Source organism: Falco rusticolus, chromosome 8 (genome assembly GCF_015220075.1).
Source record: "Falco rusticolus isolate bFalRus1 chromosome 8, bFalRus1.pri, whole genome shotgun sequence".
In the NCBI taxonomy this organism is placed as follows: Eukaryota; Metazoa; Chordata; class Aves; order Falconiformes; family Falconidae; genus Falco; species Falco rusticolus.
The window spans coordinates 9894913-10016808 of record NC_051194.1 but is presented as its reverse complement, the minus strand read 5'-3'; the positions used below and the strand labels follow the sequence as shown (position 1 = coordinate 10016808).

The 121896-nt window shown below is 54.8% G+C and overlaps 9 protein-coding genes across 19 annotated transcripts; 3 read left to right on the top strand and 6 right to left on the bottom strand.

The window, feature by feature from the left end:
- Window positions 1–311: 311 nt before the first annotated feature.
- Window positions 312–1468, bottom strand: HIGD2A (HIG1 hypoxia inducible domain family member 2A). The gene is made up of 2 exons (XM_037398377.1): window positions 1295–1468; window positions 312–1015 (listed from the first exon to the last, which is right to left on the bottom strand). Exons 1-2 carry the CDS (start codon window positions 1407–1409, stop codon window positions 849–851), a joined length of 282 nt encoding a protein of 93 aa, XP_037254274.1. The 5' UTR covers window positions 1410–1468; the 3' UTR covers window positions 312–848.
- Window positions 1469–1631: 163 nt separating this feature from the next.
- Window positions 1632–4347, top strand: NOP16 (NOP16 nucleolar protein). Its single transcript, XM_037398376.1, has 5 exons — window positions 1632–1783; window positions 1961–2075; window positions 2754–2823; window positions 3545–3651; window positions 3912–4347. The coding sequence occupies exons 1-5, from the start codon at window positions 1677–1679 to the stop codon at window positions 4053–4055; spliced, it is 543 nt and encodes a 180-aa protein (XP_037254273.1). The 5' UTR covers window positions 1632–1676; the 3' UTR covers window positions 4056–4347.
- A 277-nt stretch (window positions 4348–4624) lies between these two features.
- Window positions 4625–8183, bottom strand: ARL10 (ADP ribosylation factor like GTPase 10). Its single transcript, XM_037398750.1, has 4 exons — window positions 7335–8183; window positions 6567–6729; window positions 6195–6370; window positions 4625–5742 (listed from the first exon to the last, which is right to left on the bottom strand). The coding sequence occupies exons 1-4, from the start codon at window positions 7518–7520 to the stop codon at window positions 5566–5568; spliced, it is 702 nt and encodes a 233-aa protein (XP_037254647.1). The 5' UTR covers window positions 7521–8183; the 3' UTR covers window positions 4625–5565.
- A 189-nt stretch (window positions 8184–8372) lies between these two features.
- On the top strand, window positions 8373–16153 carry KIAA1191 (KIAA1191 ortholog). Its single transcript, XM_037397097.1, has 7 exons — window positions 8373–8526; window positions 8608–8798; window positions 10121–10247; window positions 11922–12046; window positions 13310–13416; window positions 13740–13876; window positions 14338–16153. The coding sequence occupies exons 1-7, from the start codon at window positions 8499–8501 to the stop codon at window positions 14544–14546; spliced, it is 924 nt and encodes a 307-aa protein (XP_037252994.1). The 5' UTR covers window positions 8373–8498; the 3' UTR covers window positions 14547–16153.
- A 1614-nt stretch (window positions 16154–17767) lies between these two features.
- On the bottom strand, window positions 17768–26122 carry SIMC1 (SUMO interacting motifs containing 1). 8 transcript variants are annotated; one of them, XM_037397089.1, is made up of 11 exons: window positions 25952–26122; window positions 24988–25119; window positions 23603–24346; window positions 23143–23363; window positions 22446–22515; window positions 21866–22011; window positions 21246–21443; window positions 20622–20750; window positions 19497–19653; window positions 19332–19416; window positions 17768–18418 (listed from the first exon to the last, which is right to left on the bottom strand). In XM_037397089.1, exons 1-11 carry the CDS (start codon window positions 26018–26020, stop codon window positions 18183–18185), a joined length of 2187 nt encoding a protein of 728 aa, XP_037252986.1. In that variant the 5' UTR covers window positions 26021–26122; the 3' UTR covers window positions 17768–18182. The 8 variants fall into 8 exon arrangements, with proteins under 8 accessions (XP_037252986.1, XP_037252985.1, XP_037252987.1 ...); XM_037397088.1 differs by having other exon boundaries at window positions 24988–25122; window positions 25952–26121; XM_037397090.1 differs by having other exon boundaries at window positions 17768–18403; window positions 24988–25122; window positions 25952–26121.
- Window positions 26123–26127: 5 nt separating this feature from the next.
- THOC3 (THO complex 3) lies at window positions 26128–29309 on the top strand. Its single transcript, XM_037397096.1, has 6 exons — window positions 26128–26358; window positions 26770–26926; window positions 27779–27983; window positions 28334–28495; window positions 28587–28687; window positions 29017–29309. Exons 1-6 carry the CDS (start codon window positions 26176–26178, stop codon window positions 29178–29180), a joined length of 972 nt encoding a protein of 323 aa, XP_037252993.1. The 5' UTR covers window positions 26128–26175; the 3' UTR covers window positions 29181–29309.
- A 1641-nt stretch (window positions 29310–30950) lies between these two features.
- On the bottom strand, window positions 30951–47281 carry CPLX2 (complexin 2). 4 transcript variants are annotated; one of them, XM_037398823.1, is made up of 5 exons: window positions 47150–47281; window positions 42337–42435; window positions 33267–33374; window positions 32597–32772; window positions 30951–32424 (listed from the first exon to the last, which is right to left on the bottom strand). In XM_037398823.1, exons 3-5 carry the CDS (start codon window positions 33295–33297, stop codon window positions 32227–32229), a joined length of 405 nt encoding a protein of 134 aa, XP_037254720.1. In that variant the 5' UTR covers window positions 33298–33374; window positions 42337–42435; window positions 47150–47281; the 3' UTR covers window positions 30951–32226. The 4 variants fall into 4 exon arrangements, with proteins under 4 accessions (XP_037254720.1, XP_037254721.1, XP_037254723.1 ...); XM_037398824.1 differs by lacking the exon at window positions 47150–47281 and adding an exon at window positions 46951–47046; XM_037398826.1 differs by lacking the exon at window positions 42337–42435 and having other exon boundaries at window positions 47150–47270.
- A 20124-nt stretch (window positions 47282–67405) lies between these two features.
- Window positions 67406–72414, bottom strand: HRH2 (histamine receptor H2). The gene is made up of 2 exons (XM_037397981.1): window positions 70910–72414; window positions 67406–67561 (listed from the first exon to the last, which is right to left on the bottom strand). The coding sequence occupies exons 1-2, from the start codon at window positions 72004–72006 to the stop codon at window positions 67543–67545; spliced, it is 1116 nt and encodes a 371-aa protein (XP_037253878.1). The 5' UTR covers window positions 72007–72414; the 3' UTR covers window positions 67406–67542.
- Window positions 72415–110754: 38340 nt separating this feature from the next.
- SPINK1 (serine peptidase inhibitor Kazal type 1) lies at window positions 110755–116200 on the bottom strand. The gene is made up of 4 exons (XM_037398322.1): window positions 115785–116200; window positions 114283–114323; window positions 113573–113685; window positions 110755–110914 (listed from the first exon to the last, which is right to left on the bottom strand). Exons 1-4 carry the CDS (start codon window positions 115837–115839, stop codon window positions 110833–110835), a joined length of 291 nt encoding a protein of 96 aa, XP_037254219.1. The 5' UTR covers window positions 115840–116200; the 3' UTR covers window positions 110755–110832.
- Between the last annotated feature and the right edge of the window lie 5696 nt (window positions 116201–121896).

Below are 121896 nucleotides of genomic sequence, written 5' to 3'. Positions count from 1 at the left end.
TTTGTGGTGACACAGGCAGTGCAGCTGCCTCTGGGAACAGGGCACTTCTCAGCAGCCAGGTCCAGCTCCCATGAAGCTGTGAGCTGCGCAGGAACCGACTCCCCAGCCGGAGCAGCAGTGTGTCCCAGAGAACGCGGCCAGGCCTTGTTCTGGAAATGTGAATTCCTAACTTGTTTTCACAGGGAGTTATATCTCTTGTGTACTGCTTGCATCATCACAGCTCCAAAGCAGCTGTGCCTGCTCCCTTTCCTTCCTACACTGTTTACTGTTCTGGCTTCTCAATGCTCTGCAAGCCAGTATCAGTCAGAATCTTGCTGCAATTCATTTTATTACTCACTGCTTATACCAAACAGATTATATATTCTCCCCAGACAACTCACCTCCTGCTTATGAACTCTGTCCTGCCAAGATCAAGCCATAAACAGACCTGTTCCTGCCTGCTTGGGCTGCTCATTTCTCAAATGCTGGTTCACTGTCCGACTAATGCCACACTTCAGTGCAGACTCTGACACACAGGACACAGTTTTAACAGACTGTGACAGCACCAAGCAGGGACAGGAGGCCTGATGGGAGTGGAGAGCCTCAGTGAGCCCCACCCTCCAGTGTCGTGGGAGCATAAGGTCTCATGGAATCAAAAAATGCCACAGCCCAAATTTCTGGTTAATCACTGAGGTGTATTAGCTGCGCTTCCAGTGCTCTGGAACACAGAGCCTCTCTGGCACTGGCTCCACCAAGACTGCACAACTGTCTCTCAGAAAACTGCATCTGCAGCGAGAATCCATCCTGCCAGCTGGGGTACAGGTTGGTAGGTACACACCCGTGGGCCGCAGCTTCTGTCTTGTCCAACTTCACTTTCTAGATTTCATGGCTGTGACCACCATGCCTCCCAGGAGGGCCGCAAAGGTGAAGCCCTGGGCCAGTATACGTGCCCGCATCATCAGCTGAGAACGACGGGTGTTGCCTCTCTGGAAGCTGATCAGTCCGTAGGTCAGGACACCGAGCGTACAGAGGCAGCCTGTGGAGAAGGCCACGGGCACAGCTCAGCGGAGCAGGGCAGCGGCTGCGAGGAACAGCTCCCGCCTCCTTCCCACCTACCCCCCGACCTGAGCGCTGCTGGCTTGTCAGATAGCACCCGCAGCCAGGAGACGTGCCTCCCCAGAGGGCAGCCCCTTGGCTCTGGGCTCAGGAGGGGCCGCCCCACTGCTCACGGCCCTCCCGGTCACCGGGCTTCATCCCTCTGGCCCTTCCCCCCGCCTCAGCGCCCGCACCGGCACTCCCCGCCCGACCCCCTCACCCAGAGGCACCAGGGGGTTCTCGCGGGTCTTGCGCAGGAACTTGTCCCCGAAGCCCTCCTCCGTGAACACCGGCAGCGGGCTGGGCTCCAGCGGCGGGGGAGGCCCGGCCGCCATGCTGCGGCCCGCAGGGAAGGTGACCACCCGCCGCACTCCCCGGCAGCCGTAGCCCGGAAGCGGCTCTCCCGACGGCCAATGGGGACAGCGCTACGGGAAGGCCGCGCGCCCCGCCCCCGCCGCGGGGCATGCTGGGGGATGTAGTCCTCGACGAGTACCCGGCCGGGAGGCTCTGCGGGGGCGGGACTACAGTTCCCGTGGTGCCCCGCGGCCCCGCCCCGCGCGGCTCGGCCCGGCGCTCGGTAGCGGCAGCAGCGTGGGGCCGCCATGCCGAAGGCGAAGGGGAAGAACCGGCGGCACAAATACTCCTACAACGTCAATCGCAAGCGGCTCTACCGCAGCGCCCGCCGCCGCGCCGCCCCGCGCATCGCCTGGTGAGAGCTGCGGGGCGGCCACGCGCGGGCCCGGGCTGTGGGCAGGGCGGTAGTGAGCCCGCCGCCGTGAGGCGGGGGGCCGGGTGCTGCATGGCTCGGTGGGCTCTTGGGGGACGATTGTGTGTGCGTGGGGTGGCGGTGGGCGCAGCCCCTGACGGCCGTGCCTGTCCCCCGCAGCTCGCATATCCGCCATGCCTGGGATCCGTCCAAGTCGGTGGCGCAGAACCTGGCCGAGATGGGCCTGGCCGAGGATCCCAACAAGGCCGTCCCCATCCCCAAGAAGAAGCTGCTGGTAAGTGTGGCCGTGCCCCGCTGGGGAAGGGCGAGGGGTTCGGCTGGGGCTGCTCCTTCGTGGGGGACGAAAGGTCAGGCCTCCCCCAGGACACGCAGCCGGGCTGGGGAACAGCAGTGTGGAGAGCAGCCTTGCCTGGGAGCGCGGGGCAGGTGGCCCTGGATCAGCCTCTGTAGGTGGATGGGTTTCTTATCCTTATTGGTATGCTTTTCTTGCCGGGATCCTGGCGTGGGAACAAACTACAATGATACGGAGAAATAATGGTCTTTAACGTCAGTCAGTCTCCAGGGACTTGCCAGAGAGGTGGGGTTGGAAATCCGGTGGCTGAGATACTTCTGATAACAAAGCCTCCTCGTGCAGCAGCACCAGCTGGGTCTGCCTGCATTGGTGGGCAGTGCTTCCAGGCAAAAGGTGGCCCTGGGAAACATCACACTTATGAGAAGAACCACGAGTGACCTTGTTTGCCCCTTGTCTTTGTTCACGCAGTATTGTTTGGGCAACAGGCTTTCCCACGAGCTACCTTAGTGGTGCAAATAAGGCTCTGCTTAAGCCGGCTGAGATTTCCTGGTTCTTGCAGCCATTGTATAAGCATTTTGGAGTATTGGGAGCAATGGATTGTGACACAGCTCTCTTTCAAATGGGTTTTTCTTGAGTTACCTTGTCCCTCATTTAACACAGGGGATGGAAGTGGAAAGCGATGGACGGGAACAAGGAAAGAAAATAGTGCGGAAGCCCTACGTGGTGAACGGTCAGTGCTGCTTCTGTCCTCTCCAGGGAGCGCTTCACCACCTCCAGCCCTGGCAGGTTTCCTGCTGAACTGCACCACTGCCATTGGATTGGGGGTTCTTCCAAGGCCCTGTCCGCTATTTTGTCTCTCATCTCTGTGCTGTGCCAGGGGCAGGGAAGGGGGTTACTTATTCTCCAAGCTTGTGGAAGAGTACCCCCCTTGGCAGTCAGCTGGGGGTTCCAGCCAGGCCAGAGCTGAGCCAGGAGCCAGGACAGCAGCTCTGCTGTTCTTGTGTGTCCTCATCAATTTCCTTTTCATTCCTGTGCTGCCTTTTTTGCAGCATTTCCACCTGCAGCCCCAAGAGGGCTCTTGTCACTCTGAAATGGGCTGGCGTGTGGCACCAGGGTGAGAAGAAACTGCGGCTGCAGTACCCTGCGCCTTTTAGTGGTAGGCTGAGCAGCTCTGAACAGTCACCTTCTGCAGCTTGGGCAGAAAGGCTCCACTCCTTGTGGTGTGAGCTGGAAAGGAGTTGCAGCGCAGGCCTGGAGGCCTGCAGCCTATGCGGAGGGCTGTTGTCGTGTTCATTTTCCTACACAATCGTGCTGGGAAGCAGCCCTGTGTGTGCAAGCAGTTGAGCTGTGCTGCAGCAGCCACCAGGCTTGATCTTAGGAAGAGGCTGGGGACCTGTGAGGTGCTGCTTGCTTCCCTCCCCTGCTTCACGGTATCTCTGTCCTCTGCCTAGAGATGGAATATGAGGCCAGTCTACCTGAGAAGAAGTCAAACACGCTCTCACGAGACCTCATTGACTATGTGCGGTACATGATACAGAACCACGGTGAGAACTACAAGGTAAGTACTGGCTGTCCTGGAGTGAGGAGCACCCAGAGCGATTCACTCCAGGATCTTCTGCAGGATGGGAATTGCTCATCCTCTCTCCTGGATTCTGTTTTGCATTCAGCTGATTATTAAGGGGAAGCAGCACTTTGAACCTGGGCCAGATCCCCATCGGAGTCAAGCACTGGCCTGGGCGTGCCTTTGGAGCTTGGCTGGGCTGGTTTAATGTTTACTCTTGGGGCTGCTTCTCTGATTTACCCTCTCCTTTGTCACAGGAAATGGCTCGAGATGAGAAGAACTACTACCAGGATACTCCCAAGCAGATCAAGAGAAAGATCAACGTGTACAAGAATTTCTATCCTGAGGAGTACAAGGATTTCATTGCATCACTCAAGCAGGAAAAGATGGACGTGCAGTGACTGCCCTTTCCTATCAGGTTTACCTGCAAGCACAGGCTTGACGTGACCATTTTCTAAATCGAGCAGGGACTGACAGACAGGTGACAGTTACTTACAGGCTCAGTGCCTTTCAAGTTGAGCTATGCAAAGCCTCTGGGGATGGAGGAAGGACCTTTATTAGAGGTAGTTATAACCAGGCATGAAAGACTTGGCTGTGGTTTGTGACATTGGAACTGAATGTGTTGTGCTGCTCCCTTTCTATGTGGTCAGCCCTTCTTTTGCCTTGTTAAAATAAATTACTCCTTCAAGCTGGTGTGAATGTCTGGCTCATGGGCTTTCGCTTGGTGCAGTCCAACTTTGCAGAGCTTCCGGTGCCAACCCGCAGGACATGGGTATTTGGCATGTCACCCTCTGCAGCAACAGGGGTGGGGGCCCACGGGGAGTGGACAGCAGATTTGCGGATTCCCCTGTAGGCAGCAGAGGCCGGAGCAAGGCCACATGCTGCTTCCTTCCCCTGCAAGTGACCTTCCTTCCTGCAGCCTGGGAGACCAGGCTGGGGATCCCTATCCTGGCAAGGAGCTGGAGGGCAGTGCGGAGTGATCAGCCTCTTTTATTGACAGAAGGAAAGAGCTACTGTACAAAAGGTTTCACAGCAGAGACGGGCCAGCAAGTACCCCCCTTTCCCTGATGTATTCCCGAGCTTCCATGATCGGTTTTCCAGAAACCAGTGCCCTTAGCCTCACCTAGCAGCCTGCAGGCAGGGCTTCCTGTAGTCCCTGAGCCTGGCTCCTTTCCCTTCTCCCTGGGGCAGCTGAGAGGGAGGAGGGCCAGGCAGGGGGACAAATGCCTGCTGAGAGCAGCTCCTACCAAATGGTCTGTCTTTACCCCTGTTCAGGGTGTAGGGCTGGCCAAAACCTGCCTTCATCTCTCCTAAACAGGGTTTTAAATACAGAGTTGGGGGAATTAAGAACCATGCTCACCCCCGCAGGGTGAGGGACAGCCTCAGCTGGTGATTGCAGCCAGTGTGCGCCGTTCTGGTGGGGCAGCAGCGCAGGGCTGTGCCAGCAGTAACTCCTCATGTTTGTCAGGAAGGAGAGCCTACCTCCTGGGATGACGCATCTATGCCAGTGGGTGAGAGGGCTGCCTCACTTGTTCAGCCCCATTCATTTAATATCCTGCACGGCTGCCATGAAGATGTGGGGCTCTGCCCTGTGCTGCACGTTCCCACTCACCAGAAGGTAAGAGCTGTGCTCGTGCTTCCATCCCAAGGGAGATTTCATTCCCAGACTGGAGGAGGTGGTTGCCCTCTCCCTGCAGCAGAGAGCAGAGCCAACTGCTTGTGTTCCCCAAGGGCAGCCGTGCTGCAGCTCAACCCCAAACCTTGTGGGGTGGAGCAAACACCCCAGGGCCAGCAGCCTGCTGCCAGCGAGTCCGAGCTCCAGGGCTCCCACCCAGCTGCCTCCATCCTCGCACTGCAGACATGGAAGAGGAGCAGTGCCAGGGGTGGGAGCCCATCTCCTCCCACGCAGGCTCAGGGCTGGGAGAGCAGGGTGATCAGCAGGCTTCTCACGCGGAGGACGCTGGTGGCAGTGCTCAGGCTGGCCCAGGTCGCGCTGGTGGGCAGGAGGAAGAACTCCCGCTGGCCGCTGAGTGTGTGCAGGGCCAGCTCCTCCTGCAGCTCTGCCGCGCTCAGGGCATTGCTCTTATCCTGAGAGGGAGAGAGGCAGCCGCTCAGGAGGGGAGCAGTGCCAGGAGCAGTGCTGCTAGCTGGCAGGAGCCCCGTCCCGCTTGTGCGGTCCTCGCAGGGATCGTGTGCAGGCAGGGCTGCCTTGCTCTTGCACTGGAGTCACTTTGGCACAAGCTAATGGAAAGCAGCACCAGGCATGAGTTGGTCACCTGCCTGGGGAATGTATTTCCCCTTGGGGATTTTGCATGCTGCTGCCTGGGTGCTTTCTTGAAACTTGTTAGCTGGGGCACTGGTAGCAGCAGCCACACCTCCTGATGAAGACTGGAGGAGACAGGCCCCAAGAAATCAGATTTTGCAAGAGCTGGTGGATTTAGGGTATTAGGATTTTGCCTCGGGGGCCCTGTGGAGGAACAGTTTCACTGGAAACAGCCCCGGGGCCAGCTGCAGGGATGGACGAATGGATGGACACCCACCTGCTTGTTGGCCAGCACAACCAGGGGCAGCTGGGGCTCTGCAGCTAGCAGTGCATGCAGCTCCTGGCGTGCCACCAGCAGGCGTGACCTGTCCACCGAATCCACCACAAACACCAGCACGTGGGCCTGGCTCAGGTAGTGGGGCCAGTACGCCCTCAGGTTCTGGCTGCCACCCACTGTGGAAGACAGGCAGGGTTAGGCACCGGTATGGGGTAAAGCGGAGCTGCTACCTTCCCGTAGCACCCCAGGGAACCAGGCTTCCCATCACCCGGGATGCTCCCGCCACCCAGGATGGTGCTGGCAGGCAGAGCGACCCTCTGGGCTGTGAAGGCTCAGCCCCGGGGGGACACGGTGGGGCCAGGCCAGCCTTACCCTCCAGCAGGTCCATCTCCAGCCCCTCGACACAAAGCTGGGCAGAGTTGAAGCCGTGGGTGGGTGCGATGCGCTCCCTGGCTGTCTGGCTGCAGATGTAGTGCAGGACGCTGCTCTTGCCAGCCCCATCCAGCCCCAGCACCAGCACCTGCCGCCAGTCCAGCTGCGGGGGCACAGGAGGGTGTGGGGTGGGTGGGAGCCGGTGCCAGGACCCGCAGCCTCATACTCAGGCAGCTGGGTGAGGGACCACCCTGAAGCAAGGGGTCCTGACAGCACACACACCCCCAGCCCCTGAGCCCTGTCTCCATCCCAGTGGGTTCCTTGGGTGGTCCAGACTGAGGGACCCCTTCCTCAGCAGGATGGGCTGCAGGAGGGTCCCCAAGGGCCATCATCCTGCCTAATATTCTGGAGAATCCAGTCTGACCTGCTCTGGGGGTTCCTGGTATGAGATCCCAGGGGGATCCTGACCCTGCATCCCCTTCCCCAGCCCCACATGATCAGAGGGATCCTGCTGGTGATCGGGAGCCTTCCAGGTCATCCCAGGGGCGATCCCGACCCCCCGCCCATTCCTCAGCTCGACGGTCTCGGGGGAGTGAGGAACCAGGAGGGATCCCGACCCCCTGCCCCATCCCCACCGTGCTGGGCTCGTGGAGGTCCCGGTGAGGGACTCCGGGTATCGGGGCTCCCGGGGAGATCCCGACCCTGTGCCCTTTCACCCCGCGATGGGCCGGGGGTCCCGGCCAGGATCCACGGTCCACCCTCCCTTACCGCGTCGCCGGGGGGAGATCGGTCCCGCAGCTCCTGCAGCTCCCGCTCCCACCAGCCGCTCCAGTCGGTGCCGGTGCCGGTGCCACGGAAGTAGATCTTCCAGGCGATGAAGAGGAGGGAGCCGAGGGCGGCCGCGACGGCTCCCAGGGCCAGCACCAGGTCCCGGAGGGCGCCGGGCGGAGCCATCCGGCGGCGGCACTGACAGCGGCACCGGCAGCGCGCGGCCGCGGCGCAGCTGTGCCCCGCCCCCCGCCAGCTGTGCCCGCGGGCCGAGCGCCAGCGCCAGCTGTGCCCGCCTCTGACGTCAGCGCCGCGCTTAAAGGGGCCGCTCCGACAGCGGGGGGGTGAGGGGGGGAGAGATGGACGGATGGATGGGGAGAGGGAGAAATGGTGGGGAGAAGGGACGCTGGGGAGAGGGAGGAAGAGAGGGAGGGGGCAGCGGGGGCGCTGACACGTGGGCCACCCCTAGGGCCCGCCCCTCCCAGCAGCCTGGCACCCAGCACAGCGGGCGCCCATGGGACTCGGCTGTCCTTAATCCTCCCCGGTGGCTCAAGGCGTCCCTGCCCCGGGCCAGGGCCCCTTCCCTGGAGCCCCCGCGGCCTTGTCTGCGGGGCAGTTGCAGCAGGCTGGGAAGGGCCCCCCAGCCCCGCTGCTGGCGCCATGGGTGGGCCAAGCACCCCTCCACCCCTCCGGCGGGTCGGTGCGCCGTTGGGCAGCGGGTGTGAGCGGGCAGGAGCGGGCGGCGGGTGCTCCTGAGCGGGCAGGGCCGGGCTCGCTGCCCCGGGCAGAACGCCCCACGCCACCGAGGACCCACGCCACCGAGGACCGGCAGGGCCCATCCCCGGCCCGGTTCCGCCACCCCAGGCCCCGCCTCCTGGCACTGGCCCTGCCCCCTGCCCCAGGCCCCGCCCCTCCTCCCGGCACCGCCCTGCCGGGTACCAACTACACATCCCAGCGTGTCCCGCGCGCCGCGGCCAGCTCTCGCGAGATCCGCGCGCCTATAAGTTCGCCCCCGCGGCACCGCCCCCCGTCGCATCTCCCCTCAGGCGGCGGCGGTGGGAGCCAGCAGGCTCCGCCATGGCACCGCCCGGCCCGCCGCCCCCCGGCCCGCCGCCCCCCGGCCAGCCTCGCTAGCCTTAGCCGAGCCGCTGCGCCGCCGCCGCTATGACTTCGCGGCAGCCGGACGCTCCCGGTAAGGCCCCTCCCGCCCCCGCGCTCCCCGCCGGCCCGGGTAGGCCGCGGCGGCGCTGAGCGCTGCCCTCTCTGTTCGCAGCGCTGGAGCAGGGCGGCGGGGCCCGCCCGGGCAAGATGTCGCTGCCCATCGGCGTGCCGCGGCGGGCCTTCAGCTACGACGACGCTCTGGAGGACACGGCGCCCATGACGCCGCCGCCTGCTGACCTGTGCGCCAACGTCCTCTGGAAGCAGCCGGTCATCCCCGAGCGCAAGTACCAGGAGCTCTCGAAGGTGCGGGCCGGCCGGTTGGCCCGGGGCCTGGGCCTGGCGGGTGTCCCGGTGCCGCTGCAGCCCGGCCCTGGCAGCCCTCCGGTCCGGCTGCTGCTCCCTGCTCCCCGCAGCAGGGACCTGCTGGGCCCCGGAGGAGCTGGGGACAGGGCACGGTTCTGCTGCCAGGCCCTGTCGTGGGAATGCTGCAGTGTGGTTGAGGGAGGCATGTTGTGGGAGCCTCCTCGCTTATGGCAGGTGTGGATGGATGGGAAAAGCTGCAAGCTGTAACCTGGTGTAGTAAAACCAGAGCAAAAGGGTTGACTTAAGCTCGGTGTAAACTCTTTATGATGAGGGTGGTGAGGCTCTGGAGCAGACTGTCCAGAGAAGCCATGGATGCCCCATCCCTGGAAGTGTTCAGAGTCACTTGCGATGAAGCTTTGAGCAACCTGGTCTAGTGAAGGGTGTCCCTGCCTGCACCAGGGTGGCTGGACTAGATGACCTTTGAAGGTCCCTTCTGACTCTAACTGTTCTATGGAATGACCATGGGTATGCTTTGATTGCAAGACCGGCTCTTTCAAACTGAGGCTATTTTCTGAGCTTGAATTGAAGTTAAATGTTGTTGAATGGAAGTAGACAACTCTTGTGTCCATTTGAGTTTAACCTCTACTTTTACCTCACTTTGTTATAAAATCTTTCTTAGGGAAGAAAACCTTAAGTTGTGGTTTGGCACAAAAAGCAAACTGGCCAGTCAGGGAGCAGTAACTTGTGTTTTAGGAGGAGGAAGCCTGTATTTCACAGGATTACTTGTTTTCTAGTGTTTGTCTAGTCCTTTGTTGCTAGGGTCTTGTGATCAGTGGTAGAGATGTGACCACTAGACACACTGAGCAAGAAACTGATAAATGGAATAGGGTGGAAACCAGATCTGAACACCAGTGTCTAATCTGTGTGACTGCCATTCTGTAAATAGTTTGTGTTTCTGAGCTGTCTGTGGAAGAGTTCTTGCTCAGTTGACCTTGAAGTCCAATTTGCAGTTATGAGAACGGAAGTAGATATGTTAGGGTTTCTTTCCTGTTGACCTTTTTGTACTTCGACTGAAAAATTGCTGGCCCTGAGCCTGGTGGGTTTTCAAATGTGGGGTGAAGTTGCTTGTTCGTTGCTAAGAATTATGACGTTCAAGCTCTAAACATTCCTGGGCTGTAGTGAGAACAGTGCATGTGCTTGTTCCATGGGATGAAGGATAGCTGCTGGAGCACCTTGGCCTTGTCTCATTTGAGTAGTTAAGAGATGTGTCCTGTGATGAGATACTTTCTCATCTTAAACTGTACCCTGCTTCTTCTCCACAGGTTGAGGAGGGAGATGCCGACATGAATGCACCTGTCATAACTCCGTCATCATCCACTGAAAGTGTGAACAAGGTGCCTGTGGTGAAGGCCAAGGCCACTCATATCATCATGAACTCTCTCATTACAAGTAAGAGCTCTCATCTCTAATGTGGTGGCTAATGAGGTGTGGGCACATGAGTGCGCTGGCTTGCTAATGCCTCAGGGTAATTACCGGAGTTCCTGGATGGTTTGTGGATTCAGACCTACTTTGCTCTTGAGCTGTGTGAGGGTTCTTTGGAGGATGCTTCTAGAAGGAAGCAAGGAACTAGGGAATAGATCACATCTGACTGCCTCTGTGTTTCCAGGTGCTGGAGGTGGGTGATGAGGAAGGAGTGCAGGGTACATTATCTCCTGACAGGAGACTGCTGCAGTCCATGCCACCTTGTTGCTGGAGTGCAGAGGTGGCAGCTGCTGCTACTTCATGTTTGCTTATTAACTTGCTATTTCTGAATGACAGGTAAAGCTCTAAAATTAACCAAAGCAGTCTGGAGAGCTGACATACTGTGCTAATGGAGCACTTGCTAGCATTTATGTTAATAGCAGCAGCAGCTGCTGTCTTGCTAACAGTAACACTTAATTAAAAAAAAACCAAACCTCAAGTCATGATGCTTTAAAATCAAATTAGGTCAGTTATGTTTGTGGAGAAGACGTGCCCATTTGCAACAGGAAGAATTATTCATGTGTTAATCTGTTCCTGCTGCCTCTTCTTTTAGCAGCTGGGATCTGAGCTTTGTCTTTTCCTCCAAGCTGTGCATCCAGAGAGGTCTAGATCTTCAGACGAGCATTTTGGAATAGCTATACGTTTGAACTTGTTTCAGTCTTGGCTCAGAAATAACCAGTGCATCAGAAAAGAACATCCAGAATGTGGACTTTCTGGAAAGCATCTCCTGTTGTAGTCTAATGATAAAATGCTAATCTAGTTAAAACCATGATGGCCTAAAAATGTTTTTGTGCAGTAAATAAGGAGCACCATTCTATACCTCCCAGGAAGAACATTCAGTCAAAAGTTGGAAATAAACAAAGGTCCTCTAGATTTCTCATACATACAGTGCTATCCTTGCAAGTGATACTGACATGGGAAGTGTTACCTGTTTTAAAAAATACATTGGGCTTTTCTAGTAATCTTTCTGTGCTCTAATTAATTTTGACTTTTTTCTTATTCCATGAGGGAGTGAGCATCTTATGCTGGGAAGGGGCAGGGGTTGTGCATGGGAAGTACTTACATCTTTCAGAACTGAAGTTGATATCAGTGTATGGGATGTTGGCTCTGTATTTGGCTGAACAAGCTTTTTACCTAAACTAGAATCACTGGGAGTCTTTACTGCTCGTTCTGTAAGGCTGTGATTGTCAAATCAGCTAGTGTGGGCAGTCTTTCAGAAGACTTAATTTTTTTGTTGTTGTTGGCCAAAAAAACTCCCTTGAATCTAGGTGGCCACTTAAAATGTCCAGCCTATTGGGGTCTCCTAGATTTAGGAAACTGTGATTAGGAGTGATGTAGCTTCTTGGCTGAGCTGGGCTTAATGGCAAGTGTTGCATTTGTAATACGTCTAGTGATTTGGGGCAAATAGCTGTTCATCTGGCTTCACCCTATGACTCAGCATAGTTTTCAGATCTCATTAGCTTCATCTTGCTGCCTCTGTCAACTCATCACAACATGTATGTATGAATGATGAAAAAGTCTTGCATTTGGTTGCTTAACTTTGTTTGCTAGAACTGCTTGTGGTGGCATTTGTGTGTGAATATGTGCTCTTGTCCATTCCAGAGCAGACTCAGGAGAGCATTCAGCGCTTCGAGCAGCAGGCAGGGCTGAGAGATGCTGGCTACACTCCCCACAAAGGCCTCACTACTGAGGAGACCAAGTATCACAGAGTGGCTGAGGCAGTCCACGTAAGGCTTGTTTTGCATTGGCTTTTTTCATGTAGGTTGTGTACTAGTTTAACTGGCGACATAACTTTTGGAGCATGTTGCTAGGACTCTCCTTAAACTGCTTTCTTTGAAGGCTTTTAGCTCATTGTGTAAAAATTACCCACATACATTTTAAAGTTAGCATTAGCCTTTATAGTTTTGAAACTGAAAATCTATCATCCCACAGTCATGTCAATCACAGTTGTCTTTCCAAGTGAGCTTACACAGGCTCTGGTTTCTTGCTGTACCTTTGAATGGTGCCCTGCAGTTGACTGTTGTAACTGTTTGTCCGGAGAGAACTTGTAAACTGTGCATTTCTGATGGGGAAGTTAGCAGATGAGATTGGGCTTGCTTCGTACTGGAAATAAAGACAAAGGTCTTGAACCAGCATATTTCTGATGAGCTCAGTTGCCCACAGTAACCTTGTATTTGGAGTTTAATAGTGAACTTGCCAAGTGTACTCCCACAAGGTCAAAGTTTCAGTAACAGTCTTGGTGAATTGCGTTAGTGTGGCTTGGGCAGCCACAGGAAGCTTTCTGAGAAGGTGCCTGTGTAGCTGGTGTTTGAACTGTAACTGCCCTCAAGTGACTTCTTCAAAGTTCAGTTTGTGCTGTCTGACTTTTAATAACCTGGTTCACATACACCCGATTCCTGTTCATTTTATGGCCAGGGGTAGTCTTCACTTGCAGTTCATCTCAGAGTGGTGCTGCCATACTTTTGTATGTGGATTACTTCTCAAGGTCTAGTACTCCTAGACCTTGTACCTTCTGTGTGAGGTCTGGTCTCACCCTTACTAGAGAACTTGAGGTTCCAAAAAGCTTTGTTGCTCTGAAAAGTGCTGGAGACAAATGCTTGCTGTGGCATTTTGACTTACTAGGTAGCTGAACAGATGCATAAGCTAGCTCTGCTATGTCTGCAGCATCCCTGTGAATCTGGTATGGAAACAGTGCATTACTGTTGGGTAGTGAATTTGAATTGCAGTGTGAGCAATAGGTGTTATTTTACTTCTAGCCTGGAGAATGTGTCTGGAGTATAGTGGACTTCTAAAATGCTTATCTGATGTGGAAAGAAAGGGGTGTATGCAAGTATTGTAATACAGGGTATAGCTTTAGGTGAAGTGACACTTAAATCCTTATCACCTGTGATATAAACAATTGCCTAATTTTGACAATAAAACTGGCTGTTTGTTCCTTATGTCTTGTATTTAAGCTCTGTTGCTTCTGTTTCTCTTGCCTCTCCTAACAGAAGCTAAAAATGCAGACTGGAGAGATGACAAAAGATGACAGACAAACTTCTTCTGCTCAGTCTACTCCAAGCAGCACTCCCCACGCTTCTCCCAAGCATAAAAACAGGTACTCTGTTCCTGGCAGACACTGCCTCCGTTAGTTTCCTACAGGCTGCTGAGGTGGGAGCTGCTACAAATAACTTTTGTATCCAGTGAGGGATTGTCTAAGGGATGAAATTCAGAGCCTGCTGTGGATTGGTGTTGGACAGATCCAAATGCTGAAAGATTGTGCAACTTGGGCATACATATCTTCCTTTTGGGTTGTAACAAACCTATTCAAATTGTTTAAATTGCCCCCTGATAACAACATGTAAAGTTCCTGGCATGGTGGGGCCACTTGAAGTATTTTATTCTCATGCTCTGTATATCTCTATTATTTTTTTTCTGTAGGGGCTGGTTTAGTCAGGGATCCTCTACTTCTATCACTGGCCCAGACTTTGGCATAGAAGCTGGTGGGGACAAATTGCCATCTGAAAGATGGAGCTTTTTTGGACCCAAAGCCATCCAGAAATCTGCCAATGATCCAGGTATGTCGCCTAAAATCTCCTGCCCTGCAAGATCTAGGGGAGACCTGTCATACAACAGACTTGCTAGATATTTCTGGAGCCTTATCCTGCTTGTCTTGTTACTTTCTAGGACCACCTTGTGAATGTGTGCTATTCATCTTTCTGTGCCTGAATATAAAGCAGTTAGGTAAAACCTATGCCAAGGATCTGAAAGTAGAAATAACTTGCACTGAGCTGCAGTAAAAGAGCAGGGTGTGAAGGTGACACTTTTTACTCTTCCTCTGATGTCTGGTGGAACCAGAACTGGAAGTGCCAGCCACTGATGTGGAATATACTTTTGATGACATGAAGCTGCTGGGTCTTGTGTGGGATTTCTGCAGTGTCAGGCATCTGTGACACTGCTTACTCCTGGCAGCAGTGGGAAAAAAAGCACTTGGCTAATTTTTCTAGCTCTTACTTCCTGTGATATTTTTTTTTATCAGGAGGATTTACCATCCAATCTTATAAGGGTGCCCAGAAGCCATCCCCAATGGAGCTGATGCGTGCTCAGGCTACTAGGATGCCAGAGGATCCAGTTACCTTCAAGCCACCCAAAATGGACATTCCAGTCACAGAAGGGAGGAAACAATCTCCACGTTCCCATAATATCAAACCTCGGGATCTAAATGTGCTCACTCCCACCGGGTTCTAGGAAGAATGCTTCTGGTGTCTTTAGCAGGCTACAGGGTGTCTTAGGCTCTGCTTCTCTGTCCCATTGTGCTGCAGTAAAATATGGAAGTCTCCCTTCCAGCTCTTCATCTCAGAAAAGGAAACTGTTGTGACTGTCCTCCTAAAGCCAGTCTTGGAAAATCTCCTGCACTAGTACTAAACCAATGTAAACCGTCCTGTCTGCTCTATCCCTACCAGTTAGGTCTGCTAGGCTGCACTAGATGTGCTTCCTTGTATACTACACCACCATAAAACCTTGAACCACGTTTTGTGGGACAGGACTGCATGTCATGTGCAAGCAGGCTGGCTTGTCTACCTGTAGTCTGGTTCTCTTGTCCTGCTCAGTGCTGAAGTACCCTCAGGAAGACAGTGATTATGTCTGGCATATACAGAACACCAGCAGAAAATGATGAAAACAAGCAAGGACTGAAAACTGGACTCTTAACTGCCAGAAGGAAGCTGTTCTGCAAATGGGGTGGGTCAGTTTTAAATGTGGCACTCTCTTACTGTCCAGTGTGACCTTATAGTTTGACACCTAGTACTTTGTTCTTGGAATTTTTTTTACAGGAAAAGTGAGCAGTGACCATTCTAAGATACTTCTAATGAAAGGCAGGGAGCAGAATCTAATGGGGTTTGGCAGTAATGAGGAAGAACGTCTTTTCCAGCTCCTTATGTTCCTCCAAAAAGATTGAAATGACCGGAGCTGGTGTAGCTTGAACCAAGTAATCATCCTCTTTTTTTTTTCTGTAAAACAACACTGCCCTGCCTTCTCCTGGACAACAGGCTTACAGATGTTCTGGCACCCTGGGTGTTGCCTGATTTGTGGGGTTTTTTTCCTATCATCCTGTATGAAGTTTTAGATGTCAGGGGCACTTCTCAGTAGGGTTTTTTGTTTCGTCAGCATTAAAGGCATTTTGCAGGTCTGGGGGAGGACTGAGGACAGATCAAGGCTAAACATTCCTTCCTGCTATGATACAGATGTATGTAACTTTTGGCCTAGTTCAGAACTGGTTATTGGGAACAGCTAACACCTGCTTTCATGAAAAGTGGAAGGAACCCCTGGCTACCTTCTAATCCCTTAAGCATTATAGACAGTGTTGCTCTGCAGTCTTCACCTGTCCTGTAGCAAACCGGTCTCTCTCTTGATCTCATGATTGTGTTGCAGAGCTCCCTCAGCCAGCAGCAGGCTTTGTGTGGTGCAAAGTGGCAGCAGCAGCCTGGCATCTGGTACTGGAAGCTCCTCTGTTGCCAGGACATTACGCAGGAGTTACTTAACAGCTGGTAACTGTTGAGCTCTGGAGTTTCTGCTGCCTTAAACATTCCTCCTGGCGAGAGAGGCAGGGTTGGCTCACTTGGCTAGCTGCTGTCCCCTCTGAAGAAACATGTTTTGTGGCTCTGCTTCCTCTCAAGCTTCAACAGCACTGCCAATGATGTGTTTAAAGTCTCCCACCCAACCAATTCTCAGTCACTACTCATTTGCACCTTGGCAATCAGTCTCTCATTTGACATTAATTTATTTGTCTGTATTCATGTCTGTGTGATTATTTTTTTGTTTGTTTGTTACTGGAAAATAAAATCCTTGTGAATGGAGGTCCTTGGTGTGTGTTAGCGCTGGCAAAGCACCTGTGGCAGAAATGTGGTGCTGTCCACTGAGTCAAGGTTCTGCCTAGTAAGGCTCTGGCAGCACTTGCAGTAGGATGAAATGTTTGCTTTGTAAAACTCCCTTTTGACGGGGAAATAGGTTTAAATCCAGACTTAGCCCTGTCCTGGGGCTTGTGCAGGTGAAACTAAACATGGAAGTCTTTTATGTTTTCTTGAGCTGTTCAAATGGTGATTCTTCATGTTGCAGAGATTGTGTGCTGTGTTTGCATCTGTACTATGTAGGAGCCAGGCTGGTATTTGCCTAGAGGTGCCCAGCTCTGTGGTGTGACCATCTCAGCTTTGCTGCCCTCTGAAAAGTTCTGGTTTGAGTGCTGTTACAGTATTTGTAGCTGTGAAAGTACTGCTGATAGAGCATGTGTTTCTCCTGTGCTGGGAATGTCTGAGCTGAATGCTGGTGTTTCCTGTGCTCCTAAAGTGTTAGCAGAATTAAAAGTGATTAAATAGATCCTGAATCACCCAGGTATTTCTGGTAGAGGCTGCTCCAGGGCTCTGTTACATAGGCTAATATCACAGTTTAGTTTGGGAAGGCTGGGGTTTTAACTGTGTCCTCTCAGAATATCATACTACTTTCTGTATTTTTACTTCAACACTGTTCTTGGGGATATGACCAACATATTGAAAAATATCATCCATAATTACAGCCCTCTTGTTGGAATGCTGATTCTTGTCTAATTATGGAAGTCTAATCCAGTTAGGTTCTTTTAACTGGAAAATACGCCTGAATGAACATACCATGCAGGAAGAGCAGCTTTCTAGAGCAGGGAGCACTTAAGGTTTTGCACTGTTGGGAATACTTCTGGCTACTACTCCCAAAACATTATTTCACTGTCCCCTGGATTAGAGGGGCAATGCCATGTGAATGGTTAGTTTGTTCTGCACCTGGCAGTTGAAAAGTGGCTTCCTAAAGAACAAGGAGCAGATGTGAGCCCCAAGTCAGACCCTTTCAAGCAGTTCTGGGCTAACTAAAGCCAGTCTTTTGGGTGAGGCCCTGCTGTGTAGCAGGCACCACATCTTCAGTGTGTGCAGTGCTAATACCAGGACTACTGCATTCCTGGCTCTGCCTGTGCCGCCTGGTACTCCTAGGCTCTGCTTTCCTCATTAGGACACTGCCAAGGGTCCCCTGTCAGGGGGGGCAGCTACAGGAGCATCTCCTGCTCCCAACCTCTGTTGCTGCTTGCTGAACTGTCTGAGGAGAGCTTCTGTAGGAATGCCCAATTGCTCTCTGACCTCAGCTGCGATTTGAGTGGATGGCAGTGGATTTGAATTCAATTTTCATCTCCATAATGTGCATGCTTGCCTGGACTGCAGACACTTCAGTGCTGGAAGAGAGAGGCACAGCCTTTTCAGCTGATGCTGCTATTCAGTCCTCCCTCTTGACATGCTAATCACCTTGGGCAAATTCATGTAGTTTGATTTGATTTGAAGCAGAAATGTTCCTTTCCTGAGGACTGACCAGCATGGCTTAGGGATCTCTGCACTGTGAATGCCCTCACTGCATCCCACATCTGGGTTGTTAGTGTTTTGGTGTTTGGGGTTTTTTTTTGTGTTAAGGATTATAATATCATCCTTAATATTGAACAGGTATTTTGGCATTTTGTTTGCTGTGCAAACTGCTGTCAAGAGTTTGTGGCTGCATCAGTCTAATGTCCCAAGGTACAAGCTGATGGAGCTCTGCACTTCCTTTGGGCAGGGCTGGCACCAAGATGGAAGAGTCCCAATAAATACAAAAATAATTTATTTTTTAAAAAATGTACAAAGTACCTAATAAAACTAGGATGAGGCAAGTTTGAGAGGAAGTGCTGAGACCATGTAAACCAGACATTTTTCCAAAGAAATGTATAAACAAACCCACGTGATGCGTGACACCTGAGACTGCAGCAGGAGATGGGAGTTTTGATCCGGTTTTATAGAGGAAACATAAAATTCTTTGTGTCTCCTGCTGCAGTGGTGGTCTCAATCAGGTAGCAGTGACAATGAGGAACAACTCCCGAAGCATGCACAATTTCTCTGTGATCTGCAGGGGAAAAGGCTGCCCCAGGACCTGCTGCATTCGGCTGATGGAGTCCTCTATTTTCAGTTGGATGTCCAGATGGCTGATGTCATCACCATCCTGGAGCTTGGGCTTGGCTTTCTGAATGATCAAATCCATCCGTTCGTTGAGTGAGCTCCGCAAGTGCTCTGCAAGAGGAAATGCTGGTGGGGAGAGGCAATGTGTAATGGGCTGCCTGACCCGTACTGGGCAGACTGCAGCGTCCTGCAGGCAGCGCAGTGCTGTGGTGGAGGAACAGCTGGGAACTGTGCTCATCTTCTCATGGTTATCCTTGATGCTTCTGCACAAGACTAGCCTGGTGTAAGGAACTGTCCCCTCCCAGAGCTCAGTCTGCATCTGGAAAGAGCCCAAGAAGTGGGGACGGGGCAGGGCTTGTAGTATCCTTTTCTCCTGTGCTAGTGCCAGACTGAATAGCTGTCCAGCTGCAAAGGAGAGTCTCCAAAGAGCTTAACAACTGTAATCATCTAGGGCTTCAGGGAGAAAAAAACTCTATGCACATGTGATGGTGGGTTCCTAAGAGCCTTAACCCTAAGCTAAAGCAGCTGAAGTTGGAAAAAGACTTTAGGAATTTGAGGAGTTTTGTCCTGGGGTCAGAAATGCTGCTCCTTTCATGGCTACTGTGGGTGGTGCTCTCTGCCCAGTTTACTAAGTACGGAATATGTCCTGGCTTTACCATCTCTTTGCCTTCTGCTTTTCCTCCTAAACCACCCTATTCTTCCACTCACACTAAGTGTGTGCAACTTAGACAACAGTGGGTACAGAGCACCCCCTTGTGTACTTCCCAGTGCTGGAGTTGATCCTTTAGGAAGCAGACTATTTCTTAGAGGCTAAACTTGACAAAGCAATTTGGGTGCTCTGCTTGGGGCAACACGACTTCTTTACTCTGACTTCTGGGAATAATTACTAGCATGGATGGAGGCACATTATCTTTCTAAGACTCAGTGTCTTAGCTGTGAGCTCAAGAGTGATGAGAAGAGAGGAGAAAGAGTACTTTGGCTGTTCCACTGCAGCCTCTTGATGAGATTGTGTCTATTAAGGCCAGAACAGGCTACGTACCCAGTACCACATTTTGGTAGCTCTGGAGCAGCAAACTCAAGTACTGCAGCATCTCATCCCATCTTTGCCACGTTGCTGTATCATCCTATGACAGGATACAATATTTGGTTATTAGAAGAGGTTTTCTCAGGAGAAAACAAAACGAAGGGAGGTTGGACTTCATACCTCGTATTTCAGCAGCACAGAGAAGTGGTTCAGAAAATACAGGATCTTGGCCAGAGACAAGGGCAAGGTCGTGGGTACATCACAACTATGCTGGAACACAAGTTCTAGTAGTCTGCAGCGCAGGAGCTGGCTCTCCATGGTGTTAAAGAAAGCTTCCCTGGAAGACAAAAGGGAGACAGCACAGCTTGACCAGGAACAACTGCTCCAGTATGCTCCCGGTGTCCCATTGGTGCTGATCTGCTACAGATGTGGGGTGACTGCCAGGGCTGCCCAGCAGTGCACTGGAAGGAAAACCACCAGATGTGATAGGGAGACCTTTGTTCTGCAGCTTGGCCATGGGCATGTTTTTGTCCTTAGGCCTGACCCACGGCAATTTGGGGTCAGTATGGTCTGTCAAGCAAGCTTAGCTGCTTCACTTCACCCTGCCCAGCCGCCTGTGTAGAAGTTACCCATTCCTGCTGACTCGCAGGGAGCACAGCCAAGCAAGTGTGAAGTGGGGTCAGCAGCCAGATGGATCTAGGATATATCCTAGGAGCGATAGCTTGGTTAGATTCAGTTTGGCTTGATCAGACCTGGTGTGCTCAGAGACCCTGCTAAAAGGGTCTAAAAGAGCTGCCTGCTGGGGCTTGCCAACACAGGTTTGAAATGTCTGCAGGTCTGGTGCTCTCATGTCTACACTAGAGCCAGTCAGGCCCTTGTGCTTTGGCTTCAGATACTGCATTTCTTAGAGAAGCACACAAAACGCTGTCAAGGCAGAGCTGTAAGAACTGCATTGTATTTCTGATGAGCTACCCCATTGCTCCTGGGAATCAGTGATGTATTTACCAGTACCTGACTGTGCTGATGCAGAGTGCTGCATTTCAGACCCTCTTTACAGTTTTAAGGTCCTGCAACTTTTAAAAAGAGGGAGAATCATGTTCTTGGCAACACACCAGCTGAGTAGATGTATTCAACTGGTGATGTTTTATCTCCATGGGAGATACAGCCATACTCTTACTGGATGGGCCATAAATGAGCTTGTCTTTCTCTACCCTGTGGGACTTTATGCATCCAGACTTGGATGTAAATTGGGAGTAAGACTATTGCTCACACAGGCGGATGCTGCCTTGCACGTGTTTGTCTCACCTTTGGCTCCGCAGGGGAATATGCAGTATAAACGGGAATATCACATCTGCGATCTTACAGGAGCTGCAGTTGGGAGATTTGTCCACTTCCACTGCAATGGACAACATCCGCTGGAGCAGGAGCATCACCCTAGGTTAAAGACACAGTCAGCACTACGAGATACTACCCCTCGGCTTGCAAAGTAAAGCAGTGGGGATGGCACCTAGTTCAGCCTCATGCCTTGCAGTGAGGGACACAGGGGAATGTAGCAGGCTACATTTAGTGCCTCTTGATGGCTTTTGAATCTGAAGCTCTTTGAAGCAGAGCTAATCCCCAGGTGGGCCCTCGGGAGGTCTCGGCAGCTGTACTGAGTGGTGGTGGAGCAGCTTGGGACAGCCTGAGCTGTGGGCAAAAAGCTCCAGCCTTACGCTATGTGCAAGCGCAGGATGCTTACTGAGCTGATTTCCCACCAGGTAAGGAAGTCTCTTGCTCACCAAGTCTATGGACACCCCAAAGGAGAACCAGCAAAACTGGTCACAGGTACAGCCTGGCTCCCCTGACTTGAGAGACTCTGGCTTGGGCGCTGGCTTCCTGACTTGGGCCCCAGGATAATGCCAGCAGGTAGACAGGACTTCTGGGGCTTACTTCTGAGCGAAGAAAGTTGGTGGAGCCACCTCTGCCTGGTCAGTGCTGGCCAGCCATGGTGCAGATGAACTGTGTTCAGTCTTTGCTTCTGCTGAAGAGGATGTAGTTTCTTGCGGCTGCTCTTGTGCCTGGAAGAACCCAGCTCCTGTAACTGCTGCGACCAACCATTTGACCACCTCCCTGGGACAGAAACAGGAACTTCAGTGGGAATAAGCCCGGTCTTGCTGCATTATGACTAGGTAGACTTGGAGCTTGAAGAAAGACCCCAAGGATGAAGAATATATCCCACCTGCTTGGACAGGTTAGGGAGTAGTTCTACTGAGCAGCAGATTTACATGCTTGTCAACAGGACTGCCACCTCAGTCCTGTCCTGAGCAATGCAAATCCAATCTCATTCCTGGGAAAAGCCCACTAGGTTGTGGCTGGAAATGCCTTGCGCATCATCTCTGGTGGTTTGCTTCTGTAAACCTGCCGTGGTTCTTTATACTTGGGCCTTACAATTCCCTCTGGCTCCCAAGCTTGTTTCCTGGAAAGTCTGACCTGGAATCTTAACAACTGTTCCCTGAGCCCCTGCCTCTCAGCATCTGGTTCAGAATAAGGGAGGAGGAGGCATCCCTTACTTGATATTGTTGAAGCACGTGTCACACGAAAGCACTTTCTTGGCAATCGACTTCTGCAGCAGGCGCAACCTCAGGTTCTCCTGGAAGTCATCCTCCAGGGTCTGCACCACATACTGCAGGAAAAGGAGCCAGCCAGGGGGCTTCTCCTGAGGGCAGATGGAAATGGTATGAGCCTGGTGGAACCACAGGGTGAGTTGCTCCAGGGAATTCGGCTGTCTTGGGAATGGGCTGATGTACCTCATGACTAACTCCAGGAGGGTCTGCCTGGCTCAAGCAACGTCCTAAGGGCATTGCTGGACCTGTTCTACCATTGCACTACGGCTGTGACCCACAGAGGCTTTATCCTTTGCTGTGCCTTCTTCAGATGGGACAACCTGCCTACAGCTGTGCAGCAGGTAAGGGAGCACTGCAGGATACTCAACTGGTATTTACTGCCCTCAGTGACTGCAATAAAACTGCATGTTGGACTGGCCCATACTGCAGCAAAGCAGAGCCACGTGAGGCTCTGGGGCAACGCTTATCCTCAGGCGCCACGTACTGGATGATCCCTGCCTGATGTGACACATGCGGTGCCAAATACCTGGTCTTCCATAATGTATTGCAGCAGCGTCCAGTCCCATCCCACTGTGGCGGTGTTGGCTGGATGGAGCCTGCAAGGACAGCACTGTCCATTTGTGCTGAACTGCCCAATCATCTGCCTGGAGGCACAGCAGCCCCCGGCCCTTCCCCAGCCCTTCCCACCCCCATTTGTTCAGGGACCTTCCCTGCCTTCTCCTCTCCAGCTTCACCCTCTCCCTTTCTCCTCCCATGACCACGTTCATTTTTTGTAAGCACCTGACTGGGGCTGTACTCCATGGAAAAGCCCAGGACTCTTGGGCCTGTGGCATCACCAAACATTGTGCCCCTCTATGGGAACCCTGAGGACAGTGGGGAAACTGCTCCAATCGCCTCCAGACAGCAGCCCCTGCTGCAGCCCAGGGAAGACATTTCTGCCATGTCACAGCAGTGAAGAAGGCGCTCTACGCTTCAGGAGGAAGGCAAACACGATCCTCTGTCACAGAGGGCTCCCCGGTGTCACAGGCTGTCCCTGACCCAGTCTCTGACAGCCAGGGGTGTGCCTGTGCTGATAACAGGAGGCAGGAGGATCATCCTGGGTTATAGGGGAAATAGCTCCCTGTTCTGTGGGTGATGACCACAGAGAATATAACCTTTATGCTGAGCAGGCCCCCAGGAGCACCTAGCCAGTCCCAGGGCACCACGGCAAAGGGAACACGTACATTTGGATCTTCATCAGCAGCATGTAGGTGTCCTTCAGGATCTCCTCTTCTTGAGGATCCAACAGGATCTGTCTGATCAGATGGGAGACGATTTCTTTGGGGGGACAGTGTTGGCGGGAGACGAAGTCACTCAGGAAATGCAAGGTGCCCTCCAGGAAGTTCTCCTCCATGGTGGTGTGCACCATGCTCAGCTTCCCGCTGGGGATGAGCTCAGGTTTCCACTGCGTACAAGGCAAGGCAATGGATAAAAGCCAGTTCCCCCCAACACAAAGGAACCCAGCTGTGATGTAGGCCCCACCGTGAAGGGAACTGCAATAACCAGAGATCCCAAATGCCTGGCAAAGCTCCCCTCAAAAGGGGAAGCAGAGCAGGAGCTGCCCCTGCTCCATCCTCTACCACAGGGGCTGCTCTGAGCAGGCTCCGGCTGGGCTTGGCAGCAGCTGCTCTAAACCCTGTTTACCTGCTGTGTTTCCCTGTCGGATGCTATGCCTTGGAGGAAGAGGTGCTGGACTCCACTCCTCCTGAAACACTGCAGTTTGTTCAGCCAGGCCTTGCTGTCAGCCTTGGTCCTGTCTGGCATCACTTGCTCGATTGCTTTGTGTGGTGATAAGTCACCTGCTCCCAGAAAAGGCCCCTGCGCCTTCCCTGGGGTTGTGGGGATGGCTGGGGCAGGGCTCAGTCTCGAGGGGAGCTCCCTTTGCTGGCACAGGTGGGGAGTCTCTTCCTCTGGGCCACCGGCTTTCCAGCTGCTGCTGCTGTCCAAGCTGGAGGGGGACAGAGACAGCAGGTCTGAGTCCAGCTGCATGCTAGCCAGGGAGCCCAAGTCACTGTTAAAAGTGGTAGTGCTGCAGTCCTTCTCCAGGCTGCAAGAGGAGCCGTGGTGGCTGGAGGTGATAGAGAGACAGCTCCATCTCTCTGTGCTTTCTGCTGTGTCCGTGATGGCACTGGGCTCTGCAGGAGAACTGTGCCAGGGTGCTGCTGGGCTCGGCCCCGCTGTTGCCTCTGTTTCTTGCGTGGTGGTGGAGCACAGCTGTGGGTGGGACATGTGTGCTGCCAGGGCAGCAGGCACCTGCTTGTGGTCCTGGTCAGCCCCGCCAGTGGTGTGTGGAGGGCTGCAAGTGTCCTCTGTCAGGTCAATGATGGTAAGAGTGCTCCAGGGCACCTGTTCTGTGCTTACATCCTCACAGGTCAGATCAATGATCTCCTGTAGGGACAGAGGGGACAGCACTGTCAGCGATGGCAGCCTCAGTCCTCCACTGCCAGGGACCTCTGCCATACCGGCACCGTTGCCCCAGCTCAGGAAGAGAAACCAGAGGCAAAGACCCCACCGCCTGGCCGAAGGGGACAGGGCAGCCTGCGGGGCAGTGGCACCGAGCTCTGGTGTCAACCTCCCCCAGTAACATGGCAGAGCCCCAGCCTGACCCAGGCTCTTCTTCCCTGCTCCTGGCAGAAAGAAACCCCCCTGCTCCCCCCAGGGCTCCTTATGGCAAACGCGTGCATCCTCCCCTCCAAACACCTCTCACATTATCCCAGAGTGAGCCTGGCTGCCTGCTCACCTCCCTCCCGGGATGGGGAAATGCCAGCCCTGCTGGGGTGCCCGGGGAGGGCACGGGGAATGCAGCGAGTGCTCCTGTCCCCCATCCCCAGGGGCTCCTGCTCAGCGCTGGCAGGAGCAGTGCAGGATCCAAACCTCAGCACCACCCCTGCAGCGTGACCTCACCCGCTACAGAGACAGAAGTGGTGGGCAACAGAGCTACCATCACATCTGTGGCACCAAGCCAGAGCTACAGCAGCCTTGAGACTCCGGGGATGGATTCCCACCCAGGACCTGCTGGGCCACAGCACCTGGAGCTCCAGGGACCGGCCGTCGGAGGGGCAGCAGGAGCAGGTGGGGGAGGCGGCTGTGCCCGCGCCGCTGGCAGGCGAGGCACGGCGCTTCCCCGGACCTGGACGTGCCTGGGAGGGGTCGGAGCCTGTCTGCTGTTGGAAAAAAAACCACCCTCAGCATCTCAAAGCGGGAACATGTTTTGCGGGCAGTTTAAACCCAGTTTTTTCCCCTGACTCAGACCTGCTGCCTTTCCCAAGGAGGGGCCGCAGGTGGCCTCGGGAAGAGGTGAAACCCAGCAGGCCCGGCGTGCTGCGGTGGAGCCGCGGAGGGACAGGGTGGCCGCGGCCCCCACCAGCCCTGCCGCACCGGACACCGCGGAGCTGTCGGCGTCTGACCCCACACCGGGCCCGGGGCCTGCGGCAGCCGGTGGCGCGGTCAGCGCGCTGCCCCGTGCCCAGGGCCCTGCCTGGCCGCACCTCCCGCCCTGAGCCGCCGCCCCGGCCCGCTGTCCCCGCCTGCGGGGTGGCCCAGGTGACAGGATGGCGGCCGCCCCGCCACGGCCCGGGGCTAGAGCCGGCGGGGTGCCCGGGGGCTGAGCCCTGGAACGCGCCTGGAGGCGCGGCTGAGGGAACCGGGCCTCCCCATGGCTGCGGGCCGGGGCCTTCCCGGGGGGACGCGACCGAGGGGGCTGGGACCCCCGGGGTGACACGGCTGGGGACCGGGCCCCAGCTGGCGGGAGGTGGCCGAGGCCTGGGAGGCGGGGGAGGGGCGGTCCTCGGGGGATGCGAGGCCCGTGACCGAGGGGACCGGGCTCCCCGGGGACGCGCGGCGGGGCGCGCCTCTCCACGGCCCCTGACGCTTCCTGACCTCCCGCGGCTCCCGTCCCGCCCGCGGCGGAAGCGCCGCCATGTTTGTGAGGGGCAGCGGCGCCGCTGCGGCGGGAGGCCCGGCCCCGCCCCGCCCCACGGGCCGCCGACTCACCACGGGGAGCGGCGGCGGGCGGCTGCTCTCCGAGTCCGAGTCGCTAATGACGATGACGCTGTCGGCCATTTTGGCAGCGGGCGGCGGCTCCACCCCCCGCGGGCCGGCGGCGGCAGCGCTGGGGCCTCGGGCCAGGCCCGGCCGAGGCGGGCGGCGGAAGCTGCGTCAGCCGCGGCGGCGGGGCGGGGCGGCGGCGGGCCCGGTGACGGCGCGGCGCCGCCGCCATGGCGCTGTCGCCCTACGTGCAGGCCATGCAGGAGCTGTTCCGCGCCAACACGCGGAGCCGCGAGTTCCCGGCGCACGGCGCCAAGGTGCACTCGGTGGCCTGGAGCTGCTGCGGCCGCCGCCTCGCCTCCGGCTCCTTCGACAAGACCGCCAGCGTCTTCCTGCTGGAGAAGGACCGGCTGGTGAGCTCCTCCGGCACCGGGCGGGCGGGCCGCCGCCGGTGGGTACCGGACCCAGGGCCACCTGGTAGCGGGGCAGCCCGGCAGCCCTCGGGCCGGCACCGGTGGTTGGGGCCGGTACCGGGGACCCCGCCTGGGACGGGTGTCTCACACCGGGACTGGGCCCCGGTGGTGGGTTCCAGGCTTGGAAGCGGGTATGGGGTCCGTGCCGGGAGGGGGCCGGGGCCAGAGTCGGGGGCTGGAGCTGGTGCCCGGTTGGGGCGGCGGCAGGGTCCCTCTGGCCGTGGCGGGGGAGCGCGGCTGAAATAGCGCTGGGGCTATTGGGCTGTATGGGTGCAGCATACTGGGATCCGGGGCAGGAGCAGGAGCTGAGCCAGCCTCATCCTCCCATCAATGGCTGTCCTCTCCCTCCAGGTGAAGGAGAACAACTACCGAGGTCACGGGGACAGCGTGGATCAGCTCTGCTGGCATCCCAGCAACCCTGACCTCTTCGTCACAGCATCCGGGGACAAAACTATCCGCATCTGGGATGTCCGCACCACCAAGTGCATTGCCACTGTCAATACCAAAGGTGAGTCCCTGCTGTTGGGTCCCGGCAGAACTTCGGCTGCGCTGGACCTGTCTGCAGTGGTACCGTGCTTTGGATGTGTCTTGTGGGTATTGGCAATCGGGGCATCTTTGCTGACTGCTTTTATCTTTGCGTTGCATTCATCCATAAGGAGCAGCAGTGAACGTGAGGGCTGATTTACTCTGGGGTCAGGACTGGAGAAACTACTGAAATACAATGCTGGCTGTTAAAATGTCCTGTGTACTTGTCTCTCAAGTCTGTGGGCTGTGAGGCTGGAGACTGAGGAAAGGCACATCTGCAGAGAGGCATGGTAGAAGTAAAAGTCTGAACAGATTCAGGAAACAGTTACTTGAATTTGTGTACTGGTTAACTCTGATACCATCTCTGTTCTTGCAAATCTCCGATTTTGAGTTGCCAGGGCTGGAAATGGCATTGTAAGATAGCATAACTGCAATCTGCCTTGTTGCATCATAGGTATTTTTTGTGGGCTTCCACTTTTTCTGGATCTTGAGGATCACTGGATTCGGAGGATATTTGAGTGGACCTTGTTTGGTGGTTGCTCTGGTCCCATCTTGGCTGAAATGGGAAGGGCAGCGATGTAGTCTTGTTGGCTTGAAGCTGCAGTTCTGTTAAGTTTGATTGTCAAGAACTATACATACTTGCTGGACAGCTACTGTATAGGGTTTGTGTGTTGGAGTGCAGACCTGGCAGTTTGTTTCCCGTTTGGGAGTGATTTGGAGTTAGTGGAGCAGGTTATGGCCTTAGATCAGGAATAAAAGCTGCCTGTCTGCTTAACTCATGGCTGTTGTGGATTGTTGTGTGGAAATGGGGCCTGCTGCTTTTCTGTCCCTCCAGGGGAGAACATCAACATCTGTTGGAGCCCTGATGGACAGACCATTGCAGTGGGGAACAAGGATGATGTGGTAACTTTCATTGATGCCAAGACGCATCGCTCCAAAGCTGAGGAACAGTTCAAGTTTGAGGTGAATGAGATCTCCTGGAACAATGATAATAACATGTTCTTCCTCACTAACGGGAATGGCTGCATCAACATTCTCAGGTAGGTGCCTGTGGTGGCTGGTGGGCAGGGTAGCTGGGCTGGCTGCCGCAGACATCAGTCTGCAAGTCCTTCTGCTGCTTTTGGGGAGCGCAAGTTCCCCACCCCAGTGATTCCCAACCCTTTGGTTGGAACACACTTGCCTGGAGCTGTGGTTGCCTCAGTTCTGGGCTGGGCTTCCCAAGAGTGACCCTGATGCTCTGCCTCGTTCACTCGGCACTCCAGGTTTCCAAGAGTGTGGCCTTGGACCAGTTGGTTTGCTTACAGTCCCGGTGTGCCTCATGCCAGCCCTGCTTGTAGACGAGCCCTATGCTTCTCTCACTGCTTCCTGCCCTCTCCCTTGATCTCTGCAGCTACCCAGAGCTGAAACCTATTCAGTCCATCAACGCCCATCCTTCAAACTGCATCTGCATCAAGTTTGATCCCATGGGGAAGTACTTTGCTACGGGCAGTGCTGACGCGTTAGTCAGCCTCTGGGATGTGGATGAACTGGTGTGTGTGAGGTGCTTCTCGAGGTAGGTGGTGCTGTCCAGAAGCTGTTTGCCTCCCCTCTCTAGTGAGGGTGAGGCAGGTGGCTCACCCGTGTGGTTCACTCTGTTGCTGCAGGCTTGACTGGCCTGTGCGGACACTGAGCTTTAGCCATGATGGCAAGATGCTGGCATCGGCATCAGAAGATCACTTCATTGACATTGCAGAGGTGGAGACAGGTAACAGTTTCCTTTTGGGAAACAGCAAGGGGGGAATGGGATGGAGAAGTGCTGGTGGAGCTGGGGTGGCGCTGGGGGAATCGGTCTGCTGCTGAAGAGCCTGGCTGCGTAGAGCAGAGCGCCGTGAGGGGGAGCCTCTGCCTCGTTGGTGTGTGGTAGACGTGCACGTCATGTCTGTGCCTTGTCGCCAGGTGATTAAAAGGCGCTGAAGCAGTGTTTGTTCCTCCTCTGCCTTGCGCGGGAGAGAAGAAGCAGGTGCTTGGCTCTGGGGCAGCGTGCAGCGGAGGGCCAGAGGCTCTCCAGGCTGACGTGGCCCCTTTTCCATGCAGGAGAGAAGCTCTGGGAGGTGCAGTGTGAGTCCCCCACCTTCACAGTGGCCTGGCACCCGAAGAGGCCGCTGCTGGCCTTCGCCTGTGACGACAAAGATGGCAAATACGACAGCAGCCGGGAGGCAGGCACCGTCAAGCTCTTTGGGCTCCCCAATGACTCCTAATGAAACCGTGCCGGGGGAGGCAATGCCTGCCTGCTCTCACGGGGATGGGAGAGTGCTTAGTTAGTGTAGGTTGGGGTGAGGAGATTGCCCCCCTCCTTGCCTGGTTGGCAGTGCTGCCACCTTTGGCTCAGCTCTGTGTGTACTGCTCTCGGGAACATTTGTAAAAAAGCAGCTTGTGTGCTGGGGAGGACAGGGGGGATGCTAGCAGGGCCCCCTTCGCCACCCAAGGGCTGCCGCCTCCTGTCTGGGGTGTGGGGGGCTTGTTCCACAGGCAAGTGGCCAAAGAAAGTCAGTCACTGAAGGTGACTGCTGAGGACCCTCCTTGTGAGAGAAGCTCTGCTCTGGCCAGGCTCCCCAGCAGTGATAAGCCGTGACTGTCCCCTTGCCCCCAGCGGCCTGCTGGTATGGGCGGCCCTGGGAGCAAAGCCTGCCCCTTCCCCTACCAGTGTCCCTTCCTTGCACTGGGCCAGTAAGGGGAGGGTAAGGGAATGCAAGTTAGGGGATGTTTCCCCAGCTGGGGCATTTATTTTTTTTTTTGTACATGTGGTGGTTTTTTCTAATTTTGATAAATCCTCTTCCATAACGAAGGTGCCTGTGGCTGCTTTGGGGGCAGAAGTAGGGGAGAAAGCGGGTGCTGAGCTGCTGTCCTGGGAGCTCCTCTCCCTTCCCCTTGGCCGTGGCAAGGCCCTGACTAAGGGGTCTGTGTTGCGGGGCTGCCCCCGCTGTCCCCGCTGTCCCTGTCTCCTGTCCTGCGCTGTCACCCCGCCAGGGGGCGCTGCGCCCCCACACTGGGGACAGGCGACAGCAAGGACACTGCACAGAGGATGGGGACAGCCGCAGGGACCTGTCCCAGTCCTGTAACCCTGCTCCTTCTGGCAGCATCCTGGATGGATGGAGCAGGGCCGAGGCCCCAGAAGAAGATGCTGCCTGTTCCATGCCACGGTCACCAGCCCTGGGCAGAGCCCTTCCCTGTACCCCTGCCAGGGGTGACAAGGAGTGCCTGCCCCATCCCTGCTCCCTAGGAGAGCTGTGGGGCTGTCTTCCCACCTGTGCCCTGTGCCGGCACGCTGGGTCGCAGGGGAGACGGTTGCTGCAGAGGAGGTGCAGGCACAGCCTGCCTGTGATGGAGACCTTGCCTGCAAGATCTCTATCATTTCCTACCCTAATATTTTCTTCTGACACGAGCTTTTCCAGGTGGCTGCTCTGCTGATGCCGCCTGGGTAACGCCTGAGCTGTTTGCTGGTAAATGATGACAAATCAGTCAAAGCTGAGGCTGCCTCCGGACAGAGGCTGTGCCACATCTGAGCACTGCCAGGGGCCCTGCCTTGCTGGGGGGCATGAGGTGCCCGATTGCCCAGGCCCTGCCCGTAGCCTTGTGCCCGTGACCCACAAGAAACAGCCCTTGTACCCCAGGGTCAAGTCATCCTGTGAGGAGAGTCCCAGAGTCAGGGGGAAGGGCCAGAAGCTCCTGTGCCATGTCTGTGGGACGGGGTCCCACCAGTACCCATCCCTTTTACCTTGTCCCCAGCCCTGGAGAGGGCACCTGCAGGGTGGGCATGGGGGTGTGGGGAGGCAGCTGGACTGAGCAGGGCTCTGGGAGCCGTGTGTGGCTTCTCTCCACCTGTGGCTGGACTTGGGTGCTGCCCAGGCTGGGCCCTGTGGCCTCTCCTTAAGTGATGAACTGCCAGGTCTCAGCTCTGGAGGGGAGATGGAGGGGCAAGGGAGCTGGTGTGGGGGCCCAGGGAAGCAATGGCTGAGCAGAGGCCGGAGCAATGTACAAATCCCTTTATTTTATTAGTTTGTCAAAGACTAGTTCGAGCAGGATGGTCACAGCATGTCTGTGGGGCCCCGAGCTGCCCGCCGCCTCCCAGGGAAGCCCCTGGTGAACAGCTGGGGGCTGTGGCAGAGGAAGCACGGGGAAGAGGGAGCACGGTGCGGCAAGGGACGGACGGGGATGAGGGCATGCCCCCACGTCCCCCCGTTGGGGTGCAAGCAGCAGCTCCTGGGACATGCCCGGGCTGCTTGCCCAGGGATACCTTCCCAGGCCCCGGGGACCCGTGTGTGTCCAGCGTCGGGTGGGGGGCAGCCGGGCACTCCCAGCCCAGGACTGGCCCGGCAGCCCTCAGCCCCGTGCTGGCTTTATTGCAGGGGGCAGAGTGGGGGCCCCGGCAGTGCGGCGGGGGCTCTCGGCTCAGCGCTGCGGGTGGCCCCAGGGACAGCAGGGACTCAGGGAGCGGGTGGGGAGTGTGAGCAGCGGACACGAGGACGCATGGAGCGACGGGGCGCACCCTGGCACAGAGACACTAATGCGAGAACGGGGGCCAGTGGGGCTGAGACACAGACGAGCGAGCGGTGGGGATGGCGGGGACGGGGTGGGGGGACGAGGCAGGGGGGTCCCTGCCCCGCACGTGCCTTTGTACACGGTCGGCGGAGCGCGGTGCCCGCTCCTCCCGGTGCTGAAGTATTGCAGTCTAACTGATATGGCTTTAACTATGGGGCCAGAGATGCGGGGAGGGGGGTCCCCTCCAACCCCCCGATGCTGGGGCACACCGAGCAGCCCCGGGGGACCCCCGTTCCCGGGACCGGGGATGGGGGAGCTGCGGGCAGGGCGCCTGGCTTTGTGCTTTGGGCTTGGCCCAGGGCGGGACAGGGCAGGGGGATGGCAGTGCTGGGGACGAGGGCAGGCAAGCGAAAGCCTGCCGGGGTCCCCTGGGAGGGCAGGAGGGGCAGGGCAGGGGGCACAGGGAGCCACCCCGGGGGAGCCGGTAGGGCCTGGGGTGCCCCCAGCCTGCCACGAGGTTACATCAGTGCATTTGGTCCCTGTTCACCCTGTCCAGCCAGGGCCGCTCCCCTTTGGCACGGCGTGGTGGGGGGGCCCTGCCTAGACGGGACGGGGCGGGTTTTTGGTGTGGTCAGGGCAAAGGGGGAAAGGAATGGGGAGGGGGTGCAGGGACACCCCCCCCCCGGGGCCAAGGGAACTGATGGAGGGGTTGGAGGGGAGAGGGCGCCCGTGCCCCAACACCCCATGGCAGGGTCGGCGGTGTTGTTACTTCTTGAACATATCCTGCAGCGGGCCAGGCAGGTACTTGAGGACGGTGTCCAGGATGCTCTCCTCCTCCTCCTCGTCCTCGTCCCCGCAGCCCGCCGGGATCGCCTTCTTGGGGCGCGTCAGGCTGCCCTCACACGGCTGCTCCAGTGCAGCTTTCTCCTCTGCTTCCTTCTCCTCCTTCTTCTTCAGCCCGTACTGCAAGGACACAGTTCCTCAGCAGGGCAGGTGGTGGGCACTGCCCATGCTCTGCCCTGTGCCCATCACCACCGCCTCAGGCCACCTTCCTCCCTGGCCATGCTGGCTCCCTGTCCCAGCCCTACCCCGGCTGCTGTGGGTAGGGGTGGGTGCAGGGGAGATGTGTGCCCACCTTGTCACGGATCTGCTGCCGGACTTTCTCCCGCTCAGCTTCCATGCGGGCGTGCTTGGCTTTCCGCTCCTCCTCCTGTTGGCGCAGGGCCTCCTGCCTCTCCTCCTCCTTCTTCTGCGCATCGGGGTCTTTCTCCTCCTCACCCCCCAGCATCTTTCCCATGTCCTTGGTGGCCCCTGCACAGCACAAGACCATTGGCTGGTCCCCAAGGGGTGCTGCAGCCCAGCGCCTGCTCCCCAAACCCCTGCAGAGGTAGGGAGGGCATGGAGCCCCCCAGCAAGGATGACCCAGGACATCCTCAGGGCCACCCGTGCCAGAGTTGGCTGCACACAGGCTCTGGAGGCTGCGGAGATGGGGAGTGCTGCAGGTTGGCTGTGCTGCCCTAGTTTGGCGTCAGTCGGGGGAGACACCAGCAGCTCTTTCGTTGCTGGCACCCAGGGGACCCGCCAGGGAATCCCACTTAGCAGCGGGAGAGCTGGGATTCCCCAGCCAGGCGCTGCTGGTGCTGGGAACAGGAGCCCCGGAGGGCTCCGGCAGCAGCTCCCTGCTGCTGGTGGCTCTCCCCGCAGCTCTGTACCCCTGCCATGTCCCTCCCAGCATGCTCCCTGGGGTGTGGAAGCCAGAATCACTCCCGGAGGGGGGACCCTGAGGGGGGACGGCATCCACTCACCGCCCAGCGCTTGCTTCATGACAAAGTCCATGGTGCCGGTGTGTGCGTGCGGCTAGGCCAGTGCCCAGCGCTCATCCACTGCTGTCCGGGCTTGCCGACCAGGGCCACCTGCGTGGGCAGAGGGACACGGTCAGGGGTGCAGTGCTCAGGGTCCCCACCACCCAGGCATGAGGGATGGACTCCGCATCTCCAGCCCCAAATGCTTTCCAGGATGGGCAGAGGGAGCTTTTGGGGTCTGCAGGCAGAGGGTGGACAGATCTGCCTGGTGGCAGTGCCTGCTCCCCCCGGCCCCCTCCTCACATCCCTGCTGGCCTTGGGGACTTGTGGAGGGTCTGAGGCAGGGACTCTCCACCTCAGCACTGCCTCAGTGGGGCAGCAGGAGCCAGGGAGCCCTGGGGTGCTGCCTGGGGGCTGGCAGGATGGGGACCCACCATGCCACCACCTGCTGTGGGCCAGGACAACAGACCCTGCCTGGGGATGCCAGCGCAACACAACCGGACACGGGGTGCTGCATGTGTGCGCATGTGTCTATGGCAATGCATGTGCTCTGCAGAGGGATGGAGCAGAGGCTGTTGGCAGGTTGTGACAGTGTTTGGGGGCTGTCAGGGTTGCAAGCAGCAGCCTGTGACTCTGGGTGTGATCCCTGCGGGTGCTGGAGATGGTGTGTGACGCTGTGCAGGGACACTGCATGTGCAGGACGGTCTGTGCATGTGTGTGCTGTGTTTGCGTGCGGGGTGTGTGCGAGCTGCATGTGCAAGCTGTGTTTGGTCAAGAGGTGTGTTTGCGGGTGGCTGCAGGCTGTGTCTGCAGGGGGGAAGTAGGGGGGGTACACACCCATCTGTATATAAGTTTGTGGGGCTGCAAGCTGCATGTGCCCACACAGCGTGCGGGCTTGCAGCCTGTTTGCAAGCTTTGAGCGTGCGTGCGTGAGTTTCAGGGTTTGCAAGCTCTGCGGATGTGTGTGCAAGGGCTTGCATGGGCGAGTGTGTGCATACAGGTCTGCAGGCTGCGTTTGTGCGCCCTGTGTGTGTTTGTGCTGCATGTACGTGTTTGCACACTGTGTGAAGGGGTTGCAGGCTCTGTGTGTGTGGGGGGGCTGTATGTGCAGGTCCGTGGGTTTGCAGGCTGGATGGGGGGGGGGGGGGGGGGGGGCTGTGTGCACACAAATTTGCAGACTGTGCCGCGTGTGTGTATGTGTGGGGGTGTTGCAGGCTGTTGGCATGCTCTGTGTGTGTATGCATGTGGCGGATTGCAGGCGGGGTGTGTGTGGGGGGGTGTGTGTGTGCCTGTGCCCCCTGCATGCCCTGTGTGTGCGTGTGGGGTTGCAGGCTGCGCTCACAGCCTGGGTGTGCAGTTTGCAGCGGGTAGGTGTATGTGTGCGTGTGCGTGCGTGTGCACTCACCCAGTGGGTGCCGCAGCCTCGAGGATGCCCCCACCCCAGCTCCCCGAGACCCCGCAGTGGGCTGTGGGAGGCACCACGAACGAGGACACGGGGAAGTTTGTTGTTCCCAGCCCTGTGGCACCCCGTGGCACCTGGCGGGGGGGGGGGGGGAGGGCTCCAGACAGTACCGTGCTGAGCCCCGGGGATGCAGGGGGAGCTTGGGGTACACCGGAGATGCGGGAACACCGGGGGAGGCTGGGACATTGGGACCGCAGGGAGGGTGCAGGGGACACCAGGGCCGTTGGGACACGGGGGGCACCGGAATACCGGAGCCGCGGGGGGGGACGACGGACACCGTGGGAGGGGTGCAGGTTCACGAGCAGACGGGGGGGCACTGGCAGGCGCCGGGACCCCGGAGCCGCACGGGCTGCAGCGACGCAGGGGACACGGGGGGGCGCCGGGAAGGCGGGGGACAGCGGGGACACGGGACGTAGGGGACACCCGGCATGCGGGGGACACCGGCACCGCAGGGGGGTGCGGAACCCGGGGGACGCACCGCAGGTTTGGGGGGGTGCGCCGGCAAGGAAGACGCGGGGGGACCCGGAACGAGGGACACGCAACGGCGGCGCAGGGGACACCGGGGACGCGGCGGAGGGGGGGGGGCGCAGGGACACAGGGAGGGCGGGAGCCGCGGAGGGGGGGGGGGGGGGGTCGCGCAGGGGACGCGGTGCCGCGGGGACCCGCCGCCCCCCCGGTGGATGCGGCGCGGGGCCCCGCCCGCAGCCCGGGGCCGCCCGGTGCCGCAGCGGCGGCGCTGTCCCTTCAGCACCGGCGCGGCGCGGCACTCACCGGCTCCGCCGCCGCTCTCCGCTGCCGCCGCTCCGCCCTCCCGCCCCGCCCCGCCGCGGCCCGGCCCCTGCCCGCCCCCGGCGGCACGCGTGGGCCCGCCCGGGGCGACTCCCCCCGCCCCGGCACAGCGCGGCCCGGCCCCCCGCGGCGGGGGTACGCGGGACAGACCCTCGCCTTCCGCGAAACGCCGCACGACCCCCGGGGAAACATCCCGCCGCCCGGCGGGGCCTCCGGGAGCCCCGCACCGCTCCCGCACCGCTCCGCAGAATGCAGACGGGCCCCCCCCCGACGACCCCCTCCCCCGACGCCCCCCCCCCCCGACGACCCCCCCCCAGCGGGGAGTGCGTTCTGCTCGAGGTCAATGATTCACCTCCGCGGCAATTAATGGGGGAAACGAGGCATTAATCAGCCGGAGCTGCCCCCCCGCCCCAGTCTGCCCCCCATGCTCCCTCCCCCAGCACCCCCAGCCGCAGAACCCCGTCCCCCTCCACAGTGCAGGGTGGCTGCGGGAGTTTAATTAAAGTCCCTGATAAATCATCACACACACACCCCAACAGCCACCACTTGGAGGCCCCAGTTTTGGATATTTGGTGCTGCTCCCCCGGGGGTGTCCCAAAGTGGGGCGGGGGGCTGTATGGTGGCATCCAGGCTGTGATGCCCACAGAGCTCAGGACCCCCTTCAGCAGGGGATCCTCGGGCAGGGAATGGGGGGCACTACCCTGCCCGCCCCCCTGCACCTGCCTAAAGGGAGACAGGCTCCTGCAGCCCCTCCTGTGTCCCCCCCGGCTGTGTGACAGGGCTCCCCCAGGTCTCCCATCCTCATCCCAGTGCTAGGAGAGGTGCTGGGGACAGGCATGTGCCCCACTGCCAACCCTGCCACTCCGCAGAGGTGCAGCCGGCGCCTCCTAATTAATCCAGCCCTGGGTTATTAGAAATAAGACGAGCCCTTTGCAAATCAGATTAGCAGCGCTCTGAGCCAGGCTGGTGTTTAATGGTGAGGCTCTGGAGGAGCAGCCCTGTGGGGAATCTCACAGCTACAGCCCAGAAAAGTGCTGGAGAGGGTCTGGGTGCGGGGTCGTTTGAGGGACCACCCGCCTCCACGTGTGGGAGGTTGCGGGGAGCTGGGACAGGCTGCAGCTGCCCCCACAAACCCGACAGTGCGGGCTGTGGAGATGCTGTCGGTGCTGCTGGGCACTGCCGGTGCTGCTGCTGGGAGGATGGGGCAATGCAGGATGGGGGGCAGCAGGGGGGAGCTATCCTGCAGCTGGGGGGGGGGGGGGGGGGGGGGGGCACAAAACCAGCACACAAGTGCCAGCCCAGCACCTGCACAAGGATGCAGCACCGACAGACCCACGTGTGTGCACCCGCTGTCGGCTCCTGCCCTGCGCACAGCTGCTGCCACAAACAGGTCCCAGCATGGGGACACCACCACATCAAGGACATGGCCCTCTTGTTCACCTCCTTGCACTTGCTCCCCAAAGTACTCCCTGGAGCACCCCATCTCTGCCCACCCTGAGCCCTCAGCCTCCTTCCACCATGGCGTTGACCACCAACTCCTTTTTCCACCTCCATGGAAAAAAATGCCTCCTGCCCTCGTGCCCAGTCCGGCTCTGCCCCTCTGCTGCTGGTGGGACAGGTGTGTGGGCAGCAGGACAGGCCTGCGCTTGGCCCGTCCATCTGTCCATCCGTCCATCCGTCCTGCAGCAGCCCTGCTCCGGGCACTGACGTCAGCACTCCCGGCAGCCGGGCGGTGGGCGGGCAGCACCGCTCCTATTGTATTAAAAATAATACAGCAGAGCACAAATTCATTACAGATAAGTGTGACAGCCAGGAGGAATTAACAAGCCCGTCTCTCAGCGCCTGACAAACGCCTCCTTTTGTTCCTGGGATGGGTCCTTGAGTCTTTCAATCTTTGGAGATGCCTCGGCTCATTAAGCACATCCTCCCCCAGTAGCTCCCAGTGTGCCCAGGGATTGCTCCCAGTAAGAGCTGTGGCCAAGCTAACAGGCCGTCCCTTGTGCCAGCGCCCAGTGCTAAGCTGGGCATGCCCTCCTTGGGGCTCAATGGCCTGGAGTGCTGTCCCCAAGCGTGGGGTGGCTGGGGGGAGGTGGGCGAAGCAGCCCCCGTCCCTGCTGCCACGGGAAGCATGAGGCTGACGTGAGCTGTGGCCAGCCGCCCTGGCACTCCAGCTGCTGGTGCCGGCAGCGTGACCACAGCTGATGGGCTGGCGAGTGCCCAACTCTGCCCTGTCAGCTGGGATCCCATGGGAAGGGCAGACGGGGGCTCATCACCAGCCCTGGGCATTGCTTCCATCCTCCTGCCCTGCGCACCCCTGTGGACACCCCTGCTCCTGGGATGGGGATGGGCCCAGGGGATCCCTGCAGTCCTTAGAGCCCAGCTGGCTCTGGCAGGTGTTTGGAAGATGCTCCCAGTGCTGGGAGACTGCTTGTGCCCAGCATGGACACTCCTCAGGCACAGCTGTCCCCTGGCGTCATCCTGGGCAGTGTCACCTGCTGGGTGGCTGCCTGGAGCTGCTGGGGGAGACAGGATGGGAGGGATGGGGGGGCAGCACTATGGCCAGATGGAGGAGGAAGCTCTCAGTGCTGCCAAGTCCTGCAAGTCGCCTCCGTGCCGGCTTGCGGGGGCAGCGCGGCATGGACGGAGCCAGTGCGGGTGCCAGGGCCCCGGCAGTGCCTGTCCTGCTCCCCACTGGCACCCGGGGAAAGGGCACGGGACTGATTGTCACTGCCACATCAAAGCCTTGAGTGGCACCTGCCTGCCCCACTGCCAGCATCATCCCCAGGCCCCATAGCCGCACAGGGACCCTGCAAGGTCACAGCCTCTGCAGGCTCTTGCAAGGCTCCTGGGCAAGGGAAGCAGCTGCCCGAATACCTGCACCCATCCCTGCAGCACCGCCAGCCCAGCCTGCTGCCACCCATTAGCACAGGGCAGCTGTTTCACTTATCCACCCCCCATCTCCGCAGAAAATAATTATTGGTCCTTCTCATCGCACCAAGGGATTAAAAGTGGTTAACTCCATTTCCAAAGGCTTTGTTATGTTGGTTTTCCCTCAGCTGCCGCACAAGGCGATTTCCACAGTGCCACTTAGGCAGCTTTTATCAGGTTGTCTTCTGGAGGTAATTGGGTTTTTCAGGAGCCTGTTTAAAATTCGTAACCCAGCCTCTTAAACAAAACAAAAACAGCATCGGGGAGAAGGGGAAAAGGCAGCACAAAACATGCAGCAGCTGCAGCCTCTGAAGAGCAGCGTGGTCCCTTGGGGCTGGCACCTGGCAGGGACAGGGACAGGGACAGGGACAGGCTGGAGCCGGACCCTCCAGCACAGTGGCTGAGCACAGGCTGCAGAGACAGCCCCTGCCACCCCTGCTGTCCCTCCCGCCGGTGACAACATGCCAGGCAAGGGGGACCCAGGGTCACTCCGTTATGCCGTGCTCAGTGCAAGCGTGTGGTGCTCAGAGCTGCCTGTGTCCAGCCCCTGGTGATGCTGGGGCCACTGCTCTGCCCCCACAGCAGGTCACAGCCCCCAAGCACACGTGGGTGCCCCCCCAGCACCCACTCCCTCATTATCCCCTCCATGCCAGGCATGGGGTGTGAACGCAGGTCTCACCCTGTGGCTGGCATGGGAGTGCCCCATGAGCCAGGGCTGGCAGGGAGGGAGGTGGGCTTGTGCCGTGGCTTGAGCCCAGCTCTGCCGCGATGCTCTGCTCTGTGGGAGCAGCACGGGGGCGGGGAGCTGGGGGTGGCAGGGCTCCTTGAGCACACCAGAGATGGACAGAGAAACCAGGCCAAATATGCCCGTGAAGCCTCCCTCACAGGGTGGCTTCTGCTGGCCCCATACCCTCAGGGTGTCCCTGGCTCCGGGCTTTGCTGGCCGGGCAGGGGAGGCTCCTACCCGCTGCCCTCTGTGTGCCCTGCTCTGCACGGGCACAGCAAAGCACCCCTGCAGACAGAGGGGCTCCGGGCTGATGCTGCGGCTTTTTCTGCTCTCCTGCATCACTATCATGGGTCCGCCTGCATCAATAACACAACACAGCCCCGCTGGCATCAGTATTGCAGACCCATCTGTATCACTACCACGGCCCCATCAGCATTGCTCCCACAGACTCATCCGCCTGCTCCTGCCTGTGGGGTGGGGGGGCACCCTGGGCACCCCCAGCCTGTCCCTGCCCAGCTCCGTGCCACGGGGCGCAGCGTGGGCCAGGGAGTGGGTGGTGGGGAGCTGCTGCAGCAGATGGCTGGTGGGGCTGGATCACGGCACCACGCGCAATGAGGGATGTGTGCGTCCCCCAGGAGGGCATCTTGCAGGAGCTGGGTTTAAACGGGTGCCTGCAGGGCCCCAGCACACACTTGCTGGCTCTGGGCACGGCAGCCAGCATGCCAGCCGGGGTGGCTGTGGCTGCAGGAGGGGTGAGGCGAGGATTGGACCGAGCTCACATCTTCCAGCTGTTCCCAGCATGGTGGTGTCCCAGGAGGATGCCAGAGAGGGAGGGGTGCTCCCAGAGCTGCTCGGCCCTCCAGAGCTCCCCAAAAAGACCATCTATGCCTACATTCGTACAAGAGAGAGTGACGCAGGGGCTGAATCTCCCAGTGAGAGCACCCAAGGGGACAGCGACTCAGCCTCAGGCTCCAGCTAAGCATCCAGTGTGGCTGGGATGTCAGTCACTGAGTGACCAAGTGTCCTGGCTTCGCCATCACTGCTTTGTGCCCTGTGATGGCCAGCCCCAGTTTCAGGGCCACCCAGAGCCCCAAGGTGTCCACATTCCATGAGCACCAGGGGATACTGGGATGGACCCCGCCGGTCAAGTGCTGCAGTCCCAGCAGCTCCTGACTCCCGGCGTGCATCCAGTGCCTCTGTGCCATGCATTATTAAACAGAGGCACTGCAGCCCCTCGCTGTTTATCCTGGCATGGCTGTGCGGGGAGCGGGATGAGGGAGCCACAGTGGCTCACCGCAGTCTCAGCTGGAAGATTTAGGCTCGCTGTGGGTCTGGCTGATTCCCCAAACAGGTTTATGAGCCCTGGGGTTAGTCATCCAGCCGCTTCCCACCTTCCCACCCCATGCAGGATGGATCCCAACTCCCTATAAAAACCCACTGTGCATTCAGCCTCGGTGCTATCACCTGCATTAGCTTTCTCCTGCCCAGACATCAGGTCCTTACACCATTTACATCCCAACTGCTGTACATAAAGCCACACTTGCACTGAGTCCACCCCATCAATATTTATGGCAGGCACGCACACCTGCACAGCTCTGCAGGGGCCAGTACAGAGGGGGGCTGGTGCAGAGTGGAGCTGGGAGCAGCATGCCAGGGACTGCCTGGGGAGCAGACAAAAGCCCTGCCAAGCTCCTGTGCTGCCTCCCCATCCCTCCCCATCACCCCAGCCACCGCCTTTAGGGAAGGAGCCAGTCTGTGCACATACTGACTTCCATCCCCGCCGCCCTGGCAGGGACATGCAGGGCCTGTGCAGGCACAAACGACAGAGGTGGCTGGGACTGTGGATGCCCAAGGGGCCCCTCCTGGCTCTGTGTCAGGATGGGATTTGAGCACCTGCTCCCTGCAGAAAGCCTCAGAGGGGTTATACCCACCCTCATTTCACCACTGGGGGAAAGGCATGAAGGACAAGGGAACCATTAGCTCAAGACTACGCTTCTAGATCACAGCAGAGCAGCAGCAGCCCCTGTTCCCTCTCCAGTCAAAGTGCCCTCAAAAATGAGACCCTGGGTGCTGCACCCCAGGTGTTCAGCCTCGTGCTGATACAGGTGTTGGTCTTGCAAAGATCCTGCAAGATCTTTGGGGCTCCTGGAGGAGAGCAGAGAGCCTAGGGTGCTTTAACCCCTGCTGCACCACCAGGGCTGGGGAGCAGGAGGAAGAGAGGAGTGTGGATGCTGTCACGGCTGGTCCTGCTCTACCCGAACTCCCAGCCTGGCTCTGGGACAGCATCTGCCTTCCTGGGGGAGAAAGGCCCATCGCACCCCATCAGAGAGGAGGTTTGGGAGATAAGGTGCCCCGTGCCCCAGGCAACAGAACTGGCTGAGGGCCACAGCACTGGGGACACCCTGTCATCCGACAGCAGCAGATGGCTGCATGGTGGGGGGCTCTGTGGCAGCATGGGGGGGACATCTGGGTGTCTGGGGGCCAGCCAAGCTGCAGCTCGGTGGGAGCAGGATAAGCTTGTGCTGCCCTGGCTCAGGGCACTGGGGGGGGTGAGACCCCCACACTAGGGAGCAGCTGGGATGGGTGGGGGGCTCGCTGCCCACCCTGGCTGAGACCTCCCCCAGCCTGCCTGCACTTGGGGTTTCCGCTGCAGCGTGACGCTGGACAGGCACGGCGCCACTCCAAGAGCTGCTGGGGCTCTGGCCAGAAAATTCATTCTTGGCTGCTTTCAGTGGGGTTTGGCTCGTACCTTTCCCATCTGGGGGCTTTCAAAGGCAAAAAAAAAAAAAAAAAAAGAAAAAAAGAAAAAAAAGAAAAAAAAAACCCCAACCCTGGCCCTGTGCCAGCTCCACAGTCACCATCACCTGCCATGGTCCCCAGGCAGGACTGTGCACAGCATCCGCCTCAGAGCCTGAGCTGTTCCCCACTCCTGTGGCCTCAGCCTGTTCCTGAGCTGGTCCAAATGCCTCTTGCCCTGAACCAGGGTCTTGCCAGGATGCCCATGATGGACCCCCAATCCTGGGGGCTTGACTGTCCACTGAGGCAGCCCCAGGTGGTACCTCTGCACCTCCCCATCCATCTCATGGCTTCACTGTGCCCCCTACACTGTGGGGAGCAATATGGCCCCCCAGGAGCTGTGGCGGCGGAGCTGTGGCAGCGTTGCCTACCTTGGTGTGTGCAGTGCCGGGTGTCTGCAGGCTTCGGCACCTAACGCAGGGGGACGAGGACCTCGTGGGGACAGCTGGGCATCGCAGGGAGAGTAGGGCCTGCAGGAGACACCGACAGCAAGAGGATCAGCTCTATGGTGGGGCCCCAGGACCGGAGAGGGTGGACAAAACAGAATCACTTGATGGGTGATGGATGGAACACACCACTGCTTGCTGCCCTCTCCCCCCAGCTAGGAAAGGCCAGGGTGGGTCTATGCACTCTCCCGCATCCTGACCTCCAAGGGTGGCAGAAACCTGATGGCAAGAGCCACCATCTTCTCACAGGTGGGAGCCCAGCAGGGTGTGCAGAGGGTGACAGGCTGCAGGAGGTGGCAGCCCATCAGGGTCTTTGCTCCTCTTCTGGATCAGGGACACCACCTCTGCTGCTGGCAGAGGGCTCCTGGCCATCTCTGCAGACACCCGGCAGTTTGTATGCCGTTATTAAATATTTAGAGGGCTCTCAACTCTTTGAGGTTTTAAAATTTCACATTAACTCTGCCTTCCTCAACTTGCAGACGATGAATTTCTTTTTTAGAGAACATAATGGCAAGTTAAAACAAGCTACCAAACAAAAGCCCTTGCTCAGACCTTGCAATTTGGGAAAGCCTGGCCCCACTCTGGGCTCCCCACTTCTGCCAGACCTTGGGAAGCTTCTGCCCAGGGATCTTGTCCCTTCCCTGAATGTCCTTCTTTAGATGCCTCTCTGATGCTCCAGAAGATGCAGGGGGGGTGCTACTGGGGAGTGCTGGCCCAAGCATATGCTGTGCAGAGACCCAGGTACGAGTGTGCTGGGTACCACGCTGGCAGTTTCTGGCACGGTCTGTCCCCGCGGTGCAGCTGGTGCCACTGCGACGGGTGCTATGAGAGTGTTTTGTGCTCTGTGACTTGAGGAGCAGGTTCCTGGGGAAGCTACAAATTCACCCTGACTTTGAGCAAAGGCTTTTCCTCCACCCTGGGGAAGGAGGGAGGCTTTGGCAAATTGGAGATAAATATGTGACCCAAGGGAGCTGGGGGAAACACAGGCAAACGGTGACGCTGGAGAAGCAGGGGCTGGGATGGATGGAGCCTGCATTTTTAAAAGCATTGCAGAGCAGAGATGACTGGTCCTAGCCCCGGGGGCAGGAGACAATGCCAGCCCCTGGGCACAGTGCTGGGTTTGGGGAGGGTGCAGGCTCACCCTGGGGACCCTGAGCTCTGGGGGCTGTGGGAAAGGGGCAGAGGGTCCCCACTGGGGACCCTCGAGGAGACTCCAGAACAGCGCCTGCTTCCCTGGAAAATGCAGTGCTAAAAGCTCAGCCTGGAAAGGGCTCAGCAGCAGTGTGAAGGTGACCTTTGCTGGGGACAACCGCTGTCTCCTCCGGGCTGTGGGAAGGCTTGGGAGCAGGGTAAGACAGGCTGCAGAGTGTTGCAGGGATATGTGCCTGGGGGTGGCTGGTTTCCAGACAGCTCAGTGCCAAGGAGAAGGGCTGGGCTGAGGCTTGATCAGTCCCCTGCTTTGTTGGCCATGGCCTGGGGTGTAAATCAGCTGTTCTTTGCTGAAACCCCCGAGGGTGGGAAAAGCAGGGCTCCCCTGCTCAGGTACCTGAGAGGATGCAGAGGATCCTGGGATGTGCTGCTCAGATCCCTGCAGGGTTGGTTTTTTTTTTCTGGCCCAGAGCAAAGTGGCTTTTTTTCCATGCTTTTGCAATGGGCAGAGCCTGCCAGTACCATGAAGATGCATCTCACCTGGACAGCTGCATTAGCTCAGTCTGTCTGTCCAGGCAACCAGACACCAACCACAGCCAAAAGTGGAGGGTAAGGAAGAGCAGGGCAGGATGATGGTGCCAGGACACCCCCAGCTCTGGGGACTGTGGTGCCTCCAGGCATTGGCAGGGATGCTTTATCCAGCTGAGGTCTGGACACAAGGCACAGTATTCAGGGAAAACTTAATGCTCAAGATGAGACCATTAACAAGTCCACAGCTCTTCTGCTTTGGCGCCTCCAGCTCTCGACACCCTGCTTTTATAGCTGAGCTTGTCCAAAAATCTGCAGAGGAAGGTGGGCTGGGGAAGGGGAGCAGTGGGGTGCACGGGCTGTGAAACACTGGGCCACACCTCAAAGTGTTTCTCCTGCCTAAGGGAGATGCTCTTGTGACCTGCCTCAGGGCTGGCATCAGCTTTGTGTCCAGGCACCGGCGGGAGAGGGAAGGCTCAGAGCCATGATGCTTGGGGAAAATATCTGCAAACAGGACTCGGTGCCAGCAGTGCACTGTCCTGGCTCTCACACAGGGATGCAAAGGGCTCGGGGTTCCATGCTGCACTGGGCAGCCCCCAGAGGCATATCCCTGTTGGGGTCCTGTACCTGAGCCAACCTGCCTTGCCTTCAAAAAGCAGACCCTCAGCCTCAAAAATCTCAACACCTCTTGCAGACTTCACCTTCCCACGGGCTGGGGCAGGTCTAGGTCACCCCATCATGGGGCTCTGGGATTTGGCTGAGATGAGCAATGTTTCTGAACCTCTGGTGACTGTTACAGCAGGAGCTGGTGGCACCAGCTAGGGAGGGATGGATCCGCTGACCTGGCTGCTTACAGGGGGAGCAGGCACCCGTGGTGCAGAGTGGCATGGAAAAGGTGACAGTGGCTCCTGGCTAGTCACTGGGTGACCTAGCATGACAGGAGAGCCTGGAGGCATGGCCCAGAGAGCCCACGGCTGGCCAAGGCAGACGGTCTGGGTCTCTGCAGCCAGGAAGGCTCTGTGGAGCCTGGAGAGGCGGAGGGAAAAGCTCCTGGGACGAGTGAGCAGAGAGCGCTCACGCGAGAGCAGCCCGCAGGAGCGCAGCTTGTTTACCCTGGCTGAGCAGGCCTGATTGCTCTCTATAAATACACCCAGCGAGTAAACACCAGGGAGGGAGAAGGATCATTTAAACTCGAGGATGATGCTGGCATAAGAACAAATGGGGAAGTCTGGCCATGAATGTGCGGAGGCTGTGGGCGACAGCAGAGATCCTCTGGCTGCTGGGAAGGTCCTGCTCTGGGCAGGGACATCCAGCCCTGGCTGTTCCAGCAGCACATGATGCCCGAGGGCTTGGACTTGGTGCCGGTGGGAAAGGCGGCAGCCTGGGCTGCAGTGACTATGCCCACCTCCCAGACCAGACCTCTGGAGCACCAGGCCATAGTGGTGAGAACAGAACTCTGCCATGCTGCCAGTGGTCACCATCTCTTCCCTGGAGGGTTTCCCTGCAGTACCGGACCTCTGCCAGGACCTCTCAGCCCTGGTACTTAAACTGTGCTGGGCAACTCAGCGTGGCTCCCCTTGGCTCCTGACACAGCTCCCCTCGGCTCCAACACAGCTCCTGACAAGGAGCACCGGGCCTGGTGGGCTGTGCCTGGCAGAACCTCTGCAGAAACCCGGGGAAGAGCCAGAGTGTGAACCACAATCACCCTCCAGCGCTACAGAGGTGTTCATAGACCTGTCTGGATGGGGTCGTTTCAATACTAATGTTATCATGCGAGGCAATAAAAGAAACAAACACTCAGCCCATAGCCAAGGGAGACATAGAGACATTTTTCTGTGCCAGTGTGTCTCAGCTGAGCTGTCTGCAGTTTCCCCAGCATGGTGAGGGTTGGCCACCCATAGCAATGCTGCCAGCCAGGGGCTGAGCTCCTTGTTTTCCCTGGCCATGCTCCTGGCAACCCTCTGGGTCCTGCGACTTCAGGAGGACAAGGGCAGTTTTGGCAGGGAGGACACCTCTCTGCACCCTGAGCGCAGCTTACCCTTCCTCACCCTCTCTTTGCCAACCTGGCATCTTGGCTTGACTTGAATTGCTCCAGCTCCTTCACCAACCTCGGCCAGCAGCTGCCACCACCTGCAGAGCTCGGCTAGATGCACGGAGAAGCCCTGAGCCATCAGCCCTGTCCTGAGCAAAGGTGCCAGCCCTGCTTTTCTGCTCTGACTCACTGCACTGCCTGCCTCAGGCAGCAGCTGCCCGGTCACGGTTGTGCCATGCGGGTAGCAGTGCCATTGCGTGTTGCCAGGCCTGGATCACGGCAGCCACATGCCCCATGTGCTGCAGCCATGGCACTGGGGGCACGGTGGGGACAGGGGCTGGAGCATGGGGCATGGGAGGGATCTCGCAGGGAAAATACAGTGGGCAGAGAAGTTGGAGCACGGGGAACTGGGGACTATGCGGCTGGAATGCTCCACGAGTGGTTGGACTTAGCTGGAGAAGAGCAGGAGGGAGGAGGGAGCCGGTGATGGGGTGGCGTGGGAAGACCCTGGCGGGTACCACGAGCTCCCCACAGCAGAAGGCTGCGCGGAGCCTCCCCGGGTGCAGGCAGGGATGGTGGGGGGAGCAGGTGGCCTCCGCCCCCTGCCCACGGCCCCGCTCTGCAGAACCCCCCCCGCAGGGGATCGCCAGGCACGGAGGGGCTGGAGGGGGGGATGCAAAGCCTAGTCCGAGCGTGACAGCCCTTCTCCTGCCACCCCTCCACACCGGCATCCCCCCCGCCCCCAGCTCCGCGGAAGGGCGGTCCGGGGGCGCGCCGCTCAGCCCCGCATCCTGCACCCGCAGCCCGCACCTGCATCCTGCATCCCGCACCTGCATCCTTCCGCGCATCCCGCACCTCATGCCGCATCCCGCATCCCCGCGGCCGCCGCCCCGTTACATAAGCCGGCGGCCCCGGGAGGCTCGGCGGGCCGATCCCCGTGCCCGTGCCCGGCCCCCCCCGGGCTCTGCGGCACGGCGGGCCCGCCCCCGGCCCCGGCCCCGGCACGGCACGGCCCGGCCCCGCACCCACCTGCCTGGGCTCGGCGCGGCTCCGGTCCGCCCCGTCCGCCCCCGGCGCAGGGAAGGAGCCGCCGCCGGAAGGGAGGCGGGAGCCGTAGCGGTACGGGGGGGCCCCGGTGCTGGCTCCCCCTCCGCCGCACGGCCTCCCGGGCGGGGCCGGCTCCGTGCCCGCCTCCGGCCCGCCCCGCGCCCCCGGCGGCAGCCCCCGGCCCCGGCCGCGCCGCAGGCAGCTCCTCTCCGGTATCCAGGCGATTGCCCCCCTGCACCTAGCTGCCCCGTTCCGTACCCCGCGGTTGCCCCCCCGCTAGCCAGCCAGCCTCTCCGGTACCCGGCTATGCGCTCCCCCAACCAGCAATTGCCCCGCAGTGCGCGGGCATCCCTCCCGGTACCGGGCTATGCCCCTGTGTCCCAGCAGCGGCATCACCAGCGCCTGTACAGCCACATTCCGGTACCCGGCCGTGCCTCCCGTTATCTCCCTATTTCTTGGCCACCCCCATTTCCCCAGTAATCATCGATTCCCCCCAGTACCTGGCCATCCCTCCCGAACCACCATCCAGCAATTCCCTCCAGTATTCACCCTCCTGCCCCAGGGCCCTGCACTTCTCTCCCTCAGTCACTGCTTCTTGTCCCATGGCACTGCCAGCCCCCCCGGAGGAGGGGTCTCCAGGCAGGACATCTCTGGGTCTCTTGAGATGCCAGAAGTGGTCCCCAAATCAGAGACCTCCCCTTGCACCTGACAAAGCCCTTGCCCAGCCTCTCTTGTGGGGTGTCCTGAGGATGGGGGGTGACAAAGAGCTGGAGCCTACTGGGCTCCACAGGGCTCACAGAGAAGCTGCGGGGAGCAGTGCAGATGGGGGGGGGCTGGAGACGGGGTCTGCGCCGGGCACTGCAGAGCCTCGGGACAGGGGTGTGGGCAGGCTGGCTGGGTGCTGCTGCATGGAGCAAGGAATGGCAGGAGGGAGCAGGGCAAAGAGCAGGAACTTGTCCCCAGCAGTTTTAAGCAGCTAAAACCCCAGTTCAGGGTCTGGTCCTTGGTGCAGAGCATGGCCAAGAGGATTCCTGAGAGCCCCGCTGGCCTGAGGGACTGGGACTCATCCTTCCGCTGCCCAACCCCTCTCCGCAACCGGCTGCCCTTTGCTTCCTTGGCGGGCAGGCAAAGCGCTCCTTTCCCTGGGTTTTGCTTTGGGTTTGTAGGTGCGTGGAACAGCTTCCACCGAGCTTCCCCAGGGTTGCTCTGGGGTTGGTGCTTTCTGGGGTTGGCTCCTCGCTTTGCAACTTGTCTTTGCAATTGGTTCGGCCATCGGGATCTCTGATCGCCCTCTGAAAAACGAGGTCCTGCCTCTCCATCCTAAAAAGAGGGTGCAGGATGGCTGTGACTTAGTGCCTGAGAGGGGCTCAGCAGCATGGCCCTGGAGGAGCTTGCTGCTCAAGTTTTCCACCCCAGAGAGTCCCTCCTCTGCCAGGCATCATGGCAGGTGGGATGCAGGTCAGCCGGGTGCCACCTCCATGGTCAGCCCTCCCTGCTCCCTGCTGTGCTGCTTGTCACATCGCACAGCAGCTCACTGCACCACTCATTCTTGCAGGGCTGCTGCGGGATGGAGAAGCTGATGAATAAATCAATCCCCCTCAGTGCTGAGGCAGCAAAACTTGGATGTGAGCAGAGGAGCAGCGCCGAGGCTGGCGGCCTGATGGCTGGGGTGACACCATTTGTGAATTCCCCCCCATGCAGCTGCTGCAGGCAGAGCTGCCTGCAGCCAAGTGGGCAGCACTGATTGCCTTCTTGCCATGTTTTATTTATCAAAGCATATGCAGGCTTGCTGTCCTGCATTCTTCCCAGGTTCTCCTGCCTGGAAATGGGAGCAGCGGGTTGGAGAGGGGCTGTCGGGTGCTGGTAGCTCGTCCTGCCCTTTGCAGGGCAGCGGCACTTTCGCCCTCCTGCAGTGGGCTTCTGCAAGCTGTTGGCATTGCCCTGCCATGTGGCTGTCACTCAGCCACCACTGTGGAGAGGAGATGGGGTCTCTTACTGTGAGCAAAAGGACAGCGCTGTGTGAATGACCTTTCCTGAGCTCAGGGAGCAATTTTAAGGAGCAGTCAGGCTTTCGCTGCTCCTTCTGTGCTTTGCCAAGAGCAGCAGTATCCCAGGCTGATGCCAGATGCTGGAGGAGGCTGTTGTGATGCTCCCATGCCTGACAGAGGCTGTTTTTGACCTGGCCCTGGCTGAACTGCAGCTGTGCCCACCATCACTTGCCTCATCCTGGCCCCCACTAGCTTTCCTCCATCGCCTCCAGCTGCCTGTGCCAGAGGAGAGGGAGCTGCAGGGTGCGTTTCTGCTGCCTCGCTGCTAATAAATAAGCCCCAGTAATGAGTTGGGCTCTGGCGTATGGGCAGGTAGTAGCAATAATCCCCCAATTAAGTGGACGAGGCAGACAGTTAAGTGCAGAAAACCACAAATACATAATAAGGAGAATAATTTAGGAGCAGGGAGGAGCTGGTGGCTGGGTCCCTCAGCCTTTCCCCTGGCGGCCGGCAGGGCCAGGAGCACTCTGGGAAGTGTAGTTCTACCTTCCCTGCTGAAATCCTCTTCTGGAGGGATGGAAATCTCTGATTTTCACCCTGTTCCTCCTGTTGTTGCCAGGGCTGGGTATCTTGTGAAGCACCAGGGCAGCCGGCCCTGGGGATGGGAGCGGGCTAGGAGCACGGCTCCGGTGGGAGCCTGTGTGTGCAGGGCATCCCTGGCTAAGAAGGGAGCCCACAGGCTCTGACACTGAGGAAGCCCTACCTGCCACCCCATTCCTCAGCGAAGGGTCCCTGGGGCTGTCTCCATGCCATCAGCGTGGGAGCCGAGGGGACAGAGAGGCTCTGGCCGTGGGATGGCTGCTTTGCCTGCTCACCCCTGCCATGCACGAGTGAGCATCCCTGCTCTTCTGCCTCCTATGGATGGAAATAGAGCTCGGAGAGCCCAGCAAAGGATGCACCCATGCAGAAGCCATGGTGGATGGATGGCATGTCACAGGCTTCCTCCTGGAACCCTGGATGGACACACAAACCACAGTGAGAGCAAGAGCAAGTGCCTACCTGGCACTATCGATTGCAGCCGTGCGCTGTGTGTGCCTTGTTGAACTCACAGGGACAATCCAGAATAATTTTTCCCCCCAGACTTCATCCTGCTAATGGGAACCACTGGCCCTGTCATTTCCCTGGAGTGGCCGGGAGGAGCTGGCCATGGGATGGCTGGAGCAAGACTTGCTTTTCCTTTGCATTTGCAGGACTATAGTCTCCAAGGGCCACAGTGCATACCGCAGACTGGAGTTTTTCAGCCAGGCACTGAGGAGCCAGTGCCTCCGCCGAGGCCACAGGGACAGCTGATGCTGGACCCTGGCTGGGGATGCTGGCCTTGGGGAGCTGCAATTAGTCATAAAAACACACTTCAAAGCAAAGGTCTGTGGGTTTGTGGTGTGCAGGAAATTTGCTCTCTGTCATGACAGGTTTCACCCTTTGGCAGTGGCTGTGTTGCGCGCAATGCAGGAGGAGATGCTCAGCTCCTCAGCTCTACCTGTGCCACCACAGGTGCCTGGGAGGACATACCCGCTATGAGTGGGTGGCAGAGGGAAGCCCGTGGTGCCAGGGGCTGGGCTGCAGTGCCAGGGGACACAGTCCCATCCTGCCTGGTGGCAGTGCTGCTGACAATGCCATCCCGGGGATTTTTCCTGTGCTGGCAGTGGGAGGGGGGGAACGACAACGACTCAAGACAAGCATAATAATCCCCACGTGAAGTATAAGAAAAGAAGCTATTTCAGTATTACCTCCTCCGCCTGGTGAGCCCATAGCCAGGCCCTTATCAGGAGAGGGAAGGCAGGCAGATAAATCAGCCATTCCCATTAGGCAGATGAGCTTAACCCTCACGTGGCACCAAACCTTGTGTGAAAAGGTGCCAGTTTCTGGTGAGAAGGTGACGGAGGGGATTCTGGGGGCAGCCAGGATGGAGACTGCCCATGGTCCTGCCAGTGGCCAAACATGGGCAGTGAGTAGATGGGACCCCTGCCAGGAATTTCTCAGGGACAGCAGCAGTTCCTGGGGATTTTAATTTCTGCTTTTGTGCAGGCAGTACCTGGGAGCTGAACTCCTCCAGGGGAGGAGGGGGGAAAAAAAAAGAATGAAGGGAAATCAAAGACATCAGGGCTTTGATGCTTTTCCCTTTGAACCCAGGGACTTGCAGAGCTGAGTGGTTATGGGCTTTGGTGTGATGGCAGGGTCCTGCTGTGGGATGGAGCACGGACCAGGGTCCCTTCATTCCATTTGCATTTGGGAAAGCCAAACTGGGCCCCCATGTGCCTGCTGTCCCGTTCTGGAGGGCAGGCACTGCCCTTCATGGCAGGCTGCAGAAGATCAATATGTTTTTGAAGGCAAACGAGAGTTTTTGCCCTGAAACAGCATGGGCACCTGCTTCGAATGCTAAGCAGCTCCTTGGAAGGCAGTTTCAAAGCACAAAAGGCAGCAGGATGTGGGAGCAGAGAGCTCAGCCCCCTCCTATGGCCCCCAGGGACCACACTGTCCCTTCCTGAAAGTCACAACAGAGAATTAAATATGCAGGAAAAAAGCCCCTAAGGAGTCTGGCCCATGGGCCTGGGGGTCCAAGTGGTGGCATCCCCCCTTGGGAGGTCATTGTCTGTTTTGTGGTGGCCATGGTGGCATCTGCTGCTTGGGGGGCAGTGCTGCCAGATCCACTCTAGAAGGCTCATTCGGGGGGGCTGCAGCAGTGACTTTATTTTGCAGGCAGCTGCTGCCAGTGGGACCCATTGCACTAGTGGGAGAGCAAGCAGATAAGTGCAGGGGACCAGTCCCAGGGATGTCACCAGCTGTAGGCTCCCCAGCCTTGCTGCTGGCTGAGCCTGCACAGGGCAGAGCATTTTTGGGGTCTTCTGGCTGCTTTGCACCAGCTGCCCCCAAACTCCTGCAGCTTTGGCCCCAGCCTGAGTCCCCACATGGGGGTGGCACAACAGCATCTCCCGCACCCCCAGACTGCCACCCCATGCCCGGGGGTTTGCTGGGCAGGGGTCGGGACAGCAAAGTCAGCCCTGGAGTGCTCTCTACATAGATCCTCCCACCTGCCTCTGCCAGCTAATGGAGGTGATTTTCACCTCCTTTCATCTGGAAAACCAGCAGCAAAAATCATATAACAACTTCCCTGGCAGCAGGAGAGGTGAAGAGACGTGCTTGTACATTCACAGCAGGTGGCTCTCCATGCTGCTTGTCAGGGGAGGATCACTCTTGCTCGGGATGCGGAGCAGCAACTGGGCACCCTGATGCCCCACGTCACACCTAGCTGGTCACAGGGATGTGCAATCACCCACCCTCAGCTGCTGCTTCTCCTCTGCTCTTCCACATGCCTTTCCTGTGAGAGATGATGGGCAATGCAAAAACAGCCCAGCATCGTTCTTGAACTGCAAACATCCCAGCTGAGGGGAAAGAGGCCAGGGTGGTGCGTCCACAGGGATCCTCCCATACCGTGCCCGAGCACAGCCTCTTCCCATGGTAGAGATGCCTGGGAAAATCCAGCAATGGTAGTGCCTCCAGCTGTGGACGGGAGCATCACCACGGTGAGGTGGATTCTGATATGGGCTCCTTGGGAGCCACTGTAATCTCATTCCAGGAGCAAATCACATTCCCAGCAGCCAAGGACATGTTTGGTCTTAATAAAAATGGTAACTCCCAGAAGACTGAGTTGGGAACAGGGAGAGTAGTTGTCGCTTCCCCTTGCAAGCCCTTGCTGGTGCCCGCGGGGAGCATGGCAGTGTCAGAAGAGGCAGAGGGCTGTGCCAAAGGATGCGGCTCCGGCTGGAAAGCAGGAGCATGGGGAGCTGCTGTAAAATCCTGGCTCCTCACATCCTCCAGGGTCTGGCCTCAGCTCCCTGACTGCCCGTTCCCTGCCCCAATGCTCGCCTGAGCCGCTCAGGCCTGAAAGCCAGAACTGTTTGTTTGCAGTTTCCTAGGAGAGAAATCACATTAAAAAAATTAATTACACACCTGACAACAAAATCTGGCTGCTCAAGTGCACATCAGGGATAAATGGTGTGCTCCAAATTAGACAATTTACAGCTTGGGTAAGTAATGAAGGAACCCAGCCGGGTGTGAAAGCGGAGGGGGAGAATGACCTTGGGGGGGCACAGGGCTTTCCTCTCCTGCCCCCCCCTAGTCCCCCAGCCCCTCCATCCCTCTGACCCCCTCTTCATTGCCACTTGCTGAGAAACCCCAGTTTGCTCAGCACAGGTGGCTGGAGCACCTCCTTGTGGCCCCAAGCTAGGGAGTTCATCAGGGATTTTGGGGTGAGTTTGAGCCTTTTTAGAGCTTGGAGATGAGAATAGCCTCAGAGAATGGGGCAGATGGGGCAGGTAATGGAGCAGATGGATGTGCTGTGCATCCAGGGCGAAAGGGGCTGTGTGGGCCTCGCTACCCCTATGGAATCCTGGTGAGCAAGGGTGTCTGGCATGGGGGGGGCCCACTGCACCCTGGCCCCCGTGGCATCCCCCAGCCCATGCTGGCCTCTGCAGTCCTCCGCTGCGAGGTGCGTGGGAGGGCTGGCAGCACGCTGCTGAGGAATGGGCAGCTCTCCAGGCTCGCCAGAGAGAAGAAAATAATTTTCTTTGCCTTATTTTTCCCTTTACAGTGTCCCAGCCAGGTCTGCGAGTGTAGGGATTTAAAGGGGCTGTGCCCTGGTGCCATCGCCCTGGGTTAGTGGCAGTGGGAATGGTCGATGTGCTGGATCCGTGTGGCAGAGCTGAGCTCTCCTTCATGCATGGGCTGGTGGCTGTGGGTGACTCCTGGCTTGCCTGTGGAGAGGGACCAGCTATGGGGACTGTTGCTGCCCTGGGCACTCTCCTGGGCAAAGCTAGTGTGTGGGCAGCAGCCGCGAGAGGCAAGGAGATGCCCTGTCCCCCTCGCACTGCCCACAGGGGAGCTCGGAGAACAGCAGCACCCCAGGAGACCGTAGGAATGGACCCCCCCTTCACCCACACCCCGTCCCGGTCCCCCCCGTGTGCTGCCCACCGGCTCCAGCAAGGGGCAGGATCCCCCCAAGCTCCCCAGGATGCTGGCATGTGGTGGCGCGCAGGGCTGGGACCAGCCTCCCTTCTCCCCTCTCTGCTCGACTCCCACCTCTGCTCAGAGCCGCCTCGGAAACCAGCCAGCTAATGATGCGAGATGCGGAGCAGATGGGGGACCTGACGCTATACTCCCCAGCAGCGGATTAAGCATGCAAATGGATGTATAGCGACGCGGTGTCTCTTGGCCTGTATCCTTTCCACCCCCACCACACGTATGGCATTTCAATTGGCAGCCCCCAGGCCCCTCGCTTGCAGCACCCCCGGGCCTGGCCTGGAGCCACACATGAAGGACAAGGACGGACAGACAGACAAGGGCTGGGGACGGTCCATGCAGCCCTGCCTGCATGTGGGATGGGCTCTGGTTTGCAAAAGCTCCTTGAATCGTAAATCCCCCTCCGCCGTGTCCCTGCAAGACAGTAGCAGGATGAACTGCATTTGCTGCATCATTTCCTCTGCCCCTTCTTGTGCTCCTTTTGCAGCTATGGTGGGTGCTGCTGCCCCATGCCCCATTTCCAGGGCAGATGCTGTGCAGAGGGGTGGGAGCAGGACTGGGACAAGGGACTCAGGTGCTGCACTTGTCCGGCTGTGTTGGTCTTGGGGGCATGGCTAGGCGCTGCAGTGGGGAAGCTCTGGACTGCTGGCAGAGCTGCTCGTGCACTGGGGAACACCAAGAGATAGCTGTTTAGCTCCTGCAACACCCGTGACCACTTCTTGGCCTCAGAAAGGCTGCAAAATGTGAGCTGACAGAGGCAGGATGGTCTGCCTGAGTCCTACTCCATCTCAAAAACCTGTGGAGAGTTGGAAGGTGCAGGGAGGGTTGGGCTTCATGCTGCCCAACCCCACCATGTGCCCTGGGGTGACTGGGGCAGCCTCTGGAGGGGACCAGTTCAGCTGGGAGTGGGAGCAGAAAGGATGCTCTGGTTCAGCCCAGCCCTGCAGTCATAAAACCAGCCTCCCCCTAAAAAGATGCAAAGTTTCCCCTTTCTGACATGGGAATGAAACTGCCTTCACTTGCAGCATTGCTCCTTCAGACCATCTCTGCCACCGCAGCACAGCACAGTGCAATGCCGTTATCTCTAATGCCTGGGAGCAGGGAACAGATTAATATTCATCACAAGGGAGCGGAGCATATGGAATATGAATAATGCTAATTGTGTCTGTATAGATTTAGCGTAAGAAGCTTCCATGCATTAAGAAAGGAGGGAATTAGTCGTTCTCCGAACCATTTCAGACTCATTTGTGGCAAAGGAGCGCCTGCCTGCCTGCAGGTTTTAGGACGGGGGTGAGGATAAAACTTATGTCCTGTGCCTGAGCGCAGGAGAGGCTCGGGGATGCAGGGCAGCTGTGCAGGTGGGTGCATATACCCTCTGCCTCTCAAAAAGCTGAGTGGTGGAGCAAATTCAGTCACCGCAGATGTCAAGGAGGAAGAAGGGCTGCCTGCAGATACGTGAGCCCTGCTGCTGTGGGCTGCTGTGGCTGGAGACCCCCCAAGCTGCCTGCACTGGAGGCAGCTCTGAGCCTGCCCTGCCTGGGCTGGTTTTCTATGCACATGACCCCACTGGGTTCCCAGTCCCTGGGGCCAAGGTGCAGCAGTGCAGGGCTGGCAGATGCATCGTGCTCTCACCTGGGTGAGTTTACCTGCACCTAGGTGTAGGCAGCTGCTACGCATGGCAGGGAGGGAGCTGGCAGGAGTGGCCTGTGTGCAGGGGGTGGAGTGGTTAATGAGGTGCCAGGGGCAAGAAAACTTCATGCCTTAAACATTCATCCCCTTTGCCTTCTGGGGAAGTGGGTTGGTGCCCTGTTTTAATCGAATCAGCTCATGGCTTTAATAAGGTGAAGATGAGAAGGCTCATTTGCTTGACTGGGCAGTGGAGGCAGGTGGGCAGAGCAGCTGGGTGCCGCGGGGCCAGGGCTTCGGCAGACCCCTCCCCTGGCCCAGGCGAGCATGTCCTCTCCTTGTCTGGCATGGGCTGACACGAGGCAGTGTCACCTTGGTCATGGGGGACACAGGAGGTGGAGTGGGACCTACCGCCTCCCTGCACTAAGCTTCCCCCTGTGCCCCAGTGCTGCAGTGGGGGGTGTAGGCTGGACACCCCTCTTCTGCCATGCTCTCCAGCGATGGCCCTGTGGCAGAGGGGAGTTTGAGAAGGGCTGAGGTCATCCCCCTCCTGAGGGCTAGAGCCGGCCAGGGAGGTTTTGCAGCCACAGGAGAAGATGGAAAACACCTGGGGTCTGGCTGCTCCCCAAGAGCACCCCTGGCATCCCTGCAGCTGCAGGGTGAGGAGCGCTCCATACCTTTCCCCAGGCTCTCTGGGGCCAGCAGCTACAATTGTCTCAGGCTTGACCATTGGCCTCTTTTTTTTTCCCTCCCCTCCCAAAGAACGTGGGATTCCTCTTTTTGCACTTTGATCTCTCCAATTTTTAGCTCATTCTGGCTGCCTTATAGGCACTAATCCCTCTGCAGGCATTGGGGAGAATCCACCTACACTCCATGCAGTCTTAAGTCTTATTGTGTAAACAAAATCTCAAACACAAAATCCCTAATCCTTAATGGTTGAAGCCTCTGATACCTAAGGTCAGTGCCATGTTTGCTCCCATCTTCAACCTCAGCCTGGATTAAACATCCATGCATGTTTTTAACCTTGGGTTTTTCCTTTCTTCCCGGCGGTCCACGCCGGTGAGCCGCCCCCAGCCCCCTCCCCGCTCCATTGCATTTGTTCAGCTTAGGGGATCAAACTGGGTGACATTTGGAATCGGGATATTTAAAATGCAAATCTCCCCTCGACAGATAAGTGGAATTTGCTCCCTCTTATGAAGGGAACCTCTGGGGAGAACCGAGAGCTGCAACCGGCCCGCTCTGAATATGAAATCCAGCCGGGGGTGGGGAATCACTGCCTCCCCCCCAGCCCAGCCCTTCCGGGCAAACACTCCTGCCATAACCATCCTCATCTCTGCGAAGGTTTCCGAATTCCCCCCAAACACAGCGGAGAGGTAAGAGCTGCGGGGCCAGCAGGGAAACCTGCGGCGTTTCTGGGTTACAGCCAGGGAGGGAGAAATCTTGGTGGCCGCTGGTGTAATCCCAGAATTGATGTTTTCTTCCTTTGCACTCGGGGTGCTGCTGATGTATCGTTGTCTCTCCCTCCCAGCTCAGAAATTAAAGCTTTCGCCACTTTTTTTTTTTTTTTTTGCTGCAGAGGAACAAACGTGTGCCTGAGAGAGAGATTTACACTTTGCTTTTCCTTTTGGAAATGGAGAGTGATTTTCCAGCGACTGCAGAAGCTGGGCCTGTCCTGACACATTGAGATAGGCTGTTGAGGGCTGGAGAAGGAGCCCCCCACCTGCCCCCCTCCCAGCCTGCCTGCAGCAAACCGGGTGGGTTTACACCCCAAAGGGTTTGGCTGAGAGAAGCTGCGGTCCTGCGTTGCCTCCTCTCCCCTCCCTTAGGTGCTCATCCTTGTGCTCCCCACGCCTGCCCACCCCCCCCTGACCGTTAGTGCAGGCTCTAGGCTGAGCTGATTCACCTCCTGGCATGCCTGCGCTTGAAAACTGCTTAAACCCCGCGAAGGGAGGAGAACCAGAGCATCTTTAGGGAAAAACACTCGATTTGCTGCCAGCCCCATGCAGGATGTGACTGCACACACCAGACTGCAGCTGGTTTAGGGGATGGGGAGGGCTCAGGGGGTCGGGGGATAAACTGCAGCAGGGCTGGGATGGAGAGGAGCAGCACCTGGTGGGAAAGCCCTGGGAAAGCTGGGGGTGTGGGGGGGGAGTCAGTAGCCCTGCAGCCATGCACAGGCAGCAGCTTCTTCCCTGCCCGCTCTCAGCATCCCACTCACCCAGCAACAATTTAAGGGGAAAATCATAAACCAGAAAAAGTTCAGCTGGCTCTTTGAGCTGGTCCCAGGCTTCTGCACTGTCTGGGGGCATCCTGCAAACCACGATGTACCAAGGAATATCTGGAGCCTCATAAATATACTCTGGGAATGGAGGAAAAAGGGATTTGAATTTCAACTTTGATGCATAATGTGCTTTCTCTAAAAAACCAGCCTTCTTGGCAGGGACTAGACAACTTCCCACTAAATCTCCTGGAGGAGCACGTTGCCAGTTGCAGAGATAAAACCTCAATGAAACACAATTAGCTTCTACTTGGACTAGCCAAATTTGCCTCTCTCCTCCCATCTGGCTACCCCGGCCCGGCAGCGGGATGGGGACCACTCAGTGCCAACCCCCTGTGTCCCCAACCCTGCTGGGAGTGCGACAGCTCTGCCCGAGGGGGAGGATAACCCTCTTTTCACGGTTAAGGGGAACCGACGTGTGATGAATACATGAAAGCTGGAGCGCTGCAGGGCAGCCCCTGCCATCTCACCCAGAACAGCGGCTCATCACGGCTGGTTTGCTGTGGTTCTCTGTGGTTTGGAGGCTGGTAGGGAGCCTGGGGCAGAGTCCCCATGTTGTCCCCTATGGTCCAGCCAGTTCAGGGTCAGGGCATGGCACTGCTGCCTCCTTTCCCTGCTCAGTCCCAAAGCAGGGAGAAGGGGATAGAGGGGACCTGCCCACAGTGAAGGTTGCTGAGAGATTTTTTCTTTAGGCAGGAATATTTTGAATATTGATTTTTTTTTAAGGCTTATAAGTTGGGATGTTGTCTTGGAGTTTTTAGGCTTAAGCATTACTCATGGTGGGAATGTCTCACCCCTGTTTGCCCATGACTCCCCTAGTATTACACTGAGCCCAGACATATGTCAGCCTCTCTTGTGTCCCAGGCACATTTTCTGGGCAGGGTCCTGCCTCCAGGCTGGGTCATGATGCCTCAGAGCCAGGTGGGCAGGGAGAGAGTGCAGAGGAGGTGGGAAAAATTTCTTGGAGCCATCCCAGGGAAGGGGAGCGCTCCCCCAGCCCTGCTGCATCTGCCCTGCTGGGGAGCGGCTGCCAGAGGGACCAAGAGATGTTGGCAGAGCTCTGAGGGGAAACCAGCCTGTTAATTAAGAGCTTAATTACCCAATAAAAACCGGTGGACTTAGTTCAACCTTGAAGCAGGCCAAGCCAGGGAAGTGCCCTCAGGGAGGGACAGGGGAGGTGAGCCGAGGGTACTCTTTGCTTTCTGCAGTATTTGAAAGTATCTGCAAGATTTATACACGGAGAGAACAGAGCCCTGCAGCCCTCTTGGTACCTGTCCTTGTTGTCCCCAAGGTGTCCCCTTCTGCCCTCACTGCTGTCCCCCATGTCAGTCCCATCAATCTGCTCATAGGTGCTGATATTTGTCTCGTGCCCGGGGAAAGGGGCTATGGCCCCACTGCTGCACTCGGGGGTTATGGGGTGCCAGGCTCTCCTGCAGAACGGGACAGCTGCACGTCAGCCTGGGGAATGAGGATGAATGACCCAAACAGCCCGGAGTCGGTGCAGCCTTGGGACATGGTGCCAGTGGGAGGACATGGCATGGGGACCATTTGTCCCTCCGGCAATATGACATACCCTGGGGAAGGGGTGGCCTGTGGGGTGGGCGTTTCTGCTAGTGGAGGAGGGAAAGGAGTTTGTGAGCTGGAAAGGGAGAAGGATTTCTTTGGCGTGGTGCATTTTGCTGCAGAAAGGTGGTTTCATCTCCAAGGGTAAGGGAAATGAAACAGAAAAATGCCTCCTATTAAGCAAAAGGGATGGAAAACCCTGCGTAATACTGCTGTCTACAGGGGCTTCTTGCTCTGTATTTGCATCCAGTGTGGCCTGGCGCCAGTGCCCAGAGGGAGCTGTGCTATGGTGAGACCCGTGCGGCGCGCTGCTGCAGGAGACTGGCCAGATGGGACAAACTCCCAAGCCCACAGTCCTGGTGGGGACAGCTGCATTTATCACCTACCCCATGGATGATAGGCAGTGCCCAGAGAGAGGGCAGGCAGTGCCCCTCCGTGCAGATCCCTGTGATTCCCCGAGCAGGTCCCATAAGGAGATAGGGATCCCCATGGTGTGGGATGAGTAAGAGCATAAGGAGCTGCTGGAGGGAGTTCAGTCAAAGCCCATAGCCAAGTGCTGAGGGTCTCCTGAGTGCTGGGACATGGGCAGTGCCAGTGCATCCTCTCACCCTGCCTGCATCTGCGTGACCCCAAGGAACAGCACCCATCAGAGACCCTGACACTGGCAAGCACTGCGAGCCCAGGCAGGGCACAGCTGCAGGTGTTCATCAGGGGATGCTCTTTCCTCCCTCTTTGCTGTTAGTTTTTTTAAAAGCCCAAGTAGTCGTGATGGGTGTGTAGCAGGAAGAACAACATTCGCTCCGGAGCTTTCCTGAGTAATTCATCCTCTGAGAAATTAATTATCAGCGCTAGCGCTGCGTTTAATCAGAATCAGTCCCTGTGTGCCTGGGGTTGGAGGGCGTTGCTGCCTCTGCCTCCATTGGCTCTGGGTTCCTGCTGGCAGGGAGGAGAGCTGTGGCTGTTACTGAAATGGGAGCTGGAAGCAGGGAGAGCAGATCAGGCTGGGAGTCTGTGGCCCCAGCAGGTGTGCAAACACCACAGAGGTGGCAGCACCCTGCCAGCCCTGCCTGGGGTGGGTGGGTGGGCTGCGACAGGGTGGCTCCACTTTTGGGGACAGCTGACACCCACAGGGGAGTCCCAGCGTGCCCATTGGGCTGGGAGCAGGAATATAGCCCAGGGGATGGTGGCCTGTGACCAAGACCCCATCCTGCATCGGGGACAGCAAACCCACATGGGCAGCGTGCACATGCGTGTGTGTGCATGTGCCTGTGTGCAACACGCCAGGAAGGTGGATGTTGCAACGTTTGTTTGCTGGAGGGGACACGGGGGCATCTGTTCCAGCAGAGCTGCCTCTGGCATCCGTCTCTCTGACAAATGGTGTTTGGTTTGGCGGTAGAGCCTTAATGAAAGTGGTGCCGGCTGCAGGCACGGCAAGGGGCGTGCCTCCTTGAAGGACACTCTGGGGGAGAAAGGAGAAAAAAGGACAAAAAGATGTTGGACATGGCCCTTGGTGATGGCCAGATGGCTCCCTTGCAGGACCTGTGCCTCGCTGCCTGGCTGGGGGCACCTGGCTCTCCACAGCCAGCCCTGTGCAATGGGGTCTGGGCCACTGGGAGAAGGTGCATTACTGGTGGGGGAGAGAGTCTGGGGGTCCCCTTCAGCCTCTTTTCTGGGTGTGAGAAGGTGCTGGCTGGTGTGCAGGGTCAGACTGGTGCTGGGCGGGTGTTGTGGGGCCGTGCAGACCCCAAGCCAGAGGGCAGCAAGCTGGGGCACTGCCTGCGTGCAGCATGGTCCGCCACCACCCTGGGCTGCAGGTCTTGGGCTGTCTAGGGCGATGCTCTCCGGACACATCTCTGTTATGCAGTACTGGCAGCTTGAAGCTGGTACAGGAGAGCCACCCTGCTGCCTGGGGGACACCGACCTTGGGGCCAGCAGGACCTCAGCTAAGGGTAGACCTTCTGGAGATGGGGGGTGATGGGCGTTTTTGGGGTCCTCTGGGACTGCTGCCCCCGGGGGAGCCGAAGGTCCCTTGATCTGGGGACATGTTTCTGTCATACTTGTGCCCTCTAGTGGCTTTGTCCCCTCTCTGGTCCCATGGCCACCATCCCAGTGCCACGACCACACTCCTGGTTCCATGGTCACCATCCCGCGATGGCCAGGGTCAGCCTGGCTGAGTGCCTGTGGCACTGCCAGCCTTGGCACTCATGGGCAGTGGGGAAATGCCAGGCGAGAAGGGCTTGGATCAGGCCAGGAGGGCACCTTGTCACCGCATGCTGCCGTCCCCACGGTCATCTTCAGGCTGGAAGGGAGCGCTTCTCCTTGATTTCAAGATAGTTTGGCATGAAAATGTATTTTTTAGATCTGGGGGAAAGCAATGGATCCCAAAACCCTTCCAGAGGCTTGCATCCCCAGCCAAAACTGTTGGGTGAGTGACCGCAAAATGCATTTTATTCCAGAAAACCGTATCTTGAGATTTCTAACACAAACTTTGCTATTTTTTGACTGCTTGAGGCTGTTTGCTAGCTTTCTGTCTCCTCTGTGTTTAATCACCTGACAGCCTGAAAAAAACCTCAACACACTTTTTTCTCATTCTACTGATGTTTCTCTTTTATCTAAAAGAAATAAACTGCTCCTTTGCCTCCGGCCCATGGTGGTCACCGCTTCTCAGCTGCGCTCCTCAGGGAGCAGACGCTTGGATGCTCTGCAGCTGCTCCAAGCCTCCCATGTGCCTCTCCCCTTCCCCACGTGTCCTCTCTGCATGTTCTTGGACCCTACCCAGAGCTGTGGCAAAGATGGGAAAGGTGGTTTGGTGGGAGAAGCCCTGCCAGGCACTGAGGGTCCCCAGGGTGGCTGGTGGAACAGGGTGAGGATAGGGTCCCATATATCAGGGCAGCGTGAGCTCCTGTGTCCCCCACAGGGACAGGGGGATGGGGTTGTCCCTGTGCACTTGGCAGGCGTCCCTGTCTGTGCTCCCACCGCTAGCGGGGGAATATTTCCTATCTGAGAAAGCAGATGTTGGTTAGGAGCTTCCTAAGCAGTTTCTCTTCCCTCCCAGAACTCCTGCTTGGAAAGAGAATTAAGTTCTCTTTTGTTGTCAGTTTAGTGGAGAACAAAACCAAATGTCACCTGGAGAAGTTCCTGCCGCTGCACCCCCAGGAGCTGGAACTGCTGCCCCAGGGCTGGGATTAGTGCATCACTGAGAAAGCCCCTATGGTCAATGGTCCCTGGGGGGATCGGGTAGATGATTGATGCTGGGATTAGCTTGTAGGGTGGCTGCAGTGACAGCAGTGACCTGAAGAAGCAGTTTCATGCTGCCTGTGCCTGCACTGAGCCAACCCATCCCCATGGCCTCCAGACCCGTCCACGCACTGAGTGCTGTCAGGCCTCTGCCGGCCTGGTGAGGGGCTCGGGGGCAGCAGCACTGCAGCCAGGAACTGCCACAGATGTTCTGCATTTTGGATTTTGCCCCCTTCCAGCCTCATTAGTATCAAAATTAAAAGCAAGTGTTTGTGAATTGGTAGCTGTTCTCCAAGACCCTAATTAGCAAATCTCTTCATCCCCCGGGGCTGCAATCTAATAATCAAAAAAAAAAAACAACCAACCAACACCCAAACAAGCCCCAAACCTTGTTTGATGGATCGGGAGTGCTACTGGAACAGTCGGAAGCAGCTCTTCCTGCTTAGTATGGTAATTAAACACTTCAATTGCAATTATTTTTGCAATTAGATAAGTCTCTAATTGTTATCATAGGTGGCAGGGGTTTGGGTGTGTGTTTGCCAGTTCTTCCTCCCTGAGCTGGAGCAAAGCGTGGATGCTACGGGCGATGCAAGGCCTGCTCCCGCCTGCCTCGTCTGTTTTGGGAATCTGCGTGTGGCAGCGGGACTCGCTTCCCGCCTCCCTGCGAAGGAGCTGATGAGGTAACTTCTCCTGCCGTGGGTGCTCACCCCAGGGGTCTCGCAGCTCCCTGGCCCCAGGTCACATCAGGGAGGGCCGGGGAGGGGACGGTGCCTACCGGGGCATCGCCTTGCTGTGGGTCCTTCCCTGCCTGCCGAGGCGTTGGTGGGGGGTCCGGGCCGGGTGCTGTGGGGCACCGGGGCTGCAGCCCACCCCCCAGCCCTCGGAAGCCATTTGGTCGTTGCAGCCGCGGAGGGGCTCCGTCCGCAGGGGTGCAATCGGCGGGGGCTGGAGCCAAGCGCCGTGGCTGCTCGGGGGGCGCGGTGTGCCGCGCGGGGGCAGCCCTGCCCGAAGCCGCGGGTGTTTCGGGGCACGGTGCGCGGTGCGCGGGTGGGTGCAGCCCGGCGGGCCCCCGGCAGCAAGCAGGGGGAGCTCCGAGCCTGCGCTGCCGCCGCCGGCCCCGGCTGCTCGGGGGCCGGTGGAACGGCAGCGCCGCTGCGGGGACCCCCGCGCCCCCGGGTCCGGGCGCCCACCGGGGCGTGTCGGGCTCCCCGGGCTGGCTCCGTGCAGGGGGCCCCTGCCAGGCTCCCCCGCCAGCCGGGAGACCCGCAGGGGTGTCCCGGGGCAGCTGGAGGGGCACCTAGACCGAGCTCTACGCTGGCCACGTTCCCCTCCTCGGGGAAGAGCCCCGGCACACATGAAACCAGTTGGCCGGGGGGCCCAGCACCCTCCCTTCCCGGGGGGATCCTGCAAACAGGGGTCTGCCTGTCCCCCGCTGCGCCCTGGGGATGCTGTGGGGTGCAGAATGAGCGCTCTGTGCCCGGGGTGATGGGCGTCAGGGTTATCCCAGCGGTCCTCGCTGCTTGCTGCCCCCTTCTTCCCATCGTCTCGGGGACTGGGTTGGGAATCATCTAGCTGGTCCCACGGGGCAAGGGGCTCTCTGGTGGAGGGGTGCCAGCCCGGCCCAGGGCAGCTACAACCTGTGTCCTGGGGGCTTGTGCTGCGTGTGTCAAGGCTGTCCCAGTAGAGGGCTGGGGATGGGACAGCAGGGCACAGAGGGACAGGGGGGCTCTTTCCAGGACAGAGCACACCCAAAGAAATCAATCATCTCATTTTCCCTCTGTGTTAAATAGACTTTTATACTGTTGATGACTTCTGTGCAGGCTCCGTGCAGAAACAACCTGCTTTGGCAGTCTTGGTGGTGAGCTGCCAAGGAGGGCAGAGCCTGGGGACAGATCCCTGCTGCTTCATGTCTCTCCAGGGCCTCTCTCCTTCTTGTGGTGGGGCTGAGTCGGAGGTGTGAAGCTGGGACAGCCCCAGTGATGCCAAAAACCTCACAATGTCAGAGGCAGTTTTGCCTTGGCACTGGTGCTGCAGGACTGAGCGTCCTGTACATGGACATATGGCACTCGTGGCAGCCAACATCCATCATGTGTAGCCCTCCTGCCACATTACGCCCCCACCCCGGACCCCTGTCCCCTCCGAGGGGTGGATACATCCCTTGGACAGAGTACCAGGAAAGGTAGTACCTGTGTTCACCTCTTCTGTCCTAGGCTAGTCTGTCTGGCACAAAGACCTCAGCCACAGCCCCTTTTTCCCCCTGCCCTGTGCCCTCTCAGCCTGATGCACTGCCCTGGGGAAGGCTTCCTCATCCTGGCCCTGCCAGGGGCACGTGCTGGCTCCTGACCCAGCTCTTCAGGTAGCACTGCCTGCTGGTGTGGGGCTTGATGCTGGAGGTGTCACGGCTCTGATGGGGCAGGCGAGAGGCTCTTCTGCAGCTCCTCTGGGGGCTCTTCCAACACACCACCCTCCTGGGAAGAAACTTGGGCAGGCAAAGGCCTCTCCAGCAGTGTTTGGGGATGGAGCAAATGCTGCATGCCAGAGCAGGGATCCTGTAGCAGAACAGAGAGGGGGTTCAATGGCTTTGCAGGGTGCAGGTGGGTCCCTCCCCTCCCCACCGTTTCTGCTCCCCAGCATAAGGGATGCTGCATTAAGCACCTGCTGTGCCTGGGATGGACTGTGGTGTGGTGCTGTGAGGACGCTCTCAGCAGAGCATGGCTATATGCCAAGTACTGACATTTGGGCAGAACTGAGCAGGCTCATGTCACCCCATGACCCATCATCAGACATCCCTCTGAGTAATATCACTTTGTGGCTTTCTCTACCTGCTCTTCACATCCGCTTGGGCCAGCCAGCAGCGGTGAGGTTGTCACCTCTGCAAATAGCTTGATAAAAGTTGGTGTCCTGGGGTTGGCAGTGCTTTGCTCCTGGGTGCTCCATCTCCCATGGCCCCTCTCCCTGCCATTGCATGTGGATCAGGGACTCTTTTCTGCGAGTTTCCCACCTGAGGTGACATTTCCTGTCCCCACCCACATGGTGCAGAGAGGAAACCTGTGGCAAGACCAGGACCTCAGATCTCATGCAAACCTCCCCCAGACTGACTTTGCTTCATTCTGCTGATTAGATTAGGGGATTGCTGGTAATTTGCCTTTACCTCATGGAAATTAAATGTGTTTGGGACCATAGGCACAGCACAGAGAGTGGAAAGCATGAAGCAGAAGAACTAGAATTGGTGTCCCCTCCAGCCTTGCTGCTGGGCAATGACAACAGCAGAGATGACTCTGCCTTGTGGGACTTGCACTGCTGGGGGGTGAGCACCTTGTCTGCCCTGGGGAAGTTCACTGTGAGCTGTTATGCCCTCCAGGCTCAGGGTTTTGTGCTGCTCCCTCCAGTGGGGCAGTGCTGGTGATGCCACCCCAGGGAGTAGCCTCTGCACCGCGACCTCCCCCGCTGAGCAATGCTTGTGCTTTGCTGTGTCACATCGAGGGACTTGGCAGCCCAGCAGGGCCTGATGGGGTCAGCGAGGACCTTGCTGCCTGCCCTGCTTCTGCCACCTTGTTCTTCAAACTTCTTGTTCTCTTCCTGCTGATGGGCAATGGCATTTCCCGGTTGATTGATGGGGAGTCCTTCTAAGAGGTGCAGGCTGATGCTGTGTCCCTAGCCAAAGGGCCCTGCACTCTCCTGCAGTAGTCCCAGCTGCTTGTGTGAGCACGCAACACCAGCTCTCGCCATCACCATGACCTTGGTTAAGGTTAGAAGTGTTCAGTGTGCAGCAGGGACAAATGTGCCTAGCTTTCAGCACGTGGGTGACCGTATTTTTGCCCTGCCAGAGCACAATTGATATGGGAGAGCCCAGGTTATCAGCATGCAGCGTTGGAGGGAGAGCATGTGGAGGTCAGGGTGACCTTGCCTGGCTTTTTCTGAGAAGGGCTGCAGAAAGTGGCTCTCTGCATGACAGCTCATCCCCATGCATGACAGCTATTCCCTCCAGCCCAGCACCACTGGGAAAGAGTGGCAAGGTCTGGTGCAGCATCAGCCCCTTACCCTGGGAGCCCTGCCAGCATCCCCGCAAAAGCTGCTGGCAATTTATGTGCAGCCGATGTAGGTTTGCATGAAAATGAAGCATGCTGGAAATCCACGGTCTGAACGCAGCTGCCTCTGCAGCATGTGGAGAGACAGGCAGGATGCAGACACGTTCCAGAGCATGGCAGGGTGGGTGTGTAAGCCCACACCTCCAGGGCAGGTGGGGGGTGCACAGCTCTGTGTACCTCCCCTGGGCTTGGGGCTGGGTTTGGAGAACGAATGATGCTGGAGAGAGGAGTGAGGATGCACCTCTGATGGTATCACCCTCCGCGCCAAGTACCATAGGGATGGGACGGCTGGGCCAGGGAAAATGCAGCAGGTGCCACAGCAGGGAGAGCTCCCCCTCCCCTTGTTTGCACCCAGTGACCCTGGTCCCATACTCACCCTGCAGCCCTCGCCTCTGCCGTTGAGTTTCTCCCTGAGGAAAACTGAGTGTTGTCCTTTCAGTCCCACAGGATTTTGGAAGAGGGCATCCAGGAGCTGAAGGCTGGGAGATGTGGGTCCTAGGGCAGCGGGCTGGTTGAGGCTCATGGGAAAGCTCTGGTGCTGGAAAGGGTTAAATTGCACATGAAGACAGAAGGAAAAGAGAGAAAAAGAGACCAGGTGATCAGTGCCAGCCTGGTCAAGCTGGGCTGTGCTCTGTGGAACACCAGGTACTGCCTGCCTGGTGTCTGTCCCCCGGGGCTGGTGGCTGGGGCAGGCACGTTGTGACAGGGATCCTTTCCTACGGGAACTGGCTTCTCCCTGCCCATATATTGTGGCCACGGTCCTGCCCCAAGCTGCCCTGAGCACAGCTGATGTGTGCAACAGGGTGATCTGAAGCCACTCGCTCAGCTCCACTATTTTCTGCCTGATACTTCCCCGTCAGTGCTGAACGCTCCTTCTCTTGGGCTTTCAACCTCTCTGGCCCTCAGGGACTGGTCTCACAACCTACAGCTGTGCCCTGTGCTCGGCATGCTCCTCTTCAGAGTCCTGTCCCGCTGCAATGAGGCAGGTTCCTGAGGTCCATCACATGCTGGGTGTACAAGTAGTGCTTTCCTGTACTGGTTTTGTGTGAGTTGCCTTGCCTTTTGGGTGCCTGGTGGGGAGACAGAAGCAGCTGTCCCTGCTTGGCCCTGCACTCTCCATCCTACCGGGTCCTCACCCGTGGAAATGTCTCCAGCCCTTTAACAGCGGTAGTGCTCGTGTGGCTTTTTGATTTCCAAAGCAGTGATGACTCTGACTCCCTGTCCCTGCTCCTGACGCCCCTGAGACTGGCTGCACTTCTCCAGTGATCCCACTCTTTGCTGGTCTTTTCTCTATGCCTCATAACAGGAAAACCATTGCTGTTAAGGTTCACTATACTGCCCGTTGCCCTTTCCCCTGAATGACCCTGTGGAGCTGCTCTGAGCAGAGCTCTTCTGAACTCTGGTTCTTCTTATTTGGGGGGGCTGTGAGTTTGTGGGGTGATTTGTGTTGGTCTTTTTCTGTTAAAGTGGCCAGGGCAGATGGCTGGAAAGACTTCACAGAAGGGAAGAAGGGAGAGGAACCAGCTTGGTTTGTGCTTAGGGTGAAAGTGGCTGCCAGGCTTTTGGTGTGCAGGTAAATCCTGTGCCCACCTGTCTTGTGTGGTATTAGTTGATGCAGATCATCTGCCAACAGCAGACATTTATGCATCTGCCTATGGAAAAAAGGGGTTGGATGGGGCTCCACGCAACCCTTGCCACATCATTTCTGTGGAAGGGAGTAGACTAAGAAGAGAAGCAGAGAAAGTGAAAGAAGTAACTGATCATCCACTGCTTGAGCAACTCTTATCCGATTGTGAGCAGAAACCACAGCAGTGGTTTGTAGTACAAGGAGGTTTCTGAATTTAGAAAGGTCAAGAAACATCCCCATGCTTGAGTCTTCTGCTCACTTCCCCACTGTTCCTGTGCCTCATGCATATCTGCACTGTTGTAGCACCAGCTGCTGCTTGCCTTCTTTCCTCCAACCTCCTGCATCTTTGGGAGCAAATCCGGCTGGGCAGCTCATTGAGGTTGATTTTAGTGGTGGGGGAGCTTCACACTGCAGGGTTGAGGATGGTCTGGGGCCATGTGCTGGGTTCCCTGTGCTGGGGCTTTTGTTGGCACCAGGCACCCACATGCTGAAATTTTGGGGACAGAGGTCCCTTGGCTGCTGCTGACCCCAGCACAGGCTTTAGATGCAACTCCTGTAACAGAATCAAGCCCTTCAGGGAACCAGGGGAAGGATCTCATCTCCTGGGAAAGCCAGGAGGTCAGTGGGACCTCTGCCCAGGGAACAGAAACCCATTTTTCTTGCCCTTTTCTTTCCCTCGTCATTATTCTCCCTTGGTGATAAGGCTGCAGAGCCCTGGTGCGTGGGCTCCTGGTTTCCCCAGGAGCTGCACTTTTGCGTGAGGAACCACCACCACTCTTTCTTTGTCTCTGTATGTTTGCAGAAGCATCTCTATCACACCAGGCACATGCTTTCCATATGTTTTTATATACACCCTGCAACTATGTTTACCAAATGCTACATCTCTGCAATCTTTATTAGTTCCTTGGAAACCGAAAAGGCACCCCTAGGAGCTGCTTTCTTGTACTTGTTTGCACTCATCCATCTCTCTGTCTCCTGAGGCAGACTCCCCTGCCCCAGGCTGCCCCTCTACCTTGGGTAAAGTCACATCTGAGCCCCAGGGGAGGCACGATGTCAGCTGAGCCTGTTGGATGGCTCTGCCATTTGGTTCACCTCCCTATGTTCTCCTTTTGGTGGCTTGAGACCGTGTTTCTGGGACAGGAGCAAGGGCACGTGCTGCAGGAGAGCATGAGCGTGGTTTCTTTGCTGGTACACTGGGGAAGCAGAGTCAAAGGACTCCTTATCTATGGATGGAAAGTTTCTGGGCTGCTTATCAGGTGCTGCCAAAAGTTAGATTAAAGTCTTTTGAGCGGGGGTTTGCACAGTGGCATTCTCCTTATGCTCAGGTGGGCAAATGCCTCTGAATGAGGCAGTGCGCAAGTGGCCCAGCCCTGCAGGGATGTGCGTGCCCAGGGAGGGGACTGGTGCCACAGCCTGTCACAGAGTTTGCCCATCCTGCTCCCTCGCTGCACCTGCACTCTTCTGGGGTCCTGGCCCCTGTGACACGCTTGGGGTGATGCTGAGGGAATCTTTGGCTCTAACTTTATGTGGGTACTTGTGTTTCTAAAAACATTTACCAAGCTTATTTTGGTTATTCTTGCTCTTTTCCAGAGATGGGAATGGAACTTGCTGTTGGCTGAATTCATGCTGATGCAAACTGACAGCCGAAACGCTGAGGGTGCGTGGTGCGGCTGGGAAGGGAACACTGAGCCACTCTGCAGGGAGCTGGGGACCCTGGTCTTGGCTCCTGCAGGGACTGGACTTGCAGTCTGACTGTGGGTGCCCCAGGGATAACACCCTGTTTCCCTCTCCTGTGACAGGTGGTCACTTTTCCTGAGCCTCCCGCAGCTCTGCTGCGTGCCCAGGCTTTGCTGGCCACCCACCACCGCAGAGCAGGACATGTCCTGTTTTTGGAAACAGCCACAGCTAACAGCTGCACCCTGTTCTGTACAGCAAATTCTGATGGCAAATCTGTCCCCAGTACCCGGCAAAGCCAGGGGTATTTTGTACTCCCTGTGAACAGGTGGTGACTGCAGGGCTGGCCCAGCCACGTGTGAAGCTGGAGCTGTGCTGCCAGCATGGAGAGATGCGAGCTGGGTGCCTGCTGCTGGGGATGAATTTTTGAGTGGCTGCAAAGAAGAGTTGCCTGGGCAAGCATCTCCTGCTGGGGCATCGGCTTGTTGCTTAAAAGCTCTTCTGGACAACATGGGGTCCCCACCTCTGCCTTCCTCTCTGGGGATGGACCTACCATCAAAGCCCCGCATGCAAGAAGGCTCTTACCTCTTGAGGGCTCCACCGGTCAGCAAGATCCCGTTCCTCATCTCCAGTTTCAGGGGTTTACCCTCCTGCCTGTCCTGGCCCTGCCTGCAGCTCCTGCCCTTGGAGTGAGCCTTCTGGAGGGTAGGCAGGCGGGAACTCCTGGGGCCCCCTGTCCTCCAGCAGTGCAGCAAGTGCTGGTAGGCCACTCGGAAATCCCTGTTGAGTGTTCCGTAGAGGATGGGGTTCAGGGCTGAGTTGGCGTAGCCCAGCCAGAGGACAATGGACATAGCTGTGCCTTCCACCCTGCTGTCCCCCCACATCCCCCGGTATGTGAACACGGTGAAATAGGGGAACCAGCACACAATGAACGCTCCTAACACCACTGCCAGTGTCATGGTGGCTTTGTGCTCTTTCACCATGGGTGGCATGGGGATGTTGCTGCTGCAGCACCATGTGTGGTTTATCCTCTTGGCTTGTTCCCTCGCTATCTTCAGTATCCGGTAGTAGGTGATACACATGATGACCAAAGGGATGTAGAAGGTGAGCAAGGCGTCCACTAGCCCATACACCGGGTTCACCTCCAGCCTGCACTCATTGTTGCAGTTGGGGACTGTGTTTTGGACTGCTGTCCCATTGGTGTTCCAGCCCAGGTGGATGGGTAGGAAGGAGACCATCAGTGAAACAGTCCAGATAACAGCCAAACCCACAGCCACCCGGGAGGGAGTGACCAGCTGGCTGTAGTGGAGTGGGGTGGTGATGGCAAAGTAGCGGTCCAGGCTGATCATGAAGAGGTTGAGGATGGAAGCTGTGCACAGCATGACGTCCAGGCTGGTATAGATGTTGCACAAAGTGCTGCCAAAGGGCCACTCTTTGGCAAGTTCATAGAAGGCAGAGAACGGCAGCACCAGGAGGCCCAGCAGCAGGTCAGTGATGGCCAAGGAGACGATGATGCAGTTTGTCAAGCTGCGGAGCCGGCGATCGAAGGTGACAGCCAGGCAGACGATGATGTTGCCGGAGAGAGTGACCACAATGAGGACGGCAAGGCAGGACCCAACCAGCAACTGCAGGGGGAAGTCCATCCTTTTTTGAGAGCTTGTATGGTTGTAACACGGATCCATAGTGCAGTTGCATGGATGGAACAGTCTTGCTCTTACCAGTTCCAAAGTTACTTGCAGTAAGCCTCTACCAGGCAGCCCTAGAGCCCTTTCCAAAGTGACCTTGGGCTTACAGTGACCTTGGAGAACACTGCAGAGTCACTTCATGTATTCAGCCTTGTGTGTTAGGAATGACACTGTTCAGAGAAAGATGTGGCCCTGTGACTTACTTGTACCCATTGGTCCTGTCTGGGAGCTCAGTGCTGGAGCCAATTCCCTGTGGCAGCTGCCGGTGGGTCTCAGCTGCTCCCTTTTCCTCTCTTGCCTTCTCCTTTCCTCTGAGCGACCACAGGGTTAGGTCCCAGGGGGTCTCACGTGCTCTGCATGCTTGGTTGATGACAGTGGTCAGCGGTGCTTCAGCAGGGGCAGAGCTCTGCCACCTTCTGAGGACAACCTGCAAAGAAAGCACCAACTCAGAGCTGCAGTAGGCAAAGGTCCTTGGAGCTGCCCCTCAAACCCCTCCAAAAACAGGGTGTCTGCACCTCCCTGGATGCTCCAGCCCACTTAAACCTGAATTGGAAAGTCCCTTAGCAGCCAGGCCTCCTCCAGTGCCCACGTAACAGGGATGTTGGGAGAAGGGCAGGGATTATAGAGGCATGGACTTCCTGCAGGCTTACAATAAAAATGACAGGGAGGATATGAGCAAAGAGTTTTCCTGAGAAAGCAATGTGCTTTTCTTACGCAATCTAGCAAGATTAATCATGACTACGTAATTTCGGAAGCTCAGCTGTGGCCATAAATCTCATTAAACTTTGCCTTTGTATCCGCACTTTGCAGCGCCCCATGCCTTGTGTTGGTCCTTGCTGTCAGCAGCCACGCTGGCTCCTGCAGCTGGAAGAGGGAATCTTTGCTCTGCTCAGGGCCCTGGGAGGAAAGGGGAACCCATCTGTCAGTAGTGCAGTGTCCTGGGGCACAGGTAGCTGGAAAGGGCTCTGACAACTTCATCAGTCCCGCTCCCGGTAGATGAAGGGCAGCATGGAGGTTTGTTTTACAGGGAGAATTTGGATGGAGCTGCTCCTGCCGTGGACAGGGGCACAGAATGGAGAACATTCCTTGTAGACTTACTTTTTATAACTGTTTTCTGTCTGGATGTAAAAAAACCAAAAAGTCATATTTTGCAAGGGCAGAAGCAACACAGAAGACCCCTCTAACCTCCAAAAGAGCTTTTAGATGCTGATTACAGTGATCTCCAGGACCGCACTGCTTTTAGATTCAAAGGGGCCTCGGTTCCTGTGTGCTTGCAAGCAACACCCGTGTTGGGAAGGCACCTAAAGGGAAACTGAGGCACTGCAGGGACAAGAGAGAGGAGGCTGAGGAGCCCAACTGCCTGTGCTGCCCTATGTGCTTCCCAGGTGAGGTGATGGGTCTCCCCATCCTCCCTGCTGTGCTGGGCCCCATGGGTGGCACAGAACCCAGCTCCCCAGGCTCTCCCCAGCCCATGGAGTGGCAGTGAAGCCCTCCTTGGTGGTGCGCAGGCTTGTGCAGGAGGAACGTAGAGCTGATTCTCTGCAGGCTGTGGAGATGGAGCAAACACTAGAAATTCCAGAAAAGGAAAAGGTCCAGCCTTGGCAGAGAACAGCGGTGAGATTTTAAAGTTAAACTCACCCTGCAAGAGCAAGATAACAATGTAGAGTGGGCTGAAATACTCCTCAGATGATTTATGTCTTTGGTTCAAGGTTAAAGGCACAGGAGCCAGGGGAGCAAGCACACTGAGGAGACTGCATGAGTAAATAACCACTGATTGCCAGGAGCCGTATGGGGGGGAGCTGGGGACTGGACCTGTGAGATTAGAGATGATACCTGCAGCCCTGCTGCTTCTAAAGGAATTGAAAGTGAATGACAAGTGATGAACCAGCCTGCGAGAAGCCTTCTGCTGAGCAGAGCAAACTCATTGCCAGACAGGGGGTCCTGTGAATTTAGGTGCTGAGCTTAAGGCTGTCGGAAGAGTGCTGTGATGCTTTCTGCTGCAGCAGCAGCATGTGGAGTGGTTCCTCACCTCCTGCTGCAGCGCAGGCTTTGCCATGGAAAGCTCTTTGTTCGCGCACAAAAGGAGTGTGGAACAAGCTGAGTGCTGCCTGCCCGCTGACTGCAATGACGAGAACAGGTTGTTCTCGGAGAAGGGTATTTCCAAGTGACAGGGATGTTTTTTCATTGCTCCCAACATGTGGAAATGGCAGGATAAATTATAGGGGGAGTAGCACACTTAGAAAATGCTGTGGGTGGATCGCAGCCTCCTACGTGGCTGCTTCTCCACACATCAACAACCTGCTCTTGCCACCAGCTGTCTCAGCTCACGTGGGCTCTGCTGGTGGGTCCCAGCTCCGGGCACATCAGGGCACTCGGCACCCATCACCGTGCAGGCAGCCCCCCGTGCAGCCCTGTGCTGCGGACCGGGCCAGAAGTAGTTTTGTTTCTTACTGCTTTTTCTAATTAGCTCAAGGCAAGAAATTGGCACTTTTTTGGTTTTTGGAGTAGAAAGTATTTCCAAGTGAGATATGGAGCCATGGGCTGAGCTGTGGAAAGAAGCAGCAGGGGCCTTCACAGGAAGGGGCAGAGGTGTCCCCGTCCTTGCAGAGGAGCCCAGGGATATTCCCTGAAATATTCCCAGCAATATTCCATTTATTCAGCAGCTCTCAGGGCCTGGGCCTGGGCACCCTTTTGCACCCACATGTGCAGTGACACACAAAGGCTGCAGGGCTCGGCTGCCTGCAAACCCCTGGGACTCTTCTCCATGGGACAGGGCAGCACTGCTGCCTGCCAGCTTGGATGGGGGAGGTTGCAACCCCAGCTGCAAGTTTGAGAGACTTTCCCCTAACCTTTGGCCAAATTATCTCAAGTAAATGTTCCCCCATGTGATCACAGCCTCCAGACATGGCTTTGCAGGAAAAGCAGGCTCGGGGGCTATGGGGTCAGCCCGCTGCCATCACAGGCAGTCCCCAGGGCAATGCACCCAGCTTGGGGCTCTCTCCTGGAGCACCAGCCTTCTGGGACTCCACATCTGCCCCTGGTTTTCTGCCCAGGTCACTCGCAGCCACCTTTAATACCATATCCTGTGTCCTCTGCTCCTGTTGTGTTTTGGCAGACTGAGTTCATCTCCTCCTTGATTTACTAGCAGAGCAGCTGTTTCCCACGGAAGCCTTTCTAGCAGTAGCCTGAATAAATGATACCCTTCCAGCCCTGTCTTACCAGGCAGCTTTTAAGTTTATCTGATTATCCTCATCATCACAGCCTGGACCTGTTCCTGGTTCAAAATCACCCTCCTGACAGTGATGGACCAGAGCAGGACATTGCTTCTGGGTCATCCTTCTAGTGCCTTTTCCAGCGGCGCTGGTGCTCTGATGGACGCTCTCTCTGCTGTGAAGACTTGTCAGGTTGCATTTGTTTTGCTGCAGTCATCCTGGGGTTCCCTAAAAGCCGGATATTTTTCCTATTGTGTTTACAGCTGCTTAGAGTGGCAGGTTTTGCTGTTAGTCCCTAAGCACATGAACTTGTGCCAGCCTGTTGTGTTTCTGTCGATCTTTGGATCCCCTGGTTCTTTTCCTGTAGTACTTAGTCCCTTGTCCCGTTCAAAACTTCTCCCAAGTTTTTCACTGGTACGTTTTCTTAGAGAAACTCCTGTTTTCTGAGCCAAGATCATTAATGAAAACTATTAAATAAAATTTCTGTAGGTTAATCTTTAAGGAACTCTATTAACAGCCTTCTCTGGAGCATTAATGATCCTTCTGTTGTAATGTACTGTCATGTCCCCATTAGCCTCCTTACAATTCTCATAGTAATTCCTGCCTTCTCTTGCCTGAATACATACTTTCCGCTCTGTTGCAGCCCATGTTACATTTGATCCGCTGTTTTCCCATTTAAAATGGCAATTAGCTCCTCTGGGGAGGGGGCTGTGATTCATCCATGGCAAATTGCATTTTACCCTTTTATTCCTCCTCCCCATCTTTCAGCATCTTTTCCATCAGCATCATTTATTCCAGCACTTTGTGCACTTTTGCAGCAAGACTAATGGGATGCAGCACCCGCTCCAGCAGCCTAGGTAATACATTTGCTGTTCTCCATTCATGTGCTTCTAGTTCTGGCATAATAGGTTTGTTTAAAATCTGTTAAAAGCCTAGGTACATGGCGACTATGAGCGTATACATGGGTGGAAAGGAGCACTTGGCAAGCACCTGAATGTGGCAGCCTGTTTTTGGGAAACATTTCCCACTACCTGAAAGGTCACTGACAGCGATGGCTGGGGGCTCAGGAGAAGCTCTGCATGAAGCCTTTTAGCTCTGTCCTGGGGACAGGATGGATCTGCTCTGAGATAGACCTGAAATGTCACTCTGCCTCCTGTGTCAGCTTCTTTCCAAGAAAAGTGCTGGCAGAAGTCACTTAGGAGCAAAGCAAATTCCCTGGCCCTGCAGAGCTTGCAGCAGAGTGTCACGGCTTCTTCTAAAATTATGTTCAAGTACTTCCAGAGATTAAACATCTGGGCATGCTGTGAGAGGTACTTCAGCCGAGGCTGTGAGATGGGCAGGAGGATTGGGATTTCCTCTGGTCTGAAAGAGGTTGTTTGAGGATGGTGAGGAGCGGGCAGGGCTGGAGCTGCAGGGACCCTGGCAACGGGCTGTTTCGATCCCCTGGTAGAGCCATGAGCCTGCCTTAGCACGGGGCAAGACCAGTTGTGCCAGAGTTGGGGCTTGAAGGTGATGTGAGAGGGGACAAATGTGAGAGTGGTGCAGAAACTAGCTTGCTCTGCTGTCCGTGGAGGTTTTTGGTGAGGTTATGGGGTTGTTTCTAGTTTATGAGCAGCCTCTCTGGAAGGGCTGTGTTTCTGCCCATGCTTCCCATGTGGTGCTGCACCCCATAGCATCCCCCAGCACGCCTCGGCCCCTGCGCTTGGTGAGTCCCACTGCTGGAGCTCTTGCTCCCTTGTTTCCATCTCTTCCTTGCAATTGCTCACCTACCCTCTGCTCCCTTGGCAGGGCTATTGGGTGTGCTGCTTGTGGGTGGTCACCCATCCAAGGTGCCCTGTGCCCTCATTTGGGTGGGAAGACAGCTCACCCAGTGATCTTACAGCTGGGCAAAGACAGCTGCAGTGTCATTTTTGCAGAGCCCCTTCGCAATTGGGGCTGTGGAGGAACACCAGGACCCTGCCTGGCTGCATCCCCAGACACTTTTGGACTTGCTCCTTGGTCTCTTCTGAAGCCTGGTGCTCTCTCTGTCCCATCCCAGACTGAACCCTGACTGATACAGAGCAGCAATTAATGCCTCCTGTGTGAGCAGAGGGGCTGAGGGGAGCAGGGCACAATTCCCATCAGGGCCGTCAGCCCTCCATCACGTTCCCTAGGAAAATAAGGGCTCTGTGGGTAAGGGGGAGTTCAGGACCCCTGAAAGCAGAAGACCTGGAGAGGTATGTGGAAACCAGCTGAGCAGTCAGCATTTCAAAAGTTTGCTGTGCAGAGGGTGCCCAGGAAGGGTGAAACTGAAAACAGAGGTGCTGGTCTCATGGGCGTGCTTGGAGCTGCGTGAGTTCCCAGCAAAAGTTGCAAGGTTCAGCCCGGTGCCAAAGCCTGTTCCAGCTGGGGGACAGCAGACACTGCATACCCCTGGGGACCACCCACCCCTCCTGTGCCAGTGCTACAGCCCAGCTTGGGACTACTCTGCCCCACAGAGCCAACTGTGCCCCGAGATGGGTAAACCCCTGCTCCAGCAGATGCCCACCAGCTGCTGGGGTGTGGAGGGCTGGCTGGAGGGGCTGGGGTGCTCAGAGAAAGGGCTCCGGCAGCTCACTGCAAGGCGATGGCTTTGCAGCAAACCTCGTGGGGAGGCTGCTTGGGCAGAGATGCTTCACACACGCAGATGTCTGTGCTCTGGGCACACTTCACCCACATCCTCCCTCTGACCCTGATGTTCTTGGCTCCTGTGGTACCCACCAGCAACAGCCAGCAAAAGTCCCCAAATAGGCTTCTGCTCCAGGCAAAGCAGAATGATGGTGGTGCAAGGGTCTGATGAGTGACATTCTCTTGCTCTGACCGGTGTGACCCATTCCAGGGTGCTTAGCACACCCCAGCCTCAGTGAGGACCCACCAACCCCTTTGAGACCTCAACTAGAAAGTGATTTACCAGCCTAACAACAAACGGAAAAGTAAGGCTAAAGCTTTACCTGGGAAAGGTGCTGCTTTCCCACGTCCCTGAGCAGGCGGGAGCCCTCGGCGGCTGCGCTGCTCCAACTTTCCCCCGGCATGCACGGCTCAGTTTGTGAAGGCAGAAGTGTGTGCGGCGAGCGGATCCGCGGCTGCCTCCTTTCCTCTCCTCCCTCCTTCCCTCCCTCCTCGTGTACCAATATCCAGGCAGCGCCGTGACTACAACGTAAGTCAGACCACAAGTGGGTGGGATCAGAGCTGTGAACTCAGACACTGCGGTTATCATCCGGCAAATTTGAAATGCTGAAAGTGAGCGGTGCGCGGGGCATGTGGTGTGTCAGGCTCCACTGAGCTGTGCCAGGCACGGAGAGGACTGTGGAATGCCCACTGTCTCCTGCTGCCGCTTCCTTGCATGCTACTGCAACCTCCCTGGCTAATGCCACAGTTTCAGGGCCTTTTCTGCTTGCTTGCCATGTGTAAAGCCTTCCTCCCGAATGGTGCTCTGCTGCTTGCATGACTTACCTGCCGCCGGGAGGTCTGATGCTGTTGCTTGCTCCCAGTGCAAACCTGGCTTTGCAGTTGGTGTGAGCTCCCTGACAGCAGGCACAGCTCCAGCCTGAGATGGCTCGGAGACCGCTGGGAGGATCAAGGCTGTGGGGTTCCATTGGGGAGAGATAAGGAAAAAGTGGGCGGTGGCTGAGAAGCAGCAGGAGGAAACTGGAGCCCAGCCAGTGCTGGGGTGCAAGTTTGCTCTTTGTGCATCTCAAGGTGGCAGGAGGAGCCTGTGCCGACATGCTGGGGGTTCTGCATGACAGCAGGGAGAGGCTTCGTGTGCTCCAGGTCAGTGGCAAGGATGCTCCAAGCTGGGCATCTTTCCTGCAAGGCTGCACTTGCCTCTGCTGAAAATTGTCCCCTGCACATTTGATGGCAGGAACCTCAAATGACAAACAGGCAGTGACAGTCTTTCGTGTCTCTCAAATCTTTCACCTGTGGGTTTCAAAGCACTGTGCGGATATCAGCTGCTGGGCCAGCTGTGTGAGGACCTGTTTCCCCTTTTAAGCTATCCCTCTTCAGCTCGGCAGGTCCCAGGCTGTTAGCAGAGCTCCAGCAGAGCTTGGCCACCCCTCTGGGTCTGCACAGCCTGGGGAGGGAAGTGCCGGCAGTGATGCACTGTGAGTGAGGTGCTTCAGTCCCGACCAGCTACTTCTCAGTCCCCCAAGCAAATAGCTAGGGAGGGACTTATTATAGCCTGAACGTGGCCCTGGGCTCCCCAGGCTGGAAGGAGACAGATCCTGCTGCTCCCCCAGTGCCCTGCGCTGGGAATGGAGAGCACGCCCCATCCTCCATCTCTGCCAAACGGGGATACCAGCAGCACTGGCACACAGACCAAAATGCCTTTGATGTGTTTATCTCTGTAGACCAAAGCATAGATCTATCTTTAATAAGCTTATGATCTGCTGGAGCTGGAGAGTTTTCCCGCTGATTGGCAGCCCTGTGATGTGTCTGGGTGGCAGAGCCATGGACTGGCTGCTGGAAGCTTCTCAAGTGGCTGGTGTGTGCAGCGTGTGGCTGTGGAGGGATCCCTCCTGCAAAACAAGATGCAAATCTGCTCAGGAATGTCTGCATCAGCTAAAGTTGCTGGGGTGTTGATTTATCCCTGGGCCCCTTGCTTGGCTCTGCTCTAGGAGGGATCTTTCGTCTGGAAGTCTCAGGATGGGAAGGGGCCTGTAGGGGTAAAGGGCTCTGGTTATGAGGGCAGGACCCCCTCTCCAGCCCCCTTGCCCTAAGCCCTCTCAATAAAAGGTCCCTGCTGCCTGGGGGGCAGGATAGCCCCACGGGGCAGACTCTGAGCTCGGTGTGCTCCATCTTTCCGACACCTCAGCGGAGCTTTGGGGGTTCAAAATCTCACCCGGCTTCATCAGCCCCACAGGCAGCCAGCAGAGAGGAACAGATGCACCGTCCTGACCATGCCACCTCCCCCAGCCACTGAGACCAGCACCCTGACCCATGCCACCCAGCAGCCAGAGACTGGGCTGGTGGCTGGAGCTGGGGCCAAGCTGCCGTGCCTGCCCCAGGGCTGGATCCCTTGGCCCCAGGGCTGGATCCCTTGGTCACAGGGCTGGATCCCTTGCCCCCAGCTCTGCAGATGGGTGCTGGGCATGCAGTGGCAGAGAAGCTTTGGACTTGCAGGGGTGTCTGGGTCATGGGGAAGCCCACCACTTTTGCAAACTCCTGAGTACAGGAGATCCTCAAAATCTGACTTTGTGCAATGGCTGGGTGACTATGGAGCTTCTGAGGGGCCGCATGGGCTGGCATACTAGAACGGAGTTAACCAGAGAACATAGCGCTGGAGGTGTGAGAAGTACAGCCTGCGCAGACCATGCAGTGAGGCGCAGGGAAGCAGCCAGACCTAGAGCCAAAGGGAGCCATGCCGGGACACTCCCGCCGGCACGGATTGCTGTGCACTGCACACCTGTAGAAGCAACCTGAGAAGTGGCAGATGTAATACCTGCAGCGGCTGTGGCTGGAAGATGTCAGGACCCATCGTGTGTGCCCGGGCAGCACAGCCACTTTGGCCAGGCTCAGCGGGCTGCATGGGGCAGGCGGCAGAGACACTCGTAAAGTGGGACATTCCCCAGGTGGGCTGTGCTGAGCTGCAGAGTGAGTAATGAGTCATGAAATGGCAAGGAGAGGTCTTCTGACGTCCTTTCTCTGTGTCTGTGTGTAAAGCAGCAGTTACTAAAGGCTCCAGCAATGCTGGGAGCTGGGAAAGTGCAAGAGAAGTCAGGGAAAGTCTGGGACTCCAGGAATAGGGATGTGAGATTTGGCAAACATGGGAGCTCCTGAAAAGCCTCAGATGGTGAAGTTACGCCTGGAAGGTGGCAGCCAACCTGGGAGATGACATATGGCAGCTCAGCTCTGAGAGGGGCTCAGAGGTGCAGCTCTGTGCTGCTCTCCCCAGCCAGGGCTGGGTTTGGAAAAGCCAAAGGAGGGGGAAGAAGGGTAGAAAAAGACCCAGAAAACAAAGCATCTGGGTGCAGGCTGAGAGGAGCCAGCGGGGTGTCCCGTTGGGTTTCAGAGACATTCATGTGAACTCTGGATGAAGACCCTGAATTAGGGAAATGGGATGACTTCTGGGTGGTTTTCTCTGGAAAAATCAAAACTAAAAAGCCACGGAAAGGTCCTGACCACATCACAGACTGCTGCCCTTCCTGGCTAGATGGGAGAGGCCAGTGTCTTACTTAAATCATCTGAACACTTTAATTTCCAGTGAATTATATATGTAGTGAAAATACAGAAGAGACCTTTCCGATGCGTTGATATGCTTTTTTTTTTTTTTTTTTTTTTTTTAATAAAAATACTTCCCAGTGGAACGCTGTCCTGGACAAAATGGTAAATTGTGACAAATCTTTGATAATCCCTACCAGGGGCTGTGTAAACCAGAACATACTTGTGGGAAATAAATATTGCAAGGAAAGGACATGTAAAACAGCTGCAGTGAGGCCAACACAGGGGCTGGGCAGCTGTGCAAGGAGCCACTCCTGCCCGCAGACCAGCAGGAGACCCTCACTGCGCTGCCCCTGAGCTCCAGAGCAACACGCTGCTTGCATATATATTTTTGGCATGCTGTAAATCTTGACTATTCCAGGAATATCTCTGTCCAAAGGCACTTTTCCTGTACTGGGACACATGCACAGAAGAAAAGGCTGCTTGGACCTTTCCCACCCCCTTGGTTGTTGCAGCGCTGATTGCAGAGAGGCTTAGCAGGATCCCATCTGCTGTGATACGGTGTCAGACTACAGACACAGCCTGTGACATACTCCTTAAGCTTCTCTTAGCACAGAGAGAGGATGTTAGATGTTTATTTCCAGGTTGCCGGCCTATTTGTTTTATATAAAGCTCTCCAACTCTATCAAGGACTAGTTAGGACACGCTAGTGCAGACCAACTTCAGGCAGCTGAAGGGTCAACATGTTTTCCAGTGTGTCCAAGGGCCAAGGAGCGCCCTTGATTCACTTGAACACAGCTGCTCACAAGTCTAACTGTGCTAGGGAGAAAGCAGCTTGTATGACACCAGTACGGGGTTTTTCATCTCTCTGATGCACTGTCAAGAGAAAAAGAAAGGCTGAGGTCTGTGGGGGGAGGTGACAGTCATTCCCCCCAGACCACAAGGCTGGGAGGAGAGCGGGAGCCTTGGCACAGTGTGCACCCAGCCACCGGGGTGCATGAGGCATCCCCAGGAAGGGAGCAACCAGCTACTGCTCCGACGAGTGGGTCTTTTATGGGATTTAGCATTAATCCTACCAAATGCAATTGTGCATGTCCTTGTTTTCCAGATAAATATTTAATCCCCTCCAAACACTGCTGAGATCATGGCCTGGCTGATATCTTGTGGCAGCAGGTTAATTTGGGGCTGTGCAAAGCTGTTGCCCTCTCTGGGTGTGGAGAAGGCCGAGCTGTGCATTGCTTTTGGTCCAGGAGCGGTGTGGGAGGATAGGATGATCTGGGTTGCAACCCTGCTCAGACCCCTCCCACCATTTCTGGGCCCTCTGTCAGGAAGGGCAGCCAATTTCTATGGGAATGAGCTGTCTGCTTTTACCTTGGGACCAGTGAACTCTGGTCTGAGGCTGTTTGGGTGGTTTGGGACCTCTCAGGGCTGGAAGCTGGCTCCTGCCCCATCGCTTTGCAGGGAAGGATTGCCTGCTTGAGTCCCAGGTCCTTCTGAAGCATTTCCCTCTGAAGCTGGCAGGAGGTTGTGCTGCTGGGCACGGGGCAGGAACAAAAGGATTAACAAAACGCTCCCCTGCAGCAAGACAGCCATGGGGCTGGCAAGGAGCATGGAGCTCAGAGCATGGAGCTGGACGCGGGCATTGCCCAGGCAGGCTGCCGGCTGCTGCTGCCAGCTCACACCCTGCCTGGGCCCCGCGCTGTGCCCTGCCTGCCCTGCCAGCACGGGCAGACGGGGCACAGGGACGCCCTGCGAGGACTGAGAGTTGCAGAGGGACCACAAAGCCAGTGTGGTGCTGAGCTGCTCCCAGCACAAGATGAAGAGCTGAGCGCTGGTGTGGATGCGTGGCACCAGCAGGTCTCTGCACGCAGACCCCAACATGAAGTTCACTTCATTGGTGGCTTCTTGCCGTGGTGTGGGCAAGCTCAGGCCAGGACAGAGGCTGTGACACCCTCCCTGCAAGGTGCTGTTCCTCTGGGCCAGACCGCTGTGACCTCCATCTCATAGGGCAACGGAGCTGGGGAAGGGTCTGGAGCATAAGACTTAGGAGCAGCGGCTGAGGGAGCTGGGGTTCTTTAATCTGGAGAGGAAAAGGCTCGGGGGGACCTTATTGCTCTTGATAGCTGGCTGACAGGGACTGTAGGTAGGGGGGGTTGGTCTCTTCCCCCAGGTAACAAGCGACAGGACAAGAGGAAACGGCCTCAAGTTACACCAGAAGAGATTTAGATCGGATATTAGGAAAACTGCTTCACTGAAAGGATGGTCAAGCATTGGAACAGGCTGCCCAGGGAGGTGGTGGAATCATCATCCCTGGAGGCGTTTAAATGTGTAAATGCGGTGCTTAGGGACATGGTTTAGTGATGGACTTGGTATTCCTGGGTTAATGGTTGGACTTTATGATCTCAAAGGTCTTTTCCAACCTAAATGATTCTATGTTTCTATGTCTCACTGTGGGTAACTTTGTGCCAACGGGCTGGCTGTGTAATGTTGCTCCCTGGTTTGTAATGCACTGCAGCTGCATGCGGGAGGAGGTAAAGAAGTAGATCTTTCTGCCCTGACCCACAGTGTGAACATCTTCTGCTGCAGGTGGGACTTCTCACAGTCCCAGGCTTGGTCCTGGCTGATACCAGCCTCTCCCTTGTCTCCTGTGTACAGGAGAACCTGGAGCATCTACCAGGGTGAGCAAAGGCAACTATGACCTTCCTTTTCATGGAGGTTTTTCTGGCTGTTAAAAGCTCCAAGGATGAGGAGCATATGTGATAGAGGCCTGGAGGACATGTCCTCTGAGAAAAAACTGGCAGGACTTTGAAGAAGCAGAGGTCATAACCTGCATATATTTCCAGTTTCGTCACAGGGAAGGACCGAGTAGTCCCTCAAGAGCTCCCTACCCCTGAGAGGAGAAGTAGCAGCCAAGGGCTTAGACTGCAAACACTAAAATTAATTGAGATTTACATCATACGGATAGTCACACACTGGAAGGGATTTCTTAAGGGAGTTTAGGTTGGAAAGTCCCAAAATCAGCATGGAGTTGGAGCACCTGGCCAGAGGCATCACTAGCAGCAGCCACCCCAGCACTTGTGCATTGCTATGTACCATGAGCTTCTGGGAACCGTCAACGTGGGAATGGCCATAGCGGCTCAGAGCAAAAGACTTGCCATCTAATAATAATCACCTATGAAAAAAAATAAAAGCAGGCTGTGAAATGTGACTGGAGCCTTCCCTCTGCAAACCACAAGCTGAGGCTTGTGACAGGCACTTGGTGACAGCCGTGTTGATGGAGGAGGAGGAGCAGATACTGCTGTGCCCAGGGTAGGCTCGCCCCAGGTGGACTGGTCATACCCGTCCTACCTTGTGTGGGAAACATGAGGGCCAGTGTTGTGAGGCACCAAATTTCCAAATATAAATTCCACTCCCTCCCCCTGCCCTCCCCCCAATCCTGTCCCTTAAGAAGCTTGGAATGAGGCCAAAAATGTAGGGCTGGAATCTCTCTCCAGACAATTAATTATTGCAGAGAGACAATTTGTTAAGCAAGAGAGGCTTTTAATTTGTAAGAGCTCGTCTATTCTTATTGTATCTTTTAAACTGAAGGAAGCAGAGTTGATCAAAATAGACTTCAAATAGAAGATTTTAATTTAGAGACTATGTTCAGTGCACCGACAAAAATAGGAAACAGCTCTCTCAGAAGAGCACGCTCCCCCCAAAACCCGGCTGGAGTCTGCAGGGAGTGCTCCAGAACAGCTCAAAGCATTACAAAACCACTCAGAAATCTTTTAGTGAGCTTCAGCTGGACTTTCTCAGGACAGGCAGGACTGTTCCCGTTGCTGATTGCTGCCCAGGCGCTGGTTCCCTGTCTGCAGGGCTCTCCCTGGTGCAGCATGGGGTATCTGAGGGGAGGCAGGGGATGGGGTTTGGGGGAGCCCAAAGTAACCTTTGCAGCCTTGCAGGAGGTGATGGGATCAGAGCTGTGGTCTTCTGCCCCTTGGGAAGACTCGTCGAGTTTAGGTGATACAAGGGACGGGGCAGTTGCAAGGGGTCCTGGCCAGGTGGCCAAGCCAAGTCCTGCAGCCCAGTGAAGCTTCTGCACTCCCCTTGTCCCAAGCTACGTGTACCCTACAGCAGGACCTGAACTGCAAGGCAGGTCGTGAAAAAAAGTGGGAGAGCCACAGTGGGCCTGGGAAGGGCTGTAAGGCTGTCATCCCACACCCAGCATCTTTCCTGCTTGGTGCTGGGACAGGACTGGCACAGCCCCTGTGCCCAAATGAGCAACGGTGTTGCCACTGGTGGGTGAGCTGGGGCTGTGGCAGCACAGGGACCTGCCCAGAGAACACGTGCAGTTTAGCATCTTTTCATCAGAAAACACGAGTTCTTCAAAGCTGCCAGTAGGCACAGAAGAGGATACGTTTTGACCAGTCTCCTTATTACACTTGTTCTTTTGAAGTATCTAAATTTAGAAATCTTTGTGAAGTCTCACATTGACACTTTTCAAAGGAGAATGGTTCGGGTTTTGCTTTGAAACAACTTATTTAGAAATTTGTGCTCATCTGCAGCATAACAAGTAGGTTGGGCTGTAGAAAAGGTTGGAAACCAAGGTGAGATGACCCTTTCTGTCATTGCTCTGGACTCTTCACTTGCAAAATACGTTGAGATCCCAACTTTTTGCTCAATTCAAGCTGGGATTTACTCTCTCTTAAGTCTGTACATGGATGCCGTTTCTTATCTAGTTGAAAAGCTGCATGAAACAGCCACTAACTGGAAATAAAATGTTGCTTTCCGTAAAAGACGAGGGACTCTTCCCCAAACGAGGCATTGCTCCCTGAAGACTGCATGTCTGTTGAGAAGGAGCTTGCTGTAAAAATTGGATCAGCTGGCTGGAGGAGAGGAGCCAGCCCGTGGGCAATTCAGTTGGAAGCAGAATCAACTCTGTTTGCTTCAGTTTAAAAAGTAATAATCTATAATGAAGTGAAAGCAAAAGGGAAAATGGGTAGAAATTGAATTAGAGCTGTGGTTGTTCCAGTACTCCCCTGTGGCCCTCTGCAAGCTAAGCCCCCCCCAGACCCAGCCTGCTTCTCAGCCATCTCCAAAGCCTGGAGAGGCATCAGTAGGTGCAATGGGGCAATTCGTGTTTAGGGGTGCCAGCTCCTTGGAAGGAGGGTGAGAAATTCAAAGGTAAATCACTTCACATAAACAAACTGACACAGCTGCTGGGCTTTGCAGCAAGAGCCTGTTAGTGATGGGAGCTGCGTGTGCTGGCTCTGCATGGCAGCATTAGATTAGCATAGCTGATTAGGCATGTTGCAGGCTCGACTTTCTGCTTAGCAGAGCTGGGGATTTTCCTAGAAATGTCTAGAAATCAGATGGGAAGTCGAGCGCTTCAGTTACAAGAAGGAGAATTGCCACTTACACGTATGCCGTAGGCAGGCAGGAGCTGAAGGGAATGAGATGTTCCTCCAGTATTTTTGGCTGGGACCAAAGCTTGTCCCAAGTCGTGAAGCTGGCATATTCACACAGCGATACGTGAAGACTCTTGCTTCTGGATCTCCATTTACCTGGGACATTTCAGGTCTGGGAGCACAGACCTGTTTTTAAGCTGTGATCATACAGATTTTAAGTTGTAGCCCTGCCAGCCTGGGAGCTGGGCACTGGTGCAGATCGCCTTGAAACCCATGGGCCAGTCGCCGTCCCCCCAGGCTATCAGGCATTTAGTGGTGTGGTGCTCCAGCAAACACTTTGCTGCAGTTGAGGTAGATTAGATCTCCATTCCTCCCATGTACAGCAGCAGTATCTTATCTGCCAGCATTATCAGGCTGTCTGGCATCCTTGGGGCCGTGGAAAACAGGCTGATATGCTCCAGGCTCCAGCTCCCCCTTCCCTTGGACTTTGCTCCATACCTGGCACATGACATGGGACACCTGAATGGTCTGCAGTTGGCGGAGTGCCATTTTCCCCTCTTTTAAGTTGAGGTGCTGTGTTTTCTGTTCTCCTTTCCCTATGCTTGGTGAACGTGTTGATGGGCAGGTTTCAGTGTCAGGCGCTCAGCGCAGGGGGCTGGGAACCCGCCGTGCCCATGACGTGAGCTTGCTGCCCTGACTTTTGATCTGAAGGGGTGTGACATTTCCACGGTCGTCTCCTCATTCCTGTTATCCTCATGCCCTTTGCACACTGACAGGACGTTGGAAAGAGGATGCATTAGTTTTGGATCACACTTGGACCAACTTTAATCTGTACGCCATCCTCTCTGTACAGCATTCTTTCCTGATTCAAAAGGAATTCAATCCATTTCTTCTTTCCTTCTTTTCCTCTGATGTATATGGCTAAAACTTCTCTTGTTATTTTTCCTGCCATCTGCTGCAAGAGACAATTCAGCCTGACCTTTGCCAGTTCCTACTTTATGTCTTGGGTGTTTCAAGACATAGGGGTAGGCTGCCTTTTTCCTTTGCAGTGCAATCCTTTTTCCCCATTCCTTATCAGCTTTCTTTGTCCTTTTATGTAGTTATTTCCTTGGCCAGCACAAAAGCCCTTTCTGGGCTTGAAATACATGTTCCTGAGATCAAAGGTGCAAAACCACTAAAGAAGACTCCAAGCCATTGCCGTGTACAAGTCCCCAGACCCACCGCCCAGCAGGTTTTATATTTAGGGACGGGTACGCGGCGGAGTCCATCAGGAGAGCAGCCAGCAGTGTGGGGCTGGGCTGGGGCTGGGTGGCCCAGTAGCAGCGTGGTGGTGGAAGAAGGACCACAAGGAAGGAACTTCCTCACTCCCAAGGGTCAAGATAAGAAATGGTCCCAGCGGTTTATTTTTTATCTAGAGCTTTTCTATTTCTGGGCCACCACCATCTACTGAGCACTATTCAGAGCCACAGCTTGGTGGCTGTTCTGCTCCAGTCCCTCTGCAAGTTTTGCCCTCTTTTACATTGAAGGGGGAAATGGAAAGAAATATCACCTGCCTTTCCTTGTACTGCTTTGTTTCCAAGCAGGGAAATTTAATGTGAAAATCAGCTATGGCCATCATGCAGGGCAGAAAAAGAGCATGAGAGCTGTGCAGGATCTGGGGCTCGTGGGCCCCAGAGGATTCATTAGGGATGGAGTGATAACGGAAGGCTGAAGGCAGCTGGACAGTACTGGTTTTTTTTTTCATTTGGCCTGGTGCCCCCCCCCTCCACCCCCTCACCACCACCACCCCCCCCCAAAAAAAAAAAAGGAAAAAAGGAAAAAAGAATGGACAAAGCTTTTGTCCAAACACCACCACAGTTTTGGGAAGGCCAGCCCTGGGATTTGGAGCTGTGTCCTACCCAGTTTGTTAGTGTCTCTCCTGGCCCTGGTGCCCCGGGAAGGACCAGGGTTGCAGAGCTCCTCCAGCTGCATGGTCCTGCCACCCTGCAGCAGCTGTCGTCCCACCGGCTGTGCCCGTGCTGCCTCCGCTTTGGCTGTCATGGGAGCTGTTACAGGGCAGCTGCTTGTGCCCTGCTGTGCAATGCTCCGCTCAGCTACTTGCTAGCTCCTGGCTGGCTGCTCATGATGGGCGAGACACTTGTCATTCCTGTACTGGAGGCTAAACCCATCCTTACTGCAATGGAGGGATTTGCATAGCATACACTGGATCCCAGCCAGAAGGCTTTGCAAGAAAAGCAAACAGCTGCTTCTTCCCTCCCATGTCCTATGACTCTTTCACAGCTTTGGGCATTGCCAGGGACAATTTCATTTTGGCCTATATCACCTGGAGCAAACTTCTGGTTCTGGTCTTTCTGCTTCATGTCCCTGCATTGTCTCTCACCTCATCAGGCAGCCCTCGTCCTTCAAAGCCCAGCTTAAAAATACCCCCATGCTGTTGTACGGAACCACTGCTGTGAAGTTGCACCCTGAGAAACCTGTAACTGGTGCCGCCCTGATGTGACGGAGCAGCTGGTCCTGAGCATTGTGCTCCCGGCCCTCCTGTTTCTCCACCTCTGCAAAGACAAGTGACATCCCTTGGAATCTTTGGCTTTGCTGCCTGCACATAAACTCCTGTTCCCAGCCCTCCTCGTGGGAACTGGTGGCTTTGACTCTTGCCCCATTGCCAAGGTCTGTCTGACTTGGCACAAGGATCCTGGAGCAGAAATTGCTGGATTTCTGCAGGGTAGGAGACATTCTCCATCTGCCTGGGATCAGGAGAAACATCCACAGAGACCAAAGGCTGCTCCAGCAGACAAGTCTTTTACTTTGCTGCCAACACAACTGTTTTTCTAAGTCATAACTGTTACCAGAAATTTGTGGAGCCAAGACCTGCTATTTCTTTGCTTCTAAACAAAACAAACCCTAGTTTGCTTTCTGCCAGGGAGAAAAGCTCTTGTCTCAGAGAATAAACCCTGGCAGAAAAAGAACAGGCTGTCATTTCCTCTCTCATTCAGTAATGATAAATCTGGGGAGAAGGGAATTACCTTACAGGAGTAGGGAGATGGGGGCACAGCCTGGGCATGGTTTAGTTTGCATGGGGAAGCCTTATCTGTACTTGCAAGATGGTTTAAGCATCTTTCCAACTGGATCATTCTTTGGAAGTGGTAGGGTTCCTTCTTCCTGGTGCCTTAGGCACTGCGAGCAGCATGACGAGCTCGATGCCGCGTCGTCTTTGCAGCTCAGCAAAACCATCATGCATAAAATCCCCAGGTAATTTACCCTGAGTGGGTTTCTGTGATTTGCTGACATTCCTCATAAACTGAAATGAACATAAAAGAAATGAATGCAGAGTTGTTAATTTGGAAACCCATTTTGAATAACTCCTTAATGATGTGGTAACGGTTAGCAGGGAGCCCTGGTGATAAATAATAGTTACTGAAATCCTGAATTGGCTATAAATTGGCATGAAGCAGTGGAATCCCCTGCGTGAGGCTCAGCTCAGTGAGTTACTCTCACTACACTCAGCAGCAGCTGCAGGTGAAGACAGAGGTAGTTTTAGCTGTATGAGGTCGTAGTAGCAGATGTCCTGACATACGTAAACTAGAAGATCATATGCATCCTCAAATGTGAGCTCTGCTTTACATCGCTTATTGCTTCTGGGAGCTGCAGGGTTTTACACCAGCAAATTATCTGCCTCCCTTCTCTGCCAAGCACTCCTCCTTTTAGCTGCCTGGTGTAATTGCATATAAACTGGGAATATCCCAAAGGGATCATTACCTTTCTGCACAACTGCTTTCCTTATTCACATTTCACATCATCACCTGCAGGCATCCCTGAGACCAAGCACTGTTCCCTTGCAGGGCAGGGTGGTTCACACAAATCTGCAGCAGTAGTGGGCAGAGAGCTTCTGTGCCCAGGGCTGGATGGGATGATGTGGTCTGAGACCCCTTCGGTGGTACCCAGGGTGGTGGGGGTAAGATTTCCTCATGGACAACCCACTTTCCTTCCTGGCAGCTCACCTTCCCCAACATCTCTGTGATGTTTCGTCCCGGAGAAGGGAATGTGGCATCTCCTTTCCAAGATGCTCTGGATGGATCAGCAGAATGGCCGTGCATTGGGAGTGTGGCAGCAGCTTCTCCCTCCCACAAGCCTGAGGCTGACTTGGCGGGACTGCTTGGTAAGCATAAGTCACCAAGCTGGATCCACCTTCCAGCACCATGGCCTGATGTATAACAGCACCTTGGAGGCTGAAAGATGTGTAAGGAAATGCTGATGGTGAGAGCAAAGCTTGGACGCAGGCTTTCTCTGCTGAACATGACTGCTTTTTGGAAGCCATGAGGCTGAGCTGTAATGAAGATGAAATTAAAGTTTCTTTTCATGACATTTTGTCTTCCAAAACAGCTGCTGCTGCTTGTAGGTGGCTGTGATTGCAGCGACACCTTCATGGTGTACAGCGTTTGGTTGTCAAGAGGGGAAATGGTGCTGCTAACATTGCAAGTTTTATTGATTTGGGTGGCTAAGGCACGACTCAGCCAACAGCCTGTGGAGCCGGTCCCAGAGGTAGCTTCCACCGGCACCATCTTGCAAAGCAATTGCAGAAGCAAACTGCAATTCTTTGTAACCACAAATTCTGGAGGGTACATCTTTGTCTTTCACAACCTTGTGACCACAGCAGTTGGTTGTTACATGGACTGGGAACAAGTCAGAGCTCAGAGGACCGCTCAGCTTTTCAGGTACTGATCTGGCACTCACCCCCAAGAGCTAAGGCTTTCTGTTGGGTTTCCTCCATCTGTGGCACCTCAGGCAGACCCATCCACTGAGGTGGCAGAGACCTGCTTCTGCTCATTTGAAAAGAAAATTGTTGTACAGATTGTGAACTGGGCAGCTGGACCACCAAATGAAGGCAGTTTGTCTGGCACAGACATATGGAAGATCTTACCTGACTGTGTACGTGCTTGAGAAAGATATACAGCAGTTCAGTGTTTCCTTTGGTTAAGGATGTTCTGAATTTTCCAAGTGCTTTCATTTATTGTGGCATCCTGATTGTGTGAGTTTTGCCCCCATTTTACTAAGTATTACTAGCTGTGGCAAACATAGCTAAGATCCCTTAGATGTAAGTTTTCTCCACATCGAGTTATTTCCAAGAGTTATTTAAATCTCACAGTTTTTTTCCCCTCTTGCTCCTCATCAGAGGCTGTGATTTATGACATGCATTTGTGTACTTTTAGATGTCCCTTCTGCATGATAAATACCATTGAAATATGTCACCGTAAGTGACTCCAGGGAGGTTAGCTCTGCTTGAGGCATGCAGCTTTTGGCTGTATGTCCTTTGAAAGGCATGACATGTTTAAGAAGTGTCTCATGTTAGACAAACTATTTGCAGGGTGAAGACATTGAGCAGCAGCCAGTGATGAATGTTTTGTACATCAGAAGATTTAAAGCTTGTTTTCATCCTTCCTGACTCATGGCCAGCTTGTCCCGAGCCTGGCTCAGGGCTTGCTGCCTTGTCTTCTGAGTGCATCTCGCTCCAGTCACTGTGGCAGGTGGCTGGCGATCCCTGGCTCTCAGAAGACCAAGGGCAGCATGCTACTGTCAACTCAAAATGACTCGATAGCTGTTACTCAGAGCAGAAAGCTCAATGAGATATCGGGATGGACCTCCTCTGACTGGAAGATTTTATAAGGGAATGCAGGGTGGGTCCACTCATCTGGGACTTTGGTTTCCATAAGCTCAAAACAAGCTCAAAGCTAGCTAGGAAAGCTGCAGCTGTGATTTTAAGCAGCTTGACCTTTCTAAATACTTCTCTTCCTTGAGCTGGGGTTGGAAGACAGCTTTCCAAGCCAGAAGGCTGATGTCAGGATTGCTTCATTCAGCAACGTTGGGTAAGGCTAATAAGGATCCCTAAGAGCTTGCTAATAGCTCCAATTAGCCTGCAGCTGATGCTTCATAAGTGGTTCTCTTTCCTCCTCCACCCCTTCCTTGCAGCTATTTCCTGGTGGAGTTTAGGAAGGTGAGGTGGATTAATGCTGCTTTGGGAGACAGTCAAGTCCCAGCTGTGAAATCACATTTTCCTCTTGGCTTTTTTGCAGTGGATCTGGCAGGGATTTCTCAGGGCAGCCATCTGCTTCTGCCTGGACTGAGCCAAGGTGCGGATGATGCATCTGTCTTGTTGGTGTATTGCTGGGAATAAGCCTAATTTGGGAGTTTGATAGACCAGAGGTAGAATGAAAATGCAGCTTTGAAGAGCTACTTGCACTTGCTGCTGGGACCTTTCCTGGTTGATAGAGGGTGAGCAAGCTGTTTCCTCAAATACATGGGCAAGAGAAACTGCGATAAAAGGGTTTGAAGGAGTTCATGTTAAAAAAAAGAAAGCTTTGCTGTAGTTTGCTTTATGTTTTTTTTCGGTTTTGTTTCCCCTCCCGTTTCTTTTTTTAACCTTGAGTACTTCCTGCAGCAGGAGAGCCTTGCATGTCAAGACTTTAGCTTTCTTGTGGCACATGAGATTTTTAAGCTGTTTTTTTTTTTTTTTTTTAATGGGCCAAGGAGCCTGACAGTGAAAGATCATGGGGTGCCTGGTGCTGTGCAGAGCAGGTGCTCAGGGACCTATCACTGTTCAACATCCATTCCTCAGCTATCTGTCAATGTAGGAACGCAGGGGTCCCCTGGTCCAGGTCTGGGGGTCACATCATCAAAACCATGCTGTGGTGCTCCAGGCCTTGCCTCGGAACATTGTGTGCTGCATTTCTCATCCTGATCCTCTGTTTACAGACACTGAATTTTTTCTGCCTGTGAGCTGGCCTGAGCTGCAGAATCGCGCGGGCTCCTACAGCAGCACTGTGGAAAACACTATTCACTGCGTTGTAGAGCGAGGTGGGTTGTAAAACGTTTGCAGAGTCTGAGGCAGCAATGCCACGGGGCTCTGCTGTTTCTTGGCTTGAGGATCCTAGTTCTGGCTCTTTTTTCCCTACACCTTCGATTACAGTTCCTATAACACATCCGAACAACCTGCTGTGCGACCTTCTTCCCCAGGGATTCATGGGGATATTTTGAAAGCATCTTTACTCTAAGCCCCCACAAAAACCAAACATACTTTGGAATAAAGCACCCAAGCAGATGACTTGGAAATGTCTCTTGCATAGCGCTGGCGTTGTGTGCAGGCATATGTCACCTGATTCTGTTGACTTAAAAGCAAGTAAGCACAGTGATTGTGTTAGCAGATCTTGTTTCCTTCTTACAGAGATAAAAGAAAGGAGCAGGCTGCTTTCTTGTGGGAAAGAGCTTTTTGAGAGATGTGCTCATTGAAAGCTCTTATGGAAATAAACCAAACATCCACAGCTGGGAGAGGTATTAAAAACTGTCCCTCCCACAGCCCTGAACAGTCACTGTGAAGCAGGGATTTGTTCTCTGTGTCTTGAGCTGGGGGGTGCAACCTCCCTATAGGTTATGTCTCAGGGAGGGAACCACTGCATTGCACAGAAAAATTGAGCTCTTGAGCAGGGGCCACAGCATGTGCTGCAGTGCTTTCAGACATGTGCTGAGGGTAGGGGAAGCAGAGTTTAAGATGAGCATCTAGGGGCCTCTGTGGTAGTACTGTGCAGCAAGATGTGGGTGTGAGGCTGGTGAGCTGCTCTTAGCTGGTTGAGCTGCAGCTGTGACGTTTCTGGGTATTAGAGGGCTGGGGAACCTGTTTTCACTCTCTTTACTGAAGTGATGCTACTGTTGGTCTGTGCTGGGGGCTGAATGGCCCTGGGGCTAAGCTAGCCCAGCTATTTGTGTGTATGGGGCGGGGTGGGTTGGCAGGCAGCGATGGCTTGATGCAGCACTGGTGCTCTGCTCCCTGTGAGCCATTTGTGAAAGCGTGGTGTTATTTCCACTTCAACATCTCCCTGGGGTGTGGGTGATTCCAAGAAGTGTTTCTGAAGGCCCAAGGGAAGTTTGCAAGGAGGGGGGTGGCTGTCCATCCAAGTGGACAGTGCTTTTGGGCAGGGATTTGGTCACATCAAGGACTAACACGAGACAAACATTCTTCTGCAGCAGCAAAGCTAGGAGCATTGGGATTACTTCACTTCCCAGAGGAAAGCTGAGTTTCTCTGGCAATCAAGGGAAAAACATGCCTTGAAATATGACCAAACTCCTGGCACTTTGTGTGCTGGTGATGGCACTGCTGAATGCAACAGAGATGAGCATGCGCTATTCCCGATAACCCTTCCCAAACGCTCTTGGATGGGTTTTGGTGGTGTCCAAGTCTTGTGGAGCTCATCAAATGCTGTGTTAGTGCCTGGAAGTGACGGACGATATTCAGAAACTTGGTGAGGGCTTCCTGTGCTTCCTGGAAGCCGTGCTGTCACTACCCTGTGCTGAGGGGCTGCGGTTCCTGGCTGCTCGAGGAGGTGCAGAGCTTACAGCTAACCCTCACCCTGCCAGTGCTGGGGAAGTGTGCAGATTCTGGCTATGATGTTCAGGCAGCTTCTTTTTGGCACCCTGGATTTGGCAGGCAGTGGGACTTTGTGACGTTTGGTCCTTGTCCCCAGGAGCATGGAGGGGTCTAAAACCCCCTGGCCTCATGCTGTGACTGTGGTGAAACTGAGAAAGTGGCTTGTGCTGTACTAGTCCAGAAAGATGAATGCTTGCTTCTGTATTTCGCACCAAAGAAACTGTTGGGGGCACGATTGATAGAATTGCTGTACTGACTCTAGGTGAAAAAAAAAAAAAAAGCAATAAACCACAAAGCAAAACAAGCAAGTTGAGACACAAAAAGGATGAAGCTTTTTAAAGGGAAAAAAAGAGCCCTGGGTGTGCTGAGAGCCACATGCTGGCTCCGGGGGTCTAGACTTGTGCAGTCGGGAGAGGCAAAGCTACCAAGACCATAGTTGTCTGTTCTGGGGGTTTCTAAGCCAGGTTCACATGTTCCTGGCAAACCAGTGTCTTTTATGTTGTAGGCCGGATGCTGGTGACACAAGCTGGGAGGTGAATATCTGGCTCTTGAATGTAACTAATATTAAAAAAAATCATGTTTGGGAGCCTCTGTGCTCTTTGGAAAAAGCAGAACAGCTCCTGAATGGGTGCCACAGGGCACATCCTGGCAGTGCAGGCAGGCGATCCTCCCTCCTGGCTGGCCAGCCCCATGGGCAGGGGTCAGCTCTTGCAGGGAGACACTTCTCTGCTCCTTGATAACACCGTCTGGTCCCCTTCAGTGCTGTGCATGCTCCAGGTGCAGCCTGGGGTGCATGCATCTCCTGCTTCCCCAGGCCTTTCTGCAGCACTTCAGTGTTCCCCAGGCTCCCTCGTGCTGGAGGAGGCCAGGGTGGAGGCAGGGACATTTATGTGACAGCTGCTGGCAGCCTTCTGCAAGGCACCCTGCGTGCAAGGCGCTGCAGCAACCCAGCCCATGTTTCCCTCTCAGAGCCCTCCATCCTCCTGCCTCCAGAGCCGTTTCACCCAGCTTTTTGCTTCCACTGCCAAGAAGGCTGTGCACAGAGGAAGGCGCTGGTCAGTGGTTGCTGCTTTGAGACCCTGTGAGGTTCTGTGTGGGCTTTTTGGGCCCTTCTGCCTTGATTTTCTAGGACTCTCAAATCTTCTGCCTTAAGGAAACTTAGTAGCTTTAGAAATGGTCCTTCACCCAATTCCTTGCACAGCACTGCGGCAGCAAAGAACCGTCTTGCTCTGGCCTTCCCCATTCAGCCACCCTAGGAAGGTTTGGGAGGTTTGGCAGTGCATCTTGTGGTGGACAATTTTGGTGTTTGATTGCACCATCTGTTTTCCCTCTCAGCTAATGTTTGCTTGAAGGCTCTTAAGATGCAAACAAGGCCAAACCGCACGAATCTGGAGCAAGGCACACAAAAAAGGGCTGTGAGAGCTGGTTTGAGGATTATCTCGTTGTTCCACCTTCTTCGATGCAAGTTCATGAAGCATGAAATGCCACGCACAGATGGTTAGAGTGCCTGAAGAGCTGCCTTGTGTGTGCAGAGCAAATGCTTTCAAGAGTGTCCTGGAATGTTTAGAAATAGAGCATTCGTGAGGACTGTATTGTGGCAGAGCAGTGGAGGAGATGGAGCACCTTCTGGTAGGATGTCTAGGATGTGTCCAGTGAAATGGCAGGAAGCATCCCATTATAAAGTTCCTGGGAATTCCTTGAAAAGAAAATCCTGCAAACTCTTGGCTGATTCAAAGGAACTATTTCCTTTAAAGGAATCTAGGATGTTTTGTTCTTTATTTGAGTTTCAAAACTTTTCATCTACATCTAAGATAAATCTTAATTTGTATGATTGGTGAAATATATGGCAGAATAATTTTGAAATGGAAAACTGATAGGGAAAATTCACTTTTACAAACAAATTTCTGGAGAAGAAAATCAGAAATTTCAAGAAAAGTCTTCAAAATCAAAACATTTCTATAGAGAAATTCTGTTTCACAGAACAGCTTTCCCTGCAGAAAGCTGTGCAGCTGAGGAGTTCCTAGGAAGGGGTGCGTGAAGCAGGCAGAGGGACCCTTGGAAGGAGATGCTTTTATTGACACATGTCAACTGAACTGACACAAATCATGGCCCTACATTTTGCACCCCAAAAACCCTCCCTGCCCTTTTTGGAGATTCAGGGTGTCTTTGTACATGCATTCAGGAGACTGGAAACAGCCAGAAAGCAGCAGCAACCAGGCAATGTGGGTTGGATGAATTTTCAGCTGTTTTTTAAATGTCACTTTGTCAAAATCCCTTCGGACGCTTTTGCTTTGTAGCTCGGATGCTGCCCTTGTGCAGGAAGGCTGGGCGCCTCCGGAGCTGCTCGCAGCGGGGTCTGATATTAGAGGTGATGTCTGTTTTGCCTGGCACCAGCCAAGCCTGTCTGATTATTTGGAGGAGAATTGGATGGCAGTGCTGAGCGATAGCTATTAAACAGGGCACCTGTGGATCCTGCTCAGTATGCCTGTGTGCTGCAAGCCTGTACAGGTTTCCACAGTGTCTAGCACCAGCAGGCAATGTTGGTGTCATACCTTGGACAACATAATTAGTGTCACACCCCACCCTCCTATCTCAGTGTGATTTGCTGCCAGTGTTGTACTAGCAAAAGTGGCGGGGGAAAAAAAAAAAAAGCCATGTTTCCAGTGTACAGATAGCAACAGATATGTTTGTTATGGCAGTTGTAGCTGGTGTAATCTTGGTTGTTAGACAGCTTTAAGTGGGATTTAAAACAGTCAAAGATGCCAAAACAAATAGGAATGAGATAGATGGTCTATTAGGCACAGCTTGTTTGAATCACTCGGTGCAGGAAGACTTTTACCTGGTTTGTGATGCACTGGCAGGGCTAAATGAGAGGAAAAAGGGGTATGGCCCCAGTGGGACATGCCACCAAGGAGTGGGCCAAGGCTAGGTTTCAAGTATAGCACCAGGCAAAGCTTTTAAAGCAGCTGTACTTGCTCAGTGCTTCCTTGGCTGTTGGGCTTGGGCTTCACCCTGCTCAGTGCCTTGCACGGAGGGAAGATTCGGCACTGTGCTCCAAGCCTGGAGTCCAGACAGGTTCTCACCCGCCCATCTGATGAGCTAGAGAAACAGGTTCCCAAGGACTGGTCGTTACACTTTTATCTTTGATTGCTTAGTTGATTTTGATGTTTTTCCAGAGCAGGACCTGATTTTTTTTTTCCCCCCGATCGTTTTAATCCAAAGCTGGTGTAAAGTGTTGGTAAGGAACCAAGGAGGTACATTGACCCTTCAGCTCCAGCCTGGGCTACCAAGATCCCCAAGCTTCCAGGGCACATGTTCATTTCCAGCAACTGCCGTTTAACGCTTGGGCCACTGGACCTGAGATGCTATTCAACAGCTTCCAGGTGTGTGGACCTATTGTACCAGCAGCTTCTGTCAACTGTATCGCATTTCTCACTTGAAGTCCCAGTGTGAACCCCAGTGAGAGGACATGTGGGGGCTGGGAGAGGGCTCACAGCAAAGCAAAGCCAGAGGCAGGTAATGCGTGGCCAGGACACGTGTGCTGCTGGTGAAAGGACAAGTATATCTCCTGTTCCAGTAAATGTGGCACATCTTTGTGCCTTTTCTCAGAGCAGAAACCCCTTTCCCATCCCCAGCAGTGACCTTTGACGTTCAACGGAAAACTGTAATTGCATAAACTGATCATTTGCAGAGCATGAGCTTTCCCAAGGCTGGTGTTTGTCAGTGACAGGTAGATGAGGAAAACAGAAGCTTCAGGGCCAGCTGGTGTTTGTATTTTTAAGTCAGTCTGCTGCTGGTAAAGCTCTAATTGACCAAACTCTGCCCTGGGAGTCCTGGCTGTGCGAGACTGCTGCCTCCTTACAGCCGTCGCTTGCCTCAACTTTCACCAGTCAGCTGGAGGCATTTTCTCTCGTACTCTCTTTTTGCTAGTTTTATTTCTGTCCATGTAATTACTTTTTCACTTAATTCCTAAAGAGAAAAGAAACAAACCCAAGGAACTTGGATGGAAAGATAGATGAAGAGCTTCTTCTGTACTGGAGATCATCAGGAATTAATTTTTGACATCCTCGCCTTAGTGCAGTCCAGACTTCATTAATGCATTTGTAAAACTACTCCTGGCAGTCAAGCATGCAGTGGAATAATTTGCCTCTCCCTGTAGATTGCACTGGTGTCTGCCTCTGGGTTTGGCTGGTCTCATTTAGAAACTTGTTTGTGTTTAGAGGTTTGTGTTGCTTGTTGCTGCATGGAAGGGGCTCTTTGTACTATCCTTTGCATAGCAAATTGGCTTACGCTTTCAGCAGGGCATACAGCAACAAACTGGCTGAGGTGGCAGTGAGTCCCTGCTGCGATTTGTTGAATAGATGAAGAAACAGAGTGGGAAGATGATGGGACAGTGCTCGTGGCCATGAAAATTGGATCTGAGCTTGGTGCTTGAGTCTAGCATAAAGAAAAAGATCTTGGCCACAGAGGTAAATGGATGGAGCTGGGCGCGCAGCCATCCCTACCCTTAAACAGGCTGTGCATCCCCCTCTGAGGACCCGTATCTCCCTTGTGTGTGTGATGTGGTGCTGTGTTTACTTAAGGGCACCCGGAGCCTTATGTGATGATTTCAGATCTCCATCAGCCAAACAAACAAGCTGAAGTTACAGCAAACTACCTGTGATGGGCTGACCCGAGGAAAACATGTCTCTGCAAATGTCTGGTGCTGAGCGCCGTGTGGGCTGCCCCAGGAAGCAGCTGGGTGGGAGCTACACCAACATGCATTTTAATTTTGCTTTCATTAGAAAAGGTGGGAGCCTGTTAGGCTGCAGCGAGACTGGCAAGATGAGCCAATCGTAATAAACACTTCCAGGAATTTAGCTCTTTGCTGTCTCTTGAATGGATAAGTGCATGCTGCAGGTCTGCTGGAAATCAGCCTGCAGTGGCTTTGGTGGGGTGGGCAATTACCTGCTAGCATTACACTGCAGGAAAACTCAGTCTAGCTTTGCTAAACACAACAAACAACTCAGGGCATGACACACGTATCATGGGGTGGACGTGATGGGCAACTGATCTAATATGCTGCTGGAAACTTGCATTTTGGCCTGGGTGCAAGCCTTGGTGTTAACCCTTCCATATATGTGCTGGGAAAGCATGAACTGCTTCCTCCGGTGTAAGTGCGAGTCCCGCAGTATTAGATGTGGCATTATTCTCACTTACATGCACATAATTATATGTAGCAACTTCTTTTAAATAGTTTGAGGCTATGTAATGACTGTAATTAGGCTGCCATATACAACATAAAAAGGAAAAAATCCCCCAAACACAGAACTCATTGAGCCAGGCCCTTATTAGTAAGAGAGGAAAGTTTAAAAAACCTGAACGTTTATTATGTGCTTTATGAAAACCAATGGCTCAGCACCAGCTGTCCCTTCCCATGTGTTTTGACACCCCCAGATATGCTTCGTGATGCAGAGGTACTGGGGGTGCAGCCATCCCCTCCTGCTTGCCCTCTCTCGCTCTGGAGTGATGCTGCAGTAGCCACGGGACCTTGCAGAGAAGCTGGCCTGGGTGAGCTCTGCTAAAAGCCAGACAACTCCTCCTGAGCTCAAGTTTTTCTGCAGAGCAGGTTCACTGCTTTGTCCAAAAAGAAGCAGTAAACTCCCTGTGCGTTGGTATAGGAGCCCACAAAAGTGAAGAAAGGCAAAGGCTCTTGCACCAGCAAAGCCCAGCTTGTCCCACTTCCCTCCTATGGAGCACCACGCTAGCACTAATCCACGTGTGGCAGCCAGCCCAGGCTTTAGCAAGCCATGACTGCTGTGCTGGGTTCTGCTTAGCAGGTTCCCATAGCACTGCCCTCCCTAGGCATCCTCACCTCCTCTGCTCTTGCTGCCACCTGGCCTTCCTGAGTGACCTGGGGAGACTGCTGGGTGCTAACGAGAAGCTTCATCCCTGTTTTGGCTCTCAGGCCCGCAATGGAAACATTGGCGTGAGTGAATCTCTAAGTAAACATCCAGGCACTGGAGGAAGGGAAAGGGTAAAAACTCTGAATGATGACTGAAATGTCAGATGTTCATTACTAAGTCAGTCGAGATGTTGACAGCTAAGCTCATTAAAAGCATTCTTGATCAAAAAAGCCAAAGGCAAACCTGATTCTTAAATATCCCAGTTGTTCTTTCTGGCCTAGTTTTTAAAAACTTAAGAAGGAAATGAAATTTTAGAAAATATTTACAGAGACGAGAATGGCAGGATTTCACCACGGCCGGTGACTTCGCAGATCCGCGGGTGGCAAGGACAGCAATTAAAGCGCAGGAGGGCGAACGAGTTCTCACATCTCCTTTGCGGAGATATTGGCAGTCTTAGAAGTTGACGTGTGTGTTGTATTAGGGCTGGAAGAGCAAGAAGTCACCAGGTCTTTGAGGAGCTCTGAAGGCTTTCAGGATGTTAAAGGAGTAGTTGTGAGCGAGGCCAAGGTTTGACAGACTTTGCTGGGAGCTATAAGGGTGAAATGATCGGTGCTGTGTTGTGTGGCAGTGAAGCAGAAATGCCAAAGGACTGCTCTGAATAATGCGTGGTCTTTGTGGGTCAAAGTCTCCTATGAGAAAGCTGGTAGAAAAGGCTCAGTGGAGCTTACCCTAAGCATCAGACATATATTTCAGGTTTGGATTAGGGTAAGAATAGAGGACAGCAGTAGGAACAGGGAGAAGCAGAGAAAATCTGACCTAGCAGGAGAGATCGAAAGAAAGAAAACTGTTTACTGAAGATTGAGGCAAAACAGGGTAAGCGTGAAGCTCTTAAAATGTGTAAAAAAAAAGCTACTGAAAAGAGGAAGAAAATGCTTTTTTCTCTCTGTCTCTCATGGCTAGGAGAAGATGTCGTGAGCATAAGCCAAACCAGAAAGACACAGTTGCTGGGAAATGGTTTCCTGGGGAAGTTGTAGAAATTCCATTACTGGAAACCTTTGAAATGAAACTGGAAAAACACCTGATCCAGCTGGTTATGCTTTGAGCTCCTTAGGCTCCTTCAAGCTTTAATTTTTATGAGTGCATTAACTTGTGGTTATTACCGTGATATTAGAGAGATGGCACAGCTGCTGATGGCATTTTGAAAGGATTCAACTGCAGAGCTGCAGAGTCAGACGCTGCCAGAACCAGCTCCAAGGGCAAAGTCTTGAGCTGAGACCACAGGCTTTGCTGGCCGAGTTTGGATTAGAAAACGTAAACTGTGAACAGAGAAAAGTAACTCTTGATGTTTAATTAGGTTCCCTGTAAATGAGCAGGAGCACACCAGACACTTCACTGGTTTCCCCATGGAAAACCAGCGGCACAGAGGGATTTTTCTGACTCCCAGGTGCAGGAAGGGTGGCAGAGTGTGACTGAGACCTCCAGCCCACCTGATGTGATCGAGACGGGTTGCCGGGGTCAGTTAAGCTCCTGTGTATCCAGCCATGTAGATGGAGATGTGACCCACCGCCAGACAGCAGCTCCCTGCTGAGATAACTCCTGCCTGGCTCTGCTGATGGGGACATGGTCCCCCTGAGTCCTCAGGTGGGACCTGAGGCTGTGCAGGCGGTGCAAGGCCCTCAGATCTGCCAGAACTACCCCAGGAGCCTAATTTTGAGGTCGGATCAAGGGAACTGGCAGCATGCAAGTGGAGAGCAGTCCCTTGTGTGGCAGTTCACGTATCCACACCTCTCATGTTGATGGTGCCCCTGCGATCTGCAGAGCTGCGCTCTTCAGATGAAGGCCATATTGTGCTGGAAGCACAGTGCTTGGCTAGATGGACCTTTGGGGCTAGAACAGCCATTCCTATGTATTCATTGAAATGTCATTGATTTTTCTAAAGAATTATTTCCCCCTTGATGGTCTAGAAATAAAACCTCTTGCTCCGATTGGTGCAACAACCTCATGATTTCTGTTTATTGACAAGGCGGTTTTCACAATCTGTCTCAACATGGGCAAGTTATTCTTCAACATGCTCAACTGGAGAAAGAGAAAATTACATTTCTTTACCTCCCGCTGCTTCCTGTTACATTTCTCCTCCCGGCTCTCCAGAGGCAGGTGGTGGTGCAAGGTCCCATCTACAGGCCTGTCCAGCAAGTTACCCAGCACCAGGTTTTCACAGGTATGTCTCCTCTTGATGTGGGCAATGCCCAGTTAGGCATATTGCCAGGCTGCAAGTTTGCAGTGATATTTTTAGTTTTCCTCTGAGGTTCCTTTTTGTCTCTAGCCTTATCTTGGCTGAAGCAAAACAGCTTGTGTGGCTACTCTTTGTGCCCCAGGCTGATTTCTGGCTCGTTTGTCATGGTGCAGCCAAATGTGTGCAAAGCAAGCAAGGACACAGAATTGTGCATGCAAAAACTTTTGCGCAGAGTGTGTCTCAGGTTGGTGACCTGGAATCAAGGGCTTGCTCAAAGGATTCCGCAAACTCAAATGCTTTGAATAGCAGCAGCAAAGAGGAGAGTGTGGAAGCTGGTATAATGACCCCACAGGTGTATGACAGCATGTTGGTTGGGCTATCTGAGGCTCATGTGACAAAGGTGCTTCCAGCTTCCACTTTGGTTAGGACCCTTCGGGCCATTACATATAGATTAGATGCTATTATATATACAGCTCAGGATTTCGGATGAGGAAGGCTCCATAGGTTTCAGAATTGTAACCACGCTGTTTCCAGCACACGCAGTCTCCAGCTGCAATACTTCAAGATGTGGCTCTGGAGCTCGTTTCCTTTGTTTGCATTTCAGTGGGTCATCCTGGCAGTGTTTTGCAGGAACAACTAAGAATTATGGGCTTAGATTAGCTGCAAGATCCTGAAAGTGATGCATTGCGTCACTTGTGGTGGCTGTACATACCTACTTCCCGCATTAACAGGAACTGGTTTGCATGGGAAAGTGCTTCTGCTGTTGGGACTGGTTGCTGGGGGTTGCTTTGCTCTCATGAGCCCTATTTCTGAGAGTGGCAGTTCAACTATGCAACTCTAAATATATGTTTCCTTGTCCAGATGTCTTATTTAGGCCAAAGCCCGCACTTTGCCTGTAAGAGCTGGAAAAGCACGGACCCGCCTTTGCAGTCAATTAACTGCCTCCAGGGCACGAATTATCTTTAAAAGGAGTTGGATTGGGATAGGGAACATGTGTCAGCGCTGGAACGAGAAGATGCCTGTCTGCCCTGGTGCCTAAAGAGGTGAACTTTTTTTTAATTGCTTTTTGGAAAGTTAATTGTAACCAGGTAGCTGCTTTCCTTTGCCAAGAACTTGGGGATATTTGTGGCTCTGGAGTAAGAAGGAGCAGCAGAAACAACGGGGCACTCATCGGGACCGAACCACTTTATGCTTAATCTTTCAAACAGTTTTTCCAGAGAAACACCTTGGCCTTGAACTCTATCTTAGTTTATTTGCTGTACTCACCTCTTGCACTGTCAGGCAAACTGAAAAGCCCAGACTTGTTAGCGACTGTTTCTGAGCACCAGAATGAGAACCTCTTGTTGAACTGGGTGGCTGAGCTCAGGGCATTGGGGTGCTCAGTGGCCACGGAAGGGTTAGGGGGCAGAAATATCGGGCTCTGCCCCAGGCTGTTCTACTTGGTTTGTCTTAAGACACGATAGCCTGGCCTCCCTGGAGCTTTCCACACAGGGTGAACATGTGTGCTGTCCCCTAAAACATCCCATCCATAGTAGCAGGGCAAGAGCTACACTCCCCTCCTGCCCTGCGCTTCATCTGCTCGGGTTCTGCTGCCAGCTGGAGGAAAGGAGCTGAGCCCTGCTGCAGAGGGCTGCGTTGATGCAGGCGCAGTGTCCCAAACCAGTCAGGAGAGGAACATCTGGCCAGCCCCTTACTCTCGGTAATGTGCACTGAACAATCCCTTTGGTTAACAAATCCCTGGGTGCTTGTGACCAGGAGCAGGGTGAGGAAAGAGGAGTAATTCCTGCCCAAGCATCAGAGCAGCCAGAAATGCTTTCAGCCCAATAGCCACTGCAGCGATGCTGCTGCAGCTACCTTTAGTGTCTTGCTGGGGCTGGATCCAAAGCCCCGCTGTACCCACTGGTTTTGGCACACTTTGAATCAGGTGTTTGTGCCATTTCACTACCATATGCATTAGCTCATCCACTGCCTTTGAGCCAGCACATGGCCATTGGTGCAAGGACTGTGGGATGTCTTTCTCTGCTCCAGTCATACCTTGCCTACTGCTTCAGTCCTGCCTCAGCTCCTTCTTCCCCACTGTGTTTCACCCCCTGATGGGCCCAACTTGAGGTGTCCTGGCTTTTGCTTTCAGGACTTGGCATCCTGCTGCTGGACTTGTACACCTCCGGCGCCCGTGAGGACATTGGTGGGGGACACGGTGCCCCAGAGTGTGCTATAGGTTGTATAGGGAAGGCTGCCATTTCCCTTCCCCTGCATGGATGCTGGCTTCAGAAAAAAGGGCTGATACAGGGACTCTGATTAACGCATCAGATTATAGTCCCTGAGACTGATGCCACCTGCAAACTGGACACTTGCGCTGACCAGTCTTTGTGGCTTCAAGCCACATTAGCACCATCTGCCAGCAAAGGAGAGCTTCCCAGCACCCCACAAAGCAGGTACGGGGGTGGATCTTCACATGCTTTCCTGCCAGGGTGTGCCAGGAAAGACCTGACCTTCTCCCAGAGACCAGCAGCCCCTATTGCACTTTAAGCTGCACATGTGATTTTCTGTTTGTGGCATCCTTTTGCAACTAGGAAATCTCTTAAGTTTTTGGAAAGACCCTGCAATCCAGCCTCACTGAGCTGTGCTACAGCAACAGGTTGTTGCTCTGGCATAGGTGAAGGACAGGACCTCTGCCTGGGGGCTTTCCAGGAGTTGTGCTGCTTAGCTGGAAGGAAGCAGGACTTGTCAGCATCGCATCTACCCGCAGTACTAGTGCCGACTGCAGCACCAGGAGGTCTCTGACAGTGTGCAGAGCACAAGGAATCCAGCGTCCACATGCCAGCACCGTGCGGAGCTGGCGCTTGCAGCCCCTCCTGTCCCTTGCTTCAAGCGGAGTGTGCCTGATGCAGGATGAAGGCCAGAAAACTACTGTAGAAACATTGGCAGGGCTGCCTTGCTGGCTGCAGAGCGCTTTGGATGCTCCTGATTCTCTGGAAGCTTGCTTTTTTTGATAGAGAGAAATACAAACTATTACTGTCATTTGACTTGTCTATAATGGCTCAGAGACATTAGAAAGCAAAAGTTGAGATCTTGCTTCAAATTTGCAGCTCTTGTTGTGGCTATTTGCTTCACGTCTGTGGTTATCATGGTGCTTTCAGCCCACCAGTGAAAGAGTCCGCTTATTTAGTAATGATCCTGCTGCAGCCCCGCTAAGCGCTATGGACAGTCTGTCTGTGTCAGTGCAGAGCCGCTTCCAGCTCATTCCCATACATTTTCCAAGGACAGCTTTTCCCCTAGGTAGCCTGAGCTCTGGTTTAGATGAAAGGAAATTTGCAGTTTAAAAGCATCCTTCCATTCCAGCAAGACTTTTGCTTTGCAGAGATTTAACACTATCATTTCCTACTCAGATGGGACCAATTGGTATTTCTTTCTCCAGCCTCAAGCTTGGCAGCATAAACCTCTAATATAGCGGTGCTGCTGTGCTGTGCAGGGCAACTGTCTCGAGATCTGCGATGATAAAACTGTTTGCATTTGCTGCCACTCATGACATCTCTTGTTGAGGTTGTCACAACAGCCGCGCTGAAGTGGTTATGTCGGTCTGGTGTGCAGGTCTGACCCATGAAGGAGAGCAGGCTCTGGATCTCTGCTGTGCCCTGGGCATGGGGACACCGCTGTCTGCACCCTTGGCACAAGGCCAGATCCAGGAGGTGGCACGTGGCAGCATCATAGCGCACACGGAGAGTTTCGCTGGCAGCAGGCGGGTTCCCATGGGGTAGCTGCAAAGGGAAGCGCTCTCTGCCAACTGGACAGACTGAGTTTAATTCAGGTCTCCCCAAAAAAAAGACTCCTGGAACTGAACATGCCCCATGGAAAGTGCTGTCTGGCAGCTGCAGCAAATCTGAGGAAGGCTCTACTTATTTTCAGACTAGAAAAACAAATCTGATGTTGAAAAATATGTCTCAAATAGAAGCTGCCTTAATGGAGCAAGGCCAGGCAAGGCTGCAATGGGGCAAAGGTGGTGTCAGTGCTGCGTCTTCTGAACAGGCTTGAGAACAGGAATGCTTGAAACTGCCAGAAATCCAGAGCTTCTCAGCGGTGGTCTTCATGTCACTAAAGCCCCTTGGTCCAGTTTTAATCCTGACTTTGGAGTCTGCTATCATGACATTATAAAGTCAAATGCCACCAGCAATGGAAACAGATAATCCCTCCCAGACAGCAGCTTCAGTAAAGTGTTCCAGGAGGTGGAGGGGGAAGGGCTTCCCCGGCTGAATTTTACCAGAACTTTTACTGGCAGGAAACTCTCGATTTTGAAAGAAACATGGTTTTCTGATCAGAGAATGCTCCCCTGGGCCATCTGTCCTTAGCTGTCTGTTTTTCATCAGCCTTGTGACATTCCTGAGGCTTGGCAGTAGTGAGGGCTGCTTTGGAGGCACTGAGCAGGATGCAGTCCCGCTTTGACAAGCTTCCACCCGAACAGCATATCCTGGCACAGGAGTGCAGGAGAGATGCCCCCTGGATAGCCGGAGGAAGGAGAGGAGGGGAAGCATTGCCAGCTGCAAACTGCCTGCACGTCCCATGGATGTGCTGGTGCTCCCCAGGGCAGGCGGGCTGGGAGCTGGCATGGGGCTGGGCCGTGCGGGTATCTTGCTCTCTGCGGAGCCCCGGCTGCTGCAATCAACACAGTTATTTTTGGCATTTCCCCCCTTGTCATTCAAACACTTGTTATTCTGAGCAGTGCGGTGGTGGGGGCAGGCATCACGTTCCTCCGTGCCTGTGCTTCCCCAGGCAGTAAATGCTGAGCCCCACTGTCTGTACCATCCTTCGGGGTCCTCCTCGCTTGCCATGTGCCTGCAAACCCCCTGGCCTTTCCCACTACCCTGGCTGATCCCTCGGAGAGGAGCCAGAAGGGAAGGAGGAGGGATGCGGGTGGCTGAGCCCTTTCTGTGTTTTGGCAAGTCCTGTTTTTTCCCAGTGGCGTAATTTAAAATGTGTTCAGGGCTCTCCCAAACACCCACCACCAGAAGCGCTGCCCTTAGAAGATGGCCTGAAAGGCTGCAGCTATTTCGACAAAGAAAAGAAGAATTGAAGCCATTATCCTTCCTGCTGTCACTTTCCCTTTTGCCCTATCCCTGCCAGATCTCCGGCACTGGAAGAAGCATCACATAGGCACAGGGAAGGATGCTGGTGTCTCAGAAAAGTCGTGCTGGCTGCTGGCAAGATGACTGCGGGCGATCAGACAGCGGAGGAGCAGCTGAGATGAAGTGCTCCCCTCAGCTTCAGGAAAGAATGTTTATGGGGGCAGAAGACTCACTTTTGAGGATGATTTTCCCATGAACAAAACTAAACCCAGTCTAGGGGTCAGTAAAACACCTTCGCACCTGCTAAAGCTTCCTCAGATTTGCACTTGTTCAAGCCAAAACTGGAATATGGACAGGAACCGTTCCCTCCTGGAAACTTGTTGCTGGTTCTGTTTCATGTGTGTCTGCTGCACAGTACCTACAGGGTGGCCCTTGACCTGCTGCTTCCAGTAATCTCAAGCCTGACAGGGACCTTGCTGTGGGACGGATGTAGCTGACATTTAGCAGGAATGCTAGTTCTTATCAGAACAGTGCCTGGGGAGATGAAGCCTGCGCTCAACCATCCAGCTGACGTGACCTGCTGTTTTGCAAGCTCAGTCAGCACCTCATTTCATCAATGAGATGCTCTTGGCTAATGCTAGGTCATGTTTCCCTGAAATGGCGTGGGCAGGAAAGATGTTCTGCTTGGCATAAAGTGGCCTCAGTGCAATCTCTCCAGCATTCTTCTGGGTGGAAGAAACCAGCTTGGGTGAGTTTGGAGCTAAGCTGGGTTTTGCCACACCACAAAGTCCAAGAGCACTGGGTGAACAGTATGAGGAAGCTCAGCCTCCTCTCCTGCCAGCCCCAGCTGCAGAGACCTCGCCAGGTAAAAGCTGTGCTCAGTTTCTCGTGTTGCAGCAGAATCAGGAATATCCCAGCTGCGGGAAGCATACTTCCAGGATCCCCGGTACAAAGATGTCAAGGCAATTTTACAGTCCCAAGCCTATTTGGGGCTACTACCTGTAGTGCATTAATTTTATATATGGGCAAAATGAATAGTTTTCCATCTGTCCCTCGACCGCAGACAGATTTGCTGGCAGATCTGGGGGGGGGGGGGCTGTGCTGCCTGCGCCCTTCCCCCCCCCCCCCCCCCCCAGCTGTATCTGGTTGCTTTTGAAACTTCAAGCAAGCGCCAGTGCTTTCCCTCACCTTGATCATGCATTTTTTTTGGTGTTTCAGCCACTTCTTCAAGGAACGTAAAGAGAACTCAAGCACGTCTTTTGAATTACGGTGAAGTTCAGGATTTGCTAAAGGTTTGCCCGAAATACAAACAGCCGTTTACCCAAGGGCTGCAATTCACGGGGGGCACCGGGAGGGTTCAGCCCCCAGCCCCAGCCGCTCCGTCCCCGGCTGGTTTGAGGTTCCCCATGACAGTCCCTGGGCACCACAGCGGGGAGCCCCCGTCCCGGGGAGGGGGGCGGCAGGGCCAGGCAGACACATCCCTCCGGCGGCTCTGGGGCCCCCCGTGTCCCTGCAGCCCCCGGCCGGAGCAGGAGGTCGCTGCAAGCCTCGCCGCGGGGGTCAGGGCCGGGGCCGGGGGGGGCGCTGAGCGCCGGGGCTGACCGTCCCCCGCGGCTCCCAGCCCCGCTGCGGGAGTGCGCTGCCCCGGGGGCTCGGGGCGCCCGGCGCCGCCTCCCCGCTGCCCGGCCGGGCCGCCGCGGGCTCCGCTCCCGCCGCGGCGGCGCAACAGCGCCCTCCAGCGCCCAAACCGCCTCCTGGATCCGGCCGGGGACTCGCAGCTGTATCCCGCTGCGCCGGGCGCCGCACCGCCCGCCCCGGGGCCGGGGCACGGCTGGGGGCCAGCAGCAAAGCTCACCTTTGCTAGAAGCGGAAAAAAAAAATTGTCTGGAGAAACGGAGCTTTCTTTTTATTTTTCCGAGGCACTGGGTAGCTGTGACCCGCTGGGTGAGGCTGGTGGCTCTGGGTGTGTGGGGACCGTGTGTGATGGGAAGTGGCATATGGACAGGCTGGAGATGGGTCAGCGTTGAGATGACTTGTTGGACTCTTCCTCCTGGCAAAGGCCCTGGAGCAAGGGCTTTAATGCCCTGTATTTAATGAACGTAATTACAAGTCATGGGAATGCTAAGTTCTGTTACTTGGAGGCTGGAAGTTTAGAGAAGGAAAACAGAATTCCTAATGCAAAAAGAGCTGCCTTGTTATGCCAGAGCCTGGCTGCCTCTTGGGCATGTCCTAGCCTTGTCCCCGGGGCTCTGTCAGTAATACGCTCGCAGCTCTTTAAGGACATCACCAGAACAAACCATATTTTTCAGAAAGGTATTTTAAATGTCAGGGAAAGGGGTCTGCTGTGTGTGTAAGAAATCCCAGTGCAAGACATGGCAATGCTTCCATTTTATTAGGATTTTCTATAGGTGACAAATGGATTTGTGCTATCTTCTCCAGAACGGTTGCACCTTTTAGTTTTGAGCGGAGTTGGAGCGTGGAGAGGGCTTTTGGCACATACCCCTGTTCTTTATGCGCACGTTAGTGTTTCTTTGCCTGGAAGAGATGTTAAAAATGCTAGAGGATGCCCTCAGGTCCCTGATACATAGAAGAGCCTGGCTCAGAGGACAAAGAAAGAAAGAAAGGAAAATACTGCTTAAATCATCATTTAACTGTTATGCACAGTAAGTAAGGCCATGTATTCTGACAGGGAGTTCAGGGTTATCATGGACATGTGTTAATTAGTTCCAATAAGCTCAAGAGCTGCTGCTTCCTGACACCTCTTGGCAGAATAATTCACCTCTGTGCTATAGGACGGCACCAAGACACCTCTAATGCCTGTCTGGCTGCTGATGATAAAGGTTATGACTTTGTTTTGTATGTTTTTTACAGACAAATGCCTGCCATCATGTCTTGCTTGGGCTTGGACGTGCCCACAGCCTCCCCTCCTGATTGTTTCTGCAGCAAAAGCGACGAAAATATTAAAAAGGCACCTGCAGAAAATTATTGTTATTATTTTTTGCCCAGTAGTGGACTTAATTACTCCAAATTGTTCCATTTTCATATAGAATCGTGATGTTCTCATCTTTGGAAAGACAAACCCATTTCTCAGGTGCATAGAGAAATGCTGGCAAAATTATTTTCAAGCTGTTTTGCATTTTGCAAAAAGCGTCTTGCACGCTGGTCACAGTGAGGTGACCAAGGGTGACAAGTGAGACACTGCTGCCGCAAGGACCTGCCACATGCTCTCACAGGAGTTATTCCCAGACTCCTTGCAGGCCTCCAGCTCTTGTCAGACTGGTTACACACACAAAACTGCAAATGACACTTCATCCTGCCTCTTGGCTACCTGACTTTTCCCCATGGACCAAAGCTTTATAGACGAGGACATGCCGTTTATCTCTCCCCTGAGCCATTTGGCACCGGGCATTTCCAGCGTCCTGATGCCTGGCCCAGATTGCCTTGACCGGGAGAACAAATGGCTGTTGTTCCTAACCCCAAAACTTCTTCGCTTGGGAATGCTACAGGGAAGCTGCAAGGCTCAGGGCTTTGACCCGCAGGAGCAGCACGTTTCCAGTTGCAGCTGCTGAGACCTTGGGTGAAGGGGCGTTTGAAGATGTCCAGGATTGCATTGCCTGTCAGTGCAGGGTGGATACCAGCACCAGCTTCTCATCCATCCCTTCCCTCCCTTGATTCCTGGCTGGCTCTGCATACACCACTGGCTCAGTCTTCTTTTTGTTACCCCAAGCTTTCCTTCTTGTGACCACTGAGGTCTTCCATCCCCTCCAAAGCCGTGCTCCACACTGGGGTGAATGTAGCATCCTGGATGCCACTTTGCTCCCTGCGCAGCTGGCTTTGAAGTCTTGCTCGCTCTCTTTACCCTGCTCTTGGTTCATGGCCAAAGCCCTAACGATGTTGTGTCTGACGAACCTCCCACCCCCATCTGTTGCACAATATAGCCGACAGCTGGTGCTGGGCTGCTGGCTTCCAGCATGGTCATTACCACCCTGCCATGCTGTGCTGGGTCATTAACCATGGCGCCTTCGTTCGGGAGATCCTACTCAGCATGTCTCTGCCTGACTGCATCATCTTCAGCCTTAAAACGTAAAACCAGCATTTGAGCAGGCCAGGAGCAGAATATAGGGCAGTGGTCTGGGTTAATGAAGGAAAGAGGTGACAACCAGACCAACAGTTCTTGTCCAGGCTCTTCTTCCTGGTGGTCTGGATTCTTGTTCCTTGTTACTGTAGATTTAGCCGGAAGGAAATGCTCCTAAAAGCAGGATTTGGCTCCACAAGCCCATTCATCCAGGGACAGAAAAGCTAGAATCTGACCTTCTGTTAGAGATGTCTCTGTGGATGGCAGATGGGTATGTGAGCCTGATCACCCAAAGCCCCTGCTGTCATCAGGTGAAACCAAGGGTGAAGCTCCTTTAGCCCCACAGATGGGGGCATCTGGCTACAGATAAGACTCAATCTTCCCAACAGAGATTTTCGAACTACCTAATAGCATTGAGTGGGAAGTAATTCCTTCACTTGTGTGACACAGAGTGCTTCCAATGTATAAATATACTCGAAATTACCTAGGGCCCAAGCCAGATGAAATGAATCAAGTCTTGCCAGAGATGTCTCTAGCATTTGGACCTGGCCTTCTGCTAAGACAGTGCAATCTGGCACCAGCATAGATTAAATATAAGGCTCGTTCTTAAAAATACCCAGAGCAAATTGTATCCTCTCATATGCTGAGAAGACAGAAAGCAGAGCTCAGCTATAAATTGCTGGAGTGAAAACCTGTAGTTTTTTCTCAGCTACCACACATCTGAGGTCACCTGGAAAAATATTATTCTGCCTGCATGCTAGATCTGGGCAGACTTTGAGGACTTTGCCATTTGTCTGAGTTCCTGGACACCCGCCAGCATAGTCCGAGCAATGGCTGCAGCTTGGCAGCTGCAGGTGTAGGGAGATTTTGGCCGTGCAGTCCCTGCTTGTAGGCAGTTTGTGCACACAATGGACCTATTTTGCAGACAGAGTCCACATGCTCAGAGCAGCAGCTGCAGCAGCTGTGCGGGAAGCCAGATTCATGCCAGATGTCCTGGGCTCACGGCCCATGCTCCATCCAGCTGCACGCAAAACAGCTTTCTTTCTAGGAAATCCCAGATACATGTAGTAGCCCTCATCTGCGTGATATTTAGACTTGCAGGAGGTCCCCATACTCACAGGTTCTGAAAGCACAACAGGCACTCATTGCCGTATAGGAGGTTGTCTGTGCCACAGACGGGGTCAAAGATCTTTGTACAACCTTTTCCTAGGTCGTAATTGCCACAAGCTGCCTGGAGACACAAAAAGGTAATGCTGAAAATGTTAAACATGCTTTCAATTTACCAGAGGTGCTTTGCAGTCACAGGGGGGTATGTATTTTATATATCTTGATAACCCATCCCAGCTTGCTCAGGGCTCTGCTATGAACTCTCAGAAACACTGGGACCACCTGTCACCATGCAGTCCCTTGGCCAGCTGAACTCTACTTGGCACTGCTGCGCACCCTCAGGAGTTACAAAATTAAGTAATGCTCCACGGGCAGTACCTGATCATGTTCTTCCTACTTTTTATTTTTATGCCACCATATTTTTATTTTTAAGCCAGAGAGTAAGGGGAGCTTTCATCTCCTTGGCAGGTAACAGCAGTATTCAGCTCTTTGTTAAGTTTTCTTCCCCTGAGTGTGGGGGAATGCAGTGGGAAACCAGTATTGTCACTGGATTTTGCTGTGGTGCAGCAGGTGCAAGGAGGTTCCCAGGCAGTGGCACCTTTGGGCTGCCAACCCAGCAGCTTCACTGTGTCTAGCAATGCTGGCTCCCTAGCGTATGGGCTAGGGCTGTCTCACTAAAGCTGGGCATACCCCCGTGCTACACATAACCAGGAGCCTTCACCTCTGTTCCTTTGCCAGCAGCTCCATCCGCTTCAGCGCTTCCTAGAGAAAGAGTGGAGGGAGAGAGAAAAAGTCTTAGCACCCATCACTCGGGCTGGTTTCAAGGGGGACGTAGTAACGATGCTTTAGGCTGAGGACTGTATATCTTCACTCAAACACCTTTGTCTCAGCAAATGATTTCTTCCCTTGGATCTCCCCCATTTCGCAGCCAGGTCCCTCCCTGCTGCATCTGTCCCTTTTCCCCAGCAGAAACACTGTCAAGGCCAGATGTACTTCTAGTGACTTTCCCTGCCAGCTGCAGGGGAGCAAAGGTGGCTGTTGTTATCTCTTATTACCCATTCATAGGTAAATGAGAAACTCCTGTCGATGCTGGACTGGTGCTGGGGTAAATCCAGGGTGATTTTTCTCATGTCAGTGGGTTTGTACCACAAGGAAGCAGAGGAAAAGATAAGTTGCTGAAGGTCTCTACTAGAATGAGAAATGGTTGGACCCTGAGGTCTCACACCAAGTGGGAGCAAGCTGCGACTTTGGTGGGCTTCTGCATGAAGAAGCTGGCCCTGAGCTGACAGCTGGGATCACATGCATGGAACATGAGGTGGATATATTTTGAAAAACAATCTGAATTTGTTTGGCAAAAGGCAGTACTGGGAAGACCTTGGGTTGCTTACAGAACCAGAAGTCATCTACGTAGAGGATTTAGACTACACCTACATTAACAACCAGTGTGGCCCCTAAGCAGTGGGTCTGTAGAGTGAAATGGTTTGGTGCTGAGGACCTGATAGCCACACCGTTTAATGTTTCAGGGATTTTACTTTGGATTAGCACCGGTCCAGACCCAGGAACTGTAGCTCACGATACATGCTCAGTTCATCTGAAATGAGTCCAGATTTTGTGCTCAGACAGCTCTGCAATGGCAGCTGCCGCACAGTAAATGGGATGATGGAGAACTTGTTTCAGAAGCACCCTCCTGTTTGGAATGAACCCACTAGTGCAGAAATCCCAGGGGAACAGGACCTGAAGAGCAGCAACAGCTCATGTTCTCATCCCTCTGCACCATATGGGATTTTGAAAACACAGCTGGCTTAAACATTGACTTTGGTGGGGCGAGCTGCATTTTCCCTTGCATAGATGCATTTCCTGCCCCTTGGGTTTGCTTTTTTAAAACTGGAATAGCACCTCTGCACTCTAAAAGAATCGTACCGTCCTAGAAATCACCAGCTCCAGCCTGAATCCTAGCCCTGAAGGGATAGTCTCAGCCCAGCAAGTCTGCTCGCTGTTGGGAGCAGGTGCCATGCACCCTTTTAAAGCCTGTGCTTTAGGCTTGCTCACAGACCACTGGTTTAATGCACGCTGGCCCCTGCAGCATTCTCTGATATTCCCTGCCCAGGGCCACAGCAAGGTCCCAGCACCAGCTGGCCTCTTCCCAGGCTTACCTTCCCCGCAACGGACCTGGGAGCTTTAGCCAGGAGAAGAAATGGCTCCTAAGCAAAATGTCGCACTCACCTTGGTAGCAGCAGTGTGCCAGGGAGAGGAGCAGGAAAACACCAGTTGCCTTCATGGTCAAGGTAATGCTTTACTGGGGACAGCAAGAAGGAAACGGGACACTTTCAGGCTTTCAGAGTTCCCGTCTCCCGACAGTCTGTGCTGGGACCTTTATAGCTTTCCCCATCTCTGGCACCACGTTGCATGGCCAGCTCCACCCCATAGTCTTGTGATGACAACATTCAAAGTACAGGGACAGCACCAGGTGGCAAATGGCTCATTGGTGTGCGCAAGGATGAAAGCCTTTCTGAAGCCAATGGAGGTAATGATCCTTATCGCTGGCGAGGACTGGAGCTGCATCTCAGGTGTGAGAAACAGCCTTGGGTCTGCACTGCAAGTGGGGAAAAAGTGACTTTGTACAAGAAGCAGATTGGAGAAATAGGCAGGACAGCAAGGGAAATACATGTGTTAGCACGAGTAGTGTGGCTTTGATTAATGACCCTGCCACTGCCTCTGGCAGGGCTCTGGGTGAAGATGGCTTTAGTCTGCACACGCCTTTCCTGGCATGATCTGCAGAGATGGGGTGTCACAGCGTCCCTTCCCTCCCCAGACAGCTAGGGACAGCAGCAAGAACTGCTGCTGCAGAGCAGAGAGCTTGGATGTGCCTTGGGCTCGCCTGTGGCTGCACATTCCGTGCTGCTGTTTTGACTGCACATCTCTGATTGCAGGCAGGCAGCTGAAACGAGCTTGTTGGGTCGGATGCTGCTCCTTTCCCCTCTCCCCGGCTGTGGTTTGGAGTAAACCCTGGAGATTTTCTATGTTTACTCCACCAATGGTGCATTGTGGAGAGTGGATCAGTCCCTTGGGTATTAGAAGGATTAATTAATGTTTCTAAAGCACTTTGATATCTCAGCCATAAATCACTGGAGAAGTGCAAAGCAAATTATTACTAATGGGGGCTTATGACTCAAAGTCAGATTTTTAATTAGCTGAAAAGGAAAAAGTCAATGCCAAGAGCAATTCAAGGAGCTGTTTGTGAGACAGAACTCTCAGCTCAGTCAGCAGCTGCTCCACTGTCCAAGGGAGACCCCGGTCTGAATGCGGCTCTGGAGGATGCTTATCCCTGCCATAAACACATCCTTGTGAGTTTGCTTCAGTGGTGATGGAAAGTTTCCCCACTCTCATCTGGGCTTCCCTCTGCTCTCCCTGGGGTGACCTGCAACATGAGGCTGAAAGAACTGCTCTTAACGGCATCTGTTGTTTTATTAACTCGGAGACTAAAGCCAGCTTTCGGTATAACCCGCTCAGCAGCTGTACATAGCTGGGCTGGGTGTTGCTGGACCTCTGTGAGCAAGCAGAAATCCTTTAGCATGCCTGGCACCAAGATTCACGTGGTGTTATTGCCCTCTGAGGAGCAAGGGAGGGAGGTATGATCGTTTATAGCTGAAGGAGGTTAATCTTGATCCAGCACTGTTCCCTGTTACTCCTCTAACACACGTGCCAGGTTTGCAGCCTGAGTAAAGCCAAGAAGTGCCAATAGGTGCTTTGGTCTCACTTCCCAAAGCTGGAAGGGGACTTAGCAAGGGCACTGATGGTTATGCACCAGGGCAACTGTGGAAAAGATTTTCCTCTTCAATCTGTAACACATATAAATAGAGCAGTGCTGACAAGAGTTTCTCTGATTACCCTTGTTTGGGATGTGCCCACTCCTGGTAAAACACATTTATTTGCACATTTTTCAGTTTAGAGGTCCTTGCTGTAGCCAGGAAATGTGATAGTTTTTGATTGTCCAGAAACAGAAACGTCTTTCCTCAGATTCCTTGGAAACATCCAGGCACATTTCCAAACTTGAGTTTGATGGGTAAATCCTCAGTGGTTACGAGAGCTGCTCTGAAGATGGGAACTGTGGTTGGCTCCTGGGACATTTCAAGTGTGTATAATGCCATGGTTTTCTCCTTTCATTCCTCCACAAGTTGGAGGCATCAAAGCAGAAACAAGCCACTGATCTCCTCCGGCCTCCTGGACACTTCTCTTTTCATCCTCTTATTGCTCAGGCTCCTGATACATTTGCATGGATTTAAGTTCGTGTTCCTAACCCCTCCCAGAGCTGTATGAGATTAAGTACTTCACTACTGAAGCAGGTTGAAGAAACTCCAGATTATGCAATACAGTGGACTGAACTTAATCATTCCACAACAAATTGAGCCAAACCAACTGATTCAAGAACAGTTGCCTCTGCCAAAAGAAGAATCCAACATAGGCTGCTAGCTACTGCAGCTGAAAAGCAGTCACAGTAGGTTTTAAATGCAGTTTTTCTGTTAGCAATTGCTTTTCCTTTCCAAGTGCCTCTACTGACATCTGTGTGTTTATGACATGCCTTCAGAAACGTGGGATTTCAGGGCTCCTCTCTCCTGATTGACATCTTTTCTATATCCTTCAGGAAAATCAAACAGAAATGCTTGGGGCTTATGTGACTGGGAAGGAATGAAAAAGAGCTGCAAACTGCTATTGCGCTGGGTGCTCCTGGTAGAAGGAGCAGGGAGATGTCTTCAGCAGTGTAGGCTTTCTCAGGATGTGTCACCTTGTCAGAGCAGTGTGTTCCTCCAAACACATCAGCTGGAGGAGTAGAGAAAAATGAGTCAGGCAGCTCTGCCAGCCGTGCAGTGTAACTCACCGAGCAAGGCACCCATCATGGAGAAATGGAGAGGACATGCAGACCCCAAAGCAGGTGCTGGTGTGGTATAGCTTCCCCTTGGTTGCCTTGCTGGGTGATGGCCACCGCACACAGTGTGGGATGGAAGACCTCGGCAATTACTGATGGTGTCTTCTGGCTTTTGGAAGGCACTTGGTGGGGAAATTGGTGCCACACAAGGAATGTGGGGCAGGGGCGTTGGGTAAGGAGGTACGCTGAACCAGCAGGTCTTTCTCTAGGTGGGTCAGCAGGAAGAGGTGATTCTCCTTCAGCAAGTTGAATGTCTGCATCATCTTTCAGCAAATCTGAGCACTTTCAAGTTACTTTTTTTTTTAATAGTTAAGTGTTGCAAAGGAATCAAAAAATTGCATTGCAGGAGAAAGAAAAATTTGCGAACCTACCTACTTCCCTGTGGTGGCCCATCCATGACAGGCTGGAAGAGCACTTGTTGTACCACGGCTGGAATTTGGTTTTTGTGAAGTCTTGATGTACAGTGAAAAGCCACCAGTGCCCCAGGGAAATTGCAACAGAGTCACCAGCAAAAGCATTCAAAGATCACAAACCAGACCCAGATGATCATGAATCACAGCTTAGAAACCGCAAACGGTTCTTAAGCCTCTTCAAAATAATGGCATTTACCAACAGGCTCGTTTGGGGTGGTTCACATTTTCCAGCCTTGCTCTGAACCCAAGGGACAGAACGGGCTAAAGGAAGAGCAGAGCTCCTCGTGCAATGCCGGCGCCCCGGAGCTGGGGTGATAACAGGGAGCTGTTGTGACACACGGCACAAATTCATGCTTGAGGGTGGTGCTGGGGCTGTGTGGGAGCTCTAGTGCTGTGGAGTGCAGGTGAGGGGTGACCCCTTGGCCCCTTCCCAACAGTGTCCCAATTGCTGCCGCCAAGGAGTGGCTGCGCAGCCAAGACCCACACCACGGCTCTGTGCTGGTGGCATCCCTGAGCCTTGGTCCCTTGGTGGAGGTCATGGGGACATTCCTTGGGATACATGAAGGGAAGGCACCTTCTGGCGACCTACGGGAGGACCCTCAGTGTTCAGGATGGTCAAGGCAGGTAGGGAGTTTGCTGCTGCCCTGCAATGGGTGGGATGAGTGAAGTTTGGAGAAAGGCTGATGCAAATATGAAGCCCAGGGGTGTCACAAAAGACAGTTCCTAAGATGCTCAAAGCTCTCTAGGGTCCAAAGAGCTGCTTCTGTTGGATTTAAAAGCTAAACATCTCTAAAGTTCTGTTACCTGCTGGGTTTGCTAGGCCTGGGGCTTGTAGGTGTACCGAGGATCTTGCTTACGGTATCCAAGATGCTTTTGAAAACAGTCTGTACAGAAAGTGCAGAAGAGCAAGCCCCATGCAGTGGTGTGCCCATGGAGAGGAGAAGACTGTACATGCAGAAGCCCACAGGGGGAACTGCAAGTCACCTGGAGGAAGGGGGATGGTGCAGTTGGATCCGTTCTGGCATGGGAGACAGACCAAGCCATTTTGCATCAGCAAGGTGAGAGCTAGCCGATGTGCAGTGATTAGCTGCTCTTGTATCCAGGGGATACTGCTCAAACACTGATTTTTTTCCTACAGTAAAAAAAAATCAACCATAATTTGGTCCATAGTGATTTTTGTCTTGAATTCTCTCCCATTAATGCTGAGAAAGCTATTTTGTTGCTCTGGGTGCATGGAAGATATTGAACACTCTGACAGTTTAGGAAAAAGGGTTCTGTGAGTGACTGCTGTGAAAATATCACTTATTTTCTCCAGCTATAGGAGAGTCTTTGGAGCCCAGGACAGTATATCAGTTTTTCTCTTCCGTCCTGGAAATGTTGCCGCTGGGGTCCCTCATTTCTGGGTAGGGGGCTGAACGTAGCTACAGGGGAAAACTAACAAATTATAATTTCTACTTTAATAAAACTTGTGTTTGTTATCCTTCAGCAAGGGCCGTGCATCCATGATAGCAAACTTTGGAAAACTGCAAGCATCAGCAGCTTTGCCTGAGGATGAGTATTGCTGACAACAGTGTCTGAAGACAAAGGCATCACATAAATCATGGCTTGTTGGGTTGTTCAGAAGAGGCCATGCCTGAATGCCAATCAAATGCTTCCTGAGCAGGATGAACATGCTGGGGACAGGCGATGTGCTTGTAAGGATTACTGGCTGAAATTGGCTGGGGTGCAATTGCACAGCTCCCTGGAGTGGGGTGAAGTTCCCAGCCCAGCTCCTGACCCATTTGCCTGTGCTATCCCACCACTGCAGTGACACCAAACCACATGGATCCAGCCCACGGAAAACTTTCCTTCTCCTGCTGTGGCTTACTGGGTGATGGCACATGGCTGGTGGGAATACCTCTGGGCTGTGGTCAGCTCTGGTCACAGCGGTGGCCTCAGGGCTCTGTCGCTTGCAGATGGGACAGCTGCTGCCACCGTCCACCCAGGAGTGGTCCCAGGTCAGGAACAGTGCAGGGGGTGCTGGCTCCTGGCAAGACTTTCTCCCCTGATGGCCTGTGCCCCTCTTCTTGGCTCCCACGCAGGATCTCCATGGGATGCAGAGGCAGTGGCAGCACGTGGGGTCTGTCACCCAGGAGCTGAAACATGGAGCTGTGCTCTTCTTGCCTTCCCTGGCATTACCGGAGAAAAAGCATCGTTTTTCCCACTCCTACAGAAAATGCCAAAAGCAAAGAATTCCTTCATAAAATTGCTTCTTTATTAAATCCTATCTGCCTCCCGCCTCCACATCTGACTGCCCCTGCGGCTGCCAGATTGATCCAGGGCAGAGTGATTAAGCGCTATGGCTGATAATTGGGCAAGCAATTTTCAGTTTCCTCCAGCAAGGCTCTCACCTTTTCTCTGAACCAGAAGCAGCACCCCCTGCCCACTCTCTCTTTCACAAAGCCGAACAAGATGGGAAGCATATGGTATATACCTTCCTTTCAGGTCACAGGCTCCTGGAGGATGATCTGGTTTAATCTGACCCTCTGCATAGCTCAGGCCAGCTGTGTCCCTGCTCCCCAGGGCCACCCACATCTTTTGTCCAGGACTGGACCTTGCTTTGGAGCCTGCGTGGGTAACTGAACACAGAGCTCTGTTTTAGAGCTAATTTAGAGGTATTAACCCCTCTTGATAAGGATCCTTGGTCTCTACTGCCCTGTCCTGTTTGCATAAAAGATCCTGTCTGCCCACAGCTATCATTGCCTTTGGGTCCCCTTTCCCCCAGGTGAATTTGAAGTGATTATACGTGAAAACTGACTCTTTAGAAAGCTGGGTGACGTCCAGGTGAACTCTGGGCACGTTGGCCTGGATGCAGAGCTGCTGCAAGCCGGTGAAGAGCTGGCTGGGTCACCAGAGTCCTCCCAGAGCTGCCCAGAAGGTTGGGAGGTAGCAGAGAGAAGCTGCAGGAAGGGTCATCTCAACTGGGTAGTAGGAAAAAACTTTCACCATGAAGATGGCC

Bases quoted from the DNA above. Each gene is read 5' to 3' on its own strand.
- HIGD2A (XM_037398377.1), bottom strand. From the start codon at position 1,409: ATGGCGGCCGGGCCTCCCCCGCCGCTGGAGCCCAGCCCGCTGCCGGTG. The intron at 1,016-1,294 runs GTGAGGGGGTCG...CCTTCTCCACAG, and splicing joins GAACCCCCTGGTGCCTCTGG to GCTGCCTCTGTACGCTCGGT.
- NOP16 (XM_037398376.1), top strand. From the start codon at position 1,677: ATGCCGAAGGCGAAGGGGAAGAACCGGCGGCACAAATACTCCTACAAC. The intron at 2,824-3,544 runs GTCAGTGCTGCT...TCCTCTGCCTAG, and splicing joins GAAGCCCTACGTGGTGAACG to AGATGGAATATGAGGCCAGT. The intron at 3,652-3,911 runs GTAAGTACTGGC...CCTTTGTCACAG, and splicing joins ACCACGGTGAGAACTACAAG to GAAATGGCTCGAGATGAGAA.
- ARL10 (XM_037398750.1), bottom strand. From the start codon at position 7,520: ATGGCTCCGCCCGGCGCCCTCCGGGACCTGGTGCTGGCCCTGGGAGCC. The intron at 6,730-7,334 runs GTAAGGGAGGGT...GTGCCCCCGCAG, and splicing joins GATCTCCCCCCGGCGACGCG to CTGGACTGGCGGCAGGTGCT. The intron at 6,371-6,566 runs GTAAGGCTGGCC...TGTCTTCCACAG, and splicing joins GGAGATGGACCTGCTGGAGG to TGGGTGGCAGCCAGAACCTG.
- KIAA1191 (XM_037397097.1), top strand. From the start codon at position 8,499: ATGACTTCGCGGCAGCCGGACGCTCCCG. The intron at 8,527-8,607 runs GTAAGGCCCCTC...CTCTGTTCGCAG, and splicing joins GCGGCAGCCGGACGCTCCCG to CGCTGGAGCAGGGCGGCGGG. The intron at 13,877-14,337 runs GTATGTCGCCTA...TTTTTTTATCAG, and splicing joins GAAATCTGCCAATGATCCAG to GAGGATTTACCATCCAATCT.
- SIMC1 (XM_037397088.1), bottom strand. From the start codon at position 26,020: ATGGCCGACAGCGTCATCGTCATTAGCGACTCGGACTCGGAGAGCAGC. The intron at 25,123-25,951 runs GTGAGTCGGCGG...TTTTTCCAACAG, and splicing joins GCCCGCCGCCGCTCCCCGTG to CAGACAGGCTCCGACCCCTC. The intron at 22,012-22,445 runs GTATTTGGCACC...ATCTGCCCTCAG, and splicing joins AATACATTATGGAAGACCAG to GAGAAGCCCCCTGGCTGGCT.
- THOC3 (XM_037397096.1), top strand. From the start codon at position 26,176: ATGGCGCTGTCGCCCTACGTGCAGGCCATGCAGGAGCTGTTCCGCGCC. The intron at 28,496-28,586 runs GTAGGTGGTGCT...CTGTTGCTGCAG, and splicing joins TGTGTGAGGTGCTTCTCGAG to GCTTGACTGGCCTGTGCGGA. The intron at 28,688-29,016 runs GTAACAGTTTCC...TTTTCCATGCAG, and splicing joins CATTGCAGAGGTGGAGACAG to GAGAGAAGCTCTGGGAGGTG.
- CPLX2 (XM_037398823.1), bottom strand. From the start codon at position 33,297: ATGGACTTTGTCATGAAGCAAGCGCTGGGCG. The intron at 32,773-33,266 runs GTGAGTGGATGC...TGTGCTGTGCAG, and splicing joins CATGAAGCAAGCGCTGGGCG to GGGCCACCAAGGACATGGGA. The intron at 32,425-32,596 runs GTGGGCACACAT...GTGTCCTTGCAG, and splicing joins GGCAGCAGATCCGTGACAAG to TACGGGCTGAAGAAGAAGGA.
- HRH2 (XM_037397981.1), bottom strand. From the start codon at position 72,006: ATGGATCCGTGTTACAACCATACAAGCTCTCAAAAAAGGATGGACTTC.
- SPINK1 (XM_037398322.1), bottom strand. From the start codon at position 115,839: ATGAAGGCAACTGGTGTTTTCCTGCTCCTCTCCCTGGCACACTGCTGC. The intron at 113,686-114,282 runs GTGAAGGCTCCT...TTGTGTCTCCAG, and splicing joins CTGCTGGCAAAGGAACAGAG to GCAGCTTGTGGCAATTACGA. The intron at 110,915-113,572 runs GTGAGTATGGGG...CATCTCTTCCAG, and splicing joins CTGTTGTGCTTTCAGAACCT to GCAAAGAAACACTAACGTGC.